General features: G+C 45.5%; 3 protein-coding genes and 1 long non-coding RNA gene across 11 annotated transcripts; 2 read left to right on the top strand and 2 right to left on the bottom strand.

The window, feature by feature from the left end:
* Positions 1–249: 249 nt before the first annotated feature.
* Positions 250–3211, top strand: LOC128314411 (uncharacterized). Its single transcript, XM_053216698.1, is given in 3 exon segments — positions 250–1673; positions 1675–1917; positions 1919–3211. Coding segments are annotated over 3 exon segments (2403 nt in total). The 5' UTR covers positions 250–551; the 3' UTR covers positions 2957–3211.
* A 27597-nt stretch (positions 3212–30808) lies between these two features.
* Positions 30809–68080, bottom strand: LOC128314410 (uncharacterized). The gene is made up of 3 exons (XR_008296024.1): positions 68000–68080; positions 32756–32815; positions 30809–31568 (listed from the first exon to the last, which is right to left on the bottom strand). It is a non-coding gene; the product is annotated as an uncharacterized LOC128314410 (long non-coding RNA).
* A 12512-nt stretch (positions 68081–80592) lies between these two features.
* CTSB (cathepsin B) lies at positions 80593–100710 on the top strand. 4 transcript variants are annotated; one of them, XM_053216697.1, is made up of 10 exons: positions 80593–80725; positions 92477–92610; positions 93618–93703; positions 94480–94594; positions 95806–95924; positions 96737–96822; positions 97078–97221; positions 97747–97863; positions 99096–99224; positions 99725–100710. In XM_053216697.1, exons 2-10 carry the CDS (start codon positions 92485–92487, stop codon positions 99820–99822), a joined length of 1020 nt encoding a protein of 339 aa, XP_053072672.1. In that variant the 5' UTR covers positions 80593–80725; positions 92477–92484; the 3' UTR covers positions 99823–100710. The 4 variants fall into 4 exon arrangements, with proteins under 4 accessions (XP_053072672.1, XP_026925114.1, XP_026925105.1 ...); XM_027069304.2 differs by lacking the exon at positions 80593–80725 and having other exon boundaries at positions 92450–92610; XM_027069313.2 differs by lacking the exons at positions 80593–80725; positions 99096–99224 and having other exon boundaries at positions 92449–92610.
* A 1062-nt stretch (positions 100711–101772) lies between these two features.
* FDFT1 (farnesyl-diphosphate farnesyltransferase 1) lies at positions 101773–142865 on the bottom strand. 5 transcript variants are annotated; one of them, XM_053216693.1, is made up of 9 exons: positions 142632–142865; positions 133250–133347; positions 132232–132415; positions 125690–125818; positions 122318–122509; positions 114407–114583; positions 113180–113332; positions 105289–105514; positions 101773–104855 (listed from the first exon to the last, which is right to left on the bottom strand). In XM_053216693.1, the coding sequence occupies exons 1-8, from the start codon at positions 142728–142730 to the stop codon at positions 105293–105295; spliced, it is 1254 nt and encodes a 417-aa protein (XP_053072668.1). In that variant the 5' UTR covers positions 142731–142865; the 3' UTR covers positions 101773–104855; positions 105289–105292. The 5 variants fall into 5 exon arrangements, with proteins under 5 accessions (XP_053072668.1, XP_014928649.1, XP_053072667.1 ...); XM_015073163.3 differs by having other exon boundaries at positions 101773–105514; positions 142632–142863; XM_053216692.1 differs by lacking the exon at positions 142632–142865 and having other exon boundaries at positions 133250–133796.
* Between the last annotated feature and the right edge of the window lie 582 nt (positions 142866–143447).

The raw sequence follows: 143447 nt of genomic DNA, 5'->3' as shown, positions 1-143447 counted from the left end.
CCATAGCCATTACCTCACCAACTGCCCCCAGGCCCCAATAAAACCTTTGTCCTTTTGAAACTCGCTCTCTTTCCCTGGTATCTCACCGCTGCGTCGGTGCAGGTAGGGGATTGAGCTCGAGCTAGCTCGAATAAAGGCTCTTTGCTTTTGCATCGGACTCGGCTCCCTAGTGGTCTTTGGGGATCACGAATTCTGGGCATAACATTTGGGGGCTCGTCCGGGATCCCCAAGAACCCCGAGGGACCCCGACCCGGAGAGCCTGACTGGCCACGGTTAGTGTCTGTTTGTTCTGTCTTTTCTGTGTGAGCTCATTTCTGGAATTCTGGTAGTGCCCGACGCGGTCTAAGTGGACGCACTGGAGGACCACGGGCCGGGAGTTTCGGAAGACGTTCCGATTCTCCCTTCTGGAGGGACGTGGAATCCCCTCAAAGGTCGGAGACGAGGCGGGTCGCTCCCGCTGGTCGGCGTGAGGCCGTCGTCTTTGGAGGGACGTGGAATCCCCTCATCGGTTTTGGAGGGACGTGGAATCCCCTCATCGGTTTTGGAGGGACATGGAATCCCCTCAAAGGTCTAAGCTAGCTTGCAGTTTTGCTTCCATGGAGTTGGAAGACTTTCTAGGGGCCCTCTGTTTGTCTGTTTTTGTGTTTCTCTGTTTTGTTCTGTGGACTTACTGGACGGACGTTATGGGACAGACTCAGACTACTCCTCTAAGTATTATGATTGATCACTTTAAGGATGTGAGGGGAAGAGCTAACAACCTCAGTGTGGAAGTCCGAAAGGGTCGGTTGCAGTTTTTTTGTTCTAGCGAGTGGCCAACTTTCAATGTCGGATGGCCACCAGAGGGGACCTTCGACCTCCCTACCATCCACCGAGTCAGGAGTATCATCTCTCAGCCTAAGGCGGGCCATCTTGATCAGCTCCCTTACATTATCACTTGGCAGGACCTTGTAGAAGACCCACCCTCTTGGCTTAAGCCCTTCCTAACCCTGCTCCCTCCGGAGCCAAAACCCATTCTTGCTTTGCAGGAGACAGAGAAGAGGAAAAGTCTTACCCAGCCTTCAGCACCCCTCTACCCTGTCCTACAGGGGGGTACTGAAGAAGAATTAATTTTTCCTCCCCCGTATAACCCCTCTAGGATGCCGGAAGAACACCATCCTCCCCCTCCGGGGGAGGCAGACGCTGTTCCGAGAGCGGGAGGCGGAAACGCTCCAGGGGGAAGCCCGCCCTTTACCAGACAAAGGGCTCAGAGGGGGCAATCCGCCTCCGCCGCTGACTCCACTATTCTGCCGCTGCGAGCCACCGGACCCCCAGACGCGGAGGGGAATCAGCCCCATCACTATTGGCCTTTCGCCACTAGTGACCTCTACAATTGGAAAGCTCAGAATCCTAAGTTTTCCGAGAAACCGGCAGGGCTTATTGATTTATTAGACTCTGTTCTTTTTACCCATCAGCCCACGTGGGATGATTGCCAGCAGCTTTTGCAGGTCCTGTTCACGACTGAAGAAAGAGAAAGAATCCTCAGTGGGGCCCAAAAACTAGTTCCAGGCGCAGACGGGAATCCCACCACCAACCAGGCTCAGATAGATGCCTCCTTCCCCTTAACTCGGCCCCAGTGGGATTTCAACACGGCAGAAGGTAAGGAGAGGCTCCGGGTCTACCGCCAGACTCTAATGGGGGGGTCTCCGAATGGCTGCTAGAAAGCCAACCAATTTGGCCAAGGTAGGAAATGTACAACAGGGAAAAGATGGATCTCCGGCTGCCTTTTTAGAACGGATCATGGAGGCATTCCGTACCTATACCCCCATGGATCCAGAGGCTCCGGAAAGCAAGGCAGCTGTTATCATGGCCTTTGTAAACCAATCGGCCAAAGACATTAGGAGAAAATTACAGAAAATAGATAGACTAGGAGAAAAAAAGTCTGCAGGACTTACTGGTGGTAGCCGAAAAGATATACAATAACCAGGAGCCTCCTGAGGACAAGCAGGCTCGCGCCATGGCGGCTGCCAGCAGTAAGCAGACTCGAGACCTGGCCAGAATACTACTAGCTACCACTGCTGACTTCCCCGAGGAACGAGACCGCCGTCTCCGGCAGCTGGCAGACGACACAAGAAAAGGTAAAAGCACCAAGGGGGGGAAGCAGAGGCTGCAGAAGGATCAGTGCACATACTGCAAGGAGATAGGGCATTGGGCCCGAGATTGTCCAAAAAGAGCTGGCGGGAAGGGAAGCAAGACTGATCGAGTAAAAGTCCTAGAGCTGGATGAACTAAGTGATTAGGGGAGTCAGGGTTCGGACCCTCTCCCCGAACCCAGGGTAACTCTTAAAGTGGAGGGGACCCCTATTGACTTCCTTGTCGACACCGGAGCACAACATTCGGTCCTCCGCACCCCACAAGGAAAACTAGCCAGCAAGAAGTCCTGGGTACAAGGGGCAACTGGTATGAGCCAGTATTCATGGACTACCCGAAGAACAGTAGATTTGGGAACGGGCCGGGTATCCCACTCCTTTATGGTAATACCAGAATGCCCCTACCCACTGTTAGGACGGGACTTACTGACCAAGATTGGAGCTCAGATAACTTTCAGACAAGGGGGGCCTCAGGTCACGGATGGCAAGGGCCACCGCATCCAGGTCCTGACCATGAAACTGGAGGATGAATACCTCCTCCACCAGGAGGCGCTCCCGAGAGACAATAATATAGACAGATGGCTACAAGAATTCCCCTCGGTTTGGGCAGAGACGGGGGGGAATGGGACTAGCCGCTCACAGGACCCCAGTCCTGGTAGAGCTCAAGCCAGGAGAGAGTCTGGTAAGGATCAAACAATACCCCATGTCTCAGGAGGCCTGGAAGGGGATCCAGCCACACATCCGGAGACTACGAAGCCTAGGGGTACTAGTTCCTTGCCAGTCTGCCTGGAACACCCCCTTACTGCCGGTCAAAAAGCCTCACACAAATGACTACCGACCGGTACAAGACCTCCGGGAAGTAAATAAGAGGGTCGTGGACATACACCCAACTGTTCCCAACCCATATACTCTCTTGAGCTCCTTGGCGCCCTCCAGGGTCTGGTATACTGTACTAGATTTAAAGGACGCCTTCTTCAGTCTGCCGTTGGCACCCCAGAACCAACCCTTGTTCGCCTTTGAGTGGCATGATCCGGAGGAGGGCTACAGTGGGCAACTCACCTGGACACGGCTACCTCAGGGATTCAAAAATTCACCCACCATCTTCGACGAGGCTCTACACGAGGACCTGGTATTTACAGACACCTTCTCTGGCTGGGTGGAGGCCTACCCAACCAAGCATGAAACGGCTCAGACGGTGGCTAAGAAGCTACTAGAAGACATCTTACTCAGGTATGGTTTTCCTGCCATGGTAGGATCAGACAATGGACCAGCTTTTATCTCGCAGGTAACACAGGCAGTAGCCAAGGCGGTGGGGGCAAACGGGAAATTACATTGTGCTTATAGGCCCCAGAGCTCAGGACAGGTAGAAAGAATGAATAGAACCCTAAAAGAGACCCTTACCAAATTAACCATGGAGACTGGCGGGGACTGAGTGACTCTCCTACCGTATGCCCTTTACCTGGTTAGAAACACTCCTTACACTCTGGGTTTTACTCCCTACGAGATCATGTTTGGCAGGCCACCCCCTGTTATTCCCAGCCTTCAAGCTGAACTTATTGCTGAGTTTAAAAATCAAGAACTTTTTCTTTCCTTGAGCGGGCTCCAGAGGGTGCACGAGGACATTTGGCTGCACCTCCATGCATCTACGAGGCTGGCCCGATCCCGACACCTCATCAGTACAGGCCGGGAGACTGGGTCTACGTCAAGAGGCACCACTGAGAGACTCTCGAGCCGCGCTGGAAGGGACCCTACATCGTGGTGTTGACAACCCCCACCGCTCTCAAGGTAGACGGCATCGCGACCTGGGTCCATCACACCCACGCTCAGCCAGCGGACCCCTCCTCGATCCGGAAGGACGTTGTCACGCGATGGGCCATCAGTCGGGACCAACACAACCCGCTCAAGCTCAAGCTACAGCGCATTTGACCTACCTAATATTGGTAACTCTGTTAACTCTGCTTGTCATTGCTCATGCTGCCGGGAGTCCCCACACCCCCCAAAACATCACCTGGCAGATCATAGACACCAGCTCAGGGACAATACTTAATCAGACGTCCCAGAGCCACCCCAGGGACACTTGGTTCCCAGAACTTTGCGTAAACCTCCAAACTCTGTTCCCCTTGTCACCATAAATGCAGCCGGTCCCATGATTGGGTCCCTAAGCTACATGACAAGGGGGGAATGAAAGGGCGGGCCTACGCCAGCCGACTCCATCTTGTTCTGTGTCCTTCACCTTGACCACACCTCCTCCCCTTGAGTAACCCCCCCCCTCACCTGCCTAACAGGACTCAACCCTTCCCCAGGACCCTTCCCCAGCCAATCGGCTGAGGCCATAGCCATTACCTCACCAACTGCCCCCAGGCCCCAATAAAACCTTTGTCCTTTTGAAACTCGCTCTCTTTCCCTGGTATCTCACCGCTGCGTCGGTGCAGGTAGGGGATTGAGCTCGAGCTAGCTCGAATAAAGGCTCTTTGCTTTTGCATCGGACTCGGCTCCCTAGTGGTCTTTGGGGATCACGAATTCTGGGCATAACAGTTAACTGTTCCACTCTTGACTTCGGCTCAGGTCCTGACCTTATGTTTGTGAGATAGAGCCCAGAGTCTGGTTCTGTGCTGGGCTTGGAGAGAGATTCTCTCTCTCTCCCTCTTTCCCTGTCCCTTTCCTTCAAGCACTCTCTCTCTCTCTCCCTCCGTCCCTCTTTCTCAAAAAAAAAAAAAAACAGAGAGAGAAATCCGTAACAGAATAATCATTTTATAACCTGTCTACCTGTAATAAAGCTCCAGTACTGTTATGAACTGAATGTTGTACCCCGCCCCAAAATTCGTATGTTGAAATCCCAACCCCCAAGGTGATGGTGTCTGGAAATGGGGCCTTTGGGGTGATTAACTCATAAGGGTGGAGCCCTCATGAGTGGGATCAGTGCCTTTATGAATGTCGGGAGAGAGCTTGCTCCTTTTTCCATGTGAGGTTACGGCTGCCTGCGAGCCCAGACGTGGTCTCTCACCAGACGCACCTCTGCTCTTGACCTTGGACTTACCAGTCTCCAGGACTGTGAGAGACAAATTTCTGTTGTTTAAGCAACCCAGTCTATAGGATCTTGTTATAGCGACACAGACAAGATAGACACATGAAAAATAGTATACGAACTGCATGAAACCAATAATTTCTGCCTGTAAAAGTCAAAACACTAAGCACATAAACGGGGAATGTAATTAGAAAACATAATAACTATGAAATTTTTAGAAGCTGGAGTAAAATTTCCAATTAAAATATTTTAAAATTTTAATGAGACCTTTGAAAGTACTTCTCTGAATATATAGTTTGCATGTCTGTTTTCATATTTCAAACAGTCACAGACACTTAATGATGAGATCCTCGAGTTTTTTTAAAGTCACCATCCATGAGAAACCCTGTTCACAACAAGTGGGTGACAAACAATCGATTTAAACCATGTTTGCACCCCGTCAGAAATTTGCAACAATCAAAATTGTGCGTGAAGACTGTATCAGCTCTTCTTTTCTTTAGTTGACAAATACGGTGTGTAACTAGTTTGTAACAGTGAGAGTAGATTTTTGAATCTACATGAGACACTCCAAAAGAATGATGCAGGGGTTGCAGGGTTGGGGGGGAGAGGGCGGGGTGCCTGGGTGGCTCAGGGGTTGCGGGGTTGGGGGGGAGAGGGCGGGGTGCCTGGAAGCGTCCAGCTTCCACTCAGGTCATGATCTCACAGTTTGTGTGTTCGAGCCCCGCATCAGGCTCTGTGCTGACAGCTTAGAGCCTGGCGCCTGCTTCGAATTGTGTCTCCCTCTGTCTCTGCTGCTCCCCCACTCATGCTCTGTCTCTCTCTCTCTCCTTCAAAAATAAAAACATTTTTAAAAATTAAAAAAAAAAAAAAAGAATGCTGCTCAGACCTGTTGAACGTGTGTTTCAAAATAATGCTGAAGCTCTAATGAGAGGATAGTCACCATCAGCTGTCCTGATGTCACTTAAAGAGCATGTCAGCCGCAACCAGACAAAAGCAGCTAGAAAACGTGAAGACAGTTCCAGAGCCACTCCCCTGAGGACTGCCCCACAGGAGCCCTCATCTAAAGCCTTGCCGTCCCATCCTTTAGAGCAGCCACACCTTGACAAAGTCACCTGGTGCTTGGGGTCCACTCAGCAATCAATGCCGACTCCAGACCGGCCTTCTGGATACAAAGCAACCTTGTCCCACCTGGGGAAGCCTTCTGCCATTTATGTCAAAAACATTGCCTATCTCTGGCCTTGTAATTTTCTTCACCCAAGAGCGCTGAGCTGCCTTTACAATGCAGCGGAATCTTGAGAATTCCTCCTCCCACCCAAAGAATCGCATTCCTCCCCAGTCCTCCCCAGTCCTCCATCCAGCTGCTGGTCGGATCTGGGCTTGGAGTCCTGGTGCTGGATGAGGAAGGCTGCCTGCATTGCAGTCTAGGTCCTCCCGTCTTTTTCCGTCAAGGATCTGAATGCCTTCTTCAAATGTGGCTATATGAATAGCTAAGCTTTCAGTTGTAAAAAACTACTATTGTCACAATCTACATAATAAATACCTTTGTAGGGGCGCCTGGGGAGCTCAGTCAGTTAAGCATCTGACTCTTGATTTCAGCTCAGGTCATGACCTTGCTGTTTGTGACACTGAACCCAGCATCGCCTCTGCTGAGTGTGGAGCCTGCTTGGGATTCTCTCTCCTCTCTTTCTGCCCTCCCTCACACATGCACGCACTCTCTCTCTCTCTCTTTCTCAAAATAAATAAACTTTGAAAAACTGTTTTAAATAAATAAATGAACGCTTTTGTAAATTTTGATATCCAAGAAAATTAAATCAATTCCTAAATTTAAAAAATGACCCTGGGAAATGAGCCGGTCAAATGGCATGAGCAGCTCAGATGGCATGAGTAGGTCAGATGACTGAGACACGCCTGAAGAGATGCTCAACTTCTCGAGTGGTCAGGGAAAGGCAGATTAAAACCACAGCACGGTACCAAGGCAAATCCACCAGAATGGATAGAATTTAAAAGACTGAAAATACCAAGCATTGGTGAAGGATGCAGAGCAACTGATTCTCCTGGTTTTTAAGAAAATGCATAAAGGTGGGGCGCCTGGGTGGCTCAGTTGGTTAAGCAACTGGCTTCAGCTCAGGTCATGATCTCACAATCCGTGGGTTCAAGCCCTGCATCAGGCTCTGTGCTGACAGCTCGTGAGCCTGGAGATGCTTCGGATTCTGTGTCTCCCTCTTTCTCTGCACCAGCCTCCCCGCCCCCCCTCTGGCTCGCACACTGTCTCTTCTCTCTCTCAAAAATAAATAAATGTTAAAAATTTTTTTTCAAAATAATATATAAAAAAGAAAATGCATAAAGGTAAAAAAAATAATTATAATAAATAATACATAAGTTTAAAGCACACACAGTAGAAAACTGGCAGCATCTAATAACTCTAGAACTGATTAATAGAGTAACAGAGTAGAGCATAAAGTATATATATATATATGCATATACATATATGTGTGTGTGTGTGTGTGTGTGTATGACAGAAATTAGGGCATACATCCACCAGAACACATGTATAGGAATGTTCATAGAAGCTTTATTCTTAACCTGCAAGTACCCATCAACAATTAAGTAGACAAATAATTGTGGAATATCAGAATATTTTTACCACAGAATATCCCCAACACTAAAAAGAATGAACCAGGGAAAGATGGATGAACAGGTGGAGCCAGAGAATTTTCAAGGCAGGAAACTACCCTGTATAATACTGTAATGACAGGAGCTCCTGGGTGGCTCAGTCAGTTAAGCATCTGGCTCTTGGTTTCGGCTCAGGTTCTGATCTCGTGGCTTTGTGGGTTCGAGCCCCGCATCAGGCTCTGCGATGGCCATGCAGAGTCTGCTTAGGATTGTCTCTCTCTCTCCCTCTCTCTCTGCCCCTCCCCTACTCATGTTGTCTCTCTCTCAAAATAAGCTTAAAAAAAAATACTGTAATGACAGATACATACATGTCTTTACATATTTATCTAAATCCATAGAATGTATAGTACCCAAGGGTAAACTGTGTTGTAAACTAGGGACTTGGGTGATGATGATGCATCAAAGTGGGTTCATCAATTGTAACAAATTTATCGGGCTGGTAGGGGGGATGTGTTGATCACCAGGGAGGCTGTGAGTGTGGGGACAGAGTCCTTGGGAACTCTCTGTACCTTCCACTCAATTTTGCTGTTAAACTAAAACTGCTCTAAAATTGTTCTTAAAGAAAGAAAAGAATGAACTGTTGCTACTTACACAATACAGAGTGAGTCTCCCAGGAGTGAAGGTGGGGAAGGGAACCAGATACAAAAGATCAGTGCCTCATGACTCCATTTGCATGAATTTCAAGGACACAGCAAACTAGGACGGAGGTCCTGGTCACAGTTGGGGCAGACGGCGACTGGGGAAGAGCACAGGGACAGGTCTGTGTCTGGAGCTGGGTGTTGGTTACAAGGGTATATCCATCAGTAAGAGTGCATCCATCTGTACATGTAAGATTTCTGAACTCTGTGCTAAACTTTTAATTTCAAAAACTGTATTTGGCAGGGGCATCTGGGTGGCTCAGTCAGTTGAACATCCGGCGTTGGCTCAGGTCATGAAGTCGTGGTTCATGTGTTCAAGTCCTGCATCGGACTCTGTGCTGACAGCTCAGAGCCTGGAGCCTGCTTTGGATTCTGTGTCTGCCTCTCTTTGCCTCTCCCCCACTCACACTCTGTCTCTCTCTCTCTCTCTCTCTCTCAAAAATAAATAAGCATTAAAAAATTTTTTTAAATGTGTGTGACGTTAGGAAGCGTGCCCACATCTCTTTTCATAAAAATGAATCTGAAACCCAAGCTTTGCTGAAGTCCAGGGACAAACTTCACACACTCCATGGGGCTCCTTCAAAGACAGTGACACAGAGAACAGTGCCTGGAGAGCAGGGCAAAGCGGTTACAGTTTGGAATGGACTTTCAGTTATTTTTTTCTTCTGTAGAATGGCAGATGGTCAAGAGGAGGGCTCAGATCAGATGATGGATTAAATCATTCACAGTATCAGCTGGACAGAATTTGCAAGAGACTTATAAATTCCCCAATCTCTGACATTCAACCAAACTCTCATTTTCTCTTCCAGATTTGCTAACAATGCACAGACGCTCCTCACCAGTCCTCTGCCCTCCAGGAGGGAGGGAGGACCCTATTCCCACCCCCCCACCACTCTCCCAAAATGGGCACTCCCCAGATAAGACTCAGGCTTTCCAACCTGTGGCGCCAGCCTGGGAAAGGCAGACAGAGAGCGGGCCCTGTGGCCCCTCCGCCAGCTCCCCTCAGCCCTTCCCTTCCCTGGCACCAAAACAGATGACTTCATCTGCGAGACCCAGCTCCTATCTGCTAGTCAGCCTCTCCGGGATCCGAGGGGGGAGGGATCCTGGAGGCAGAGGGCAGCCTGAGCTCTGGTTACTTTGGCACAGGCCGGAGCTCTGTGAAGTGTCAGCAGCAGCCTTCCAATCGGAAGAGCCTCGAACTCATTCTGGGGGTTCCTGCAGCTCTGGCCAGCAGTCCCGCTGCATACAGACCCCTCTCCCAGCCCAGCCTCTACCCCCTTCTGTGCCACACATGGGTACAAGGCAGCTGCAACGGGAAGCCACCACTCAGCCAGGCGCAGAAGGGCAGGGGGAGTCCCCCCTTGTCCCTCCATATAAAAGTTCCATTCCGGGGCACCTGAGTGGCTCAGTCAGTTAAGCGTCTGACTCTTCATCTGGTCTCAGGTCACGATCTCACGGTTCCTGGGATCCAGCCCCTCATCGGGCTCTGTGTCGTACTCATGCAGCTCAGGAATTAAAGTCTCAGTCACTGTCCAGTCTCAGGACACTCTCCAGTCTACTCTCCTGCCCCAGGGCCGTGTGAGCCTGTGAGAGCTGTGTGGAGTTCAGGGGAGACCTGCCTGGCCCCAGGGAAATGGCTGTGTCCTCCTGGTCATGTCACTGCGTCGGTGGCTTCACTGCTGGGATCACTGGTCCAGTGCCTCATGGTTGATGCTGGGGATGCTGATTACTTCCCCTGCCAGGGTGAGCCTCATGTTGTCACCCACAAGGACCGACTGTGGAGCTGAGCTGCTGGCTTCCCACACCCATATGATCTTAAGCAAAGAAAATTACCTCTCTGACCACAGCTGCCTCATCTGTTAAATGGGGATATAATTGCTACCCTCCCTGACCACTGTTGTAAGGACCAAATAAATTAGTGCTTTGTGCTTGGCATGTAGCAAACATTCAATACAATGTAATAATACGTTATTACTCGAGTCTGTCTGGTGTTGGTGGTCACTGATGTGGTGGTCAGCTTCTGCCTTGCTCCTTCAGCCCCCAACAGGCTGTGCCATCTTTTAGGTACATAAACGAAGGCTCCATGACCCCTCTAGGGAGCCCCCAGGCTCTTAGTGGATCGCAGGACCCACGTGGGCCTTATGCTCTCCTGGGTTCTATCCTCTCCTTCCAGACCAGGACATGTTGTGATCTCTGGCATCTCAACCACCTCCTGACTTCAGAAATTGCTAGATGGAGAAGTGGACTTTGTCAGGCAGACATTTGTCACACATCAGGGGACAATGGCATTGTGCCTCTTCCCCACCTCAGAGGGGAGAGTACCAAAGGGTGGGGAACGTGCCGTCTTAGCAGCTCCCAGATAAATGCTGCACCACCAACCCCCCCCCCCCCCCCCCCCGCCCCAGGCCCTCTCTCTCTCATTCTGCTCGCTTCCTATGCCTTTCTGGAAGCACCAGGCCAGTTTACTTTCTTCAATATTTGTGCAGACTCTGAGTGCCTCTTCTTGGCCAGGAGTCACCTCCAGGATAAACCTCCCTCTGAGAGCTTGGATGTGGGACAAGTGTCCAGGGAGCAGGAAGGGCCTGGGACCGTAGTTCTCATCCCTTGTGCTCCCAGATTCCACATTCTTACTCCTCTCCCTATAAATACCTCTGATAGCTTCCTGCATTTTTACAAGGCTTTTTTATCTTTCCATTTCTTGACTTTAACAAACTTCATCTCCCCCACCATAGCTCCCAATATTAGAAGGGTAACTTTTATGTCTCCATCTTGTGTTTGGCAACACTGAGAAAGAGGAGGTCTTGTTGTCACATAGCTTGTTCCAGAATAGAAACTGGACCTTTCAGTTCCGGTTCTGGAGAGCAGGGCCTGTGTCCACCAGGCTGCTCCAAGAGAGGAGGCTTGCTCCCCCGTTTAGGGACAGCTGAGGAGGGCCACAGAGGGCTGGCCTCCAGATTCTGTCTCCAGAAGGCCCGATAGGCACATGTTGGGGTGATAACCGTATCACCTGATGCCTACGGAGGGTCTGCCTCATGCTGGGCCCTGTGCAAGCCCTGGGAACACCCAGGCACCTAATTCCCCCAGACAGTAAGACCCCCCAGGACCACAGCCTTCGATGAGATACATTTTTTAATTATAATGATGAATGTTATCAAAAGTGCTGGTCAACAGGAAGTGTCACTTTGCTGGCTGCAGTGAAACTGAAACAATATTTTACAGGGCCTTTGGACTCCAAGGTTCAAAACACTTTTTTTATTTTTTAAGTCAACTCCATGCCCCGCATGGAGCCCAACATGGGGCTTGAACTCATGACCCTGAGATCAAGACCTGAGCTGAGATCAAGAGTCTGATGCTTAAGGGGCACGTGGGTGGCTCGTCGGTTAAGCATCCAACTTCCGCTCAGGTCGTGATCTTGTGGTTTGTGGGTTCGAGCTCCGTGTTGAGCTCTGTGCTGACAGCTCGGAGCCTGAAGCCTGGAGCCAGCTTTGGATTCTGTGTCGCCCTCTCTCTCTGCCCCTCCCATGCTTATGCTCCGTCTGTCTCTCAAAAATAAATAAAACGTTAACAAAAAATAAATTTAAAAAAGAGTCTGATGCTTAACCGATTGAGCCACCCAGGCACCCCCAAGGTTCAAAACACTATAAAACCAGGGCCCAAAAACATTCCAGCTATTCTCCTTGACCCTGACCTCTCATTTCAGACCTCACACCTAGCTCATACTTCTTCTGGATCCAACTCGAATCCCCAGCTCTGTGCTTCGGTTTCTCTCCTGACTTTGGCCCCATTGTTTGCATTCGGCTTTCCCAACATTTGATATTTAACCCTGAATTCCTTTACAGAATTCTGCCTCAGACCCACCTCTCTGACTCTTCCCAGTCCAGACAAGCTCTGGTCAGGACACTCCTAAGCTGTGGCCCCTCACCTCTGAGCACAAGGCCCCAATTATGTGAGTGTTACTGTGGTTAGCATATCAGTGTTCAGTAAACAAGAAAGCAAGAGTCTGAGGGGTTGAGGTCTCAATCTGACTGGAGAACAAAACACTCAGACTGTTTCTGTGGAAGAATCCAGTAGCTTCGTCAACTAGTGCTGGCAGTATTAGGCCTCTTTACACACACCCAACCCTAAACCTGCCTTCTAGACGAGTTACCCCTCAAGTCCACCCTTAATGTTTCTCTTCCTCTTTTTAACCATATTGCACCCAGATGCTCATGTTGGAAGCTGAATAAGGCATAAATGTGATTTTCCCTGCCTACTCCTTCCGAAGGATGAACACAGAGCCTGGGCCCCAGGAGAATGCCCCGGAGAACATCTGGTCTCCTTCACCCAAGGGGCTCTGTCACGTGGTGCCAGCTTGCCAAGCTCCCATGGGCATGATGTGCCCGAACCCAGATTTCTCAAGTCCAGAGACCTGGGTTCTTCACTTCCTGGCTGTGTAACCTGGGGTGAGTCATTCAACCTTTGTAGGCTTCAGGCTCCTCCCTTGTAATGGGTAGGAGAAGCCTTGCTCCACTCCTTCCCAGGCTATGAGGACCAACAGAGACCATTGGCATGAGCCACCCTCATACCCTGGACAGCCCAACAAGGTCTTCAGGTACCCAGAGTCTCAAAGGCTCCGTCAGGCCTCTCCTCCCCAGCCCTGAATCTGGAGACATGGGGCAGTCTACTACTCTGGCCTCAGGTCAGCATGGAGCTGCCCGCCATCTTGAGGGAACAGGTGCCCCCCTCCCATCACTGCTGGTCTCCCATGTGTTCTTCTTCATGCCTTTATATGGTACAGAAGAAGTGACTAAAAATGTATACCACCAGCAGCCTAGAGCAGCAGCACCCAGACCATAAATGTCAGACACAGCAGCCAGCAGCACATGGAACACACTATACTAATTTTATGACTCCCAGTGGGGAGACATGGCCTAGAATTATAAAGATTATTTTTAAGCTGTATTTATTTTTGAGAAAGAGAGAGAGCATGAGTCGGGGAGGAGCAGAGAGAGGGAGACACAGAATCCGAAGCAGGCTCCAGGCTCCAAGCTGTCAGCACAAAGCCCGACGCGGGGCTCGAACTCATGAACCGGGAGATCGTGACCTGAGCCGAAGTCGGATGCCCAACCGACAGAGCCACCCAGGCGCCCCATCATGGTCTAGAATTATAATTATAGTGCCGGACGGATGTGGGACACTCCACTAGACCATGAGGTCCTCAAGGGAGGAAATGGGACTAGCAGAGTGCCCAGCACTTACTAGACTGTGGAAGAAGGATGCCACAGTGTAGACCGGAGACGTCGGGGAAGGGGGTCATTGGCAGGGGAGGGAAGCCTTGTTATCAGGCATCCCACCCAGGGTGCCTTGGGCAGAAAAGGTGAAAGGAGGTTTACAAGCATGTATGTCTGCCTCAAGCTAAGCTACATTGCCATCCTCCCTTCCAGGCCACAGTGATAATGTGGTCCCCTGTGGTTGCTCTGATTACTCCGATTCGCTAACTCCATCGCTGGCGATTCTGGGCACCAATGTATCCCCAGCAACCCCACAATCATGGGCTTGACCCTTCTTCCTAGGTCACTGTCACCGTCTACCCCTCTGATACGCTCAGAGCTGTTCACCCCATCCCTGTCCCGGGCTTGGCCCCGGGCACAGCCATGGAGGCTGAGGATTCTCCGGAGGGGCGGGGGAGGGCTGTGGAGAAGCTGTCAAGCTGTGTTTTATTGTCCAGACCTAGGAGGCCACTTATCTGGGACACCCACACCGGGAAGTGAGATAGTCCGGCAGCACTTTTCCCACCAATATTCTTATCTTGACTGGAAAGAAGACTGTGTTTGTATGTGAAGACATGTGTTTTTGCAAACTCCAGTGTATGTCTATTGGAGTGTTTTTCACTCCATGACTTCTGACCATATGGATTATGTTTGTGTACTTTTATGACTTGAACACAAAGCACGCGTCCATGAAGTCCATCTGTGTTTGATATGATGGAGAAGTGGATGTCGCAAAGGGAGACGAGAGGTGGGAGACACTAAAGGAGAAAAATGACAGCAGGTGAAAACATTCAAGAGACTGAAAACAACCAGTTTTGGTGAAAGACTGAAAAAATGGGTACTTTTATACATTGATTATGTAACTTGTGGATTGGTAATAGCCCTTTTGGAGAGCAATCTCCAAATGTTAAAATGTTGAAAAGTTAAATGTGTCTTCTCGTCACTGCTAAGTCTACTTTCCATATCCACCCAAGAGAAATACTTGCATATGTACCCAACAAGATGTACATGGGGCGCCTGGGTGGCTTAGTCAGTTGAGTGTCCAACTTCAGCTCAGGTCATGATGCTGACGTTCACGAGTTTGAGCCCTGCGTCGGGCTCAGTGCTGACAGCTCAGAGCCTGAAGCCTGCTTCAGATTCTGTGTCTCCCTCTCCCTGTACCCTTTCCTCACTCATGCTCTGTCTCTTTCTCTCAAAAATTAAGAAAAAAATTAAAAGAAAAAAAATTAAAATGTTCGTTGCTGAATTATTGTAGTAGCAAAAATTATAAACAGCCTAAATGTCAATTGACAGGGGAGTGGTTAAACATATTATAGTTGGTATATCAATACTCTGGAATGCTAAGTATCAGTCAGAAAGAATAAGAAAAATCTTTATACCAAAAAATTCCCTCAAATATATGGGTTTAAAATAAAAACAAATTGCGGAATTTATATGGATTATACTGTATAAGGAACAAAAAAGAAATATATGTATTTCTAGAGAAATATAGATATCTATCTATCTATATATATATCTTATATATATGTTTTATATGTATTCATTGTATATATTCATTATTTATATTCATATGTTCTTATATATACTCATATATTTTACAGAGAGAAAGAATGAAAGAGAGAAGGGCCTGGAAGGCATACATACCAAATGACCACAGTGGTTCTTCTAAAGACAGCTGGAATTGGGGTGTCTGGGTGACTCAGTAGACTTGATTTTGGCTCAGGTCATGATCTCACGGTTGGTGGGTTTGAGCCCCTCATCGGGCTCCTTGCTGACAGTGCAGAGCCTATTTGGGAGTCTCTCTCTCCCTCTCTCCCTCTCTCTCTCTCTGCCCATCCCCTGTTCTCTCTGTCTCTCTCACTCTCAAAGTAAATAAAGACAGCTGGAATTAAATAAGCATTATCTGAATTGTCCTAAAAAGGAAGTATGTTTCTGTACAGTTTGTATGATGATAAATATTTTTTACTTTTTTTAAAGAAATCAGCAATACTAGGGGCACCTGAGTGGTTCAGTCAATTAAGCATCTGACTCTTGGTTTCAGTTGAAGTCATGATCTCACGGTTCGTGGGATCGAGCCCCACATCAGGCTCTACACTAACTGTGTGGAGCCTGCTTGGGATTCTCTCTCTCCCCCTCTCTCTCAAAATGAATAAATAAACATTTTAAAAATTCATCTAAAAGAAGAAAAAAAAAAAGAAATCAGCAATATGGAATCTACCCACCATAGACCCTATGATCTAAACAAAAGCAAGAAAGAAAATAAATGCCTTGTTCTCTGTGGCAAATGTATAATTCAGCCTGACCCTCATCCTCCTGCTGTGATGGAGGAGGGAACACAGCAGCAGGAATGAGCTGGAGGAAAGGCATCTCAGTCATCACCACACCCGGGCCTGCCTAGTGTAGGTGGCACAGGAGGGGGCTATTTTTAGCTGTGTTGCTCTGGAAAGTAGTTGCCACTGCAGAGAACCCAGGGAGGGCAGCCGAAAGTTTCTTCCATAGAGTTAGAGTCAGAAAATGATTCAGTTTGAGCCAGTCTTTTTTTCTCCCCTTCATTTTATCAATACAGAAACTGAGGCTGGAGAGGAAGAACACAAATCCCGGCTGTGCTACAATTAATTCTCCTCCTCTCTCCAGGCAGTGGAGGCAATGAGGGGAATTCAATCTGTAGACGCAAGTAAGATGTTTGCTCCCCCACCCAAGGAGAAATGAAGGCAAAGCTCGTAAACAAGAACACTCACACATAATGCTACCATCATCCAAAATCTCACTACCTGGGGGGGATGGGAGCCAGGGAGCCTCAGACCAAAGGGTGAAGACTGAAGCTTTCAGGCTGTACTGACTCCCTTCCCAAATCTTTTTGCCCAAGATGGAGGCTCTACTTACACAGGAGGTGACAAGACCAAGCAAAACTAGTAAAGAGATCATCTCTACTTCTCCATCTCAGGTCCAAAGCAGTTGTCTCAAATCATAGTTGGCTGGGTATAAAATTCTGGGTTACCAATCATTGTCCTTCAGCAACTGATTCCATTGTCTTCTGGCTTGGGGAGCTGTTGAAAAGTTTGCTTTCAGACTCATTGCTATACCTTGGCATATTAATCCATCTTTTCTCCCTGGTTGCTTTAGAAATACTTCTCCTTATCTTTCATGTTTTATAAAGTGTTTTGGAATAGATTGTCTTTAATCCTGTTTAGGACTATGTTTATCGAATCTAAGAATATTTGTCTTTCATTAATTCTGGAAAATTCTCAAATATTACCACTTCAGATATGTCCTCTTCAAATAGTGCATCCTTTGTATTCCCCCCTTTTGCCTTAGTTTTAATTCCCTGAAAGGAGAGTCTGAAAGAAGAATTTACGTGCAAGTAGTTTATTCAGGAAGTGATCCCAATGACCAGCAGTAGTGAGGTATGGAAAGCAAGATAGGAAATTCCATAAAGTTTGCAATATTGAACTGATTAGCCCTGTGACTAACTGGGACTCAGTCCTGTGGCAAATTCTTTGGAGAACTCTACAACGCATGCCTCAGATTCTTTCAACAAAGGACATTGAACTGAGACATTTATTTCCTTACGTCTCTCCTCCACTGGCTGACAGCTGCTGAAAGTTTTAACACCTTCAGTCTTCCCAACTGTGTTTATGTGTAAGCTGAACTGTCTTTTGCAGTGTTGGTGAAAGCCCAGAGTCAGAACAGAGAGACATTGTGGCATGGGGTTACAAAGAGATATTGACATTTTGCATGGAATGATCCACCACTACTGCACTGAGTCAGATGGGGTGAGAGGTTAGCAAAAGACACCACCAACACCGCCTTCTGATTTACAGTGAAACTTCTCATCCCATCTTTCATGTCTCCTAACCTCACTCTTTTTTTTTTCCATTTTATTTAATTTGTTTTTTTAATTTACATCAAGTTAGTTAGCATACAGTGCAACAATGATTTCAGGAGTAGATTCCTTAGTGCCCCTTACCCATTTAGCCCATCCCCCCCTCCCACAACTCCTCCAGTAACCCTCTGTTCGTATTCTGTATTTTAGAGTCTCTTATATTTTGTCTCCCTTCCTGTTTTTATATTATTTTTGCTTCCCTTCCCTTATGTTCATCTGTTCTGTATCTTAAAGTCCTCACATGAGGAAGTCCTATGATGATCTGACTAATTTCACTTAGCATAATACCCTCCGGTTCCATCCACATAGTTGCAAATGGCAAGATTTCATTCTTTTTGATTGCCGAGTAATACTCCAGTGTGTGTGTGTGTGTGTGTGTGTGTGTGTGTGTGTGTGTGTATACCACATTTTCTTTATCCATTCATCCATCAATGGACATTTGGGCTCTTTCCATACTTTGGCTACTGTGGATAGTGCTGCTATAAACATGGGGGTGCATGTGTCCCTTCGAAACAGCATACCTGTATCCCATGGATAAATGCCTAGTAGTGCAATTGCTGGGTCGTAGGGTAGTTCTATTTTTGGTTTTTTTGAGGAACCTCCATACTGTTCTCCAGGGTGGCTGCACCAGCTTGCATTCCCACCTCCTAACCTCACTCTTGTGTCCTCCATCTCTTTTTTGTTCTGGGCCTCATTTGTGGCAGTTTCTGTGGATCTGTGCTCTCATTGGCTAATTTTCTCTTTAGCCATATCTAAACTGCTGTTCTTTTACATGATATGTTATGTCCTTACAATTTCTAGCTCTTCTTTCCTCTCTGACGTATTTTCTGATGGTCTCACTGTCTTGAGACAATGAGTGGGGTGGTACTCCTGCCGCTCATCATGTCTGCTGACTCTTTCATGAGAAGCTATTTTCCTATATGTTTTTGAATTTATTACTATGAGTCTATATTAAGTGAGCATTCACACCACCACCCCCACCCTGTCTCAATGCTCCACAGGACACGTACACTTTGGGAAGAGGATTGTTCCTCCAAGCACTATTTTATTTGATTCTGCCAAACATGCCAGGGGCATCATAAACTTGGGGCCAATTTTTCTTATTATGGTAAAGTATACATAACATAAAAGCTACCATTTTTACTCATTGTTAAGTATTTAGTTTAGTCGCATTAAGTCCATTCAACATTGCTGTGTGCATCCCAAACAGAAACACCGCACTGATTAAACACTAACTCCCCACGCTCTCCTCCCCTCAGCCCCTATATAACCACCATTCTATGTCCATGAATTTGACTGTTCTTGGTACCTCATACAAGTAGAATCATACATCTGTCCTTTTGTGACTGGCTTATTTCACTTAGCGTAATACCTTCAGGGTTCATCCATGATGTAGCCTGTGTCCAGATTTTATTCCTTGTGCACCTAAAATGAACGCATTGTTATGTCAATTATATCTCAATTCTGAAAATAAATAAAAAGAATTACATTCCTTTTTAAGGACAAATAATATGTTATTGTATGCATATGCCATAATTTGTTTATCCTTTAATCCATCGATGGACAATTGGGTTGTTTGGGGCGAAATTTTAAGTGAATTTCTCAACTGGATTTTTGGGATAACCCGAGATGATTTTCCTACTTAATGCCTCAGGCAAGCAAAATTTCCCTGCCCTTTCACTGAGCATGTAGCTTTTCAAGGGCCTTGACTTATGCGGAGATCTCAAATCCAACTTCCCTTCTTTACAGGCCTAGGGCCTCATCACATGTCCCTGTGAGAGTGTTAAAACCAAGCCTCTAGCCAAAAGGACCCATTTCCTGGTCAGAATGCACCCTACCCAGACTCCACCCAGCCCACAGTTTCAGTTCTCACACTAACTACTCTCGTTTTCAACTCCCTCTTCATCCCCGGAACCTCAGGATTGCTCTTTCTTGCTTTGGCACGTATTAGAATCAAGTGGGGACATTTTTTAAAAATCCCCGGACACAACCCAGACTGATCACATTCAAAGCTCTGGTAACCAAAAGCAAGTTTTAAATAAAAATATATTACATAAATAATTTAAATAAAAATATAAATAAAATTTAAATAAAAATATATTACATAAATAATATTAAAAATTTAAATAAAAATATATTACACAAATAATCATATTAGAGGTACTTGGATATATTTTTAAAAATATGAAGGTAAACCTGAATTGTCAAAATCGGGTGAGCCCTGCCATGTTAGGCAGATTCTGGGTTATAGTCCTAATCAGGTTGATTTCCTAAATTGTGGTCTGTGATCTTTTCTAGGCTACAAACTTAATCTGCAAATAATATTGATTGTCAACTTGAACTATCAGCTGGCTACATGAAACCTTCCTCCCAAAGTCCATACTCAGTGTGATTAACATTCTGATGTTCCAGGGCACACCTTCTTATGGGGAATAGACCATTTCTCAACAACAGCAAAGAAGTGAGTCTGTCCAGCATCACACAAGCAAGTACATGTATCTTCTTCATCTTGTCACCCCTGCTGAAGAGCACTATTCCTCCTCAGCCCACACGGACGGAGTCTTTGGTTGCCGTTCAGTTACTTGTATCAACTCCGTTAACCTATTGATGACAATAAGGGCAGCTAGCAAGAATTAATAACTTTCATTATTAATTTTTTTATGTTTATTCATTTTGAGAGAAAGAGAGAGAGAGACAGAGACAGAGTGTGAGTGGGGGAGGGGCAGAGAGAGGGGGAGACAGAATCTGAGGCAGGTTCCAGGCCCTGAGCCATTAGCACAGAGCCCGAGGCGGGACTCAAGCTCACGAACCTTGAGATCATGATCTGAGCTGAAGTTGGACGCTTCACTGACTGAACCACCCAGGGGTCCCCATAATTTTTGTTACTAAATAACTGCTGCCTGATATCAAGGATAAGAACCTGGACTCCAAACTTTACATTCTTATTTTTTATTGTTCTTACATAAATTTAACTACATAATATATATTGAACATATAATTTACACTATATAACTAACCTATAGAATAGTAAACATGCTATTTAGTAAATATTACATAATAAATATAATTATAATTATCATAACCTATTTTAAACAAAGAGATAAGTCTGATAAATATCAGACTCCAATATTACCACCTCCAAGATTTAATAGGTGTTAATACTTTGTCATATTAGTTTCAGATCTCTTTAAAAGAAAAAGTAATCATTACAGGTAGAGCTAAAACCTTTATCACACTCTCCACCCCTACCCTCCCCAGCAGTTAACTACTAACTTGAAGTTATGTTTATCATTTGCAAGTATATTTTATACCTTTCTACATGTGCATATATTCATAAATAACATAGAGAATTGCATACATTTTAAATGTTTACATAAATTGTATTTAAATGAAAAGGATGACTACACATGCAGCATCTATGCTCTCCAGTAGATGGCACCAGTGTTCCAATCCAAGAGGGCTATTGGGGGTTTTGTGGGTTTGTTGTTTTGATGTTTTGTTTTGTTTTGTTTTCCTGTTCTCAGTGACAAATTTAGTATTTCCTTCTCAGAAGTGTTAACTCTTATTTGCAGTTTGTCTACATGCAAGATACCAGAGCTTCATTTCTCAAACTTAAAGCAGTACTGTAGGCAATGATACTTGAGATGATTTCTTTTGGTCCTTCCCCTAGAGGGAAGGCTCATAAAAGCAGGGTATGGACTAAGGCCTGTGCAGAGAGGAGGAGATCTGCATTCTAGCCTGAGAGCCTCAAGTAAGCAGCTGTGCCAACCTCATGGGCAGATTCCCTCCCTGGGCCCCAGTATTCCCCTCTGTGGAATATAGGAGTTGGACTGTTACAGAGACAGCAAATCATAGCATCTCATGTGCCGACTCTAGTCTACTCTGATAGTGGCTCCCTGGGGGCCGCTCTGGGCAGAAAAAAAAAAAAAAGGTTCCACAATCTACAATCTACAAGCAAGAGGGGGAACTGGCAATGTGCATGCCTACTGTTTGCCAACCCTGGAGGACAATCTCCCAAAGGGAAGTCCCTCCCAGTTCTAAGTCTGCCTCCTACTCTCCCCCGCGTGGCTGTGTAGCAGCCCCCAGAGATTGGCAGGCCCTGGGGCCATGACCATCATCCCATCTTGGTAACACACAGATGACACTTTATTCATTTTCTTTTTAAGTGGGTGTGGTTTGTTTTAAGTCCCAGGAAGTCTTGGAGAGATTAAACCTCATAGGTGGCCAATTCAGGGTCAGAGAGCACAGAAGTAGAGAAACTGTTTGGACAGTGATCAGGCCTTGGCTTTTCCTGAGAGCACTGGACAGATTAACCCTGGCCACCGCAGATCCATAGCAGGGCCCTGAAAACACACATCTCCTACTTCCCCACTCACTAATATTTGCCAACAGATACAGCAAATTTGATGAAATGAGAAAACATCCAGAGAAGGAAGTGCTACCAGTTTGATATTTTTCCAGGAGTTAATGGTGGCCAGTGTCCCCCCATTAGACATCTGTTTGTCCTAACAACTCTGGTCTGGAGGCCAGGGCATGGACCAACAGGGTGGGCCATGAGCCCCGCGAGATCTGGGTCCTTCTGTAGCAGGCTCCAGGGGCTCAGAGCAACTTCCCAGTCCGAGTTCCTCCCACTGGCCCCTCCCTGACCTGCCCTCTCTCTGGCCTCAGGGCTCTGGGGGAGGCCTGAAGAGGCCGTGGGAGTTTGGCTACCATTATCCGGCCCTTATCTGAGCCCACTTAGTTCAATGACTAGGAGCCGACCTGAGGGTCACGCCTGTCTCCAGAGAGCCAGTGCTATCTCGGTGACCTGTGGAAACCTTGGCATGAGCTCATGTTTTCTGACGAAAGAGAGGACCCCTGCCATATCGCTGCCCTGTGCCCCCACCCCCAGTGTCTGGCATGAGCCCGGTGAAGGCTCCACCATTACTCACGGAAATAGCAACACTGATAACTGCAGCAGACAGAAATACATTGATGAATTTCCATTCAGAAAAGTACGTCCTCCCTCCCTCCCCTCTGACTTCATGTGGTGCTATTAGAATGGACACTCAGGCACACAGGCAGGGCTTTTCTCAGGCACGGCCTCAAAACTGCCACCACCCCCACTGCCCCCACCACGAAGATATAGTGTCACCATAAATCCCTAGAGAAATCTGTACCCGAAAATTCATGCTAAAACATACTTTCTCTTCGTTCAGAAAAATGCTGCAAAGACAGAAACCTTGTTGCACTCATCTATCCATTGCAAAATCTGACACCACCTGACAAACAGTTGGCTGCTCAAAATAAACGGGCCGTATTGAATGGGATCGGGTAGGGTTGACAGAGCACAGGACTAGGAAGCAGGTCACCCAGTTGCTGGCCCTGACTCAACTCCCTAGAGGACCCTGGGCAGGTTACTTCTCTCCAGCCCATACAGAGTTACTTAACACAGTCTTAAAATCTTTGTCTATGGGGCGCCTGGGTGGCTCAGTGGGTTAAGCAACCACCTCTTGATTTCGGCTCAGGTCACAATCTCACTGTTCATGAGATCAAGCCCCGCATCGGGCTCTGCTCTGGCAGTGCAGAGCCTGCTTGGGATTCTCTGTCTCCCTCTCTCTGTCTCTCTCTCAAAATAGATGATGATAGATAGATAGATAATAGATACATATCTTTGTTAACAAGAGAACTCAGTGCATTTATATTTTATGTAATTACTGACATATTTGAGGTTAAGGCTACCACTTTTGTGATTTTCTTGCCCTCTGGTTGCTCTATGTTTGTTTTTCTTTCTCTTCTTGCCATCACTGAACTTGACGAATTTCATCATGCTCTTTTTTTCCTTCTACTACCTTGGAAGTCATAAGCCCTATTTTTATCATGACTACCCCAGAAATCACAACATGCAACGTTAACTTTTTTCAAAGTCTAAGGTTGAATAAATGTTTATCTTGCTCTGAGATAATATAATGACTTACAGCGCTTTAGTTCCACTTACCCTCTAGCTTATATGCTATTGCTATATATTTCAATTTTTCCAGTTTCTCTTTTAAAGCCCACAAATTATTATTGTTGTTGTTTCATACTATGTATGGACAAAATTTAAGCGTACCCATATATTTACTCATTTTCTTTGATCTTTATTCCTGTATCTCAGTCCATCCATCTGGGATTGTTTTACTATCTGCTTAAAGCACATCCTGTATAATTCTTATACATGGCTCTAATACTATAAAATTCATTCTGGTTCTATTTATCTGAAAATATCTTTATTTTGCTCTTACTTCTTAAAAAATATTTCACTGCATAGAATTCTAGATTAACACTTATTTTCTTTCAACACATTGAAATACTCACCTTTTTGATTCTATTATTATTGGTATTGCCATCTGCCCTCAGCAACTTTTAAGATTCTTTTCTTTGTCTTTGGTTTTCTGCAGTTTTATTAAGATATGCCTAGTGTTTATTTATCTAGGGACTTACTCTATTATACTTGAACTTGTAGATTGGGGTCTTTTATCAAAATTCTGGAAAATTTATAGCTATTATTCCTCAAATATTGTCTCTAGTTTAGTATCTCTTATCTCCTCTAGGACTCTAAACATACATTAGACTTTCTTATTCTATCTTCTATATTTTGTGTCCTTTCTTCTCCATTTTCTATTGTTTTGTCTCTCTGTGTTGCAATCTGGGAGATCTTTTTCTGGCCAATTTCCTATTTACTAAGTGTTTCTTTAGTTGTATCTAATCTGCTATTAAAGCCAGCCATTGAACTTTTTAATTTGGGGTTATTATACATTTTATTTCTAAAAGTTTTATTTGTTTTTTTTTAAGACCTCTCATGTCACTGTGGAAAGTTTCCTGCAGATATTTTCAAGCTTCTCTTTTATTTCATTAAGCATAGTAAGTACATTTTTTTGTGGGGATATGCTCGAAATAGTCAGAGAGGGATCTCTATTTGATTATTCCAATAATCAAAGTATTTGTAAATCTGCATCTATTGTCTGTTCTTTCTGCTTGTTCTTTTCATGGTACCTTGTTTTCTTTTGCTCCCAGGTTATCTCTTATTGTGAGCTACTCCTTATCCTTGAGAAAAATATTTAAACCAACAATTTCAGATCCAGTATAAAAATACCTTTCTCCAAGGAGGATTTTGCTTGCTTCTATCAGGTATCTAAGGGCTATGCACCCCCAGAGCTGCCTTACACCAAGTTCAAAGCTTAGGGTTCCTTGGCCTACCCAGGCAATGAAAACTGCCATTGCCAACCCCCAGTAGGACAGATGTATAGTTGGTTCACCCTTATTCTAGGGATGTAGCGCTTTGTGATGCCAGCATATTGTGGGAGAAAGTTGCTGTTTGACTTCCCAACCTACATACTCTTGGACTTTTATGTCTGTCCCCTACCAACCAATCCATGAGGCTGTCAAAGGAAAACCCAAATTTGCCAGGATCAGTAAATGCTCTCAATGCAAAAGTGTTTCCTAGATTCTGCCTACATCTCCAGGTACTTGTTTACCCTCCAGTGTTGACCAGATAATTTGATACTGGTATGACCATATTAAATACTTTTAACATCTTTTTTTTTTTTTAATTCCATAATTTCTTGTTTTCTCCAGGGGTTATTTGGTCAAAATAACCTAACCTTCCATGGTCTGATCTCTTGAGCTTATTTAACATTTATGTTGCCAATGGTTTGGTGGTTTCCCTCAACCCAGGAACATTCTGTCTCAGAGGAATAAAGACAGATAACTGTTGCAGCTTTGAAAGGACAGTTTTTGTGACTTCTACCAAGATGTTTAAAACTAAAAGTATTGTGTTTTGATCTTTAACTCACCTGGATAATATAATTCTCATAGTTTTTTATGTTATTTGATGTCCATGTGTATTGGCTACTTACTTCCATATAACAAATCATCACAAACTTAGGGACTTAAAATAACACATCTTTACGATCTTACAGTTTCTGTTGTTTGGAATCCAGGAATGGTTTGTCTGAGTCCTCTGCTTCCTGTTCCCTCAGAATGCTGCCATCAAGATGTCAGCCTGGGCTGGGGACTCATCTGAGGGCTCAACTGAAGCAGCTCACTTCTGTGGTTCTTGGCAGAATGCGGTTCCTTTTGGATGATGGACTAAAGGCCTCATTTCCTAACTGACTGTTGGCTAAAGGGTGACCTCATTTCCTTGCCATGTGGGCCTTCCAAACCTGCTTCATGAAAGCCAGCAAGGGCAAGTCAGCTAGCAAGACCACAGTCAAAACCTTTTGTAATCTAATCACGGGAGCGACATCTCCCCCCGTTGAGGTGTTCAGTTAGTGAGAAGAAAGTTATTCAAAGAGAAGGAATTGCAGAAGTGTGAATACCGGGAAGCAGGGATCAATGAGGACCTTCCCAGAAGCTGTCTTCCTAAACATCCCGTCAGCAGGCTTTCACGTGTGGACACAGCATGGTTTCAGGAAGTGCTCGGGGTGACATCCCCTCTCCATCTAGAAAACACTTTGCTCCAAAGCCCATGCTTCAAAGTCAGCCAGACAGGTGAGCATCCTGGCTCTACCACATAGTAGTTGACGGATCTGGAACCAATTACTTAAGTTCCCTGTACCTTAGTTTCCTAATCTATAAGCTAAGGTAAGGAATATCTTCAAGGGGCTTATGCAATTTAATATTTAGCCAGCATGCCAACCAGGCCTTCAAATACTAAAATACTTCCAACACAGTTTGTAAAATAGCTGTTCTGTACCTCCCGCAGGCCCGTTGGCCACGCCAGTATCCCTGATGTTTTCCTTGGAAAGTTCTTGAACCACACCCAATGCGGCAATCATAGGAACAACATCTGGCACGACAGCAGGCCTCTAAGACCATTTTTTATTTTGTCCCATCCTAAATGTAAAATGCTCTTAACATCACCCTTGGTTGTAGGTACTGTATAAATGTTGAGGTCTCTGAGACAAACTCCACACACAGAACCTCACTTTCCTGTTTGTGTTATGAACTTTTTTGACTCATCAACAAGTAAAATGGGAGATCCTGCTCTGAATCTACTCACCCAGTTGATCTGTAAATGGAACTCCAGATGAGATGGTCTCGCCTGTCCCATCCCAGCCAGCAGTGGGTCAGGGCAGGCCCAGGGGGCACTGAGGGAAAAGCTCTCCTTGTGGAAACCAGGTGTGGGAAAACAGCATTCTTGCTTCCCAAGACCATGCAGGTAAACTGCTTGGCACAGCCCAGAGCATGAAGTAGAGAAGGAAGCTTTAGCATTTGCATCTGGAGGAGTGGGTCTGTACCCCAGCCCCGATTCTGCCAATGACACTAAGAGTCCGACTGCCTGGGTTCAAATCCCAGCTCCACGGTGACTATCCATGTGGCTTGGGCTGCGTTTTTCAATATGAGTCAGACTACCTGGTTTGAATCCCAGATCTAACGTCCTTGTTAACAAGCCTTAGGGGCTTGTTAACCTTCTCTTGGCCCTCATTTTCTCATGTGGGCTCCCTCTTAGGGTTTTCATGGACACCAAATGAGTTCGTGTATGCACGGAGCTTAGGACAGTATCTGCACATACTAAGTATTCAATAAACAAAAGCCACTGCTATTAAATAAGTAATCCAAATAAAGTATTGGGTACTTCATAAGTGTCCAATTATAATTATTAAGCATGCCTCAGTTGACTCACCTGCAAAGTGGGAACAACAATATCTACCTCAAAATGTATGAGAAAATGCTGATGCTACATGTAAGATAGTCAATTTAATTGTCTCATTTTACAAACATCTTTCATCCCTCCCCTGAGTGATGGTGAGGCTGGAGAGATGAGGGCAGTTACAAAACCAGAGAACCTGTCAAAACTGGGGCCCAGAAGATGGAGGAGCAATGGGGGATGGGAGCCAAACTCCACTGCTTCCCAGCACCACCTCCTGGCAGCCCCCAGCCAGCCAGCTCTGTCACACAGACCCCTTCAAAGGGGACCTTTCAAGGGCAGATGTGAAGAGTGCTTTTTACAAGTCTCCTGAAGAGGCCAGAGGTTTGACCACAGAGCTGCAAGAGACCATGGAAAGCACCTGATCCAAACCAGAAGCCCCACCCCTTATGGAAGGCACCAGCTGACACATCCCTGGAGGCCTCCCTGCACCAGCTGGGTCAATATTTGTCTCTGGGAGGAAGCTGTGCAGAGGGACGAGAAGCTGACAAGAAGGCACCAATGGGGTCCAGGGAAACCCAAGACTGAGCTCGACTCTGGCCAAGAGCAAGTAAGTCACCTCTCTGAGCCTCAGTTTCCCCATCTGTAATGAGCACACCGTCCTTGCCCCACTTACCTCCCAAGTGGACTGGACCTCGGACTAGATGGTAAATTTGAACTCTCTGTATCTAAAGCATTTCACAAACATAGTTCAAGCATTCCCCCAGCTCCCCGACTGCTCCCCGCTGACCCAGGCAGCAGGCACACCCTCCTCGGCCTCCAGAGACTGCATGAAAAACACTGGACCCCCAACAAGGGTCCCTTCCCATGGCACCCTCCTTCACCGTTAGATGTTTCGTCAGACATACTAAATTTCCAGCGAGCATATTCCAAGTGTTCACTTTCTACCCGTTCATCCGCCAAACTAACAGTCTGAACACCGACTGCCCATTCCAGCCCATTCCGGCTCCGGGGACATAGAATAAGAATGGCCTCTGCCACCAAGGAAAGTTAAGGAGCTTTTGGGGGCCAGGCCAGGAGTGATCAAGGAAGCAAAACAAAGAACTGTGGGGTCTCTAGGAGTACGGGGGCGGAGGGGGTGCCCACGCAGCCTCACTGGCCAGGGCCAGCTGCCCAGAGGAGGAAGGCCTGAGCAGAGTCCTCCATGAGTGGGCGGTGCCTGAACAAAGCAGGGAGGGAAGAGCAGGCTCAGAGGAGCAGCCTGTGCGAAGGGAAGCCCTGAAGGCAGACCTGGGGGAGGGGTGTCATCTTCGTGGTTTTGAAAGGGAGGCCACAACTCCTTCCCCCCACCTGGAGCTCCTCCATCTCCGGGGACTGAGGATAGAAGCTCAGAGCAGTGGCAGCAAAGCTCAGAAGCCACCAGCTGAAAATCTGAGACCCAGGCTCTATGTTAGGTTAAAACCTCAGGATCTGTCTCTAAAAATAAAAATAAGGGGACTTTTTTTTTTTCCTCTTCCTCTTATCAAGTAAATACCCACACTTGTTCCCCTGGGCTAAGACCAGGTCAAGCCTCTGACCTCTGAGTCTTTCCTTCCTCGGGCCCTAACCCCATTCCCTCAGCCAGGGGGGCCTTGGCCACACGCCGCCACCACCCGCTGCCCCCCACTCAGCTCCGTGTCTGCAGCCGCATCTGAGACATTGGTGTCCCTGAGGACAGGCAGACGTATGGGGACACCATGGGGGGTCAGGGCTGCCGTCTGGGAGAGGAAAACAGGAAGGTGGAAGTGATAAGGAGAGAGTCTGGAAGGAACTGGGAAAAAACTTTTAAGAACAGCAGGTTTGGGAAAATCCTGGCCTGAAGAGTAGCAGTCCCTGGTCATCAGGATATGAGAGCTGGCCCAGAAATACCCTTTGGCAGAGAGCAGGAAAGGAAGATGCATCTGTGTGCTGTTGGGAGAGGCTCCTCAAGGAAGCTGGCCCATTCATTCATTCATTCATTCAACACGACATTTATGGAGGACCTCTTTCTTCTATGTTTTGCACAAACACAAATGTGGCAGATCCCCAGGGGCTGAGGTGCCTGGGGAACAGCCAGGCTTACTTTTCCTGAACATGCCAAGCACATTCCTGCCACAGGGCCTTTGCACTTACCTTTTATTCTGCATGGAATCCTCTTCCAGAGATATTCACATCATGCCTTTCCTCACCTTTCTCTGGTCTTCAGTAAAATGTCACCTCCTCCATGATGCCTTCCTTGATCCATCCTGTTTAACCCAAGAAAAAGTTCCTATCCTTATCCTTTCAGGTCTGCCCTTAACATTTGTGGAGGCTGGAGCAAGAGTAAAACTGATGGTCCCCCAAATATGGCCCACCTCCCTTTTCCAACCAATACCTCAAGGAGCTTCACACATACATGTGAACATCCCAGCTATGTCCCTCAGGCTTAGAGGGCCACACACGTGTGTTCTACTCCACCCTCTAAGATCAGACCTAAGGCAAATCCATGCAAGCCCTGGCCGTGAATTCAGTGCCATGTGAGAAGGAACTTTTGAGGTCCTAAGTAACCAGAGTGTGTGTCTAGGAAGGAGGTTCAGGCTCCCAGGGGCATAGCCCCTCGGCCTGGTAAACTCATCACCCCGGAAGAGGACCAGGGCAGGCCTCTAAAGTGTGGAGCTTAGGGTAGGGGTCCTTCTTGCCCAGGTCTAAGGATGGGACTGTCCCTTCCCTGTGTAATTTTTTCTCCATCTGATATACTATGTATTTTCCTTATTTGTTTAACTTATTGCCTGATTCCCTTCAGTAAACTGCAAGCCCTAAAGAAGGCAAGGATCTGTCTTGATTATTGTTATAGTCTCTGTACTTATAACAGTATCTGTCACATAGTAGGTGCTCGATAAACATCTGTTGAATAAATGCTGGAATTGGGGCATCGAAATGCCAGAATAGAAGCCAGGCCGGGGTGGGGGGGGGGGGGGGCGTCCTTTGTCTTCACAAAGTTTCTTTGTTCTACAGACGGCTTCCAGGACCCAGGGTGATACGGTGCATGGTGCAAACTCCTTCTTTCCAAACCAACAAACCCTAGAGAGGAAACTAAGAGTTTCGCTTTTTTAGAAGAGAGCTAGAAAGATACACTGGTGTATTTTAATTACGTGCTTGACATTCACTTCAGTATATATGCACTCAGTGAATATGTAGTGTGACAAAAACTCCCTCTTTTCCTGACTTCGGTCAGACTCCTCTGAGTACTCCTTTCGGTGAGGCCTTGACCTTGGCCCCCAGCCTGTCTTCAGACTACCTAGCTCAATTTAGCAAAAATCCTGCTAAGTCAATTTAGCAAGAATTCCCCACCCTTGATTATCTGATCACCTTGAATATCTGATCAAGTTCCTCACACAGCACCACTGACATCTAAGTCCTTGGCGTGCCTTCAGTAAGAATCCTGTTAGATCAGTTCAGCAAGAATCCCCCTACCCTGATGTTTCTTCTTAGTAATTTTCCATCCACTCGCCCCACCCTGCTCCTTGGCTATGAATCCCCACTTGTGCTTGTCGTATTCGGAATTTAGCCCCACCTCTCTCCCCTAGTGCCACAGACCCCCACTGCAATACTCTTGAATCGAGTTTTCCTTACCATTTTAACAACTGTCAGGATCATTTCTTTTTAACAGTTAGGAACACAAAAAATCTATCAGAAGGGCCCTCAGCCTCAAAGACTTCCAATCAAATGGGGAATTCAGATGCATAAACCAATAGCCAAACACAAGATAATAAGTATTGATATGAAAGTATGGTCAAGGTGTCATGAACACGGAGATAAGCAGTTACCATTGCCTGGGCCAGTCAGAGTCCTGCGGGGAAGAGTGACATGGGCTGGCCTTTGAAGGGGTGAGTAGGAGTTCCTGCTTTCTCAAAGCTCACTAGCCACAGAAGCATCCCTTTTACACATTAAAAGATGTTTAATGTATATGATCTTACGTTTGTAAAATACATGTATTTGCAGAGCAAACAAATTATAAGTCTAGAGGCATATATTAATTAAGATTGATTTTAAATAAATAGTAATTATGTAGGGTAATGGACGATTCTTTTTTCTTTAAACTGTTTCTGTGTAAAACAGCATATATGTATATATTGCCCCTCTGGGTAGAAACCAATAGCATAATTAACCAACTGCATCCACAACCCAACCTGTGCTTTTGGTCTTGGAGCTCAGGTGGCAGACTCCTGTTGGATGTCCCCGATGGCTGGCGGCGCAAGCACGGCTTGTAGCTGGGGTCCACGCCTTCCAGGACAAGAAAATGGTACCGCCCTGGTGTGGAGGCGGGAAATCGTGGGGATGGTTTGTGGCCACAGCGAGCCCATCTGCCTGGGTAGAGAGAGAATAGTTACAGTTAGGCTGGAAGAACAGGGGTCTGGAATTGCAGGCAGTCTTTTCTCCTCTAATCTATAGGCCACAGCAGGGTCCCGAGTGTAGGAGCCAATCAAGGAGGCTCTGACTTTATTTTATTTTTTAAGTTTATTTATTTTTGAGACAGAGTGAGCAGGGGAGGAGCAGAGACAGAGGGAGAGAGAGAATCCCAAGCTCTGCAGAGCCCAAGGTGGGGCTGGAACTCATGAACTACGAGATGCTGACCTGAGCCAAAATCAAGAATCCGACGCTTAACCCACCGATCCACCCAGGCGCCCCAAAGGAGGCTCTGATTTTAATGGTGAGAAGATGTGGCACAGCGGCATCTGAATCCCAAGTCTCCTGACCCCATGCTTGGTCATCCAGACGCCAGACACCTGGGTGTCAAAAAAAACGAAGGCGTTTAAAGAAAAAGAGGTAGGACGAAGCTGCAGGAGAGGCAGGAGGAGGGAGGAATTCCCAGGGAGACGGGGGGGGGGGGGGGGGGGGGGGGGGGGGGAGGAGAAGATGGAAACCTGCACGCACCACCCGGTCTGTAAATGTAGGCACGCGCGAGAGCGTCCCCAAAACAGACCTCAGGAGGGGGCTTCCTCCAGGCACAGCCCTGTGCACAGATCTCACTCCCGGGAGCACGAGAAAGGGGGGAAAGCTTCAGTCCCAATAGCGGAAACCACAGAGGTGGCTCCAACCAGCATATGTGTCGCCATCCAGCCTCCGAGGGGAGAAGACCCCGTCCTGCCCCGGGTGGTTTCCACCGGATCAGAACCAGACCCACGCCGGGGTCTGCTCACCCTCTCTGCCCTTGAACATCTTTCACCGGCTCCTGGGGACGGCTGCTTGTTCGTCAGGCTGGCCGCTGGGTGGCGCTGTCCGCAAGAATGGAGGGCGCCGCCGGGCTGCGCCGCCCCGGGGAAGGATGTCTGAGAAGCTCCCTACGGAGGTCAGGGAAAACCAAGGCTCCGTGACTTCAAGGGGCCCAACTGCGGGCCTGAGTTAGAAACAAATTCCGGCCCGGGCCGCCAGCTCTTGGCTGGTTTCGGAGTGGGGCTCCAGAAGAGGGTCTGTCGAATGTACTGAGAGGGCAGGAATGGTGACTGTCCACTATAAAGTGGAGGAAACTCGTCCCTGGGGGTTACAGGACTTACCCAAGTTTCTTTCGCTCGGAGGTCCAGTAAGCACAGGTGCTTCTCTTTCTGCTGTTTGCTCTGTGAACAGGGCACGATTGCGCAATAAATCATAATGGGAGGCGGGGGGGGGGGGGGGATTGACAGGGAAAAGAGAAGATGGGTCTGTTAAAAAGAAAACCATATGCCCCCAAAGGTGTCACTGCAGCCAAGTTCCCAAACCAGAATTGCAGCGTCAGTACCCAGAAAGGTAGTCTTAACCAGACAGTTAGGAACTTTTCAATCAGTGCCAATGAGTCCACCACATGGGCTCTCTGTTTCCCCCAAAGATGAGGTAAGCTGCAAGATGAGACCTCTTGCTTTTTTCCCTAAAGAAAAGCAGGCTTGCCTGGAAGGATTCTTTTCTTTTGCTGGTAACTTTCTTGCCCTGCCCTCCTTCTACAGAAACTTGACATTTTGTTCCCCTCCTCCAAGGACCTCTACTTGCTAGACGGCATGCTGCCTGATTCATGAATTGTTTAAGAAAAGCAATTAAATCTTTGAAATGTACTCGGTTGAGTTTTTGGTATGCAACAGGCCAGATCTGTGATTTCAGAGCTGGTAAACGTGTGGGAGGTCACCACCGGGTGATGCCAGACACTGGCCTGGGGAAAGACTCCACCCAGGTCTCTGGACTGGAGAAGGAGTCCTGGCTCCACTACTCCCAACTTGGCAAAACCTCAGTTAGTTTCACTGTAAAATGGGCGCACTGACCGATGCTCTGCCCATCACAAAAGGAAGAAGTATGCTAGGCAAGGGCACACTTTGTAAAATTGTTACATGCACAGTCAGGGTAGAAAAGGGTAGAGCCGCCATCCTACGAAACCCCTCTGAGGCAGCAAAGACGGCCAAACCTGCACTCCCGGCCACTTCTACTTCACAGAAACACCAGTTTGGAAATGGGATTAATCTACAGTGTTTATACTTTGCAGCCAAATTCCCTGGCAAGTTGTGGTATGAAGGATTTTTGACCTGGAGCCATATGGGGGCTGAGACCAAAAAGTAGAAAGAGATGCCCGGACCCAGTGAACCTCCCAGTCACACGGGCCCCATCTCAAAGGTTACAGCGCCACAGCATGCCTGCCAACTTCACCTTTCCCCCTCTTCCACCTGCCCTCCTCCTCTGCTATGTGACCCTCTTTGCTGCATTTGCCCAGGACCTTACAATTCCCTTCCAGCTTCCTGGTCATAGCAACAGCGCAAGCTATAGGCAGAACTCACTGTCCCTGCGCAAATACCTTATGTGTTTATAACTCTATATACTTTGTGTTTTATACACTCAGAAGATGAACAGCCCAATTTCAAAAGTGGGCAAAAGGCCTATATAAACACTTCAGAAAAGAAGATAAATGAATGGCCAATAAGCACGTGAAAAGATGCCCCGCATCATTAGTCATCAAGGAAATGCAAATTAAAACCACAATGAGATACCACTGCACGCCCACTGGAATAATTACACAAAAAGGCTGACCACACCAAGTGTTTGTGAGAATGGGGGACAGCTGGAACTCTTGTACACTGCTGGGGGCGGTGGGGGGGGGTGGAGTAAAATGGTGTGACCACTTTAAAACCAGTTTTGACAGTTTTCTTTAAAAGTCACCTACAGATGATCTGGCCATTCCCCTTTAAGGTATTTACCCAAGAGAAATGAAAATATACAGGGGCGCCTGGGTGACTCAGTCTGTCGAGCGTCCAACTTCAGCTCAGGTCATGATCTCGCGGTTTGTGAGTTTGAGCCCTGCATTGGGCTCTGTGCTGACAACTCAGAGCCTGGACCCTGTTTCAGATTCTGTGTCTCCCTCTCTCCCTGCTCCTCCCCCGCTTGTGCTCACACTCTCTCTCTCAAAAATAAATAAACATTAAAAACAAAATTAAAAAAAAAAGAAATGAAAATATACATTCACACAAGGACTGTACTCAAATTCATGGCACCCTTCTTTATAATAGCCCCCAAAATGGAAACAACCCAAATTTTCACTGATAGATGAATGAATGAACAAATTGTGGTCTATTTATTTAAAGAAATACTACTCCACAATTTAAAAAAAAAGTGAAATATTAACACATGCACCTACATAGATGCAGCTCCAAAAAAAAAAGCTCATACTCTATGATTCCATTTATACACAATTCTAGAAAATATAGTCAAATCTGTAGAGAAAGCAAGATCCATGGTTGTTTGGGGATGGAGACAGAGAGAAAAGCAGAAAGGAGGAATGACTAAGGGGCACAAGAAGACTTTAGGGAGTGATGTATGCTTTCATTATCTTGATTCCAGTGAGGGTTTTATGGTGTATATTCATGGTTCAAATTTTATCAAAGTGTACATGTTGAATACATGCAGTTTACTGTATGTCAATTATACCTCAGTAAAGCTGCTAAATTTTTTTTAGTTTATTTATCTATTTTGAGAGAGAGAGAGAGAGAGCATGAGCAGGGAAGGGGCAGAGAGAGGGGGAGAGAAAGAATCCCAAAAAGGCTCCACACTGTCTGTGTGGAACCCAATGCAGGGCTCGAACCCACAAACTGTGAGACCATGACCATGACCTGAGCTGAAATCAAGAGTCGAACACTCAACTCACTGACCCATCCAGGTGCCCCGCTGTTTAAAATTTTTTAATTTTCAAAAAGAAACAAACTGGGGCGCCTGGGTGGGGCAGTCAGTTGAGCATCCGACTTCAGCCAGGTCACGATCTCGCGGTCCGTGAGTTTGAGCCCCGCGTCGGGCTCTGGGCTGATGGCTCAGAGCCTGGAGCCTGTTTCCGATTCTGTGTCTCCCTCTCTCTCTGCCCCTCCCCCGTTCATGCTCTGTCTCTCTCTGTCCCAAAAATAAATAAACGTTGAAAAAAAAAAAAAAAAAGAAACAAACTGGCATGCCTGGATGGCTCAGTTGGTTAAGCATCCAACTCTTGGTTTTGGCCTAGGTCATGATCTCACAGTTCATGAGTTCAAGCCCTGCCATTAGGCTCTGTGCTGACAGTGTGGAGGCTGCTTGGGATTCTCTCTCTCTCTCCCTGCCCCTCTGCCCCTCCCCTACACTCTCTCTCTCTCTCTCTCTCAAAATAAATAAATAAAACATTAAAAAGGAACAAATTATTGATACACATAACAATATGGATGATTGTCAAAATCCTTACTTTGAATGAAAGAAGCCAGACATAAACTAGAAGGCACTGTGTGTTTCCAATTATTTACAATTCTTCGAAATGAAAGGTGCCTGGTGGCTCAGTCAGTTAAGCATTGAACTCTTAATTTCAGCTCAGGTCATGATCTCACAGTTCATGAGTTCTAGCCTTGCGTCAGGCTCTATGCTGACAGTGAGGAACCTGCTTGAGATTCTCTCCCTCTCTCTCTGCCCCTCCCCCACTCGTGCCCGCACTTACTCTCTCTCAAAATAAATAAATCGGCTTCAAAAATAAAATAAAAATAAAATTCTTAGAAATGAAAACAAATAGTAACAGACAGTATATCAGTGGATCACAAAGGGCGTAGTGAAACTTTTGGGGGTGTTGGAACTATTCATTATCTTCATTTGGTGATGGTTTCATTGATATGGGCATATGACAAAATTCATCAAATTGTACACTATATATATGTATGTGTAGTTTACCATCACACAAATTATACTTCAAGATAATTGTTTAAAAATGCATTAGAGCATCAAAAAATTATGAATACAGTTGCTTGAAGCACATGAATTAATAAAAATCCACAAATCCATGATGATGATCCAAGAAGAGTAATCCAAGGCAATAAAAAAAAATTCATTTGTTATGATTTGAGAGGACTATAAAACCAACCCCTTACTTTGAAAATGAGTCATTTAAAAGGAAGGAATTAGCCTTGGTTCTACTTTTCCAGTAAGAACTGTATTTCAGTTGATGAGAGAAAGTTCTACCCTCCAGAAAAATGCTGGCTTATAAACATAAGAGGATTAATTGATTTGGGAAAATCATTATTTTCCAATCTTAATAAAACTCCTGATTCCACTGAGGTTTATTCCTTAATGTTGAAACTGTGGAGTGAGTTCTAAGCTGGGAACTGGACTCTGTGTGACAAAGTAACACCCAGTCATTACTGCCGAGCCACAAGAGGAATAGCACGGCTGCCCAGCAGAGTGACCAGGCTATCAACCCCTAACCCTGCAGTTTATTATGTGTGCATACGGGACAAGTGGGAAGAGAGAGGATTCTTCACACCAACGAATTCTCCAATTCTCTGCAAACACCAACCGGGTGTCCTATGATTTAATTCGATGCTGACCTAACTCCCCAGAGTTAGCCCAGACCCCACAAGTCATACTGTCCCCACGTAAAAACACCAGTCGTACGTCCAAGTCTCCCATACTTCTAACCAACCAGCTATACGTCAGGGGTTCCCACAAAACTCCTTCTCAGGTTCAGTAATTTTCTGGAATGATTCACAAAACTCAGGAAAAGATGGACTTACATTTACTGGTTTAGTGTAAAGGATATTACAAAGAATACAGATGAAAAGCCAAGTGAAGAGGTGCATAGGGTGAAGACCAGAAGGCTCTCTAGTACAGGAGCCTCTGTCCCAGTAGAGTTGGGGTGCATCACCCTCCCAGCACCTGGATGTCTTTGTCAACCAGGAAGCTCTTCATACCCCTGGAGGCCAGGGAATGGGGCAGAAAGTTCCAACTCTCTGATCGCATGGTTGATCACTGGCAACCAGTCCCTATGCTGAAGCTATCTAAGGGTCCACCAAGAGTCACCTCATTCGTATAAACCCAGGGAAGGTTGAAAGGGGCTTTTTTATTAATAACAAAAGACAATCCTTTTACCTACACCACTCAGGAAATTCCAAGGGTTTAAGAAGCCCTTGTGCCAGGAGCCAGGGAGAAGGCCAAAGATATATTTCTTATTTTATCACAGACCAAATATATATTTCTTATTATATTACAATATCACATACACCAATGGAGGAGCAGACAGATTTAATGTGTCTCTTGAAATGCAGAAACACCAAATCTGTCTCCTATGATGTATTCTAGTTAAGAAAGTTAACTTAAACCTATCAAACCTTTAGACCTAACTTTCAATTATGGGAAATTTAGAAGATAGAAAAACAGGCTAACCTTCACAGCAACGAAGCAATTAGACAAGCCCGGAAAATGGGACTTTCTGCAGAACTATTGGCTCGGGAACTTCCCAAGTCAGGGTCGTGATAAAACTTCCCAAGTCAGGACCTACTTTTGAATAAAAGAAACTTACGGGACATAACAACCAAATGCAACGTATGGTTCTGTATAACCAACTGAAAAGGACATTTGGGAGACTACTTGGATTGGAGATTAGGCAATATTAAGAAATTATTGGTTTTTTTTAAGTGTGATCATGTTAACTTGAGTCTACTGGGAAACGTTCTTTTTTAAAAAACATATATTGAATGTTTAAAATTTTTAGGGGCGCCCAGGTTGCTCAGTCGGTTAAGCGTCTGACTGCAGCTCAGGTCATGATCTCACGGTCGTGAGTCCAAGCCCTGCATCAGGCTCTGTGCTGACAGCCCGGAGCCTGCTCTGTGTCTCCCTCTCTCTCTGCCCCTCCCCTGCTCACGCTCTGTCTCTCTGTCAAAAAAAATAAACATTTAAAAAAAATTCTTTAATTTGTTTTAATTCATCAAATACCCCCTCCCCCCCCAAATACTATCTATGTTTACATTAATCCTTTCCCATGTTTACATTATCGGTGAGCAAAAGCCCTCAAGTCCAATTTTTATCATAAAATCACGGAAACCTAAACGTTTCATACTGTCAGATTCTGGAACTCAATTAACATTATGAAAATGCTATCTCCATATTGGGTTTTAACCAACACCAACATTCCATGTTTCTGGGCAATGTCATAGCATTGTACCCAGACTCCAAGATGACTCCCAATAATTCCTACCTCCCAGTATTCTCACCCTTGTGTAGTCCCCTCCCACACTGAATATGGCTGGGCTTTGCAACCAATAGTATATTACAGATATGACAGTTGTGGTTTCTGAGGCAAAGTCATAAAAGACATGGAGGCTCTGTCTTGACTCTTTCATGGATGTCTCACTTGGGGAAGTGGGCCTCTATGTTGTGGGGACACTCCAGCAGCACAGAGGCAGAGAATAGGCCATCTGCCAATTGCCAGCACCAACTTGCCAGCCATGTGAGTTAGCCAGGAAGGCTGGAGATCCTCCAGGAGGGAGATCCTCCAGATCTTGTCAAGTCTTCAAGTGACCCCTCAGGGGACATCCTAACTGGGATTCCACGAGAGCCCCTGAGCCAGAGCAGCCCAGCTACAACAGCTCCCAAATCCCTAAACCATAGAAACTGTGAGATCATAAGTGATTGCTGTTGTTTTAAACTACTAAGTTTTGGGTTAATCAGTTGCTCAGCAAAGAATAACATGAGCAGTGATGGGCAAAAGCACTGAACAGGAAACAGAGCTGAGTTTCAGTTCGTGCTTTCCCATTATTGCTGTGTCACTTTATTCTTTGAGCCTGGTGATTGTCCTAGTCCATTCGGGCTATTATAACAAGAAGACCATGGACTAGGTGGCCTAAGCAACAAACATTAATTTCTCATAGTTCTAGAGGCTGGAAGCCCAAGACCTAGGTGCCAGCAGATCCAGTGTCTGGTGGGAGCCTGCTTCCTGACTTGGAGAGAGCTGCCTTCTTGCTATATGCTCACGTGGTGGAGAAACTAATCCCATCCTGGGGACCCCATTCTCATAACCTCCTATAAAACTAGTTACCTCGCAAAGGTTCTACCTCCTAATAACATCCTCCTTGGGGGTTAGGGCTTCAACATATGAATGGGGGGCGGGGAGCAAACATGCAATTCCTAACAGTTATCTTAAAAAAAAAATAGCATGAAAATACTACTTGCCTCCCAAGTTTGTTCAAAGGATCAAATGTGCATAAAGCACCTAGTACAGCAGGAGGGGTGGGCAAGAAACGTAGTACGTGCCCATTGCATCTTTAACCACACTATTCCTCATTCTCTCCCTTAACATCGGATCTTCTCTGTCCAATGGACCTGAACTGCCCGCCTCTGGGGAATGTGTATTTGAAGAGGCTTCATAAACTGTCAAGTATTTCACATATGCTATTATTAGCATTTAAGAGCCTATCTCAGGAGAATCTGCTTAGTGGGGCTTCCTCTATCAGAGGGTCAGATCAGGGGTCCACCAGGAGTCATTGGTGTCATGTGGATGTGGATGGAAAGTCACAGAAAGACTTGCCGGCTGCTGACATCAGGCCCACAAGCTATCTATTGCCAAAGAGTTGAGGCTTTATAAGGCTCAAACTCCAAAGTAGAGAAAGGCATGTGACTCCACAGTCAGGAGACACTGAGGTCACTGCATGGACCGAAGACCCAGGGAGGAAGCCAAAATGCCACAAATGAAAGATCCTTCGTAAGGACTTCCAAGAAACCAGCAGAATTTTGCTGCGTTGGGAAGTCTGTGCCCTGTGTTGAGCTGTCAGGTGTCCCTCAAGCAAGGACTGCGCCCTCCCCCACCCTCCTGCCCTCACCACCTCCCGGAATAGGAACTGGGCTGGGGGTGCCTGACATAAATCACGCCTGACAGCAGGCGAGGAAATACGTACAGTGGTGAAGAGAAAGAGAGAAAAAAAAACCACCATGACTTGCTCAAATCGTGCCGACAAATTCCTATTTGTGAAAGTTTCACTGTCTGAAAAATTTGCCTCACAATGGATTTCCCCCCCTCCTCCTTTATCTAGACAAAGCTATGCATGAATACATATTAAGACCAGGCTATGTACATCAGGGAAACTGAACGAGGTATAACTCTATAGATCAATACGCATAGATGTTATGTATTTAACACTGGATCAAAAAAGCATGTCACAGAACAAGAACATACAACCATTTTAATAAACCTCAAAATAAGGAGAACCCAATAGGGGTTATTTACAGGTGCATAACCCACAATAATATTACCTTTTTTCAAGGTAAACTAGGTGCACCTGGCTGACTCAGTTGATGAAGCATGTGACTCTTGACCTCAGGGTGGTAAGTTCCAGCCCCACCTTGGGTGTAGATGATATAGAGAAAAGGCAAAAGAAATGTAGATAAAATGAAATTTCCTTATAACCTGCAGCCCATTGACAGATTCTTGAGGCAGGCAGAGAAGGACATTTCTCCAGGAACTCCCAACGGTCTTAATGTGAATGCTCTGCTAGAAGGAAAAATAACCTTACCATGACAATAGCCAGGCCTCCAGGATCCTGTGGGTCTTTTTTAACATGTGAAAAACCAAAGGTGCCTGGGTGGCTCAGTCGGTTAAGTGTCTGACTTCCACTCAGGTCATGATCTCATGGTTCGTGGGTTTGAGTCCTGTGTTAGGCTCAGAGCCTGGAGCCTGCGTCAGATTCTGTGTTTCCCTCTCTCTCTCTCTGCTTCTCCTCCATCCATGCTCTGTCTACCGTTTCTCTCAAAAATAAATAAACTTTAAAAAAAATATATGGAACGACTTTTGGAGATTTCTCCTGGGCCTTATCTCCCCCAACTCCCAAGTATAAAATCAGTCACTCCTCACAACCCCAGTGCAGCTCTTTCTGCCCAGGGGTCCCGTCCCTGTGCTAGAATAAAAACACCTTTTTGCACCAAAACTGTCTCAAGAATTCTTTCTGGCCGATTGCTCTAAACCCAGCACTTCGAACCACATCATTTTGGCACCCAAATGTGTAGCCTGAGTCTTCTTATCTGAACTCTGAGCTTTGGTACAAACTTGGTGAGTAGTTTGTCTCCCCCCCATTTACTTCCATTTCAGGGGCTTTTCAAGGAGTATGGTCTTGGGACACCTGGGTGGCTCAGTCGGTTAAGTCAGTCCGACTTTGGCTCAGGTCATGATCTTGTGGTCCGTGGGTTTGAGCCCCGCACCAGGCTCTGTGCTGACAGCTCAGAGCCTGGAGCCTGCTTCAGATGCTGTGTCTCCCTCTCTCTCTGCCCCTCCCCTGCTCATGCTCTGACTCTCTCTCTCTCAAAAATAAACATTAAAAAAAATTTTTTTAAGGAGTATGATCTTCTTGGAACACTTTCATGTTGATTGTTCAGCCTCCAATCCTCTGTCCTGTGTTCACTCTATAAGGAGGAGAAAACATGCCTTTAAGCTGGAAGTCAGTACCTTGGCTGGAATGGTAATAGACCCAGAAACTTGATGTCCTCTCTTCATTTCTGTCCTTATACAAAGTTGTGTGCCTTGGGCATGGGACAGCCACCTAAGTCACCAAGAGGGCTGCTGATCTTAAGACTCCCATCTGAGGTTTCCTCCTCATTGATCTAACATGATCCCCTCCACATCTCTGGTCTAGCTGCCTCTGGCCATGAACCCTCCATTGGGAGCCGGCCAAAACCAGTACCTGAGTGAATTAAAACCCAACCAGGAAAGTTGGCTATAAAGACTACAGGTGTTGGAATGTCACTTAGATCATGATGGATTTCTATCTTTACTGTTTTCCATCAGTGTCCCCTACTGACCAGTTAAGTTACAAAATTGGGTAATTTCCCCTTGTAAAACTCTTCTATTGTTTTCCATGGATTTAAAATAGTGGGTTCTTACCACTAGAACTTACGGCAGGGCAAGGCAAGGCAAGGCAAGGCAAGGCAAGGCACAGTATCTCCATCCAAACACAGGCATCCTTTTGTAGTCTAGAATACAATGGAGAAGCAGGGAGGGGGGGGGCGTTGCCAGCAATCCCACCTATAGGATTTTACAGCAGGACGCTGATTAAGGGCAATTTCTTCAAGGGAAGTCTCTGGTTATTTTTTAAAAAAATTTTTTTTAACGTTTATTCGTTTTTGGTAGGGAGAGACAGAGTGTGAGAAGGGGAGGGGCAGAGAGACAGGGAGTCACAGAATCAGAAGCAGGCTCCTGGCCATGAGCTGTCAGCACAGAGCCTGATGTGGGGCTTAAACCCACAAGCTGTGAGATCATGACCTGAGCCAAAGTTGGACACTCAACCAACTGGTGCCCCAGGTCATTTTTGACATCCAGGACCTCTGTGTGGGAGGCCAGTCGGGAGTCAAGGGAGATTTTTGGTAACGGACCTTCTCTAGGCTTCTTTAGTTCCCAAGGACTGTCTTTTGGGATGCCTTTTAACCCACCTGAAACAATTCAGATTGCAAAATTTAAGAAAGGACTGATCTCCTGTAGCACTGCTTGGCCTTAGTAGGATCTATCAGTTAGATCTCTTCTGCAGGAAACGGCAAATGGACAGAGATACTCTAGGTCCAGGCCTTCTCTAAATCAGAACCCAGATCTAGGGGCTTCTAGACAGAATGTGTTTGGCCATTTAACAAGGCCAGTAAACTCCCTCCTGATATGTTGGATGATAATGGTCTAAACAGGCCTCCGAATAAACCCAGGTTGCTGAAGGAAACACAGGCTGTCCCTGACAAAGGGGACACTGACTCTCTCTGTCACAGTTCCTCCTCTGAATAGATGTGGGGGTTTCTCCCTCATTCATTTCTCAAGCTAATGGGTATAGTTGGAGTCAACTGTCTTTGGTAAATCTACCTTGGGATGGGGACTTTAAGAAATATTCCCAAGCAGGTGACGAAACTCATTTTGTTTCACAGAAGTTCTCGGTCTTCTCCAGCCTGACGTGGACTGCATGCTTCCACTTCGATGGAAAAAACATGGCGTCTGTTCATCTGTCCGAGCTATTGAGGCTTATTTTTTTAAGTTTTTTTCTATATATTTATTTTTGAGAGAAAGAGTGTGAGCAGGGGAGGGGCAGAGACAGAGGGAGAGAGAGACTCCTAAGCAGGCTCCACACTGTCAGCGCGGAGCCCAATGAGGGGCTTGAACTCAGGAACCGTGAGATCATGACCTGAGCTGAAATGAAGAGTCAGACACTTTACCAACTGAGCCACCCAGGTGCCCCCAAGCTGATGAGGTTTAGAACCAGGAACCCTCTTTCCCTGCCTTCTGGTGGCACCTCATTACTTCTGCCTTCCCTTCCCCCTCTTCCTGTTTCTGCACCACCTTGGGTGAGGCCTGAACAATTGGAGCCCCACTGGCTCCTCCTCCAATCTTCACTGTCAAAGGCAAAGAGCACCCCCTCAGACTTAACACCACCCACCTCAGATTTTCCCACCAGTGTCCTGGGTAAAATTGACAATGGGGAACAAATTGATTGACTTTTAAGTGGGCCCAGGTGAAACAGTCCATATTTAAACTAACTTAAGCTTTTTAGTTTAATTAAGATAGACGTGTCTTTAGAATTATAAGCATTAAATATGAAACTTTTATTCTACCAAGGTTTGCTGAAGGTCAAACAAGCTCGTGTTATCTCTGTTGCAATTTGTTAACAAAAGGATGACTTAAAATGACTGTTAATTTTGTCTGTCTCTAAGTTTTCATAGGTAATTGTTAAGACGGTCTTTGGTAACCTAAAACTGTAAAATTTTTTTAATGTTTTTATTTATTTTTGAGAGAGAGAGAGAGAGAGGCAGAGAGAGAGAAGAGACAGAGCATCAGCTTGGGAGGGGCAGAGAGAGGGAGACACAGGATCCTAAGCAGGCTCCAGGCTGTGCCCTGAACTGTCAGCACAGAGTCCAATGCAGGGCTTGAACTCACAAACCATGAGACCATGATCTGAGCAGAAGTCTGACACTCAACCAACTGAGCCACCAGGCACCCGTAAGACCTTAACATTTTGCTTGGATGATAAATTGGGATCGAATTTGTCAGACATCTAGTACTTTTCCAAATATAATGGAGTGCTAAAGCATGGATTACTAAGCACAAGGTTTATCTGCTTTTGACTTTTTTTTTTTTTTTTAAGTAGGCTTCAATGCTCAGCACAGAGTCCAAGATGGGGCTTGAACTCATAACCCTGAGATCAAGACCTGAGCTGAGATCAAGTGTCACACACTTAACCGACGGAGCCACCGAAATGCCCCTGCTTTTGACTTCTTACTGCAGAGAACCTAAGGATGTTTGAGTCTGTTGGTGAACATGCTTTGTGCTTTATTGAAAGATGACACAATAGAGAAACATGTTTTTAAAATTATGGAATGTATTTATAAATTTCAGATCTAAAGAATTCTGGTATAACAGTTCACAATTGATTGCTACTTAGTTTTCACTGGAGGTGCAGCTAGGGTTTCTAAGAGTTAAAATTCTGCTAAATGTAACCAAGACTGGTAGAAATAAGGGATGCAATTCAACATGTAGAAAGGTAGGAGATGTTCAAGAAAGATCTAAGGCATAAGAATACATTTTTGTCGAAGGTAAAAGAAAGTAATTTTGTCCCAAAAGGAAACTGGTTGTTTGGAAAGTAATGGCTTGGGACAAAATCTGAATGCAAAGGAAAGTTATGGAGGGTTTATGAAGGAAATCTTTGGAAAGGAATTTTATGTGTGGTCAGGATGGACTAAAGTTGAAATGCATGGATTTTAATTTTTGTTTAATGTTTATTTATTTTTGAGAGAGAAAGAGACGGAGCACGAACAGGGAAGGGGCAGAAAGGGAGACAGAATTCGAAGCAGGGTCCAGGCTCTAAGTCAGCACACAGCCGACCCAGGGCTCAAACTCTCGAGCCATGAGATCATGACCTGAGCCGAAGTCGGTCGCGTAACTCACTGAGCCCCCCAGGCATCCCGAAATAATGGATTTTAAAAGTACACTGGTATAAGATTGAAAGTCTGCTTTCTCTCTGTTAAAAAGACAAAGTTTTCTTGGATTGTTGGTGTGCTCTTGATAAGAAAATATACACAACGTTTTTCTTTTCTTTGTCTGCCCAGGAGACCAGTTTCTATGTTTTGTCTTTATCAGGTCCTTGACTACTTCTCAATGTTGAAGGAGCTAAGTTTTGCTAACTATATAACCCTGCATATTTGCCTTTGGAATCTCTTATTATTACCCTGGTTAAATAAATAATTGAGGTTTTTTTTTAATGTTTATTTATTTATTTGGGAAGACAGACAGAAAGACACGGTGGGGAGAGGGGCAGAGAGAGAATCCCAAGCAAGCCCCACACCATCAGCGCTGAGCCTGATTCTGGCCTCCGAACCCACGAACCGTGAGATCATGACCTGAGCTGAAATCAAGAGTCGGATGCTTAACTGACTGAGCCACCCAGGAGCCTCTGAATAATTACGTTTTAACTTTTGTAACAGTCTGTAATCCTATTTAGGCATGTGTTTTGTAACTTTCTGAAGTTTTTTTAACCAACTTTCTGGAGATTCAAATTGCAAAGGAAGTCTTTTTGACCAATTAGGCTTGTTTATTTGGTATGTTAAGTTACTTGTTTAACTTACAGTTAAACAAATAATAAGCCTTAGGTCATGTCTGAGTAAATGCTGTTAACTATTCTAAAGATTATATGCAATTCCTAAAGTTTAAATGTATTTTGGTATGAGGTCTTCGCTCAATATTCTGATTACCGGAGTGTGTCACAAGTAACTGGATTTCCTTGTCAGCTATATTATTCTGACCTCTCATCAGATCCTTAACCATGTCCATTTTTGAGTCTTCTATCATTTCTATTTATTGTCCTTATTCTCTTGTGAAACGTGTGTCATCTTCAAGGAGATTCATAAATAGGGCTTTGGACAAATACAGGCTTTTTGATCTCTTTGAAATTGGTAAAAATTTCCAGAACTAAAAAGTTGCATCCAAACTGAGGAAGAATTAGTAATGTGGGATTAAATAAAGTAAGGAAGATGATTATAGATTTGAGATTCTTGTTTGATATATTGCTGGTTCTCTAATGTTTGCCCTTCCAGATTAAGGAAACTTTCTCTTAAGATATTTATGACTTACAGAAATATTCATTAGTAAACAAATTGAAGCCTTTGACTTTTCTCTCTACCTGAACCCTCTGAAATTCACAAACCCTCAGTGAATATTCCTTCTTTCATGGCAATCATAGTTATATGCATAGGTTCAATATGAATCTGCTCTCCTTATAACAGGAAACCACTGGAAATATTTTACCAAGACGTTGATTGGAATGTCCTATTTGAGAGACGTGCATACATAGACTCAGATATGACCACACAGCTTTAAGGAACTAAAGTTGACTTAATGAAGCATGAAGCCAAGAGAGCCCCTTGGAAATGTTGGCCTAATACCTTGCAGAGTTCCCAGCAGCCTTACCAGGTGAGTAAAGAATGTCAGTTCCTGGCAGGTGAGGAACCTCAGGATATTTGGGGACCTCAAGAAGAGGAATTTGCCCAAATCTACAGGTATTGCAGGCATGTCTGATGGAAGAATTTGGCTGGCTTCTGGTCTAGAGAGGCTACTAAAAGTTCAATTGAAATTCCTTATACAAAATTCCAGCAAAGCAGATTTTAAAGGATCTATTTGATCAATCACTATTCTTTTTCTTTTTTAAGTGGTTTATTTATTTTTGAGAGAGAGAGATAGACAGGGTGTGAGTGGGGGAGGAGCAGAGAGAGAGGGAGACATAGAATCCAAAGCAGGCTCCAGGCTCTGGGCTGTCAGCACAGAGCCTGTGCTCCAACCCATGAATTTGGAGATCATGACCAGAGCTAAAGTCTGACGCTTAACTGACTGAGGCACCCAGATGCCGCTGATCAGCTACTATTCTTGCTGTGTCTATGTAAATAATTAGGCCAAATTTGTTAAAACTGGGCTTGTTTTACAAACAAATTAGCCTTGATTTGGCTAACTCTGGAATGAGGGTAATCATAGAGAAAAATTATGTTTCAATAACACATCTTTGTACTTATTACAGTTGAATACTATTTATTATAAACTAGGCTAGATCCTAAATTCTTCTGGTTTCCTCAAATATTTGACCATGGCTTTCCAACTAAGGTTTCCAATCTTCTTCCATTCACTTGACTTAAAGTCATTAAAAACCAAAACTGCCTTTTTCCTAAAAGCCCTATAAAAATTGACACTGACAACTTAAGGTAAACGTCAGAGAAATAGATCATGTATAGATAATCTTGTTGCTTGTTATTCTGTGGGGATACTAACAAAGACTCCATGGGCATGTGATTATTTGAGCAACTGGAAAATGGGATGTATTCCCCTAACAATTGTATATGAAAAGCCTTTTCTCACTGTAGACCTATCAATAGATGAAGACTATAGTGCTTTATTAAATTATTCACTTGAGGCCCGGTTAATTCATCAATCTCTAAATGAATACGCAAACCATATCCTCCCTAAGCCTGACCTAATATCACTAGCAACCCACCCCGTATAAACCCAGTTGACATGGTTTATTTAAAGGATTGAAACTCTAGTACAGCAGGGGATTTAACTCCAAAATGGAAAGGCCCCTACCAGATCATATTATATATACCCACAGCCATAAAATTAGGACATTCCTCATGGACTCATATATCAAGAATTAAACCTGTACCTTCTGGTGTGAAAATGGGGTTTGGAGCAAATGGTAAAGAAGGAATTCTTGAAATGTCTTTGGTGCAAAAAGGTGATTTTATTAAAGCACAGGGATAGGACCCATGGGCAGAAAGAGCTGCACTGGGGTTGTGACAGGAGACTGATTATACACTTTCAAGTTAAGAAGGGGTTAGGGATAGCATAAACCTCCAAGGTATTTTAGAAACCCTGAGGAGGCTAGCTATTGTTAGAAACAGGTGATTTATCACTATTTAGTAATAACTTAGTCATGAGACTCTTCCTATGTATATCAGTGGGCCATATACTTGGAGGACGATTGCTAGCATATATCTTGGGGGGAGATAAAGGAGGTTTCCAAAAAAATATCTGCATGTTCAAGTAGACTTACAGGATTTTGGACCTCGGGATATTGTTAAGCTAAGATTGCCTTTTGCCCTTAGCAAAAGTGTTAATTAACATCAAGGCGGCTGTGTTCCTAGGGCAAGGTCACTGCCTATCTCAAGGACTTATCAATGGGCTGGAAGTACAAGAAAATTTCATCTCTTCTTTTGCCTTTGTTTCCCACATCACCTTCCTCACAGGAATCCAGCGTGCCAGCTAACATGCCTTCTTATTTCTGTGAACCTGAGGAAGACCTCAAACTTCTCTTCGAAGGAACATGATGGTTGTACCTCTCTTTTTCATTCTCCTTTCCCCAACTTATACTGGCAATTCCTTCTTACAACGGGCCATTCAGAAAGTTCACCAGAGATACTTGAATTACAAACTGGAAAAACCCATCGTATTCCCGAGGCATGATGGATTCTCACTCCACCTGAGCCTGGCATCTAAAACTCTTCTCACTGGCAGCCCTGGAGACTCAGACACAGGGTTTGTGATTTGTTCTAACCATTAACCTATATTTTTTCTTTTGCTTCTATAGAAGTGCCATTTATTAACTACCTGATTGCTTGCTAACTAAAACAGTACATGACGGCTAACACCACTTGCTACACAAGTAAGGCCTTAAATGACTCTCAAAACGGCATTAGATATTTTAACTGCTGCACAAGGTGGAACATGTGCTATCATAAAAACAGAATGTTGTGTATATATTCCAGATATCACAAAAATGTAACAGGATTGCTAAAAGATATAAACACCCAAATCAGTACTTTAAACGATCTCTCGCTTTCCTTTAGTGATTTAAGGAACTAAAGTTGGACTGGAGGAAATTTTTGGTCAACCCTCAGAAGTCTTTTTTTCAGGGGGCACCTGGATGGCTCAGTCAATTAGGCATCCAACTCGATTTCAGCTCAGGTCATGATCTCACGGTCATGAGATCAAAGCCTGGTGCCAGGCTCTGTGCTAAGCATGCAGCCTGCTTAAGATTCTCTCTCCTCTGCTCCTCTCCCATACTCTCATTCTCTCTCTCGTTCGTTCTCTCTCTCTCTCTCTCTGTCAAAAAAAAAAAAAAAGTCTTTTAATCAGACTTCTCTTTCTCATAATAATATTAACCTTGTCTTTTCTGGTGTCTCCCTGCCTGGTGCTAAGACGCCTTTACTGCCATAACCTCCAGCTGACAGATGATCCTTTCTCCTCACGGAGGTTCATATGTGTTGTCTACCTTGGATTGGCTCCCTCTGCCTTTGGTAATTCCTAAATATAAATTCTTCAACTGACCAATGTTGACGCATAGGTAGGGACATCTCTACAACTTTATTCAGCCAACGAAGTTACAGAAGATAAGACCTATCTACCCTCAACGACCTTAAAGACTGGGTCAAAATTGTTTAAGGGGGAATGATGTGGAGGACAAAGGCAAAAGAAACATAGATAAAATTAAGTTTCCTTATAACCTGCAGCCCATTGACAAATACTTGAGATAGGCAGAGAAGGACATTTCTCCAGGAACTCCCAACTGTCTTAATGCTTTGCTAGAGGGAAAAACAACCCCAGCTTGATAATATCTAGTCCTCCAGGATCCTGTAGGTCGTCTTTAACATATGAAAAACCTTTTGGAAATTCCCTTTGTCTTTACCACCCCCAACTCCCAAGTATGCAATCAGTCACTCCTCACAGCCCTTTTTGCCCGTGGGTCCTTTCCCTGTGCTATAACAAAAACACCTTTTTGCACCAAATTCTTTCTTGGCCTTTGGCTCCAAACCCCAACACTTCAAACCACGTCATAAAGATGACTTAAAAATAATTTTTAAAGTATTTACAATAAAGGGGCGCCTGGGTGGCTCAGTCCGTCGAATGTACGACTCTTGATTCTGGCTCAAGTCATGGTCTCACTGATTTTGGCTCATGTCATGATCTCATGGTCATGGGGTCCAGCCCTGTGATGGACTCCGTGCTGAGCGTGGAGCCTGCTTGGGATTCTCTCTCTGTCTTCCTCTGCCCCTCTCCCCTGCTTGAGCTCTCTCCCTGTCTCTCAAAATAAACAAGCAAATAAATAAATGTTTGTTTGTTTGTTTGTTTGTTTCAAAAGCCAAAACAGTGATACATAGTCAATTTTGAATAGGTGTCACCTCTGGAAGTGGGGGAATAGATAGGGAAGGATACAGGTGATACACTTTGGTGACTAGTGTTGTTATTCTTACATTGGATAGCAGTGTTACTTCACTTCATTATCATGGTCCATAACCTGCATATTTTGCAGATTCTCTCTCAAAACCTACGTTTCCTTTATTCACTTTTCCTGTAATCTTAGCTGCAAAAGTGAATACAAACACATTAAAGAATTTTGAGGGGCGCCTGGGTGGTTCAGTCAGTCAAGCGTCTGACTTTGGCTCAGGTCATGATCTCAGGGTACGTGGGTTCGAGCCCTGTGTCGGGCTCTGTGCTGACAGTGCAGAGACGGCTTGGCTCTCTGTCCCTCTCTCCCTGCCCCTCTGCTCATGCTGTCTCTGTCTCTTTCAAAATAAATAAATAAATTTAAAAAAACTTTTTAAGAATTTTGAAAAATTAAAAGGGAAAAATTCCTCCATAGTCCTACCCCTTTATTTGTATTTCAGCTCACAGCCTCCTCTCTTTCCCTATGTACATGGCTTCTTTTTTTAACTAGTTGTAATCATACTGTATATACCTCTGCTTCTGCTCTTAACATTGAATTATAAGCAGTTTTCCAAATTTTCTAAAATCTTCAAAATCGTCCTTTTTCATGGCCACATAATGGGATCTCTATAATTCTTCGTGAAAATTCTAAGAATCCTAGTGAGTCTGTATGGTATATGTGAGTTTAAAAGAAAATAAGTAATGCTGTTTTATTAGTCTCCCAATGTTGGCATAACAAATTACCACACACCAGGTACCTTACAACAATAGAAATTTATTCTCTCACAGTTCTGAAGGTCAGAAGTCTGAATCAAGGTGTTGGCAGGACCACTCTCCTTTCCAAGTTTATCTAGGAAAACTTCCTTCATTGTCTCTCTCCTTGCTTCTGCCGACTCTGGCAATCCTGGGATTCACTGGCCTGTAGCTGGTCACTCTACTCTCACCTCTGTCTTCATATCTCCTTCTTCTCTGTCTCTGTGTGTCCTCTCCTCTTCTTGTGAGGACATCACTTATTGGGTTTAAGGTCCATCCTAGTCCGTGGGGCGCCTGGGTGGCTCAGTCGGTTAAGCGCCAACTTCGGCTCAGGTCATGATCTCAGCGTTCGTGGGTTCGAGCCCCGCATCGGGCTCTGTGCTGACAGCTCAGAGCTTGGAGCCTGCTTCCTGTCCTGTGTCTCTGATCTCTGCCCCTCCCCCACTCATGCTCTGCCTCTCTCTCTCAAAAATAAAGTAAACATTAAAATTAAAAAAAAAAGGTCCATCCTAGTCCAGTATGATCTCAACTTAATTATATCTGCAAAGATCCTACTTCCCAATTAGGTCACCCTCTGAGGTTCTAGATGGACATGAATTTTGGGAGACACTATTTGACCCGCTCCAGCTGCCTTTTGCAAAAATCTGAAAACAAAAATCTGGCTTTTAAATAAGGTGAAAGGGGAAGGGCGCCTGGGTGGCTCAGCTGGTCAAGCATCTGTCTCTTGATTTCTGCTCAGGTCATGATCTCACAGTCTGTGAGTTCGAGCCCCGTGTGGAATGCTGTGCCGGCAGCATGGAGCCTGCCTAATTGGGATTCTCTCTTTCTGTCCCTCCTCTGTACTCTCTCCCTCTCTGTGTCTCAAAATAAATAAATAAACTTTATAAATAAATAATTAAGGCAAAAGGGGCCACAAGCCAACCAATCCAGGTGTACTGGCTGTGGGCTCTTAATCCAAGTTGTAGAGAGTTTGCACTCAAAGAGATCTTGGAGATCTGTGCAAACTTCTCATTTCACCATAAGGAATTTGAGGGGGTTAGTGGTAAGGTGATCTATCCTAGGAGACTCAAATTTCTGGTTACATTCAAGGAGGCCACCTCAGGCCAATGCTACTTGAGCCCAAGAGTATATCTTGGGCCCAGTCTATATCTCAAGGACCTTCCCAACATTATATTATTTCTCTACCACTGAGTAACAAATTAGCACACATTTAACACTTCAAACAGCATACATCTATTATCACACAGCTTCTATGGGCTGAATCTGGACTCAGCTTTGCTGTCTTCTGCTTCAACCTCTTTCGAAAAGCTGAACTCAAGGTGTTGGCCAAGACTGTGTTCTTGTCTGAAGGCTCAGCTGGGGAAGAATCCACTTCTAAGCTCACTGATGTGGTTGTCAGCAGGATTCAATTCCTTTTGGGCTGTTGGGCTGAGGGCCTCTGTTCCTAGCTGGATTGTGGCTGGAGGTGACCCTCAGTTTCTTGCCTTATGGGCCCCTCTACAGATTGGGTGATTTGAAACGAGGAAATGTATTTTCTTATGGTTTTGGAGGCTGGAACTCCAAGGTCAAGGTATTAGAAATGTTGGTTTCTTCTGAGACTTCTCTTTGGTCTGCAGACTGTCACCTTCTCACTGTGTCCTCATATGGTCACCTCTTTGTGTGCTTGTCTGGTATCACATTTCCTCTTATAAAGACAACAGTCTGACTGGATAAGGGCCCACCCTAATGGCTTTAATTAATTAATTAATTAATTCATTCATTCATTTATTTTGAGAGAGAGAGAGAACACATGAGCAGGGGAGGGGCCAAGGGAGAGGGAGAGAGAGAATCTTAAGCAGGCTCCATGCCCAGTGCAGAGCCTGACACAGGGCTCCATCTCATGATCATGAGATCATGACCTGAACTGAAATCAAGAGTCAGATGCTTAACCAACTGAGCCACCCGGATGTCCCGAGGCTTCATTTTAACTCAATCACCTCTTCAAAGAACTTATCTCCAAATACAGTCATACTCTGAGATACTGGGGGTTAGGGAAACTGGGGTTGGGGAGGGACATAATTAAGCCCATAACATAGACCTGACCTTATTTTAGCAGCTCTTACTCTCCTTGGCTCTCACCATCACACTGGTAGCCTCTGAGTGCATCTGACTGAGGATAGTTCCACCAGCAGCCTCAGAGTTCATTGGAGATCCTTCTTACAGGGAGAAGGTCCAGGGCCCTCAGGGATTGCTGTGTTCCCATGTCTTGCCACCGACCCAGTCTCCTTACTCTGGGGCTCAACCTCAGCATCTAGAGCCCACAATGGATGTTTCTGGACAGCTGTTTTTCCCTAATCCATAAATTCTTCTCACTCCTCAAAGCCCTCTAACCCCACACCCTGGCCCTCCCTGAAATGTGCCTCAATCCCCTTTCCTAAATGCTGAGTCATAAACTCCACTCCTTGACCTACCAGTGGCCCTCACACTCAACAGGTTTGTGGACGTACCTCATCAAGAACAAACCACCACTGATTCTGCTCCTTGGAGCAGATTCTTCACTAGAATTCCACAAAGATACACTATCCTGGCTGTCCTTCTCTAGCTGCTTCTCTTCATTTTTCCTCTTGATTCCTCCTTGTATCCCTGACCTCCTAACCTCGGAGACTCTTCAAGTTCACTCCCAGGACTTGTTTTTGGGGGCTATTCTTTCCACTTTGGTAAATTCAATCAGTCTATGGCATTAGACACCATCTATACACTGCTCACTTGCAAATCTTGACCCTCAGTTTGGTGGCTGTGAACTCCAGACTCAGCTCTCTATACAACATCTCAGCTTGAACATTTAATAAGGTATCTCATTCCGGACATGTCCGAAAGTGAGCTCCTGATCTCCACCTTCCCCCCCAAACTTCCTCCTCTGAAGTCTTCCCCACCTAACTTTATAGCATCTTCCAGCTTTTTTAAAAAATTTTTTTGAATGTTTATTTATTTTTGAGAAACAGAGAGAGAGAGAGAGACAGACAGAGCATGAGCGGGAGAAGGGCAGAGAGAAAGGGAGACACAGAATCTGAAGCAGGCTCCAGGCTCCGAGCAGTCAGCACAGAGCCCAACCTGTCAGCACAGAGCCCGACGTGGGGCTTGAACTCACAAGCCCTGAGATCATGACCTGAGCCAAGTCAGACGCCCAACCGACTGAGCCACCCAGGAACCCCAACATCTTCCAGCTTTTTAAGCCAAAAAATCTTGCAGTCATCCGTGACTTCTCTTTTTCTCTCATAGCCCATATAAAATCCATCCAAAGTCTTGGGGGCTCTGCCTTGAGAATATTTCCACTTCTCACCACCTCCCCCACAACCACCCTGATTCAAGGCACTGTCTCTCCCACTTAACTAGCCTCCCTGCTTCTGTCCCTCCTCCCCTTCAATCACTCTCAACACAGCGGCCAGATATGCCTGTTGAAACCTAGGTCAAATCACAGCACTTCTGTGTTCAAAACCCACCAGTAGTTTGCATAACACTCAAAGTAAAAGCCAAGGTGCAGGAAGTAGAATGGGAGCTGCCAGGAACTGGGCGAAAGGGGAGGGGGATGTGGTGTTTCATGAGTACAGAGCTTCAGTTTGGGATGATTGAAAGTTCTGGAGGTGGATGGTGGTGCTGGTTGCCCAGCGATCTAACAAAAGATAGATAGCTTAAAAAGAAAAAAAGCCAAGGCCCTCCACATTCTGACTCCCTTTTATTTTCCTGACTTTATCTCCTACCATTTCCCATCTCATACATTCCACTTTGCTCACATAGACCTCCTGACTGTTCTCCAAACACACAGGGCATTCACCACATTTTGCCCTCATTAATCTCTCCGTCAAAAATGCTCTTCCCTGGGGCGCTTGGCTGGCTCAGTCAGAAAAGCATGAGACTCTTGATCTCGGGGTTGTAAGTTGGAGCCCCACATTGGGCATAGAGATTACTTAAAAATAAAATCTTAAGGAAAAATGCTTTTCCCCAAATATGTGGATGGCTCAACTTCCCACCTCCTCATCCTCTCGTGGGGAGACAACATTTCCACTCCATCCTATCTAAAATTGCAAGCCACACCCTGCACTCCATTGGTACTTACCATCCACCTTCTCTGTTTTATTTTTCTCCATCGCTTATCATCAAGTGACGCAATATATCATTATTTATTTGTATTTTTTAGTTTCTGTCTTCCACCGCTGCAGTGTGAGTTTTGCGGGCTTGAGATTTTGGTCTGCTTTCACTTCCTCCTGCACCCCCAGCTCCTAGAACAGTGCCTGGCACATAGTAGGTGCCCAATAAAATGTTTGATTTCGTATTTATGGTGGCCTTGGCAATATTTTTTAAACCAGAAATATTATAAATTCATGAAAAACTTACGGTCTTTCTCCACAAATCTTCCGTAAACAGTAAAAAAGTGAGATCATGAAAGCTATATAGAAACAAAAGGGAATGTTTATGATCAAAACGGTGGCTACGCACATTATGACTGCAAGGATCTAGAACATGTATTCACGTGGGCAAGAGTGGAAAGAAAGGTGTAAAATGAGAATTGTTGTTAGACTAATGGGAGTACGTTTTTCTTCAAAAAAACCAAATGGCATTATTATTAATGAGGATATTCAGAACCTATCATGTGCCAGATCATATTAGAAGCAAATGACACATGTTGCCTCATTCAATCTTTGCAAAAATAAGCTCTAGGCTATGGTCGTGAGAAGTTAAGTAACTTGGTCAGGATTGCACATGTGGAGGCAGAAGCCAAGCCAAACTTCTGTCTGACTCATGTCAAAATATTAACCAACTCCTGTGTGAGTCACATTTTCTGTATGTCAATACAGCCACAACGATTCCGCATAACAAACCACCCCAAACCTGGGTGACTTGTCACGACTATTTGGTCTCCTGCTTACTGGTTTTCAGATTGACTACTTTGGCAGGTCTAGACCTGGCAATCCAGAAGATTCCACTGGGTGATTTGCTTCAAGGAGCAGGCTGCACGTGTTGTTCAGGTAACCTCCATGTTCATTCGGAGGCCCCTGTGGAAGAGGCAGAGACTCCCAGGGGCATGTTCTTTATCAGGGTCTTACTCTCCTGGAGGCGCCCTTTCCAACCTGTGTCCTTTCACTCAGAGCAGTGCTCCTTTGCCTTTTGTGAGGACCTAAGTACTACACTGGTCTTCGAAATTTCAAACGCAAAGCTGTTAAATATCTGAAAGTCATGTGGTCTCTTGAAGAGAGAGCCAAAGTAAGACCCGAACTGATGATCGAGTCCTACCATTCACCAGGCAGGAGGTTATGGGCCACACTGAGAAAACCTCTAGATTTTCCTTCTCAGTCTAAAAATAGAAACCATGTGGATAATATTCAAAGTATTTAGTGACCAACATGGTGCCTGGAGGTTTCCTGCTGTGCTAGTTGTTAAGTCTTTAGTACTCGTTAGTTTAAAGCATTCCAAACAGGCCTTGAAACCTGGGGAGGCACTCCGGGACCCTTCACCACTACAATTTATGTCTCTGTTTTATGACCAGTAAGGGCACACCACTCTATCCAAACTGACTGTCATCCCTGGAGATCAAATGTCTCCGCCTTGCCATAATGATAAAGAAGTGTTCATCAGGAAATTATGGAACCAAGGTGAGCGAGGTGCCATCATAAGAGGAAAGTCCTGCAGATCCCCAAGGCACTACCTGGTCAGATAGCCTTCAAGACTGCAAAATGCTGCCCAAAAGAAAGTCTCTAGCACTTGAGTCAGAACCTCTGATAACAGTTTTCCTTCTCTGCCATAATTTTGCCTTTTGGGATGCAAAGCAGAAATTACTACTATCTGCAGCCTGTAGGACAAACACAGTTCACAATCGTTTTTGTTTGGTCCCATCTGGTATTGGTTCCTCATTTGAGCCAGCGTTTAAAGCTGGAGGATTCCTCTAAAAATTCAGATTTCTCTCACTCTCGTGGGCAAAGCAGTTAGCCACACAGCCCAAAGCAGTCAGCACCATATTCTGGGTAAACTGTGCCTCTCCCCCCCACCTCCCCAACTAAAATTTGGGAGCTCTTCCTTTTTTGCCTGGTTGCATCCAAGAAGCGGGGTCTAGCGGGGTGGGGGTGGGGTCACCAGCAGCTCTGCTGTAGCCGCATGAGAAAAGTCAGCTAGGGTTGTCGTTCTTGCCTCGTCTGCTCATACCAGCACGGTCTGATCCAGAAATACAGCCTCCACATATGCCTCTGGTGTTTCTGTCAGTACGCAAAGGATAGAGGCTCCCTTAAGTTGGGTTAAGTGAACTGCCTTCAGTGGGTCATCCAAGATTTCTACCTTAATGCTGATACCTTTTTGTACATAAAATAAAAATCTTCAATTAAAAAAAAATAAATAAAATAATAAAAATGTAAAAATCCAGATTTCTTCTTTTTTTTAATTCTGTTTATTTATTTTACATAATGTCTACACCCAATGTGGGGCTTGAATGCATGACCCAGAGATCAAGGGTCCTAGGCTCTGCCCACTGAGCCAGCCAGGCACCCCTAAAACTCCAGATTTCTACTTGTATCAAATAAACCAGAAGATACAGCAACATTCTGTTGGCATCCCCTGCATGGCAAGAATCTGCTAGAACTGAGTAGAAGTTATCCCTTTATGTAAGGCCTATGTGCTCCATGGTTCTCCTCTCTTCACCATTCCCCAAGCTTCTCCCTAATACTAAGACACACAAAAATTACCATTCATCATAATGAACTTTTTTCCCTGATAATAGAGAAATATTTCTCTGGGCAAGACTCTCAAAAATGGGGAAAGGAACTCAGAGCTGCCGACTCCAGGAAGCCTCTGATGGACTCTGACATGACAAAAGCAGTGTGTGAAGGATGGAGGGGGCCCACGGAGCCATTTTGTACCATTGTGCAATTCGTCTCATTGCCTCTGTGAATGGTGCCCCCTAAGGTTGTGCAGTGAGCAATCTGCACAGCTGTTCAGTACATTCCGGAGGCATGAGAAAGGTACAGATATGGCACAGACTGGTGAGAATAGGGCAGGCAGGGTATGGCCCCAAATGGGGTGGGAGAGCACACTAAGTCCACAGAAGGAGCCCTTTCAGCTTTACTAAAAGAGAGAAGAGAAATGACGAAGGCTTGGGATTGATTATGATGGCAGACCTCAGAAGAACATGGACACACTTAACTCTTCCTGCTTTCATCTTCAGGAAAGTACATGATCCCCAAAGGCGAGAACACAAAGCAAACATGAGGAGGCCTCTGAAGTCCAAGGTTAGCAATATGCACCTTGCCCTTGTCAGATGGGCTGGAAGCTGGGACTTACAGAGGACTCCCATCTCAGGGGCAAACAAGGCATAGCTGACCTCTCTAGATTAGGTCTCAACTTGATATTTTTTATTGTAGTAAACAAGAAGTTTCTAGACACTAAGAGACAGAGACTAGACAAAATATTTTGTGTTCCCTTTATTTCCTCACCACGGGGCGGCCCTCCCTTAGCCACGGGACCTTTGATGGGTCCTGCAGCCAAGTCTGGGAAAGCCACCAGGTAGTGGCTTTAAGCCTCCTTTTCCCTTCCCCTAGGGATGAATGTGGGCTCACAAGACCTGCTATCACAAGTCACTTACTTCATTTATAATAATGAGGGGCAAGTGCTTTGATTTTTTCTAAACGCAAACTGCAGCATTAAAAAGCAAGCCTACTTTATAGACTCAAAATGTTCTGCAGGTTCAAGACTTTCTCCTTTCTCTACCTGGCATATTTTCTGAGAGAAGGGCATATAAACCTTCGTGAGCGGTCAAGACCAGACTATGGCCCCAGCTTAGTTCCACCTGCTCCCCAGAGTATAATGAATTTATTGCCCAGTGAGTGCCAAGGCCTCTTGAGACTGGCTGAGGGGCTGAGAGGGCAAGACTAGGTATGAATTTAGCAGGAGGGGTCTGGGAAGAAGGACTGAAGCCGGAGGCTGCCATGAGCTGCACTGAGATGCCCATGTGCAAGGTCAGAAACAGGGTCCAGAAAAGGGGCAGAGATGAGCCTCTCCCTCCTGGGGCTCCCCAGGGTGTTTACCACCAAATAACCACAAAGCTGCCGGCAAGGTGACTACAGAGAACTGAGAACTGACTCCAGCAGCTGCAGGAGAGGGAGAGTGCACTTCCCGCCACGGTGATCAATAAACACTTCAGGGGAAAGATGCATTTATTCTTAGCCTGGAACTCCAAGGTGGAAGAGGAGAGAGGGAGAGCATATAAAGCACAGGGCACCACAAAAACAAACTTCACAAGGCTACAGAGTCTATTATTACCTCTTCCGGGTGCTTAACCCCCTCCCACAGGTCCAACATTCTGGCCACATCCAGCCGTCTTCAGGGATGTGCCTGCCATGTCCTTCCTCCCCAAGTGTTCATGCTGATTCCTGGCTTAGAAGGATCTGAGGCATTTGCTCCCCACCCTTCCTCCTGTTGAAATTCTACTGTCTTTAGAGGTCCAAATTCAGAGGTCTTTGGTGAAGCCTTCCCTGATTCTCGAAGTCACAATTCCAATTATGCCTTCTTTCTCCCCATCCTTTGTCTGACGGTGTGTGTGTGTATTTGTGTGTGTGTGTGTGTGTGTGTGTGCACGTGCATGTGTGGAGTGTGTGTGTCTGTATGTGTGCTGAAGTGTGACTCATGTGGTTCCCCAGGTAGAATACCCCCCTGGGCTGGGCACTGGGGGTCCCTCTGCTTTCTGCACCGCCCCCCACAACCCCACTCAGTTGGTCTTGATTACCGCTCCTGACTGATTTGCTGAATCCTGGCCAGATGAACACCGTCTGTATCCTGGTTTTACTGCTGACTGACTATGGGTGCTTGAACAGATTACCTCAATCCCCGTGCCTCAGTTTCCTCATCCATTAAGAGGTCTTATAAGGTTGATGTAAAGAATGAATGACATTGTACACTGAAAGTAGCATAATGACTATTACTACCATTTATACTTATTTGTTATGTATATATCACATATATTTTTAAATCTCTCTTTGAGAATTCCAAGGTCCTTTTCACCCTGAGTCCAGAGATAAGAATTTCCTTCAATGACTGAAAATGAGCAAAAGAGACTGACTTGTCCTTGAGCTCACAGCGACCTGGGACTATTCTGGAAAGACAAAGGAATTCCTGTCATCCTCTTTGCAGCTCAAACCATGGGTCAGGCTTCTAGAAATCCATCAATATTTAGGACGGGGCTTTTGTGACACCCAACTTTCCCTAGCTGGTCAACATTTTTATAAATAAATGAACACTATTGTTCACAATAATAATGAAGGTGAGAGACAGTGGCTTCGTTATGTTACCCTAATGTGGGGAAGAGAGAAGTCAGGTGACTTAATGAAGAGTCTGAACATTAGAAAACTGAGAAAAAAGACTCTTGCCCTTAGAAAAACTATCTGTAACTTCACTGCTCCCAGAGGAAGTAGCACTTCGGTCCTAGTGGGGAGTGCTATCCTCATTCCACCCCCCAGCTGCTGTACTCTTCCAGGGTTGGGTCCATTCTAGAGGCTCTGCTTTTAGGAAGATAGGGGCAAATGGTAAGAGGCCCAGCCAGAATGATATCAGGTCTGGGAACTGTATCCCAGGAACATGAGCTAATGGAACTAAAGCCATTTAGCTCTACACCAAAGGATATGGCAGCCTTGCCTGGGCAGAAAGTGATATTTGAAGCTGAGGAGTAGGGAAGGTAGGGCGGAGATCCAACTTCATGTCAGGAAATTGCACAATCAGAGAGGATTTGTGAGGTTGCAAGGATTCCAGCATCCCATATGTGCAAGCACTGGGCCAGGGATCACTGGCTTGGGTTCACCTTATGTATGGAAAGTGCTACGTAAACTTTTGACAAGCTGTGTGGGATATTGTGGATCTCTTTGGGGCACATAGATGGCTCAGCTGGTTAAGTGACTGACTCTTGGTTTCAGTTCAGGTCATGATCTCAGGGTTCATGAGTTCGAGTCCTGCATTGGGCTCTATGCTGACATCGGGCTCTATGCCTGCTTGGGATTGCCCCCCCACCCCCTCTGCTCCTCCTGTATGCTCTCTCTCAAAAACAAATAAATAAATGAAAGAAAGACAGAAAGAAAGAAAGAAAGAAAGAAAGAAAGAAAGAAAGAAAGAAAGAAAAGTTGATCTCTTTGAGAGCAGAGAGCCTGTCAAGACACAATCTTATCCCCAATATCCAGTACGGTACCTGGCACATACAATCATGTTTGAAGTACCTTTCAATTTTAAGATTATTTAGATTCTTTCAAGGACTATAACAAAACAATAATGCTACTGAGAGAGACCTTCTCACCAAAGAGGGTCCACTTATGTGGGTATATAAATATCCACTAAACACCCTTTCTTCACTCATGCAGGGAACAAGAGGTGGGCGGTGACCGCAATCATGTTTTTGAGCTGGTCGCCACACTTCTGAATATTCCAGAACTAGCCAATGATTTCTCAGTAATACATCCCAAGAAAAGTACCTGAGGGTAGACTCTTTGCTTAAAGAGCAATGCTGAGGAGGTTTTTTGTGATTCTCTTCCTGCCACTAATTAGCTTTTACTATTGAACTCTGTGCAAAATATTACGATCACCCCCTGCATAATTACCAACTCCCAAACCACAGAAACATTCCAGAACGGGAGCCGGGAGAAAGAGACTGGGAAGGAGATGTCGAGTCTCATCACAGTGAGCATCTATGGGAGCTGGTACTTAGCTAGAAGCTTTACCTGGTGTTATGGGCTAAATGTGTCCCCACAAAATTCATATGTGGAATGAATGAACGAAAATACAGTACCTCAGGGTGTGATTGTATTTGGGAGATAGGGTCTTGAAGGAGGTGATCTAGTTAAAATGAGGTCATTAGGGTGAGCCCTGATCCAAGATGGCCAGTGTCCTTATAATCCCAGGAAATTGGAAACTGAGAAAACTCAGTGGTGCTCAAGACCACAAGAGGACAGAGAGAGAACATGGCCATCACAAGCCAAGGAGGGGGATCTCAGGGCAAACCAAACCTGCTGACATCTTGACCTCAGACTTCTAGCTTCCAGAACTATGAGAAAAGTAATTTCTGCTCTTTAAGCTCCCCAATCTGCAGTATACTGCTATGGTAGCCCTAGCAAACCATTTGTACCTGGGATATTTCGTTTCACCCTTAGAACTACTCAACTTATTTTCTTTATTTTGCAGAAGAAATCGAGGCTCAGAGAAGTCACTTAATTTTCCCCAATTCTTACAGTGGGTGAGTGGCAGAGCCAGGATTTTGTATCAGGTTTGTGGGTTGCAAAACCCACATTGTCTCTATCGCATCAAGTTGTCTAGTAAAATTAATGTTTTACTGAAAACACTCTGCAACCAGTCCTGTAACCAGACCAATCAAAGCAAGATGCTCCGGTGGAAGGGATTTCTTGCCAGTACCATAGGGACATTGGGCTCTCCTCAACTTGACCTCCTGGACGCGCTCTGCCACCACCCATGGCAAAGGTCACGTGCACCCGCAGAGCTGAGGACAACCTGACAAGAGAAGCTCTGTGGGCTCCTCTCATGGTATTAGAGCCACGTGGTGTTCAACAGGACCTGATGGGAAGCAAGTTGGGAGAGGGGAAGGCTCCTTTGTACTCTCTCAAAGAGACATTATTCTACAAACCCTGACCTCAGCCCCCTTCTCTGATGGATAGCAGAGTCAGGCCCCTTCCCTACCAATTAGGATGATGACCACCACCTACAACTTCCGTCTCCCAAGCACTATGCTAGGCACTTGGCATCCGTATCATGAGGTGAATACTATCCCCTATTACAGAGCGCACAGAGGATGTAACTGAGGCTTAGAAAGCTGAGTAGCTTGCCCAAGGAGGCACCGATTAGAAAGGCACAGAGCCCACGTCACAGTTTCCAAAAACTTGTCCTTCCTCTCCACCACCCTGCCTCATGCTGACAGAAGCCAAAGGACATGTGGAGACACACTTATACTCCCGTGAGTGCTGGTCCCAAGACCCCTAAGAAGACACACTCAAAATCCCACAGAAGCCTCTTCTTGTAGCCTCACCACAAGAGACAGGAGACCTCCACAGATGGCAACCTCATCATCCACCTAATAAAGTGGGAATTCAGCCAGGAGGAGACCAAAGATGGTTTCTAGACAGCACGTTCCCACCAAGCCATATCCCTAGCTTCTAGCACTCTGTATCTCTCTGCCCCATGCCCTTGACCCACACTGCAAGAGACAGCCATGAGGGCGGGGAAGCAGCCAGCATCCACACTATAATCTTTGTGTTTGTTAACTCCGGCTCTGGAAACACCAGCACAATGATGATCCCTATCAGGTGAATGCTATGTCCTGTTTGTTGACATCTGGGTCAAGTGGTGCCATCATCTGTGTGTGTCCGGAAGAATGGACAGCAGATTCACATTCACAGCGCCGCCCAGGAACTCGGGTTCTTATCTGTTCTACCTCGGATAGTTTCATGTCTGTGTTATTTCTCTACATCTTATCCTCCTCAAGCCCCAGTTAAGGAGCTAAGCTAAATCATCTCAGAAGATAAATACATATACATATACATATACATATACATGTACATGTACATGTACATATATCTCAGTAGATCATCAAAGCACCAGAGTTTTGGGATTTCATTCCCTGGATTTCATCTCTATCCCAGTCTGGCTGTACCAAGCTCTTTATTATTAGTCAGGATTCTCCAGAGAAACACACCAATAGGATATATATAGAGAGAGACAGAGAGAGAGAGATAAAAAGGAGATTTATCCTAGGAGTTGGTTCATGCAGTTATGAAGCCCAAAAAGTCTCACAATCTGCTATAAGCTGGATACCCAGGAAATCCTGTGGTATAATTCAGTCCATGTGCAAAAGCCCGAGAACCAGGGGAGCGAGCCTGCAGTATAATTCCTAGTCTGTGGTCAAAGGCCCAAGAATCAAGGAGCTACTGGTATAAGTCCGGGAGTCCAAAGAGTAAGAACCAGTAGCTCTGATGTCTGAGGGCAGAAGATGGTCATCCTGGCTCAACAAGAAAGAAAATATTTACCTTTCCTTTGCCTTTTTCTATTTGGGCCCCCAGTGGATTAGATGATACCCACTTGCATTGATGAGGGCTGATCTCCACTCAGTCAACTGAATCAAATGCTAACTGTCTCCAGAAACACCCTCACAGACACACCCAGAAATAATGTTATGCCAGTTACCTGGACATCCCTCAGGACAGTCCAATTAACACATAAAATTAGCCATCACACTCCTAGATAAGAATCAGAGTCAAACTTTATAATCCATACATTTATCCCTTTACTCAATCATTCAACCAACATCTACTAAGTGCTTTCTGTGAGCCACCCGTTGGAATAGCTACAGAAAATCATTGGAAAAGAGTAAAATAGCACTTGGTAACCTGGCTTACCAGACCCCCAAAAATATGCAGCCTCTAGATAAAAACCACAGCCATGGTGTTTTTTGTTGGGGGGCTGACTGATTAACATCTGTTTCTCCACTTAGGTCCTAAGTTATGCACAAGTCATGCTTGCCACTCAATGTCCAATGCCCAGTACAGTGCCTGGCTCATGGTAGGCACAATAAATACATAATAAACAGTGCAAGCCTGAAGAATACATTATTTTTATACTAATACAAACATGAATATGAAATTACAGATGCAAGTCAAATTTTACATGCATTTTTTAAAATATTTTTTTAATTTTTTTTTTTAACATTTATTTATTTTTGAGACAGAGAGAGACAAAGCATGAACGGGGGAGGGTCAGGGAGAGGGAGACACAGAATCTGAAACAGGCTTCAGGCTCTGAGCTGTCAGCACAGACACACGGGGCTCGCACTCACGGACCGCGAGATCATGACCTGAGCCGAAGTCGGCTGCTTAACCAACTGAGCCATCCAGGCGCCCCTACATGCATTTTTAAGATGAAAATTTTGGGGCAAAAGTGATGGAGGCACGGACAGGTGGAGCATAGAGTTTTTTTAGGGCAGCGAAACTCCTCTGTGTAATGGTGGATACATGTCATTGTAAATTTGCCCAAAACCATAACATGTACAAAGTCAAAAGTAAACCCTAATGTAAATCCTGGAATCTGGGTGATAATGATGTGTCAATGTAGATTCATCGATTGTAACAAATGTACCACTCCGTGGGAGGTGTTGATAGTAGGGGAGGCTGTGCATGTGTGGGAGCAGGGGGTATATGGGAAATGTGTCTACCCTCCTCTCAATTCAGCTGTGAACCCAAAATGGCTCTAAAACACAAACACAAAAAAACTTCCGGGCAAGTTTGTGGTCTGGGTAGGTGTGTCTAGAACATGTTCCCTCTCCCAGGAGAGTTTCTGGAGCACCAGCAAAGCCATTATACCAACTGGGAAGGACTTGCACCCCTACCCCCACCCCCAGACCAGTGGCTGGGCCCCCTGCTAGCCATCTTGTCCTCTCCGTCCTCTCCACAGCCAGACCCCAGAACTGGGAGATCAGCACAACACTGGGTTTCCAGGCACATACAATCCCACCAGCAATCCTGCCCGGACGCAGTTAGTTCAACTGAGCAAGTTTGGAGTTTCCTAAAGGAACTTTTGCAGAGAAGTGAAATTGAAAAGGCAGCGTGAGACTGGTCCCAGAGCTCTAACTGATACAGGGCCTCCTGAAGCCAGGTTGGGGTAGATAAGCCTTGAGGCACTTCAGAGAATGGGGAGGCTGCTGTGCATGAGGAGAGAGGGAAGAAATGAGTTGTCTGGCCACTGAAAGAAAAGGGGAAAGATACGTAAAGGAGCAAGAGAGCCCAAAAGATGGAGAGGTGGGGACTAAATGGAACCCAGCACAGGTGGGGTCACTAAAGAACATTATCTGAAAGGAGATGCCTCATGTTCTGGACGCCCTTCTGCAAAGTAATGTTTACTTATTTTTGACAGAGAGAGAGACAGAACATGAGCAGAGGTGGGGCAGAGAGAGAGGAAGACACAGAATCTGAAGCAGGCTCCAGGCTCTGAGATGTCAGCACAGAGCCCGACATGGGGCTCGGGCCCACGAACCGTGAGATCATGACCTGAGCTGCAGTCAGGCACTTAACCGACTGAGCCACCCAGGAGCCCCTCTTCGGCCAAGTAAAACCCTCCTCCACCTCTTGGCCGCCTCCGGCCCACCTCACTGCGCACTCCCAAATCTCCAGGAGGGTCTACGAAACTCCCCAGGATTTGGGCAGATGTGTACGAAAATCAAGCATGGCGTGGAGTTCTATGTCCTCAGAAAGCAAGCACACCCCTCCCCCAGTGTGCTTCCTCCACCCACAGATAGGCAAACATGAAAGGGACAGCTTTAAACATCCAAAGGGCCATGAAAATGGAAGGTTTTCATCCATATTACCTGGCTCTAAAGAAAGGGGAAGCCCCCAGTTGAAAACCTAAAGCAAAAGCACCAAAATAGAAAAGCATAAAAGGAACAAGTTGACAGAACACAGATGTTTTTGCTTTGACTGATTCAGGTTAATCTTAGATACACAGACCATGCTTCCCCTCCTGTCCCATGGTCTTGAGCTGATGTGCTGGTTCACCGTGAAGGCTGGCTTCAGGCTTGAGCAAAGACTGTCCTGCCCTAGGCTACCTGAGCCATGTCTGGCTCAGTGCTACAAGCACCCTCTGATGACGGGTCTGGTCACGTTACAACCCTGCCTCCTACATGTCAACTCCCCTCTGTTGGCGGGAGGCTCCATTCTTTTACAGATTCACAGCCCATAAGTCCAGATGACCTTCCAGGAAGCTCCTTTCCAGGACCGAAGGCCATGTCTGGCTGAGTGAAAGGCAGCAAACAGAGTTTGGAGTAAGCTGTACCCTGCCTCCATTGAATGTCCAACCCCTTCTCAGCCCTTGGTACAAAATTCACCAACTTCCCCCACCTGATCCATGACTGATCTACCACTTCCCTTCACACACACAAATGAGATGATTAACAATTAAAAAATGCTTTCTACATTTAGTCACAAACACACACATCAATTAGAGGAGGTCTTCTCATCCACACATAACTCTAGATAAACAAACAAGGATGAAAAGCACACACGCATAAACATCTGGAGGAAACAAAGGATTTCATGCCTTACCATGGATCTCTAAAATCTGAAGGCCTTCTCAAGCAAATGCAGAATTTATGAAAAATAAAAACACTTCTTTAAAGGTTAGTTAATTTTTGAAAATTGCTCACCGGCAAATGAGCCAATGTTTCTAAATTGATAGAGAAATTAGACCATTTTCCATGGCCCATCTCAGTGATATTAAAATGAGCCCGAGCAACGAGTATGCATTTAAATGGGAACAGTTTACTCTTTTCCTTCCCTTCATTTGGATTATGGCCGATGATTGAGAAACCCTAAATTGGGGTACGTCCTTATTGTCACTCTTCCTATTGGACAGTGAGTATTTACTGCTGGTGGCATAGGGCTGCCTTTTCACAGAGACCTAAGTCAGTAAGTCTGCCCGGAGGGGAAATTTAGCACCTAAGACAAAAATGCCCTGAAACATTCCATGAGAGCCCAAAGTCTGAGACCCGAAGTAGACTCACCAATTCTCCTACCTCAGACCCTCTTTGCGAGCTTCTCAGCAGCCTTGGAGTAGGTCCAGGGGACCATGTGGCGCCGAAGGTGATGACTATAATCTCAGAAAACGAGACAGGAAGAACACTGGACTGAGTCAGGAGGCTTAGCTGCTTACGTGCATGTGACTTTGGAAAATCGCCCAGCCTTTCCTTGGTTTTGTCATCCGGAAAAAGCCTACCTCACAGGGCTGCTAAGAGGCTCCAAGTAGAAAACGTTGAGGGTGAGAATATGTTGTAAACTGTAAGAAGCCATATGAGTGCAAACATGCTTACGTGTATTGCCAGTGCTTTGATTTGGAGCAGGCTGTTTACTGAGCTTGCTCTGTGCTGGGCACTCAATGCTGTACAGGTACTAACTCCCTGCCATGGATGGAATTGTGTCCCCCCAAATTTCATACGTTGAAGCCCTAATCCCCAATGGCACAGTATTTGCAGATGGAGCCTTTGGGAAGTAATTAGCTTTAGATGAGGTCACTCATGAAATAAGAAGAGACACTAGTGAGGTTGCCTCCTGTCTCTCTCCACCTGTCCTCATGGAGGAAAGGCCATGTGAGGACACAGCAAGAAGGCAAAAGCATTTGCAACGCACTGAGAAAGCCCTCACCAGACGCCAACCCTGCAGGCACCTTGAGCTTGGACTTTCAGCCTCCAGAACTGTGAGAAGCAAAGTCCTGTTCTTTAAGCCACCCTGTCTATCGTGTTTTGTTACGGCAGCTCAAGCTGACTAAGACATTCCCTTGATCTCCTAACAACCCTGAGATCACCTCTATCATCACTGCCATTCTACAGATGAGGGAAAAGGAACCTAGAGAATTGAATAAACTTGTCCAAGGCCAAGGCCACCAACTGGGAAGTGGTGGGACCAGGATTATGAATTCATGGCAGAGACTACCCGGAGCTCACCGAAACCATTTCTTCTTCCTGGGCACACAGCTAAACCATGTTTCCCAGCCCTGGTACCAGGAGAGTTCTCCTCAGTGGAATGTAAGTGAAAGCATTGTATACTGCTCATAAGCCAGGGTGGTGTAGAGGACATGGACATTTCCACCATTTTCTCCCTTTCCTTTGGCAGGGAACTCAGAGTCCATGTGTAGGAGATGGCCCTGTGACAAGAAGGGAGCAGCCTGGGTCCCTCAGTGACATCATGAAGGAGAGCACCTTCCCCCAACCAACCCTCACTGGTCTCCAACTGTAATAGGAGATGAACTAATGTTAGAAGAAGAAGAAGAAGAAGAAGAAGAAGAAGAAGAAGAAGGGGAAGAAAGGGGAAGAAAGAGAAAGAGAGAAAGAGGAAGAAAGAAAGAAAGAAAGAAAGAAAGAAAGAAAGAAAGAAAGAAAAGAATGAAAGAAGGAAGAAAGAGAAAAAAGAAAAAGAAAGAAAGAAAGAAAAAGAAAGAAAGGAAGGAAGGAAGGAAAGAATGAAAGAAGGAAGAAAGAGAAAAAAGAAAAAGAAAGAAAGAAAAAGAAAGGAGGGAAGGAAGGAAGGAAGGAAGGAAGGAAGGAAGGAAGGAAGGAAGGAAGGAAGAAAGAAAGAAAGAAAGAAAGAAAGAAAGAAAGAAAGAAAGAAATTAACTGCTGTTGGGATAGGTCTATTTGTTATAGAAGCTCATATTACCTCATGTGAATTCTAATTATATAAGGTGAATTCTAAACACCAAGGTAACTAAACCAGTATTTTATATAAAAATGATGAAGATACTTGTTTGTAATGTAAAAACCTGAATACCACCTCTGATTGTAAACCAGGAAACAACACAAAGATACTTTTTTTTAATATTTAAATTTTATTTAAATCCAGGTTAATTAACACATAGTGTAATAATGATTTCAGAAGTAGAATTTAGTGATTCATCACTTACATATAACACCCAGTGCTCATCCCAACAAGTGCCCTCCTTAATATCCCTTGCCCATTTAGCCCATCCCCCCAGCCAACACCCCTCCAGCAACCTTCTGTTTGTTCTCTGGGTTTAAAAGCCTCTCATGGTTTGCTCCCTTTCTTTTTATCTTATTTTTCCTTCCCTTCCCCTAAGTTCCCATGCTTTGTTTCTTAAATTCTACATATGAGTGAAATCATATGATACTTTTAAAAGGAATATAGGAAAGCTCATTCACTGTGGCATTTGTCTTCAAGGAAATTTATTCTGATTACCAACACTCGTGCAACCTAATCCACTATGCTCTACAGCAAAGTTTCCTTTTAACTTTCAGGAGCCAGCGTAGCCCCTGTCCCTTAAGAGACTGTCAATTAACATTTGTTGAGAATGACTGGCCTTTGCTCCCTCATTGCTTTCTGCTCACTACACATACAGTCCAGAATGTCCCCAGGTTTTTCTCTGGGGACTCTTCTGGGAAAGTCCAAAGCAGCCCTGTACACTACGACAGTGTTACAGGCTGTATCCCTCCAAAATTCCTATGTTGAAGTCCTAACGCCCAGGACCTCAGAATGTGACTGTGTTTGGAGACAGGGCCTTTAAAGAGGTGATTATGTTAAATGATTCTATTAGGGGCGGGCCTAATACAACGTGACTGTTGTCCTTGTAAGGAAAGGAGATTAGGACACAAAAAGAAACACCAGGGATTGTGTGTGCAAAGAAAAAAAAAAAAAGATGTATTTGAACCCATCGTTTAAGTATAGTTTTTGTGGAGTTGTTTTCAACTTAGATTATGTTTTGGTTCATATAGTTCTAAGACCAGAACTTTATTCCAATGTGATATTAAGAAAAATTTCAAAAACAACAAAACTGGAAGAATTTTACGGTGAATTTTATGATGAACACTGATATGTATACCCAGTATACTACCATTAATATTTTACTGCATTCATGCACATTTATCCATTTTTGCTCCCCTCCTTCAATTTCTCCATCCTTCCATCATCCTAATGCATTTCAAAGTAAGTTGCAGGTATCTGTAACTTCCCTTTCAGTATCTACATCACTAACCAGAATCCAGTATTTGTTTTCAGTGGTTTCTTTTCATGTAAAATGTATCAACAATGAGGAAACTCACAAAGTTGAAGTGTACATTCCCCCAGTGTTGACAAGGATATACATCTGCTGTTCTGTGAAAAGGAAGTATATTCAAAAAAGACTTCCAAAGGCCAAAGGATCCCCGTGACCAAAGAAAAAGGCTGACAAATTTATTGAGGCAAGAAATGATCTGTTTAGGGAACTTAGGAAAGACACATGTCTTGCGTGGATGCAAGACTAGTAGACTTCTGCAATCCCACCTCCCTGAAAATCTACTTTTTATAGCCCTTAGAAGCTGGGAGCCCTTCCTGGGGGACCACTCAAAAAGAGAATGTTTAGGAATAGGTGTGCGTCACAGTCTTCTCTCCAGGGAAGAAAATGGATATTATGCCCTGACGGTGTGCTTGAGGGTGTGCTTAAGGGTGTGGTTAAACAAAAAGAAAAAATGGGGGGAGGGCAGGTTGAACTCGAGAAGGTTTCAAGGTCAAGAAGGTGGCAGATTTGTCCAAGATGGCATCAGTCTTGCTCACACACCTGTGTGACCCAAACCCCTCTCAAGCTGTAGAACATAACCATCACTCCAGAAAGTGGTCAAGCCTCTTCTCAGTCAATTCCACTCTCACTATCCCCAGAGGCAACTACTGTAACTTTCATTCCACTATAGATTAGTTTTGCTTGCCTTAGAACTTCATTTGAAAGGAATCATACAGTATGCATTCTTTTGCTTACAGGTTCTTTCAGTCAGCATAATGCTTTCAAGACTGATCCTGTGGTTGGTTGAGTGTAACAATAAGTTGACCTCTTTTTCTGCTTGGGAAGTATGGTTAAATATACTGGGGCTTGTTGATTCATTCTCCTACAGATGCACACTTGGTCTGGTTCCAGTTTGGGCCTATTATGAATAAAACCACTATAAACACTCTTGTATGAGCATTTTTGTGGCCACGTATCTTCATTTCTCTTGAGTAAATACATAAAAATGGAATCATCGGGTCATAGGGTTAGGGCGTGTTTAGTTTTGTTTAAAAAAAAAAAGTGTCAGGGGTGCCTGGGTGGCGCAGTCGGTTAAGCGTCCGACTTCAGCCAGGTCACGATCTCGCGGTCCATGAGTTCGAGCCCCGCGTCAGGCTCTGGGCTGATGGCTCGGAGCCTGGAGCCTGTTTCCGATTCTGTGTCTCCCTCTCTCTCTGCCCCTCCCCCGTTCATGCTCTGTCTCTCTCTGTCCCAAAAATAAATAAAAAAAAGTTGAAAAAAAATTAAAAAAAAAAAAGTGTCAGAGTGTTTCTTAAACCAAGGTGCCTGCACCCTTTTACTTTCCCACTAACGATGTCCAATTACCCCATTGCTCCGCGTCCTTGCCAACATTTGGTGTTGTCAGTGTTTTTAAGAAAACTAGACCTTCCTATATATCTGGCTCTGGACATTAGGAAATGGGAGGGGCTTGCCATCCCTAAGCATGTGTCAGTGGACGCTGGGGTTGGTGCACTGTACAGGATCTAATTTAAATTTACTCCTCATAGCAACTTATTCAGAGGCTGAGAGAAGTGGAATAATTGCAGAACTGGGCTTCAAACCCAGGTTTTTCTGGCTCTTTTTTTTTTTTTTTCCCAGCTTCGTTAGAAACAAGAAGGTGTTGAAAAGGGAGACTCCTGTGCAAAGGAGTGTTTGTCAACCTTTTCCCATTAGTCAGAGCCCATCAGGAAGCTCAGAGGATTCCGGTTCACGTTGGAAGCTGATGCTTCTGGCCCTGAATAAGGGGGGAGAGAAATCTTTCTCCAAACACTCACTTCCTTCCACCTGCTAGAGGTCTTAGGAAATAAAGCTCTCAGGCTCATAAAAGGCCTGAAGGAAGAATAAGGGGCCTAGAGAGACCTTCCGAAGGTCTTTTCTACATCCCTAAGCCTCTGGCAGAAGGAACCTCTGGGGTTACAGGGTTCTGGTTGCAGCTCTAATCCCAGTTAAAGTTCTGCCTTGCTTATATAATATCCTCCAAAATGGACTGGTTGACCCAGTGGGAGCCGATTATGTCCCTGGGGAGCTTCCAGTTTTGAGGAAATATGTCATTGCTGGGATTTGGGATACAAATGGAGAGGAAATGGAATGCATGGAGCCCTGTCCATCCAGTCCCCACAATGGTATGAGGTAAATATAAATATCTTCATTAGCCAGATGAAGAATCTGAGGGTCAGAGGCTCTGAGTCACTTATCTAAAGTCATACATGGCAGATTCCAAACGTCTTCCACCTCCCAGAGGAAAGGATTGATGCAGGGGCTGTAGAATCACAGACCTGGAGCTGAAGGACTGACAGAACCCTCTCCATAACCCGCCAGACTGCCCGTGAGAATCCACACTATGGTGAAATTCTCAACAAGACAGCCTCAGCTTCTGCTGCACCTGCTCTGTGTTGAGACCCCCACCTCTGAGACAGAATGCTGAAGCGTGGGGATCTTGAGGGAAGGCAGTGCCTTCCAAGTGGTCTTAGTAGGGACTAGAGCCTGAAGCTGGCTGGGGAAGGAAGTTCCCCAGCAGACCCAGTAAAGGGAGTAATTCTTAGCAGAAAGTGTGCCATGGGATCCTGGGCACTTATTTCTACAGGTTACCTATTTGCATTTTAGCAGCAATCTCCTAAGGACACAGTACCTTGGCCAGTAAAAAAGCCACTCTTTGTCCCTTCCTAAAATCCCATCACAGACTCTGTGGCTCACAGGTGTGTGAGTTGTGGCCTCTCTTATTGCCTGTTGAAGCAGGAGAAAGGCTGAGTCTGCGGGTTCACAAAGTGCTGTTATAAACGCTGCTCTGCTCCCAATAAATTGTCTCAAGTTGTCTTTGAGTCCCTTTTTCTTCATCTGTAAAAACTGTTCCTTTCATCACGCGGTGGTTGAGAATATTCTTTAAAAGGCATGTATTATATAATAGAGTGTACTACAGAATAGACAATTAACTGTTTTCTATTCTCCTTTCCTCTGGTCTTTGGCCAAATAGATGGTTAAAAAGAAAGTTAACTTGTTCTATTGTGTTAAATATGATCCTATTCCTTTGGGGATTGTGAAAAGACTTCCATGCTGTCACACTTTTGCCTTGGGCCTATGACCTTCTTGTCCAGCTGCTCTCCTTTTAAGTCCATTTGGGCAGGAAGGTTGGTCTGATCTTGGAAGACCCTTGCAACTCTAAGCCTGCAGGCGAATTTGAACTAACAGGTTTGAGCACTAACTGGGAGGAAAGGAAAGATAGGGAGGGGATTCACTCATCACTGTTGAGCCAACACCTGGGAGAAGGAACTGAGACCATGACCACTGCTAAAATTGTTACCCAAACCTGGTTTCTCCCCTTGGTGGATTTTGGGACTCAAGTCACAACCAAGCCAAAGAATAGGAAAAGGAAGGGTCTTGCTTGCAACAAATACAGAAGAACACCTAGGATCTTTCCCAAATCAGTGTCTGCTCGAACAACAGTTCTGGGGAAGTGGTTTGTTTTTTGTTTTTTTTTAATTTTTTTAATGTTTATTTCTTTCTGAGAGAGAGAGAGAGAGTGAGAGACAGAGCATGAGCGGGGGAGGGCAGAGAGAGAGAGGGAGACACAGAATCTGAAGCAGCCTCCAGGCTCCGAGCTGTCAGCACAGAGTCCGATGCAGGGCTTGAACGCACAAACCTCAAGATCATGACTTGAGCCGAAGTCAGAGGCTTGACCGACTGAAACACCCAGACACCCCCAGACCTGGGGAAGTTTTAAGCTAAGGGTGCATACATATTCACAAACGGGTTTGTGTAATGGGAATACAGCATGAGGCTGGGCCAAAGGTCATCTTAAAGCGAAGGAGTCCATGTCAAAATCACGAGGGACAGCAAGGGTCAGCATTATCAGTTCTCTGACTCCAGCTGGTCTAGTATTTGAGTGCTCATAGGGGTTTAGATCCTGTGAAGATAACTCACCAGTGCTCAGTGTGTGTCAGGTCAATTTTCACTTCTGAATATGATTAGGCTACCTGCTGACCTGCCAGTGGCTGTTTGTTCTTACATTCTTTCACAAGACAGCTGGAGGCCTAAAATGATTTATCTTATGTCAAGAGAGCTATGTCTGTCCTTCTTCTTCTGGGGAACCCTAACTCTTTCTGCTTGAAATACCACCGGAAACCATTGCCAACTACTAAAGCACCCACTGAATAGCAACAGACCATGGGTGAAAAATCTTTCCACTACAGAGTCTAACTCCCCGGGGATTTAGAAGCCGGCAGAGAGAAGCCAGAGGAAAACAAATTTACAAGCACTTACAAATAAAATGAAAATAAATCAGGCATTTCTTCAGAAAAAGGACTTCTTAAAAGACAGCCCAAAGGGGGCACCTTCGTCGCTCAGTTAAGCATCCAACTCTTTTTTTTTTTATGAATATAATTTATCATTAAATTGGCTTACATACAATACTCAGTGCTCATCCCAAGTGCCCTCCTCTGTGCCCATCTCTCATTTTCCCCTCTCTCCCCATCCCCCTCCTATCAGGTTGTTCTCTGTATTTAAGAGTCTCTTGTGGTTTGCCTCCCTCCCTCTCTGTTTGTAACTATTTGTTTCCCCTTCCCCTCCCCCATGGTCTTCTGTTAAATTTCTCAAGATGAACACACGAGTGAAAACATATGCTATCTGTCCTCTGACTTACTTCACTCAGCATAATACCCTCCAGTTCCATCCACGTTGCTGCAAATGGCCAGAGTTCATTCTTTCTCGTTGCTAAGTAGTATTCCATTGTACATACAAACCACATCTTCTTCATCCATTCGTCAGTTGATGGACATTTAGGTTCTTTCCATAATTTGGCTATTGTTGAAAGTGCCGCTATAAACACTGGGGTACATGTGCCCTTAAAGCATCTAACTCTTTTTTTTTTAAATTTTTTTTTTTAACGTTTATTTATTTTTGAGACAGAGAGAGACAGAGCATGAACGGGGGAGGGTCGGAGAGAGGGAGACACAGAATCTGAAACAGGCTCCAGGCTCTGAGCTGTCAGCACAGAGCCCCACGCGGCTCGAACTCACGGACCGCGAGATCGAGACCTGAGCTGAAGTCGGACGCTTAACCGACTGAGCCACCCAGGCGCCCCTAAAGCATCTAACTCTTGATCTCAGATCTGGTCATGATGTCACAGTTTGTGAGATAGATCCCCATGTCAGCACAGGCCTTGTTTGGGAGTCTCTCTCCTTCTCTCTCTGCCCCTTCCCACCCTCAAAATAAAGAAATAAATAAAAACATTTTTTAGAAGGGGGTGGCACCTGGATGGCTCAGTTGGTTAAGCTTCTAACTTTAGCTCAGGGCATGATCTCACGGATCGTGAGTTCGAGCCCCACATTGGGCTCTGCACTGGCAGCGCAGATCCCGCTTTGGATCCTCTGTACCCCTCTCTCTGCCCCTCCCCTGCTCGCTCTCAAAAATAAACAACATTAAAAAAAAGAATAGGGGCGCCTGGGTGGCTCAGTCGGTTAAGCGTCCGACTTCAGCTCAGGTCACGATCTCACGGTCTGTGAGTTCGAGCCCCGCGTCGGGCTCTGTGCTGACAGCTCAGAGCCTGGAGCCTGTTTCAGATTCTGTGTCTCCCTCTCTCTCTCTGCCCCTTCCCCACTCATGCTCTGTATCTCTCTGTCTCAAAAATAAATAAAAAAAAATTAAAAAAAAGAAATTATTAAAAAAAAGAATAGTTTTTAAAAAAAAAAGGGCAGCCCCAAAAAGAAAAAATAAATTATTGCTACCTTAGCCTTTTCCTGTACTTCTCTCCTCAATTTTCTTTTATTTGGTAATAGGTGTATTGAGATATAAGTGACATACTATAATATTTATCCATTTGAAGGGTACAATTCAATAGCTTATATATAATTTTATAAGATATTATAAATATAAATGTAAATTTGTATTTATATATAACATAATTTATATAACATATATTTATAAATAACATATATTTATAAATATATTATTTACTATAATAATATAATAATATAAATAGGGGCACCTGGGTGGCTCAGTCGGTTAAACGTCCAACTCTTGATTTCGTCTCAGGTCATGATTTCACGGTTCATGAGCTTGAACCCCATATTGGGCTCCACACTGACAGTGTAGAGCCTGCTTCAGATTCTCTCTCTCTCTGTCTCTTTCTCTCTCTCTCCCTCTGTCCCTCCTCCACTCTCTCTCTTTCTCAAAATAAATAAACTTAAAAATGTATAAATACTATCTATAAATAGATAAACATAATAAATAAAAGTATAAAACCATCATCACAATCAATTTTAGAACACTTTTATCGCTCTGAAAAGAAATCCTGTATCTTTTATCTTTCACCCCCAAATCTCCTATTTCAGCCTCAATCACGAATCTGTCTACTCTATATATAGAGTGGCCTATTCTGGACATTTCATATAAATAGAATTAATAACTATGTGGCCTTTGTGACTGGTTTCTTTCACTTAGCATAAATGTTTTGAAAGTTTATTCATGTTGTAGCATACACAAGTGTTTCATTCCTTTTTGTGAATGAAAAATGTTCCATTGTATGTGTGTATGACATTTTGCTCATCAGTGGATGGACACTGGATTTTTCCATCTTTTGACTACTGTATATAATGCTGCAATCAACACGGAGCACAAATTTTTGTGAAGACATATGTTTTCATGTCTTTTGAGTATATACCTAGGCCTCTTTCCCAGAGGTTCAGCAGGCGAATGGCTTCTGCCTATACAGGCCCAGGCCCTTATAAGCTCTGAGGGGTATTCCCTGAGCCTCTGACCTCAAACCTGGCAGATTAAGATTCAAGGCCCACTTCATTCACTGATACAGTCACTCAGTAAATATTTATTGATTCTGTACCAGGTGCCAGGCACTCTGTGACATGCTGGGGATGCAGAAAGAACAACATAGCATTAAACAGCAAAATTCAACCAAGTTAATGTAAAGATCTAATTGGCTTTATTAAGCAATTTGTGAATTGACCAGCACCCCCCATGTAGCAAGTAAGGAGGACTCCAAGGAGCTGTACAAAATGGAAAGTTTTTGTGGGAAAGAGGTTGGGGCAAAAAATTATAGCAAAAGAAGACCGTTCCAGGCACCGCTGCCTTCCCTCAGACAGCGGGCAGGGGGTCTTATTAGGTGGGTAATGTCATCTTCCCAGGGGAGGGGAGGGGGCATGGAAAGGGCCCGTGGGACAGATGACCTCATTGATGCTGACCAGAAATTCCAGATAGATTAGTTTAAAATTCCACTCTTGGGTAGGTGGAACCTGCAGTTAAGTCTTGGTTTGCTGTCCTTGGGGCAAATGACTCCACTGTGGCCCTGTGGCTTTCTTTTTAACTATAGGCAAAAATGCTTGTCCTCACGGAGTTAAGATCCAGTGAGGGCGGCGGGGGGGGGGGGGGGGGGGGGGGGGGGAGAATAAACAAGTAAGTTATGTGCTGTGTTCCTTTCCCCATGAAGCATTCCCAGATGTGGTAGGAAGGGTCAAATTCTACTCTGGTAGTACTTGTTTATCTCTTTTTTATTTCAAAAGTGATTTCTAGCTCTATAATGGCACCCATTGAAAACATCATACAAATGAGACAGTGCAAAGTACGGAGCACTCCTGTTACGATGAGAGATTTATCATATTTATCTGCGTGTCACCCCCATGTGGGCTTCCTTTTATGAGCTCCATTATGGGGTTTGAAAATGACTGACACGATGTGGAAAGTGACATGTCAAAATGATGAGGGAGCATAAGGCAGGCTGAGAGCAAAGCACAAGCCAGCACACCTGCCGCCCCCAGGTGGGATATGTATGATATTCCCTGGACACTCCCAGCTACCCAAAAAGGACAAAAAACAAAAAAACGACAGCAACAAAAAACCCCTACAAATTGTTAAACTGAAAAAAATCTCCACTAGTTTACCAGAAAAAGGCAATCTCATCAATAGCCTACTGTCCGGGGCGCCTGGGTGGCTCAGTCGGTTGGGCATCCGACTTCGGCTCAGGTCATGATCTCACGGTTTGTGAGTTCGAGTCCTGCGTCGGGCTCTGTGCTGACAGCTCGGAGCCCGGAGGCTGCTTCGGATTCTGTGTCTCCCTCTCCCCCTGCCCCTCCCCTGCTCATGCTCTGTCTTTGTCTCAAAACAAAACAAAACAAAAACATTAAAAAAACAAAATAAAAAAAAATTAATAGCCTACTGTCCAGGAACTCCGTACTGTCTTGATGTTAATGCTTTGCTAGAGGGAAAAACAACCTTAGCTGGACAATAGCTAGGCCTCCAGTAATCTGTGAGTCTTTAGCATAAGAAAATCTCTTCGGAAACATCCGTTTTGACTTTGCCCCACCTCCATAGTATGTAACCAGCCACTCTTCACAACCCCGGTGCAACTCTCTGCCCACAGGTCCTGTCCCTGTGCTTTAATAAAATCACCTTTCTGCACCAAATATGTCTTCAAGAATTCTTTCTTGACCATCAGCTCCAAACTGCACCATCACCCCCAAACCCCATCAAAAACACTGATTTGCAGTCTAGAGTCCCTGGTTCTCAAGATATGACTGGGGAAGCTTGCAGTGGGACCACCTTGGTGGCCAGTCTTCTTCCCCACTATTGTGAGTTCCTCAGCTATCCCACTCAATTGAAGGTTTAGTAACCGTGGGTGGACCCTGAGACTTCCTTCCTTCCACTCCGATCTTTAATGGGGACCAAACAGGTAGAAGTATATGTGTCCAGATGGTTCTCTCTGATGGGCCCTGCCAGGCACAGGGACTGACAGCTGGAGGCCAGGCATCCCCAAGATGCAGCAGCTATCAGCTAGGACCTCTTGGGGACAAGATCTACAGACCTAGAGTTTTCTAATTATCAGAAGCACCTAGATAATACTGGACTTTCCTGAGCCTCTCGAATAAAATCGAGACAATACCCACCTAGCAAAATCATCAAAAGGATGAGAAGCACTGGGACTCATGGAGGGGGTGGGTCTTGAGTCACCCCACCTTCTACATCAGCCTCCCTAGGCACTCTCCAAATAAATTCCAAATAAAATAGCGTACTTGCTGTGCGTGTCCCCTTTAGGACAGGTCTCCTGGTACCCCTCTTTCAAACATTTCTGCCCCTTCTCTTCCATGGACATCCTGACGCAGGTCCTGAAATTCATACCCATTTATTATTACACAGCCGGAGTATTTTACAGGCACGTTCTCAGAATATCAACGCCAAAAGAGCCTTTTAAGGCTCTTCTGGGAGGCCTACTATCATGATAACCCCCACTCAGTCAGTGGTTTCTGAATGAATGAAATGAAGGACAGTTACCCCTCCCCCCCAGCAGGGATCCATCAGGCTTTGAATGGCTGCTTTCAGGCTCCGGCGGCCCCTGGGGAATTTCTCCCAGCTGGTGGCCCTTAGGGCCACCTGCATCTCCCCTCGGCTCCCCACCGGCCCCCATCCATAAGCTCCCCCTACCCACCAGCCGCGGGATCTCCCGGAGCCGTGTCGGGTGCAGGGTCCGCTGGGGGGGCCGAGGGCGGAGATGCGGGGGGCGGGCCAGGGTGGGGGAGGCGGTGGAGAGGCGGGCCCGGGGCTCGCAGCGGTCACGTGGCGAGTCAGCTGGGCGCGCAGGGCGTGGCGAGTCAGCCGGGCGCTGTAAATAGGCGCTGGGGCCGGCTCGGGAAGCTCCGGCGGCGGCTTGGGCATCGGCACCCCAGCTCGCAGGCTGCAGGCCCAGGCTTTCGGCTGTGGAGTCGGTGAGTGCGGGCGGGCGGTGGAGACGCGGCGCCGCCGCGATGGAAGTGACCTTGGCGATGGGACGGGGACACCGGGTCCCTCTGCACCCCCGCCAGGCCCAGGCCGGGTCCCGAGATATCCCGGGGCGGGCGGGAAGTGGGGGGGGGGGGGGGAGGACCCTCGGGCTGTCACAGCTGGGCGGGCAGGGATGGCAGCCCGCACACTTCTCAAAGTCCGTGCGGGGAGAGAAGCAAAAAAACAATCCCACGAGGGCAGCCTGGCACCCGCCCCAACTCCGGCCAGAAAGCAGGCACCCGCCGGCCCGTCCCCTAGGGCTGTGCTCGCGGCCCCGGGTCGGCTCAGCCAGACCCCACGATCCGCCCGGCTCCAGGGTCGAGCCTGGGGAGCAGCCCGGGCGGAGCTGGGGAGTTTGCGGGGGAGATCCGGGGGAGGAGCTTGCGGGGAAGCGCTTGGCCTGGGTTCTGGTGACTTTCCGGGTAGGATCTACCTCCCCAACCCCTTGTGAGCTTCTGGGCCTCAGTTTCCTCAGGAAATTGCTGATAAAATAGTGTCTCCCTGCAGGTGTTTTCTTGTTCCAAAGGGTTTGCTTGGGCAACTTTTCTGCACACGACCACACACGATTCCAGGGACCCCAGAAGATAGAAACCAGAACACGAGCCTGGAACTGGGTGGAGTCGGGTGGAGGCCACATGTTGAGCTAATTCCACCATGGACGGGGAAATTAAGCTGAGAGAAGGTTGGGAGACTGGGTGAAGGGCATGGGGCTCCAGTCCACCTCTCCCTGGGAGGCTGGGGGTGGAGGGGAAGATGCCACTCCCTACTGCAGTGGAGGGAAGGCGGCGCCTTCCACAGGCCAGGGTTGTGTGCGAGAGGAGAAAGCAGGCCAGAGTCTCTGGGGCATCACCTCTTCCCTCAGCTAGTGACCCTGGAGGCCTGGACGAGGGAGGGAGTCGGAGGGTAGCGGCAGGCCGTCCTGGTAGATGTAAATTGGATTTGCCTTCTTAGTGGGCCTAGAGCATTCTCTTCCACAGGCTGGAGGAGGCCAACAGGCTGGGGGGGGGGGGGGGAACGCGGCGGGGTTGGGGATGGGACAATTACTTAGGCCCACATCCCCAGTGGGAGGGGAGGAGGTGGGGTTCAAATGGAGACCTAGCTCCTTTTGTTACCTTGGGAAACAAATTCTCAAGTGCCTCCGCCAGAGGCAAACACAGCTGAGATACATGCGTTCAGTTGACTTTATAATAGATTCAGAACGATAAGAATGTGACAGGTGACGAGGCTTAGAAGGGTGTCTGTTTTAGTAAGGGCTGCTTTTCTGCCCTAACATCCTTAATTTAATGGAGAATTGTTTCCTGTTGGCACAGGTGATGGTGACCCAGAGCCCTTGAACTTATGGGAAAAGCCGCACCCTGCCCCCACCCCCCAGGCAGTGGCTTTCCCAAAGAACAACCCTGAAGGTGCCCTGGAGCAAGGTTCTACTCAGATCTTTCTGGGCATCTGTCCCACAGCTGGGATACTGCCGCTCAGCAGTGGAAAGCCGTAGATCCCTTATCTGGGGGCTTCGAAGGCCAGTCCAGCCCTGGCTCTAGTAACTGCCCTGCTGTTGGGTCAGGACAACTCTGTTTCTGAACTGGTCAAGTGGTGAGGCCTTTTGGCTCCAGGATGAACCCGCCGGTGTGCTGCTGGTTCCGCAGCTTGAGCTGAGGACTTTTCTTCTAGACTGGCTCTTTCTTTTCCCAGTTACGGGACCTGGGAATTGGAGTAGGAAGCTGCACACATTTTAGGGATAAGAGATTTTGTGTTGCTATTGGCTGTTGGATTGAGAGGCAATGGAGAGCATATCCAGAGGAGCTGTCGAGCATCTGTTGGGTCATTTTCTTAAATGTGGTCATGACTTGTGGTTGTGTAGACTTTCCCTGTCATAGGGAGAGAAAAACTGAAGTATTTCAGAGGGAGGGCTCATGACATGACGTCTGCTGCCTATTTTAGATAGTTTCACATAAGGAAGGTGTTAAAGAAATGGGAATTTTTCTGGATCAAGAAGGATTGAAATTGGGCACCTTCGTAGGGTTCAGCCTCACCTGCAGAGAGATGGTGGGGGTTGACATGGGGATGAATCTAGGTGAGGCACATGCAGGTATGTATTGTATATACGGGATAGACAGCGGTGTCTGCATCTGGTCCCATATATAGCGTCACCTCTTGGTTTAAGCTCAGCACACCCTCCCGAGGCTGCCTAAGAAAGGGTGTGTGGGTGATAAATCCTCCTTCCGTGGCTGTTAATTAATGTTCCTATTCCACCCTCGTTTGGATAGGGAAGAGGACCTAGGAACCAAATGTTATTATATATTTAGACTTCAGCCAGTCTCATTTTTAACCTCAAGCCTCATGCCCACACCCTTCCCACAGCCCCTGCGGCCTCCAAGTCTCAGGCTTGTGTGGGGTTCCTAGGGTGAGTGCACTTCTTGGTTACAGCTCCCCTTTGAAGGAGGCAGGTTGCAGCTTGTTGGCTCTGCAAATCCATTACCCACCGGGGCCTGCCTCTGATCTTCCTGGGACACATCCTGGCTCCTGTCTGTTCTGTTCTTTAGAATTCTCCTGCACGCTTTTTTTTTTTTTTTTTGGTAATTTTAATACTTTATATCAATCTGTGAACAATGTTATTAAAATTGATAGAAGTCGCATTAATTGCTGGGTCATAAGGTGTGTGTGCACTTCCGTTGTGCTAGATGCTGATAGAGAGCGCTGTCCAGTGGATGTTATCAGTATGTGTTGCTAGCGGGGTTGAGAGTTCCTGTTCCTCATTTACCACCACTAGCTATCACCAGACTTTAATTTTTACCAAACTGATGGGCTCGAAATGGTGTCGCTGATTTAATTTTTATTTCCAGGAATTCAAATTAATTCCTTGCCCAAGAAACCACTGATCTAGTGAGGTTTTCAATTTTTGTTGTTGATCCCTGACAGTGTTTGTAGTTTTAATGTGTCTGTTAAGAGCGAGAGCGTACTAAGGTTTCTCTACATCCTAACAGGTATCTGGACTTCTTTGTAATTAGGTGGCATTTTCTAATTTTTTTTTTTTTTAACTTTCAGAATGCATGTGTGTTTTGGGTACTGTAGTTTGACGCTTCCCCTTTACAGATGAGAAAACTGAGGCTCCTGCAAGTTGGCGACATGACAGGGGTCACTAAAATAACTGAGGTGGAATTTCTCCTAGAGTTTGATCTCTTGCCAGTTGTCTGTCCCTACTCAGATATACTCCTCAGGGCTTGTTTGTTTTCTCAAGCACCAGTTTCCCTCACATGTGATAAAACAAAGGCTTCATACAAGACCAAAGGTCCCTTTCCAGCGTTACTGTCTTATGAATGCTGGACACCGAGAAAGATGCATGCCTACAGTCTTGACTGTTGTAATCTGTCTCCACCAGGCCAGTAACTCACTTTGGTCTGGTCATCAAGATAACCTAGTTACCAGGAAGGATGAGGGGAGGAGGGTGGGATAGATCCCACCAAAATAGGAAACCGATCCAGTGTAAGGCACCTAGATACTCTGCCAAAAGACCCAGCAGGAGCTGGGCTTCCCCATGACCCTCTGACCTGCTGACCTGGACTTGGGCAGGATGTGCTCACACATGTGTAAGTCACGCGGCTTCCAGGCTTGTGCAAGACCTGGGAAGGCCGTGCCAGCCAAAGGCCTCCGCCACTCCAGAGTGGAGGCCTTGTCAGACATCAGCCGGGAGCCGCCTTCTCAGTCACTTAACCTGGTTGGTGTTTGGGAGTGCTTTGTTCTGGTGGTCAAGAGAGCAGAATGAACCAGTGTTTGGGGACCCGTTGCTGCAAGTAGGGCGATCATAATTTTTCATCCGTTTTTTCATTTACTTCTGAGAGTAAACAGAATGAGCCTGGGACATCAAGAGTTAACTGGCCTGTGACTAGAGAGATGTGTACTCCCCTCACTAGTGAGCCCACAGCCGTTTCCTGGTGGCAGTTCGTTATAAGGGCTGCCCACTCCGAGCCAGGCTGCATGGAAGGCGCTTTCAAAAAGACCATCTCCTTACATCCCCCAACAGCCTTGTGAGGTGAGTATGTTTTCCTGGAGCTTTGAGAGGAACCCGGATCAAGCAGAGAGGCAAGGCCTTTCTGTCGCTTGTGTTTGGCACTGCCGAAGTCTTAGCCACCTCCGTACCCAGCCGGCAGAGAGATGTGATCTAGCCTGCAATCGAATTACGGAGCTGCTGTGCCCCTGCAGGCTGGGGAGGCACAGAACCCTAATCTCATTTAAATCTCCAAGGATTTCTGAACGCTTTTGCACAGCGGTCCTGAGGTCCTTCAGAATCCAGGCAGTATGTCCATGGGAGAAACAGAGACATGAGAATGCAGTGCCCCCTTTAGCATCTCAGCAAGTCAGTATCAGGGCTGTGGAGCAAAGCTGGTGAGCAAAAGCTTCCAGAACTTTCTAGGACTTTGCCCGAACTCTCTTGGTTCTCAGTGATACAGGTTTTTTCAGCTGCTGAGGGCCTTCCTGGGGTCCATTGTTTTAAGCCTAAGGTGGTAATTCTCTTCTTCTGTTTGCAGGATGTGGGCTGCCGCGGCCGATCTTAAGCGATGTTCCATTGTGGGCCGTGTAGCTCGATGGTTTCCAGGCCCTGTGGGGGACTAGCGTTGAGCAGGCCTGCCCTGCTCAACCTGGTGGGAATTAGCCACTGGTTTTGGACAGATGGTTGGCAGGTGTGCTGCAAGGGAAGTACCTGTGAGTGGCCTAAGCTGTTTAGGTGGGTGAGGCAGCTGGGGCCTTCTCGCTGCTTCCCCTCGACCCTGCAGGGCTGTTAGCCGCACAGCTGGTGGCTGACTGCAGTGGACCCCCTTTCTGGGTCACCCAGGAGTTGCTCTGGGGCATTCAGCTGCAGAGCCTGGCTCTAGAGGACAGATTGCCAACTGCCGCCTGCTCACCCGCACAGCTTTAAGGAGACGATGGCGACTAGGAGCCCTTTTTGTTGTGTTATTTTTAATTTAAAGATCGTAAGCCATGAAGTAGTTGAACGTGTTTCCATGAGGAGCAAAGACATGAAACACGAAAAACACATCAAGGCTGCGATTCAGACTCAAAGGCAAGGTCCGAGCGTATCTGAGATGAAGGCACGTTGTGTCAGCATCACAGCCGCTCCAACGCTGAGGTGTGACTGGGCAAGTTGAAGTCCGAGGAAATGAAGAGCTGCCTGGTTTCGATGTGTAGGTGTACCAAAGCGGTCGAAACTTCAGGAACAACCGTCCGTGGTGATGGCAGGAGGCAAGATAAGTCTTTGTGGGGGAGAAAGAAGCTTGATGAAGTTCTCTAGCAAGGTCCCACTCAGTCTCCATATCCCTCCTGCCTGTCCACCTTCCCCCTAATCTGTAGCCAAGATACAACTTTAGTTTGTGGCTGTTGGTAAAATCTAGGCGCACTCAGTTTTTGATTCTTTAGAGCCCACTGTGCAAGACGTTGGCAGTATACGAACAGCAGCAGTGGACAGGCATGAGCCACGTATGGGAAGGAAGACGTGCTAGGCAGGCGTTCCTCCTCTGTGTGGGCCACAAGATCGCCGCTGGCTTATGTGGAAATTGCAGACCTGTCTCCTTAGATTCAGTACAGATTTCGAATCCAATCTACCTGAGGGGCTCTACGGTCACATGAGAAAGCTTTTTTAAAAATCAAGCTTGGTGACGGTCCAAACTGATTGCATGTCCTTAGGGATATCAGGACTCTCAGCCTTCTGTGACTTGGCATCAGCTCCTCTCTTGTGTTTATTCCAGCACCTTCCAGAGTCCCAAGGTCTGCATTAGTCCCAGGAATGGCTTCAAAGGAGTCTGGGGAATGGTTCTGCTATAAGGGGGTGGGGGGGGGGGGTGGCTAACGGGATCAGCTGGCCCCAGGCCCCTCTGTGCCCATGTCGACATTCTATAGACCCTCAGTGGGATGTGCTTTCATGTAAACCGTTAAGTGCCGCAGGGTTTGGAGAGGAAAGAGATGCGAGAGTCTGCCATTTTTTAGCTGGAGGTTGTCTTGGCAAAATGGCAGAGGGGTGTAGTGGAACCCCAGGTCTACCCAGGAGGACCAGCTGACCCAGGGCTAGAAGCACCATCTGCCCACAGCTGTTCCCTCCACCAGCCCACGCCCTGAGAGGGAGTCTGGTGACTTGGAAGTGCTTATCCACTTCGGGCCCCTCTTTTCTCACAGAATAAGGACTTGCTGTTCGTTCTCTGCTGTAATTAAAAAAAAAAAAAAAACAAAAAACCACAGAACTGAGAAATTAAAAGGGAAGTAGTTGCCCAAAAGAGGGGAAGTGAGAGCTGGCTCTGTTTCATGCGAAGGCCAGGGAACCCATGACCAACATGTTAACAAGTTTATTTTATTTTATTTATTTATGTTTTAATTTTGTTTTAATGTTTATTTTTGAGAGAGAGAGAGAGAGAGAGAGAGAGAGAGAGAGAATGAGTGGGGGAGGGGCAGAGAGAGGGGGAGACACAGAATCCGAAGCAGGCTCCAGGCTCCCAGCTGTCGGCACAGAGCCTGACGTTAACAAGCTTATTTTAACCATTTGCACATAGGTTGTCCAGTGTACATGATTTGTGTGGATGCAGAGAGAGATGCCTGGCACTCACTGAAGTCAAATCGCCACTGCTCTCAGGACATCTGTGTCCCCTTCAAGGAGGAGAAAGTTGACTTAATGTTCTTTGGGCTCAACAGTCTTCAGACTCTCAAAATGGAAGCCCATTTGAAGGTTCATTGAGGTTAAAACCTCATTTTAATTCAGACTCTTTGTGATAGAGGGGTATTGTGGACAGGTTTGGAGTGAACCGGAATTCTCTGGCACAGGCTAGAAGTAGGGGGAAGAAGGGAAGACGGAGGAGGGAAGGAAGCAGGGCAGTGAGTTGGACCTGGGCATTAAGCGTGCCCACGTGAGCAGCCCTTTATTGCTTTCTTACTGTAGAGCAGGCGCTGTACCAGGGGCTTCTGCCCACCCTCATGACACTCTTGATTTCCACCTGGAACAATGAATGGTCATTAGCCCCATCTTACAGGTGGTGAAACTGAGGCTCAGTACAGGTTGGTACTCAAGGGTGCAGTTAGTAAGTGGAAGATCTGAATCCAGGTCTCCTGACTCCAAGCCCAGTGCTCCTCCGCCCCACAGGCTACCGCAGCTATTAACCACTTCAACCCCGACTTTCCACCAAATGCCACAGCCCTGTGCCTGGAGGGCTGGGCTGAAAAGAGGAGTTTCCCAAGTGCTCAGTCCTAGTGGGGCTGGGAATCTGGTTCAAGATGAGCTCCCGCCCTCCAGGCTCACATCTCTGAAGTTCACTGGGGCCCCTGGTTCTTCCTGACACAGAGTTGTGAGTAGGGAGAATGAAGTTAATAGGAAATTTAGAGGAGGGCCTATGGAACCGAGAGAAAGGGGCAAGTGCACCAAAGCGTCACATCTGGGGGGCCTGGCAGACCTCAGGAATTAGGCCCGGGTATGGCCATGGCAGCCGTCAGTGCAGGAACTGAGAACTGTCCGATAAATGGGTCGTGGCTGTGGTCTCTGCCACCAGAAAAACCAGAGGAATCTTGTGTAAAGTCCAAGCTACCATGGAATTGCTCCCATTCTCCACTTGCCTATGATGCAATATCTCAGCAGATGGCTAAGCCCCAGGGGCCACCTGGAGACATATAGGGAGCATTCACCTGGGCCTGGCTCAGGACCCAGCCACGTTCCTGTCACCCCTGCCTGACAGGTCACAGTGAAAGCCGAGGATAGGGTGTGATTCTGATGGGCTCTTCAGCCAGGTCTCAACCTGCTGGCATGGGTCTCAATGCCCATGTGCCCAGAGTGTATACTCCAGTGTTTGTGTGCCAGGTTCTTACATCTGGGGAAAATGTGAAGGTACCGGCTGTGATTCAGAGGGTGCCGTGAAAAAGAAAGGAATCTGACTGCTTTGCTTCTTTGCCCAGAAGTTCTAAAAGAGACCTCAGGGGCGCCTGGGTGGCTCAGTCGGTTAAGCATCCATCTCTTGATTTTGGCTCAGGTCGTGATCTTGAGGTTGGTGAGTCTGAGCCTCGCATCAGGCTCTGAACTGATGGCATGGAGCCTGCTTGCGATTCTCTCTCTCCCTCTCTCTCTTTTTCAAATTAGACTTAAAAAAATTTTTTAAAAAAGACCTCAGCTCCCTTGCCCCTTCCGCCATGTGAGGACACAGACATTCACCTAACAGTTGGAGGTCACGTGGGTCCCTGATGTGGTCTGGTGAACACCAGCCTCCCTGTGAGTCACTGGAAAGAAGGTGTTCTGTGTTTTGAGCAGAAAGTCACTAGGGAGAAGGCCTCACTGTTGACTGGAAATCAACTGGAAGTGCCTTTGGGCTCAGGGGTTTTGGTAGCTCCGGCTACTCTTCCTAAAAGACCAAAACTTTGAACATAATATGTTAATTTAATTTAAAAAAAGGGGGGGGGGCGTTAGTGGAGAATAAATCTCCCCGCCACAGATATTGCTTTCATATGTTTTTCCTTGTGTTTTACATGTGGTAATGGTAATGTGAATGTATATTGCTTCATGGTCTCACACGCTTACCATGACTCACCGGCTGCTTGCTTTTTTCCACTTACGGGTATCTTGGGCTTATTTGCTTATCAGTACAATGTGATTCTCGCTTCAGCTAGTTCCTATCTTAATGGTTACTTTGCATTCTATTAATCATTTACTGTAACTTCACAGTTGCGGTTAGTAGACACTTGCTTTGTTTCTGGTCTTCTGTGATACAAAGAATATTCAGTAAACATCTGTATACCTATATCTGTGAACTTGAAGCTCGTAGGATACATTTCTGAATGTCAAATTGTTGAGTCAAAGCGTGTGCAGATCGCCAAATTAATAGACATGGTCGGGGGGGGGGTGGTGGCGCCTGGGTGGTATCGCTTAAGCATCCATCCGACTTGGACTCAGGTCATGATCTCACGGCTCATGAGTTCGAGGGCCGCTTCGGGCTCTGTGCTGACAGTTTAGAGCCTGGAGTCTGCCTTGGATGCTCTGTCTCCCCTTCTCTGTGTCCCTCTCCTGCTCATGCTCTCTCTCTCAAAAATAAATAAACGTTTAAAAAAAACAAAAAGCCAGGCCAGTCGTCTCCATGGGGTTCATAAGCGCAGCACCTCTGCCTCCCCACGCCTAATCCACCCCCCAGGAGCTGTCCAGCTGTCTGCCTTTGCCAGTCCTTAATTTTATCTGTACCTCCCTGTGGTGGAGCATCTTTTAATATCTGCTGGCCATTTGTAGTTCTTTTTCCTATACTTCATTGTGTGTGTCCATTTGCCACTTTTTTATTCTGCTTTTTCAGGTTTCTTTTTCAAGTTTTTAAGTTTTTTATTTTGTGGGAGACAGAAGCAGACAGAGAAGGAGGGGGAGAGAGGAAGCATGAGCAGGATAGGGGCAGAGAGAGGGAGAGACAGAATCCCCACGTGGAGCCCATCATGGGGCTCGAACCCACGAACCATGAGATCATGACTTGAGCTGAAGTCAGAGTCAGATGCTCAACCGACTGAGCCACCCCTGTTTTTATTCAGATTTTTAGGCGCCTTTTGCATATTAAGGAAATGAAGCTTTGCGTATATGTAAGTACTATTTTGTAGCTGGTCACTTTTTATTTTGTTTTCTAGAAGAGTGGCTTTATTTTTACGTAAGCAAGCCTTGTCCCTTGGTTTTACGTCAGTCTTAAGTATCTTACTCTGATAATAGGTTGTTTAAACTGCGTTTATTTTCTTCATACAGTTTCTGTTTTAATTCAAGAACTTTGTTCCATGTAGCGCTTCTTGTGTGTGAGAAACCAAGTGTAAACGTTCAGCCTTACTATTTTTTCCAAGATGCAGATGTGCAAGCACGATTTATGACATGTGCTGTTTCCTCACCCACCTATACCACATACGCTGAGCACCCACACATAGGAGATGCTTCTGAATGGTCTGTTTTGTTGACCAGACTGTTCCCAGGCAGGAGTCACCCAGGGTTTTATAATGTACCGACTGTCTCAGAAAGCAAGCCTCCATCAGTGCTCTTTTCCAGAATCGTTTGCTGCTATCATAGTTATTCGTTGGGATGAATTGTTGCTGAGGCAGCCATCAAGTTTAAATCTTCCCTCGGACGTACTTCACTGTGGGAGGCGGCATGTTCAGTGCATCTTCCTGTAACCCCATGACCCTGGAGGAGGTGGGTCATTCTGGAAGCCCCAGAGGTCAGGGACAGGAAATCCTCCCCCTCTCCCCACCGCCACCACTCCCCACTGTGTGGGCATCTCACAAGGCCCCATGGTGCTGTGACACCCAGAAGAGCATTTCTTGCTTTCATTAGAGCTGCTTGCCTAAGAGCGTGATTCAGAGGCCGAGCGGGAAACTGCCCGTCTCCTGACTTGCAAGCCAGTCCAAGATCTAAGGACTGTGGTTGTAATGGGATGATTTCCCTTCTCAGGAGCTCCCACTTTGAACCAGGAAACAGCCCTTGGCTGACTGGAAAAACCAGAGAAAAATCTCAGACTTGTGCCACTGGCCAAACCAGCCCTGCTTCCCTGGTTCTGCTGAGTTTGGCACATGCTGGGCTTGGCTCGCTTGTGTTTTGCTTGTTCTATATCCAGAATGTGGCTCATGAAATGTATTTTCTTTTGTATTTTTCTTTTCTCATTGGGCCTCTACTTGGGACCTAACCTCAGAGGCTGTTGACTCTTTCAGAGCACTGACTTGGAAAAAAGTCTCCAAGACTTGGTTCTACAGACCCATGGAGTGGCAGTTTGGCAATAGTAGGGAGGGCACTGAACTCAATTTAGCCTTAGTATCTGCGTTCATTGATTTGTTTCGTGGAGTCACCGATCCTGCTTTGTGGCCTGGGCCCTGGGGTTATGACAGGCAGCGGGTCAGTGCGCGCCCCATCCTCTCAGCTCCTAAGATAGCCACAGACCATCCAGGGAACAGCAGTGACTCAGACACAGCTTGAGGACAGCCCCTGAGACCCAGGCCACATGCATCACCAGGACGCAGCTGCAAAAGGGCCTCGCCGCTTGCAATGCAGCCATGTGGTTTTCTCTGTCCTGTCTCCCAGGCATCTGGAGGAGAAGCAAATACAGTCCGTCTTAGCCCGTGGGCTGCTACAACACATACTACACGTTGGGTGGCTTCTGAACGGAAATTTGTTTCTTGGTTCTGGATGATGGGGGGATGTCTGAGGTCAGGGTGCCGGGATGGTCAGATGAGGGCCCTCTTCCAGGTCACCAAACTTCTTGTGGAGTCCTCACATGGCCGAAGGGAAAGGGAGCTCTCTGGGGTGTCTTATAAGAAACTAGTTCCATCACAAGGGTTCCATCCTCCTGACTGATCACCCCCCCCACAGGCTCCACCTCGTAATCCCACCACATTGGGGTTAGGATTTCACCATGAATTTGGGGGGCTGGGGGGCATGGACGTTCAGTCCACGGCACGGCCCTGTGATGTGGGCATAGGTTGGGATTTTGATGATACGAGGCCTGGGAGCCCATGGTCCTTGAGGGCTCTCTGCCACCACACCCAAGCTTTCCAGGAGAGGACACTGAGGAACAGAAGGGGGCGGAGATGGCAGAGCCGGGAAGGGGACGTGGGTGTTTTGACTACTGGGTTGTTTCTGGCCCTGGAACCATGCCATCAGAGATGGCACCCTTGTGTATGTTAAGCACTTGAACTGAAAGAAGTGTCCTGATGTCTTGTGTGTTTTCTTTTCTAGGTGACTCTTAAGATCCAGCATCCAAAATGTGGCAGCTCTTGGCCACTCTTAGCTGCCTGGTGGTGCTGACCAATGCCCAGAGCAGACCGCCTCTCCAGCTCCTGTCGGATGAGCTGGTCGACTATGTTAACAAGCGTAACACTACATGGAAGGTGGGCTGTGGGGACTTCTGTGCGTGTCCCTTTTGGGGATCGGTCTGTGCATTCTGACTCCCAAGGGAGGTGGCTGCAGCTGTGGCCCACAGGACACTCTGTCCTGGACAGTTGGTCTGATTGAGTGTCCTGGCCACTCAGGCCCATGCCTACCTGCTCCCTTCCGTGTGTGTGTGTGTGTGTGTGTGTGTGTGTGTGCGCACGCGCGCGCGTGCGCATCCATAGAAGTGCACTGGGTGATAAACGAGCTTTGGAAGGGTTCACAATCAGGAAGACCCTGAACCCCACCATGGTAGGTGCTAGTGCTCATCAGTAGTGGCAGCACCTCGATTCTGGCTGGCCCGCAGCCCTGGGGCTTCAGGAATTAAGAAATGAGGAATAAGCCACGTTCAGGGCTACAGAGCGTCTCTCTTGACATCAGTAAACATAGCAGATCAGAGGAGACACCCACTGGCCTGGGAGCTGTGCGCTGCCCGTGTGGCTCGCTCTGGGCTGATCGTGGCCTGCTCGCAGGGTGCCTGTCTTATCCTTTCAGGCTGCTGTAACAAAATACCACAGACTGGGTGGCTTATAAATAGAAAAGTATTGCTTGTGGTTCTGGAGGCTGGAAGTACAATTTCAGGGCCCCAGCATGGTTGGGCTCTAGGGAGGGCACTCTTATGTTGCAGATGGGTGACTGCTCATTGTGTCCTCGCTTAGTGGGAGGGGCAGGCCAGCTCTCTGAGGTCTCCTTTGTAAGGAGACTAATCTCATTCATGAAGTCTCCACCCTCATGACCTAATCATCTCCCGAAGGCCTCACTTCCAGGTGCCATCAAGGGTTAGGTTTCACCATGAATTTGGGGACACGTGTGTTCTCTAAGAGGGCCCCAACCCCCCTTGCTCTGCTGAGCTGGATGGGAGCCCTGGCCTTGTCAGGCGTTGCATGTGGGCGGTGTGCATACTTCCATCCACCCGCATCCCTAGACACCCCCTCTGTTAACTGCTGCGGGCGGGGCTCTCTTCCAGGCTGGACACAACTTCTACCATGTGGAGCCGAGCTACCTGAGGAGGCTGTGCGGCACCATCCTGGGTGGGCCCAAGTTGCCCCAGAGGTGAGTGCCTGCTCCCTGGGGGATAGATACTCTGTTGCACCTGCCCCACTGCCATGGGAACCGCAGGTGTGTGTTTGGCACAGCGGGAAGGAGGGAAGAAAGGAGGCCTTGGCACCCACAGGTCTCCCCCTCCCAGAGCCGCAAGGACGCCACCTGCCAGGGCTCAGCCCCCGGTGCCCGTGTTTTGTGCTGCTGCAGGTGTCTCAGAGCCCCAGTGGAAAAGGCCCCAGGTCTGGTTCTGCATGACCGGGATAGACCCAGTCTTAAATGGTTTAAGGAGAATTTAAGAAAAGTCATATGATCTCCATTAATGTTCCATTTTTTTCTAGAGAACTCTGCAGTGGGCATTTTCATGTAGACATTGCTCTTGTAAGAAGCATTAGAAATCTCTGACAACACAGATGGAATAGCTTTGAGACTTAACACGGTGGTGAAGATACTAAAATTGATGCAAGGACCCTGGGCAGACCCTGTGTGGGGCGGGTTAGGGGAGGACGAAACACAGTTATGTGCACTCTGTGGCCAAAACTCTTGAAAGATACCCCAGAAAATAAGACTGGAAAACAGGACAGGGAATGAGAAGCTGTGTTGAGCAGTAGAATTCCTGGTTTGGGGCTACAGAATTCCCAGGGGACAGCCCTGCAGCCATCATCTTGGGCTTGTCTCCCTTGTGTCTCCCTTGCCAGGCGGTGGCCTGGCCCGAAGTCACTGGCCTCTTTAGGGGTGGGGGTGGTTTGTGACATGCGAGCTTGTCACGGAGGCCTTCCTTTATCTAGAGTTTCATTTGCCGAGGACATGGTTCTGCCTGAAAACTTCGATGCCCGGGAACACTGGCCTAACTGCCCAACGATCAAAGAGATCCGAGACCAGGGTTCCTGTGGTTCCTGCTGGGTGAGAGGGGCTGGAGTGAGGCGGGGGGACAGCTGTCAGATCAGCCGTGACTAGGCAAGTTACGGGAACTTGCTGAGCCTTCGTTTCTGTCAACATAAAAATTATGAAGATCTGTGGTGGAAGAATAGATAGATACGCAAAGTGCCCTGGGTGGCCCGTGTGTGTGCTGTGAGGCTGTCTGTTTTTCTGTTTGATGCGCTGTCCCAGGCCATCAGCAAGCACCATTAGACTCCTACTCTGCTTCGTGGAGAAACATCCATCTCTGTCAATGAGCTGTCTTAATTTTGTTTAACTGTGGTAAAGTGCACGTGGTATATTAACCATCTTAGCCATTTTTGGTCGGCAATTTTTTTTTAACGCTTATTCATTTTTGAGAGACAGAGACAGAGCACAAGCAAGCAAGGGGCAGAGAGACGCAGAGTCCAAAGCAGGTTCCAGGCACTGAGCTGTCAGCACAGAGCCTGAGCTGGGGCTCAAAACCATGAACTGTGAGATCATGACCTGAGCTACCTTAGCCATTTTTTTAATTAAAAGTTTTTCTTTTAATCATTTATTTTTTAGAGAGAGAGAGTGTGAGCAGGGGAGGGGCAGAGAGAGAGAGGGAGACATAGAATCTGAAGCAGGCTCCAGGCTCTGAGCTGTCAGCACAGAGCCCGATGTGGGGCTTGAACTCACGGACCGCGAGATCACGACCTGAGCTGAAGCAGATGCTTAACTGAGCCACCCAGGTGCCCCGTCCTAGCCATTTTTAAGTGTACTGTTCAGTGGCGTTAAGTACATTCACGTTATTGTGAACGCATCACCATCGTCCATCCATAGAACTCTTGTCATCTGTAAGCGTGGAAATTAAACACTGCCCCTCCGTTCCCTGCCCCCCAACAACCACCCCCCTCCTTTCTGTCTCTTACTGACCAGCCTAGATACCTTGTATTAGTGAAATCATACAGTATTTGTCCTTTGTGTGAGCTGTTTTTTCTGTTAACAGAAACCACATTTTAGAAATGAGCTGAGTGACCAGATAGAGATGTGGGGTGGATGGGTCTCCTAACTTTAAAGACCAGCTTGAGCACCAAGACCCTCACTGACCTTGGGAGAGACTAGTCAGCAAGGTCTGAGCCGCCTGCTGTGGTCCTCTGACGCTGTGGACGGTGGCCGATGGGGCCCACAGTCCAGGAGTGGGGCTCACCTGCATGGGGCTTGTCTTCCTGCAGGCATTTGGGGCTGTGGAAGCCATTTCTGACCGGATCTGCATCCTCACCAATGGCCACGTCAATGTGGAGGTGTCCGCCGAGGACATGCTCACCTGCTGTGGTGACCAGTGTGGGGATGGGTGAGTCTGAAGCAGCATCCTCCACTGTGGGAGCCGGGCCCCTGGGAATGGCACTGGGAGTCCCCAGGCCGAGGCCTCCTGGACAGCGGCTGAGGGCTCCCTGAGGACAGGAGTGGTACTTGCAGGTCAGATAACGGTCCTTTGCTGGGACATCTTGGGGACCTGGGGAGTCCAGAAGCAGGCCTGGTGTGACTGCTCTTTTCTGGGAGCCGCCTAAAACCGGGCTGACCCCACAGTGCTGGGTGTGGGTGGTGGGGTCCAGGCACAACACAGATGGTCTTGGAATATGTGATTAAGTTTCAGATCTCAGGCCTGGTTTTTGTCATCTTTGTTCCCTCTTCTTGCTGAAGGAAATGTAATAGCCTTGGGGTCTGTTTTCTGTAATTAAGAATGTTGGGTGCCTGCCTTTTTGCCAGCTCTGGCCTTGGTTTTATAACGTGGTTCTCAGATGTGGCTGCAGATTAGAAATACCTGGGAGTTTAAAAAACAGTGCCAAGGCCTCACCTCACACCAGTCCTTGGCCTTCGCATTTTCTGTATTAAAACACCAGGGAATTGCAATGTGCATTCCGTGTTCCAGGAAGGACACAGCCTAGTTTGGGGTAGACAGGAAGAAGAGAGTCGTTCTGACTTGTTGAGGATGGTGGTGGTGATTCCCTGGAAGGAAGTGACTAGCCAAGGAGGGGATGAAGTGGGGTTGGCTGAGACCCAGGAGAGCTGCTGGGCCGGTTGCAACCCTGGGGCCTCAGGCAGTGGTCTGGGAGCAGCTCCAACTTCTCTCACAGTGAATTTAATGAATGGCTCTTTTCTCAGCTGTAATGGGGGCTTTCCTGCCGAAGCTTGGAACTTCTGGACAAAACAAGGCCTGGTTTCTGGTGGCCTCTATGATTCCCATGTAGGTGAGTGTCTGCCATCAGCGCATATCTGGCTAGATGGATTTTATATCAAAGAACAGTAACAGGCTCATTGTGCATTACAAAGTGACAGCTGAGGGTGGAAGGCAGGAGGCTGGAGAAGAAGGCAGAGTTAGCACAGTGTGGGGAGTGCTGTGTATTTGACCTACTGCCCCTGTCGCCCCAGCTCTGCCCTCTGCTTCAAGGGGCTTCTGAAGAAGCTGTCGGCTGACACCCTCCTTTCCACTTGGTCCCCCCCAGGCTGCAGACCCTACTCCATCCCTCCCTGTGAGCACCACGTGAATGGCTCCCGGCCCCCATGCACAGGAGAGGGGGACACCCCCAAGTGCAGCAAGATCTGTGAGCCCGGCTACACCCCATCCTACAAAGAAGACAAGCACTACGGTAAGGTGGGGCCTGGGCTACTACCCAGCACCCCGGGCCCGGGGACCTGCCGACACCCTTCCCAGGCCGGAGAAAGGGAGAGGCCAGGGCAAGTGAGTCTGAGTCAGGAACGCAGGATGGAAAAAGGAAAGTTATGGAGGACTCTCCTGTCAGAGGGAGCAGCACGCTGCATTTCTGCATGTCTCCACCCTGAATTTGGCCTCAGGATTCCTGTTGTTTGAGAGTCACAGACCCTCTGAGTGGGGAGGGACCAGACCCCTCGCTTTACAGAGGAGTAATCTGGCCGAGAATCTTTCTGGGTGCCACTCTACCCTTCTTCCAGGGTCTCCTGCTTACTGCCCCCCCCCCGATACAGAGCTCTGCTCTCCCACTTCTTGGCTTCCGGGTCCAATTTCATCATTCTGCCCTGCAGAAGCCTTCCCTGACCCCCCGGGCTGGGCGAATCCCCCTTTAAGTCAGTGCATAGTTGACTGAGGGAACCGTGGGAAGCACACCTCACCCCCACTCGGCTGATTCATTTGCCAGGATGCAATTCCTACAGCGTGTCCAACAGTGAGAAAGAGATCATGGCGGAGATCTACAAAAATGGCCCTGTAGAGGCGGCCTTCTCTGTGTTTTCGGACTTCTTGCTGTACAAGTCTGGTATGTATTGGCCCCTCTGATGGCAGTGGGAGCAGAGGAGGTCTGGGTTCCGGGGGACCACCAGGACTCTATCAAGGAAGAAGACCTCATTTTGTCCTGGCCATGTCCCAGATCATGCCTCACATTCAGTGGATGAGAAGACAGGAAGCACCTGGCCGTGTGGGAGGCTGTGGGGATTCACCCGGGGAATGAGGACAGCCCCTGGCCCAAGAGCCCTCTTAGAAACCCCCCATTCTAGATGAACGGTCTATAGCTGACCACTTTGGTCTCATTTACATTGTGCTAGATGGAAAACTTCAAACCTCTCAACTTTTATGAAACCTCATTGGATAAAGATGATGCTGGCAAGGAAAAAGTTATAAAGCTGGCAGTTTTTAACAGTCCCCACCCATATTACAAAAGGATGCATTTTCATTTGACAAAGTGATTCACCAATGAGGGGATGGCCTGCTTGACAGGCCCATGGGCACCTCCGCCTGTATCTTTCTTCATCCATCAGTGCTTGCCGCCACCGATCCGGCCTGTCTCCTACTTCTCCTCTGCGTGTATCCCAGGGCAGCAGTTAAAACTCTTTTAAGTTTTATAGAACCCTTTTGACAAATAAATCCTTACGTGGAGTCCCAGTATGTAGAACAGATAACTGGTTTGTTAACATTCCATTTTTTCCTTAAATTAGAATTTGTAACTTTAGTTTTAAAGGTGACCAAGAAGCGTATTTTGTTGGGACCCCCATTTTAATATTTTTTCAACATATTTGAGTGTTGGGCTTTCAAAAACCTATTTATTTTAAAAAAAAATTTTTTTTTTCAACGTTTATTTATTTTTGGGACAGAGAGAGACAGAGCATGAACGGGGGAGGGGCAGAGAGAGAGGGAGACACAGAATCGGAAACAGGCTCCAGGCTCTGAGCCATCAGCCCATAGCCTGACGCGGGGCTCGAACCCACGGACCGCGAGATCGTGACCTGGCTGAAGTCGGACGCTTAACTGACTGCGCCACCCAGGCGCCCCTCAAAAACCTATTTAAATACTTCCCGAACGTTGTGGGAGCCCCTGGAGCCTTCTGGGAGAACACCAGGCCTCTTGTACTACCCTGTTTGCAAGCAGTTCTTTGGGAGGGCTCGTTGGGCCCTCTGGACCCCATTTGTCCTGACAGGTAGCTGGCTGAGGTGCAGGGATGCCGTGGGAAATGGGGCATCGGCCTGGTCTCTACCTGAATGGGCTTTCCCTTAGGCGTGTACCAGCACGTCACCGGAGAAATGATGGGAGGCCATGCTGTCCGCATCCTGGGCTGGGGCGTGGAGAATGACACACCTTACTGGCTGGTTGGCAACTCCTGGAACACTGACTGGGGCGACAATGGTGAGTGGCAGCCCTCTTCCTGCTAGGAGGGTGTGGTGAGCCAGCATGTAGTGGTCCTCTTGTCCTTTTCTGCTCAGCTGAAAAGCTGCTGCACAGCTCCTAACACTAGGCCCGGGACTCAGCTGTGAGCCTCCAGGTTTCTGGGTGCTAGTGAGCTGGGGGTTCCCTTGCCATAAGGGTAGACTCTGATCCTGAGAGGGTGGTGTGAACCAGGTGACAGCTTCAGGTCGCTGGTGCCCGCACAGTTCCCCCATCGCCCCAGGCGCAGAGCCGGTTTATGTGGGGTCCACTGGAAGTGGTGTCCAGAGGCCTCACGATGTGGTGCCAGGCTCCTGGGCAAACAGTAGACATCGATAGGGCACCTCGATGCCGATTTGATGCTTGCTTTAGGGCTGGGTTGGGGTCTGCCGCTCCTAGGTGTTTCTGGGGTGAGTCTGAGTATGTTGACAAGGACCAAAACCCAAGGCACACTTTAAAGGCATATTACTTTTGCTTCCCAGGCTTCTTTAAAATCCTCCGGGGACGGGATCACTGTGGAATCGAATCGGAAGTTGTGGCTGGAATCCCATGCACTGAGCAGTACTGGAAAAGGATCTAATCTGCTGTGGCACTGGTCTTGCCAGCCCCGGGGCAGTTTTTCCCTAAATTGAGCCAATTGGGCTGGTAACGGAGGGTAGGAATGTCTTTTATTCTTTGCATTCAGTTGAGATACAAGAGGTTTTGGACAGGGCCTGAAGGATTGGGCCAAACCTCGTGTCTACCGTCAGACTGTCTTCCAAGGAGACACATCCGAAGCCTGCCACCTTCCGGCCCGTTCAGTGGACCTGCTGTCACAGTGCACATTTAGCCCACGTCAGCGCCCGCTGCAGGCACGGCGAGGCCTCCCCCGTAGACTAGTGCTGCGCGTAGTGCCTGCTGCTCTGACTCCTGCGGCCGCCACCTCCACGCCGCCCCCCTGCCCCCCACAACCCGCGTGCACCAGGGAGCGAGACAAACATCCACATGGGCCTGTAGGCTTTCCACAGGAATAGGAAGTGGAGTTCCTCACAAGACAGATTGCCACCAGCGGCAGTACTTCTGAGCGAGGAACTTTCTAGATTTGGAGTAAGTTGAGGAGGAAAATAGTGCGGCAGCTCTCTGGAGAAAGCTGTTCTCCCAGGGCCCTGCATCCCTTGAGCTTTGCAGTGCTGCACCCCCTCTCTGGTCTTCTCCGTGGCATGGCTCCTTTTTAAATAGGGGTTTTTAATTTTGTGCACCTCAGCTGGTCCTACGGACAAATGAGGAAACTTTTTGGAAGAGCTGGCCTGCTTCACAGGCTGTCTCCTTACAACAAAACCAGGTGGTCGTGAGCGAATAGGCCTATCAGCCTGACACAGTGGAGCCCGTTTGGGAGAAGCCAGCTTTAACCGTTTAAAAAATCACTGCTTCACTCTGTTAATTTAACAAGGAAAGGAATGACGGTGCCAATAAAAGTTTGCTCCCTTAACGTGAAGCCTTGTGTTCTGGTGGGGATCCCGCTGTCTGTAGACTCGGAGCTGCTGTCTGTCCTTATCCCGTGGAATCAACATTTTCCTGCATCTGGGGGTCCTTGAAACTCTAAACGGGGGTCTCTTGCCTCAATTAGGGAAAACTAGACAAATGCCTACTTTAACTCCTCGCTGCCCCAGCTGCACTTTCAAACCAGTTTCTCTCTTCTTAGGCCTCTGCCGTTTTCATCCACCCTGTTCTGTAAATTCATCCCCTAAACTGCCTCAAGCCCTGATGAACTCTGCCCCTGCTTAAAGAGCTAAGAATAAAGCCATACTCCGCATTTTACCAGCTACAGGCCAGCAGTGACCTGTGTGAGGATTCACACAAGCAATGGCGTATCAGTGATGCCGTGACCCAGGTGTCCTAGCGGAGGACCGGCTTTCCCTGGTCCCCTCCGATGCTGGAACGGGATGGAGTGCTCGCTTCGGCAGCACATATACTAAAATTGGAACGATACAGGGAACGGGATGGAGGCAGAGCCTGTGTGTCATATTCTCAGTTCCCTAGGTCTCTGATTTACACTGCTGGTTAAGAACCATGGCTTTGCATGGGCCTAGTTAAGAATCCTAAGCAAAGATGCGTACCAGTTCTTGGGAACGGGGGAAACTGCAGCCATCCCACTGGCCTATCAACACGTGACTTCTTTCCCTGAGAGGTAGACTCACTCCAGAAGCATGGAAAGTGCGACTTTTGATGTGAATTGCAAGTTAGGAATCAGAGGGGCACCTGGGTACCTCAGTCAGCTAAGCCTCTGACTCTTGATTTTGGCTCAGGTCATGATCTCGTGTCTCTCGGGATCGAGACCCTCATTGGGCTCTGCACTGATGGCGTGGAGCCTGGATGGCATGCTCTCTCTGCCCCTCCCCAGCTTGCGCACTCTCTCAAAATAAATGAACATTAAAAACAAGGAATCCGAAACTGCATCATTAAATAAGCTCTTACACCCGGTGAATACTGAAGGGAAAATTTATGAAACCCGACATATTTCAGAAGTGTTTAACAAAGACTACTAAAGCCACAAATTTTGCAATCGCTTTATTCTTAAAATTGCAATCAGAAGACATTCATAACCTCAATGTAGTTCTAACAAATTCGACCTGCTCTCCAAATGGAGTTGAATGATCCCGTTTCCATCCTGCCACGTGCCCACCTGCAGCCCATCCTCCCCCCTGGAAGGCAAAGAGCTGCCCTAAAACGAAGTACCCAAATGAACTTCATGGCATCCTCAGGGTCAGCTTGAGTCTTTGTTAGAAAATAAAACAATGTCTATTTAGGATTGGAATCGATGTCAATTCTTTCATAAACCTCAAATTACCTCACTGACCACCACCCTGTCACCTCAGTTCAATTGGTGCCATGTTTTCCTGGGGTGCCCGTCCTGATACATGGAAGTGACCGTCTGTGCCTTTTCGTTTATTCCCTGGAGAAGGGCGTGATTTTAGTTTAGACTTCGCATCTGAGCACACAGTTGAACCTGTCCCACTCTTCACATACATCAGATAGCTACACTTGAAAAGCATGGCCATCACCTAGCTTGTCAGAAATGCAGAATTTGGGCCAGACCTCAGTCTGCATTTGTAATTTAACAAGACTCCTGGTAATTCAATATGTTCACTCAAGTTTGAAGAATAAGGCCTTAGAGCAGTGGTTCTCAAACTGGGCTCCTGTCCAGCAGCAGTATTTGTATCACCTGAGAGCTTAACATGCAAGTTTTGGGGTACCGCCCCAGACCTGAGAGACAAATGGTCCTAGCAATCTGGGACCTTCAGGCAACTCTGATGCTAAAGGCTGAGAACCACAGCCTTAGAGCTCTGCTGCTGAGAATAATTAACAAATGGCTAGCCATGTCTCCTCCCCTATGCACATGTGCATGCTGGACCCAGAGAAATGGTTCTGATAGAATGGGCTTCTGGGTAATTGCTCCAAGCACTTTCCCAAAGGGAGACAGGTGGCTCTGTGTGTCTGCACAGGCCTTACCTGGAGCTCTAGAAGCTCCCAGAGTGTGGAGAGCAGGTTCCTGCTCAGGTCTGTTATAATGGAATTTTAGATTCAGATGGGTCAGATCTTCCTCTGAGGAAAAGCTAAAAAATACTTCACTGTAAGTAGAAATCAAGTAGACTATAGGCCAGAGATGCTAAATATTTGATGAATAATTAGTGTGGAGCAGAGTGAGGTGGCCAGATTTAACAAAAATAAAGTATGCTTAATTAGATTTGAATTTCAGATCAAGTAATTTTTTAGTAGAAATATATCCTGTGCAGGGCACCTGCATGGCTCAGTCGGTTAAGCGTCTGACTCTTGATTTCGACTCTCATGATCTCAAGGTTTGTGAGATGGAGCCCTGTGTCTGGCTCTGCGCACTGAGTGCAGGACCCTCTTGGGATTCTCTCTCTCCTCTCTCTGCCCTTCCCCCTCTCGCTCACATGCTCTCTCAAAATAAACATTAAAAGAAAAAAGTATGTCCCATACAATTTGGGGGACATAATTCTACTAAAAAACACTATTATGTCTGCAATTCAAGTTTAACTGCGTATCCTGTATTTTACGTGGCAATTTAAGCAGAGAAACAGAAGGGCAATGGTCTTCCAAAGCACTCAGGAGTGGACAGTAGAGCTAAGACCTTGGCACAAGTCAGCAATAGGAAAAATTCCACAGCTTTACAGTTGGGAGGGACCTAGAAGGTCATCTCATAAACCTTACAGAAGCTTAGAAAGTCGCACAGGTCACAAGTGAGCCAGAAGGAAAACTTCCGGTACATCCACCTCCAACCAAGGCTCTCCACCAAGTTGTCCTGTGTTCTACACAGGACAGAACTAATCTGATACTTCAACGCACAAATTTATAACAACCTACCTTGGAATCTTTAACCAAATTCCGATGTTTAAATTACTTGGGAAATTACTGTTGAGTGCGGCTCACAGCTGTACTCCAGGTGGCAAAGGACTTTGGCTTCAGTGTGGTGACAAGTTTGTCCAGAACTGAGCCCCAAACCAATCAACCAACTGCAGCTCCCACAGACCAAAACTAAGCCATTGTGTCAGGCGGCGGCAGTCACAGGACGAAAATCAGTGTGGGTGTGCGTATAACAATGCAAGGCCAATATTATTGCTGGGGAAAACCCTCAACTTCGGTGATTAAGTCACCATCCACAAAGGACAGCAGCAAAAGAGTAGACTATATACTATGTACATGGAGAGCATTAATGGCTTCTAGAAAGCACTTTAATGCCCTACGACAGTGATTGCTCAGCTTGAGGGGCTTTTTCAAACACCCTTAGAGAGGGGTCCTCCCTGGTCCAGGCTGAGATTCTCGGTGAGTCACTGGGTGAGAACGCATCACCAACCCCGGCTGCGTGGGAGTAAAGAAGAAGGCAAACAGCGATGCTAGAAGAATTAGGCTAAGTACATTCGGCTTCCCAGCCCATCACCTGAAAACATTTTTGTCTTTGTTGAAACTTCAGTGTACAAACGTGATTTTTTTTAAAAACAGAAACAAAGGACAAAACAGTAACAACAACAACCACAACCACAAGCCCCCTGGATGTAATAAAATCTGCTGCGGCTAAGAGAATCGGCCCACTTTAGAGTAGGCTGGCAGAGTTAATGCAGGTTACGGGCTGGGCAGTGAGGCAATGCTGTCACTTGCTCATCTCCGGCGGGCGCAGTGGAGCTGGGGCCAGGCAGCTGGATCCTCGCTCTTGGTACCGCTCTGGTCCGCTCTGCAGGCAGCGGCGGGCCAGGCCCCCTGGCCCTCGATCACTAACTCCGCTCTTGAGTTCTTATTTGCCATGTGCCTCCAGGCTTTCAAGTGAACTGCCCTTGACAAATGCAGAGTAATTCCATTCTTTTTTACAAACGTATCTTTACATATAGTGTCTTCTCAAAAAGTCAGCCTTGACTGGAGGCCAGTCTTCTACAATGGGGCCAAAGGCAATCCTGAAGTTTCTCTGGGAAAGCTAATCTCCTTTTAAATGAGGAAACCATTCCAGAACACCCAGAAGTGAATCCTTAGCCTTCACGTGCAGAAGACAGTTGCATTCTTAGGAAACGTGGGACCACCACCTAGAGCTACAAACACTGACATCTGCCACATTCAAATCAACTGAAGAGAAAACAAAATGAGAAAAATCAGAACCAAACCGAGAAAAATTCACTTCCTGCTAGGACATGTATTCCGAGGTTGCTTCAAATTAAATACATTTCATTAGAATTCTAGCCAGGACTCACACGAAATAAGATCTCTCAGCAACCCCATATGCAACCATTTCCTCTGCCCTGCAGCGAGGAGCGCCCGGCTGTTGGCCACCTTGAGCAGATGTGAGCACGCCCACAAGTACCTGCCAGCCGAGGGTGAGCTATCCTTCCCTTTTATCGTCATCTTCTCAACTGCATGTCACAGTTTCTAAAGGTCCAAGTCCACAGAGTTCTCTTAGGAATTAGAGCAGGAGGGAAATGGAGGGGGAGGGGGAAACCCACATCCTTCCTTGAAGGAAAGGTCAGTCTATTCCACGGCGAGCGTTAGCTCCCACTCTTACCCAATCAGTGCTCTCCAGTCTGAACATAGTCTTCTGTGACCTGGGACAGGGTGCTCAGATACTGCCAGCTCAGGGCAGCCAAGAGCATGACAAATGACAGGTAAATAGGGGAGTAGTGACTTCGGGAGATCAGCTGACAATTGGGAAGATTCTGTGTCCTGATGGTGGAGATGATCTGTCTTGTTTTACTAGAAGATGGGTCTGAGCTGGGAATTCTATGATAAATCTGTTAAAGAAAGGAAAAAAAAAAAGTTAAGTGCCACTTATGGAGTCCTAGGAACTTTATCTTCTGTGTCTACTTCTTACAATAACCCTAAACAGGTAGGTATTTTATATCCACATTTCTCTTACAAAACAGATTCAGAGAACATGAAAGGAAACTCCAAGTCACTCCACTAATAAGGCAGGATGTCAACCGAGGCCCGGTAATCCCACAGCCTGTCCTAGGGAGCAAGCAAGGAGGCCTGTACTTGGGGAGCCACCCAGGTCCTCTCTGGTCTTCGCATCCCCAACGCCTCAGAGCCAGGAACAGAGTGGAGCTTGGTAACGTCAGCATAGTTTGGGCTGGAAGAGAGCAACACAGAAAAGGGGAAATGATATCGCGAAGACTGGGCGAACACAGCCAAACAAGATGGAATCTGTGGTGTGGGCAACAGGCTAGATGAAGAAAAGCGAGAGCAGAAGCAGGGCACCAGAGAGTTATCCTCGAGTCTTCCCGATGCCTTCACCCTCCTCCACCTCCACAGACCTGACACCTTTGCTGCATCCAGGCCTCGCCTCCATGCTTACAGCCACTGCTGCCGGCTAGGCCCTCAATGCCTCTCATCTGAGCTGTCACCAACCTCCAACCTGAGCTCCTGACTCTCCTTCTGCCTGAACCCTGAAGTCCACTCGCCTGCTCTCCACGCGGTCACCAAAGAAACTAAAAACCTCTGCTTGATACCCTCAGTGGCTACCTATCACCAGCTGAATAAGCTCTGAGTTCCGTGATGTGGAACGCGAGGCCACCCATGACCTGGGCCCACTGGGCCTCTCCGGCCTCGCCTGCCGCTCCCCACCTGTCTCTTCTCACTCTAGAACAACTACCCGCTGTCGTCTTCTACTTCTGATGCTCTGCATGCATCTGTTCCCCTTTGCTCACACCGTTCCCTCTGCCCGGAATGCCGGTCACACTCCTTCACCTGGCTAACTCACCTGGCTAACTTGACCTGTTGCCCAAGTCTTAGGTATTAGTCTTTTAGAAAACCTGCCTTGAACTCTCAGGTTGGGCCACATGCCACTCTCCTACACAGACTCCTACCTTATCACTTAGCACTGAATTCATCTATGTCTATGCGTCTCCCTCACTAGACTGCGAGCCTCTAAGGCACCATGTCTTACCTTTCTGCCTCCAGCCCAGCACCGAGCCTGGCTCACAGGAGGCCCTCACTAAGCTGACAAAGCAGTTAAGAGATGACTGAGGGGGAAAGGGACAATGATGTGAGCCCAGAGACAAAGAGGAGGAAGATTACAAAGCGGGCATATTTTTAAAATAATTTTTTTCCCCAGACTTTCATTATATAATGAGTATTAAAAAAAATGTTTTTTAAATATTTATGAGAGAGAGAGAGAGAGAGAGAGCGCGCACAAGCAGGAGAGGGGTAGAGAGCGAGGGAGACACAGAATGTGAAGCAGGCTTCAGGCTCCGGGCTGTCAGCCCAGAGCCCAATGTGGGGCTCGAACCCACAAACTGTGAGATCATGACCTGAGCTGAAGTAAGATGCTTAACCAACTGAACGATATAATGGGTATTTTTTCCAGAGACAGATTATACTCTTGCCACCCTTCCACCTCACCACTGAAAGGGCACAGCTGCGATTTAGTATGACAATAAATGAATGTGCCCACAGGTGTGCCTGGCTGGCTCAGTCAGTAGAGCATGGGACTCTTGACCTCTGGATCATGAGTTCAAGCCCCACAATGGGCAGAGAGCTCACTGGGAAAAAAATGCCTACAGAAATATGCTAATGATATCTGATACCTAATATTATGATACCAAGAATAGCTCTAGAAAGAAGAAGAAAAAGGTTTCATTGAAACTACAATTTCCTCTTTCTTTTCAAAAAAATTTAGATAATGGAGTTAAGCTTATAAAAACAAGCAATACAAAAATAAAGTTAAAAAAGCAGCCAAAATTCCCTTACTTGCCCCTCAGCCACAGGCCAGTATAGTTACTTTTATACTTTTCCTCACTATGCCCTTATAATCTCAGATAAAAATGTATGAAATGTCATACACAATAATACAGTATTATCATATACTGGTGTAGTTACTTTTATACCTCTTGCCATGTGCATATAAGCCAATATAAAAACATAAAATGTCATATATATGTATTATATAGTCTACACACTATACAGAATGGCTGTTCTATATAATGTATAAATATGACTATATTGTGTATATGAAATTATACACTTTATTTTTAAGATAGGTTATAAACATATTATGCTGTAATTTGACTTTTTTCACTCACATAATTTCTTTAACCTTTTTTGAAAATGTTCTTTCATGTTTATTTATTTTTGAGAGAGACAGAGACACAGTGGGGGAGGGGCAGAAAGAAAGGGAGACACAGAATCCGAAGCAGGCTCCAGGCTCTGACCTGTCAGCACAGGGCCTGACGAGGGGCTCGAATTCATGAACTGCAAGATCATGACCTGAGCTGAAGTTGTATGCTTAACCGACTGAGCCACCTAGGTGTCTCACTCACATAATTTTTTATAGATATTTCTTTCTTTTTTTTTTTTTTTTTCTTTTTTTAGGTAAGCTCCTTGACCACTGTGGAGCCCAATGCGGGGCTTGAACTCATAACCCTTGAGCTGAGATCAAGAGTCAGACGCTTAACTGAGCCAGGAGCTTCTATGGACATTTCTTAATGCCAGAACCTAGAAAAAGAGGTCATTCCTTTTAAACACAACCTACGTAATGTGAACACACTATAATTTATAATCAACCCCCTCCCAATAAGGACTGAGGACAAAATACTACAATCAGCGTCTCTGTACATTTTCTAGTTAATTGTGTAGGTAAAGTCCTAGAATTGCTTGGTCAAAGGCTAATGCACACAAAATTCTGACAAGTATGAACAGCTAATGTCATTAACCAAAAGAAAAAAGAAAAAAGGCTTAGAAGCATCTGGGTCGTTCAGTTAGTTGAGCATCCAACTTAGGCTCAGGTCATGATCTCGTGGTTTGTGGGTTCAAGCCCCACATGGGGCTCTGTACTGACAGCTCAGAGCCTGAAGCCTACTTCAGATTCTGTGTCTCCTTCTCTTTTTGACCCTCCCCTGCTTGCTCTCTCTCTCTCTCTCTCTCTCTCAAAAATGAATAAAGTCAAAAAAAAAAAAAAAAAAAAAAAAAAAGGCTTATGACCAAGGACTGAACTGGAATAATCAAGTCTGGAGTGAAAAGCATGGGGTGGAGGAAACAGCCTGGCCATAGAAGAGAATGCCAGAAAGATTTTGTGCAGCCAGAAGAAACGAAAATCAAGACAACTCTGGGAGATAAGGAGCCAGAAAGGCAAAAGAGGAGACAGATGGGTAAGAGGTTAAGCCTGAGGTAAGCGTCACAGAAGCCAAGACAGGGAAGGGCTTTCAAGGTGAGAAAGATCCAGTGTCGAATTTTTTAAAAATTTGTCATTAGAGCACTGCCTTGGTGGCTCAGTCTTGGTGGCTCAGTTGGCTCAGCGCCCCAACTCTTGGTCTTGGCTCAGGTCATGATCTCACAGTTGGGGAGACTGAGCCCCGTGTTGGGCTCCGAGCTGATAATGCAGAGCCTGCTTGGGGTTCTCTCTCTTCCTCTCTTTCTGCCCCCACTCTCTCTCTCAAGATAAATAAATAAACTTTAAACAAACAAAAACTGGTCATTAGAAGGTCATTAAATCACCTCAGTAAGAAAAGTTCTGACAAGGAATGAACAAAAGCTAGGATGAAGTGGGTTGAGAAAAAAATGGGAATCGATAACATGAAGTACATGAATCCTTCGAGAAGCTTAACTGTGAGGGAGAGGAGGATGGGGATGAGGTAGAGAGGAGCAAAGTCAAGCCAAGTATTGATCTGTTTACTTTTTGAAGCCGAGTGGCCAGAGTGCAAATACAAACTAGAGGAGGGACCCAAAAAGGAGGGGGCTTTAGATAAAAAGGAGGCGGATCTTGAGGGGGCGAGAGGCGGGAGCAGGAGTGCATACCTGCAGGGGTTAGGCTCACACAGGAGAGACGGATAGAGAAGTGGAGACAGTTCACAACATATAATCTCGTACTTCCTCCTGTGGTTAAAGGCAGAGCCAGCGGAGAAGGAAAGGATGGATGTACAGCAGTACTTTTCTTGTTTTGAGATAGAGAGAGAGTGAGCGAGCACACAAGAGGGGAAGGGGCAGAGGGGGAGACAGAGAATCTTAAGCAGGATCCTGGACCCGTGAGGCCGGCAGGACTCAGGGATCATGACCTGAACCGAAATCAAGAGTCGGACACTCAACCGAGTCACCAGGCGCCCCCAGCAGTGCTTTTCAAACTTTATGTTCACAGGAATCACCTGGGGATCTTGGTAAAGGCAGATTCTGAGTCAACAGGTTTGAGTAGGGGTGAGGCTCTAGCAAGTGCCCAAGGGCCGCCGATGCTGCACAACACTTATGAGTTGTGAGCACAAAAAGGGCCTGGAGAGCAGGACGATGCTCTAGAGGAAGCACAGCGTAGCGTGAAATGGGAAGGTGTGCCCGCTTAAGAGAGGTTGCCCTCGCCGAGGAGTGAGCATTGGCACAGAAGGAAACAACAGCTTCTGGCCGTTTGCCTGAGTATTTGTTTCTGTCCCAAAATAGCTGGTTGAGCTTCTCGCCAGCTGACAGGTATCCAGACTGGTTTGCAGCTGAGGCCGCTCCAGAGGACAGAGAGTGTGGAAGAGCAGTGCCCACCTCCTCGGGAAGGTTCGGTGTCCCTCTAACTCCTCCTTTAAACATTAGAGTCCCATGAGGAGACCTTTACACGCCCCTGCAAGTGCATTCTTGTTACCACCAGTTAAGCCCAGGGAACTGACAGAACTTTTTGTTTTTAATCTGAGAAGCTTTTTTTTTTTTTAATAATGTTTGTTTATTTTTGAGAGAGAGAGAGAGAGAGTGTGAGCAGGGGAGGGGCAGAGAGAGAGGGAGACACAGAATCCGAAGCAGGCTCCAGGCTCCGAGATGTCAGCACAGAGCCCGACGCGGGGCTCGAACTCAATCTAACTATGAGATCGTGTCCTGAGCCAAAGTCGGACACTTAACCAACTGAGCCACCCAGGCTCCCCAAACTGACAGAAGACTTGCAGTCTTCCTGCAAAGGACAGACTTGGTCAGTGAGAAGTAGGATCAGGGTTAATATCTGGACACCAGCAAATAGACAACTTGCGGTCTTCAAAAAGTTTTAACTTGAAATTTCATTCATGAGGACATTAAAACCATTATCACATTTTATTCCTTTGGACTTGAAAGACTTGAGATTTTTCTGAATCAAATCAAGTATTAATGTTTCCTCCAAATCACGCTGGGTTTCACCAGAGTAGCTTTAAAAACTGATGACCTCAATCAGTGTTCCTTAAAGGGCCAGAAATTATTTTCAGCTTGGTGGGTCACCCTCTGTTGCAGCTTCTCACCTCTGCTACTGTATTTGAGGCTGCCTCAGACAAGACATATGCGAATGGGCGTGGCTTTGTTTTAATAAAAAGTTATTTACAAAAGCAGTGGGGGTGGGGAGGTCAGTCAGCTGTAGTGTGGGTACCCATGCCCCAAATCAAACTGTTGATCACAACTAGGATTTAATTCCAATGGGTAAGGAAAACACCAGATAAAATCTGAATTTTAATATAGTAACAGAACTAGCAAACAACATTTTTTAAAAATGGTTTTTTGAAATCGGTGGTCAGTATTAAAACTAAAATATTCTCTGAACTACACACTACATAAAAGGATTCTAACTGATACAAAACAGAGAAAAAGTGCCTAATAAAGTACTACTCAGTTTAGAAAGGATAATCCAACCCCCTTAGAATTGTAGTGAACAGCATACGGTCTGAAGTCAGCCAGATCTGGGTCCAAATTATGGCACCAGCCTCAAGTTTCCTTGATATTAATAGTACCCACCTTTTTGGTTGCTATGCCAGGCACACAGTAAGCTCAGAGTAAGTGCTGGCTATATGGTGAACCAGACTGTCCCAAATCTCATTAGCAGCAATTTTTTGGTCAATGGCTGAACACTTAAGTCACTAAAAGAATTTTAGGATTAAAAAAAATTTTCTTTAGTTTTCTCTTACGCCTTCTACAGGTACCTCTGGTAGAAATGCTGAAGTCCAAAGCTTGTCAGAAGACAGGGTGGAACTCCAAGGAGAATGTGCGATATGCCATAGAAATCAGAGGAAATAACTATTTTTGCAGAATTCTATTTAGAGGAAACCACTATTACCAATTGCATCCCTGTAAAGGCATAGCCAGAGGACTGGAAGGAGGCAGAAAACTATTGACAGCAATAGTTACCTCTGGGGGGGGGGGGAGAGATCTTATTATGTTTTCATGTATTTCTGTAGTATTTCAATCTTCAGTAAGAACATACCTAAGGATCTCAGAGCCACCCACCTCCCTAGTGTGACAGTCAAAAAAAAAAAAAAAAAAAGTCTCTAGACATTGCCAAATGTCCCCTGCAGGGAAGGGGGTACTAAAGTATCTCCAATTAAGAACCACTGCTAGGGCGCCTGGGTGGCTCAGTTAAGCATCCAACTTCAGCTTGGGTTACGATCTTGTGGCTTGTGGGTTCAGGCCCCACATCAGGCTCTGTACTGACAGCTCAGAGCCTGGAGCCCGCTTCTGATTCTGTGTCTCCCTTTCTCTCTGCCCACCCCCTGCTCACACTCTCTCTCAAAAATAAACAAACATTATTTAAAAAAAAAAAAAAAAAAAAAGGAACCACTGTTCTAGGACCTAGTAATTAGAGTTTTAGCCTCTAAGAAAAGGCTTTTTTGAACCTAGTCATATATTATACCCTCCACAAAAGGATATTTGACTTGAACAAGTATGTTCTGTTTTATAGGATGGTTTTGGTACTTGAAATGAGATTTGCATTAGAAAATTTAGAAATCGGGGCGCCTGGGTGGCTCAGTTGGTTAAGCATCCGAGTTTAGCTCAGGTCATGATCTCGCAGTTTGTGGGTTTGAGCCCCACGTCGAGCTCTGTGCTGACAGCTCAGAGCCTGGAGCCTGCTTCGGATTCTGTGTCTCCCTCTCTCTCTGCCCCTCCCCCACTTGCATGCACACTCTCTCTCTCTCTCCCCCTCTCAATAATAAATAAAAACATTAAAAGAATTATAAAAAAAGAAAAAAAAATTTAGGTATCATTGCAACTTGATGGTTTTCCTTTGCCAAAATTCCCTACTGTGGTTTCTCAGTTGAGGCCTATGAAGTCATAGAAAGTACTGGATTGGGTGTGAGGCAATGTGGATGGACTGGGGTCCCAGATCTACTCAGTCAGATACTGCATTTGCATCCACAAGACTTAGCCTCATTTTTCTCACCCATAAAACAAAAAGCCTGACTGGCCTCTAACATCAGCTTCCAGCTCAAAACCTATGATTCTGCTTAGGAGCTCCACCCTAAAGGCTTGCTGCCTTTATACTCTCTCACCAGGGTGCTGTGCAACTGTGAACAATCAGTAACTCATGCATACACGAACTTTCCAAATAAAGGAGACCAACTCCTGTCCTGTCTCTTTATACCATGACACAATAAGTTGTTAGGATCATCTAATATTCAAATATAAACTATTTAAACAATGACATTATTTAAATACTATAAAAAATAGCCAGAAATTATCCACGTAGTTAAATAGAAACCCACCTCTTCCATATACTGGTATATTATAGCTTTGACAGCTGGCATATTGGTGGCATCCATCATTAGAGTTACTGCTTGTCCTTTTCGGATCTTCACTACGCCTTTGAACACCTGCTGGTTATTATAACAGGCAGCCAAAGTGGCAATGGCCATTACCTACAGATATAAGGTGGGGGAGACAAAAGAAAATGCTAATTCATTTCATTTCATGAAAGAAAAGAAATGGTACTATAAGTAATCACCATTGTGAAAACGTAAAAAAAAATCTTCTATAGAATAAGAAAGTGCCAAAGAGCTAAGATGTAACTAACCAAGAAAAAGTACCCATGAAGAAAGCATATCAAAACTTGTACCTTTCCCACTCCTCCCTTCCTCAACAACAGCCTCAAGTGATCTTTGCAGTCTTAAATGATTCTTTGGTTTGACCATGAAAACTTTTTATTTGGAAAAAACAAACACGAGCCAATACAACATTTTCTATGCTAGAATAATGAGTCATAGAGCTGAAAAATGTATCTCAAAATAATATCTGCAAAAAATTTTCTATTTTCCCTACAACAAACAAACCATCATACATGAAAAAAACCAGCATGGAGGAGGGGGTAGGGCACAAATGGGAAGGAGGGATAGTTCCCAAGCTCAAAAGTGTTATTATTTCTAGGATAAACGGAAACCCATGTCAGGCCTACAGATTTTAGCTCCAACAACCATTCAAGATTGGCCATTAAAAGATTAAATCGAGTTTCCAAATCAGTTAAATCCTAGAACTTTCATTTACTGGAGTTAAAGTAATTGGTAAGGCATTTAAAAAGTGTAAGCTCCTAGGATATTGAGGGGCTAGGTCCATAGGGTCAGGTTCTGTTCTCATGAGTCTAGGAAAAGCACAGCAAAAACTAGGCGCTTAAGACTTTGTAATGACAACACCTTCACCTACATTTTACCCAGCACTCCCCATAAATCTAAGCCAAAGCCCTAGATTTAACTGTGAGAATAAGGATCTAGCGAGGCTGAGCTGAGGGTGGTGGTCATAGAGCAAAGGGGAGGTATGGTGAGACACTGTCTGCCTCTTCGCCAGCAAAAGAAAACAGACCAGAGTCCTCTTTTTAAGGAACCATATTCCGAATACAGCAAACCAAAATAGTAAATGCATTCTATCCACCCCCATCACCATCACCACACCACTGCCTGTAGCTTCCACCTCTCCTCTACAAGAACAGCAGCACTGCATACCTGTGGAATAGCACAGAAGTTAAACACACTTTGGTTTCTAAGTCTTGAAAGGTAAGTGATGACATCTGGGATGTGGTGTAGTGCGTTGGTTATAAGTTCGTTCAGGCACTGCACAGCCGAGTCAATATTCTGTGGCTTAGCAAAATCACCCAACTTCTTAACATACTTGCTCCAAACCTTAAAAAAGAAGTCGGCATGTGCATAAGGGAAGAAGGTTTCCAAGCAACATGAAAGAATCTTCATGAATAAGAACTATGATAGACAGTAAAGTTTTTCTTAGCTGCGGACTCCTCTTTCACCAAGATCAAGTCTGTTTTAAGCTCCACACAAGGGCTATTTGTGACAGCCAGTCAGGGTCTGATCACAACCTGGGAGTCAGTTAAGTTTCTGGGAAATTGTCCTTTTGGGAAGATTAGTACAGCATGTAATACAGCAATACTTTAATGACTTCAGATAAAGAAAACTTGTGTTATTCAGAAGGCATTAGTCTACTCCTGAAAAAAATAACCAGATATATACAAAACCAGCTACAACAATACTGCAGGCTAAACAGTAAAATTCTGAAGATGGTCAGGTCTCCAAGTAATTAGTGATTAACATTACGTACCCAATTCCGAGACAGAATGCTGCCAAACAATCGTATTTGGGGAAAATGAGCTAAGTCTGTACTATGAGAACATTACCTCCTTGGATCTTAGTAACTCAAAAGTGAAATGACATCTTCAACTCCAATGGTGGGACTGATTTGACAATTTTTAATGTTAATATTTAATGGAATCTCTAGGGGCACACGGGTGGCTGAGTCGGTTCAGTGTCTGACTCTTGATTTCGGCTCAGGTCATGATCCCAGGATCGTGGGATTGAGTCCCGAATCGGGCTCTGTGCCGAGTGTGGAACCTGCTTAAGAGTCTCTCTTTCTCTCCTTCAATCCCTCTCCCCTGCTCGTATTCTCCAAACACACACACACACACACACACACACACACACACACACACACACACACACATTAAACATCAGAAAAAAAATAAAGTAGTTTCTGAAGCTAGCATAAAACTTACTTTCATCTTTGGTAACCATTTTTTTTAAGTATTTTTTTTTTATTTTAAGTTTATTTATTTTGAGAGAGAAAGTGAGAGCAGGGAAGGGGCAGAGAGAGAGAGAGACAGAGAGAGAGAGAGAGACAGAGAGACAGAGAGAGAATTCCAAGCAGGCTCCATATTGTCAGCACAGAGCCCGACGTGGGGCTTAAACTTACAAACCGTGAGAGGGTGACTTTAGCTGAAATCAAGAGTCAGACACATAACCAACTGAGCCACCCAGGCACCCCATTTTTGAAAACTCTTAAGCCGCCCAAAGAATGACACTCATTGTAACCTTATGCACTCCCCCAAATACATGACTGGCCTAATAGGACTAGGAGATTCTATGGAAAGTCAAATTTGTTATCCATTCTTAATTTGCACCTTAAACACACTCAGATTGATGGTACTAGATCAATGATGGTACAAGATCTGCAGAACTTGGAGAAAATAGTTAATAAACCCCTATGTATACATCCACCGGCCTCAACAATTATTGACACTTGGCCCGTCTTGTTCCATCATGCAGGTTCTGTCTGTGGCGTTGGCATCTCGCCTGTGCCCACTTTTGTCTTGGAGCTCCTGGGGGTGCTTTGTACAGGTTATCCACGGGCTGGGTTTTGGGTGTTTGTTTGGATTTTTTTGTCGAGTTGTTTCATCTCTTTTTGAGAATTTGGGAAAAATCCCCAAACCATGCTGCTGCCACCATCACTACCATTTTTATAAAATCCAAACTTCCTGCTAATAGATGCAGAAAGGATGACAGAATTAGGATAGCACCTTTTGGCCTCTTCACTGATAGTAAGTCTAGGGAGCGACCACCAAGACAAAAAAAGAACCCACAACTTACAAGGAAAAGAAAACGATCATTATATTTTCAACAGCCAGTCTGTAAAAGCAGAAGAAAATGGGAGTAACACATTTAAGGTACTCAAAACTATGAGCTAAAAACTTCATACCTAGAAAAAACTGACTTTCAAATATCAAGGACACAAATTATCTTCAATATGTATAAACATGGAGAATTATTATTCTCATGGCTCTTTCCTATCTACCAGAGTACGAGCTTGAGACAACCAAAATGGTTAGAGACATCAACATAAAGGCTGGTAGTGAGCATAAACCAAGACAAAATAAAGGAGAAAAGGGAGATATTACGGTGGTAATGGCTATCTGATCTGACGATTCAGATATAAATATAATCATAAAAAATTGGCAATTAGGATATCATATGTAAAACATTTTTTTTGAATTATTGTCCGTAAGCATATTTGGTGGTAGTAGCATCAGTATCACTATTCAGAGACTGCAAGATCTGTAACGTGGAAAAAAAGCAGATGAGTAGTTATGGCATATACTAATTCGGGCATCTCTTATTTCCCTGAGAAATATGAATCTCAATGAGGAAAAAATGAGGTAGAGATATAATATAGAGGAAGCGATTATATAACCATTCTATTGTCCTGCGTTTGAATTGGAAATATCAATACAAATTTACAAGGTATTTGTAAATGTATCAATATAAATTACAAGGTATTTTAGCTTTAAAACTAGACACACACACACACACACACACACACACACACACACACAGACTACCCCAAGAGCAATGACTATCCTGCCCAAGTGTGGTGTTGGCTATTATTTTCCATTAGCCCAGGTGTCTTCCCTGAGCTTCTTGAATAGCTGGAGGAGTCCAGATCTTAGTAAATGTACAAAATGAGTTTAGAACATCTTCACGTATCAAATGGCAAGGAAGCTATCATAGACTATTAAGGGTCATGAGGACTCAAGAGCCAACCTGAATCTATTCCCGACCAAAGGGAAATTTTAAGCTTTAATAATGAGAATAATTACAACTGATTAAACCCAAATATGTTTTAATCTGTAAGTTTATAATGATAGCAAAAGATTGGTCACCTTCTGAGGGTGACAGAAAATTATCTTAAAAGCTAGGTAAACGGGGCGCCTGGGTGGCGCAGTCGGTTAAGCGTCCGACTTCAGCCAGGTCAGGATCTCGCGGTCCGTGAGTTCGAGCCCCGCGTCAGGCTCTGGGCTGATGGCTCAGAGCCTGGAGCCTGTTTCCGATTCTGTGTCTCCCTCTCTCTCTGCCCCTCCCCCGTTCATGCTCTGTCTCTCTCTGTCCCCAAAAAAATAAACGTTGAAAAAAAAAAAAATTAAAAAAAAAAAAAAAGCTAGGTAAAGGAAAGAATCAACTATATGTACTGCCTTCCATACGTGATTTGTACCACTCGATAAGCAAATAATAAAGAAGAGAACATATCTCCTATAAAATCAGCCCAGCTAATAAAGGAAGGCACAAATATAGAATTAAAAAGTTCTTATTTTATGGCATAAAATTCAAAGTCCTGAAATGAACCCTCATATTTAGGGTCAACTGATTTTCAACAGGGGTGCTAAAATAATTCAATGGGGGAAAGAACAATCTTTTCAACAAATAGTACTGGGACAGCTGGACATTTGTGCAAAATGATAAGCTGGACCCCTACCTCACACCACATACAAAAACTAACTCAAAATGGATCAAAGCACTCAATTAAGAGCTAAAACTATAAAACTCTTAGAAGAAAATATAGGCATAAATCTTCATGACCTTAGATTAGGCAATGGTTTCTTACATAAGCACAATACAAAAGAGAAAACTAGATAAATTGGACCTCATCAAAATTAAAAACGTTTACGCTCCAAAAGACATCAAGAAAGGAAGAAGATAACCCACAGACTAGGAGAAGATATTTGTAAATCACGTATCTGATAAGGGACTTGTATTCAGAGCATAGAAAGAACCCTTACAACTCAATAATAAAAACAATACCATTAAAATATCTGAAAGTATTTCAGTAGTTTTCAGAAAAAGTACCTGAATAGATATTTCTCCAAAGAAAATATACAGATGGCCAACCACATGAAATGCTCCACATCATTAGCTATCAGATTGCATATCAAAACCACAATGAGAAACCACTTCACACCCACGAGGAGGGGTATAATAAAAAAGATAGATAATATGGAGAAGTAGGGAGTTATTGTTTAAAGGGTACAGAACTATACACTTAAAAAATAGTTTGAATGGTAAATCTTATATTACATAAACTTTACCGCAATAAAAAAAAGATGTTAAAACACATACATAAAAAAAGGTGAGAACTGTTGGCAAAGCTGTGGAGAAACTGGAACCCTCATCTACTGCTGATAGGACTGGCACAAGGGTGTAGTCACTGTGGAAAACAGTCTGGCAGTTCCTCAAAGGTTAGTAGCTGTATGAAGCAGCAATTCCTCTCCAAGCTATATGTATACATATGCAAGAGAAATGGAAACACATGTCCACTCAAAACCTTGTATACAAATGTTCACAGCATATTAATAATAGCCAAAAAGCGGGGGCACCTGAGTTGGTTGAGCATCCGACTTCAGCTCAGGTCATGATCTCATGGTTCGTGAGTTCAAGCCCCACATCGGGCTCTCTGCTGTCAGCACAGAGCCCGCTTCAGATTCTCTGTCTCCCTCTCTCTCTGTCCCTCCCCTGCTCTTTCTCTCTCTCTCAAAAATAAACAAACATTAAAAAATAATAAAAGCCAAGAAGTGGAAACAACCCAAATATTCCTCAACTGATAAACAAATGAAATGTGGCATATCTATATAAGTGAATATTGTTTGACTATTAGAAAGAATAATGTGTTGATAACATACTACCTCCTGGATGAACCTTAAAAGCATCACGCTAAGGTAAAGAGGTCAGTCACATATTATAGGATTCCATTTATACGAAAGGTCCAAAACAGGCCAATGTACAGAGGCAGAAAGAAGATGGTTGGTTGCCAAGGGCTGGGGAGTGGGCATCAGCGGAAAACAGATCGTGACTGCTCGAAGGCATGTGGTTTCTTTCTGGGGTAATGAAAATGTTCTAAAATTAATTGTGGTGATTGTTGCACAACTCTGTGAACATACTAAAAAAACACTAAAAACTTTAGAAGGATGAACTGCATATAGTAAGTGAACTCTGTCTCAATAAAGCTGTGATAAAAATACTATTTTGCAACCCTAATAAATTAACAGAACTAGGGATGAAGCCTGATTGCTAACATCAAAAGTGGGCAAAGATCAGACATTACATGCCTCTTGATAAAAGAGCACACCAACATCTTTCATCAAGAGGTGCATGCTCATTTTTATTTAAACACATTTGATGTGTTTTAATCCACTGCCATTTTTATTCTTTTTTGGTACTCGAAGTGTTCCATATGTGGCCAGTGAAAGCCCCTTTAAATTGGATTGTGTGCCTCTTTATCCTGTACTTGTTACTTTGATAGTTCCCTTACTTTCTGGCATGACAGTATATTTCAAGCTCCTTTTATGTATTTTCTGCCCTTACTGCTCCTTATACTGGGAAATGGTATTAAAAGAGCAAATTGGAACACCAGAGGTACATATTACTACTGGTTTGGTCATTGTTGCTAAACAGAGGTAAACTTTTTTTGTTTTTAAAGACTCTGTATCATGAGTTCATACTGATATTTGAAATTCACTTCAGGATTATGGGAGTTTTGCTTAACTTGTTTCCTATTTGTATCTTGTATTTTAGGCTGAAAAACCTTGGTTCTTAGACTGATAAGAACACAATTGCCTATTTACTTTATGTTACCAAGTTTCTGTAATAGTTTCAGTATTTCAACAAAAATATTCACAATATGATTACTGAAAACCTTTTATTACTTTTGGTTTATCCTTCCACTTAAACTCTGCTGTTGAGATAAGTCAGAGAAAGACAAATACCATATGATTGCACGCATATGTGGAATTTGACAAAACAGATGAACATACGGGAAAAGGAGAAAAAAAGGAAACAAACCACAAGAGACGTTTAATGATTGAGAACAAACTGGAATGTTGGTGGAAGGAGGTGGGTGGGAGATGGGCTAGATGGGTGATGGGAACTAAGGAGGGCACTTGTGATGAGCACTGGGTGTTGTATGTAAGTGATCAGTCACTAAATTCTACTGAAATCAATACTGCACTGTATGTTCACTAAAATTTTAATAAAAAGTAAAAAACAAAAACACAAAACTATGGTATTGTGCACCTGTTTTTTTCATTTAATAATATAGCCTGGAGATTACTCCATAATAGTATAGTTCTTCTTGGGCTCCACCAGGTGAATACACCATAGGTTCATTCAACCAGTCCTGTGTAGAGGGACATCCGGGTTGTTAATAAATTGTAACTATTACAAACAACACTGAATCCATATGCTCCCATAGGAGTCATTTGCCAAACTGCCAGGCCTCAGGGCTGTACCCTCAGTATATGCTCACCGGCCACACAAGAGTGCCTGGTTCCCCAATCTTGCTTCATTCAGGCCTATCAAACTTTTGACTGTCTGCCAGTCCAATGCAAGAAATAGTATCTCAGGATTCTTTTGTATCTTTTTTGGGTTAGGCTATTTGAACTGACATTCATTAAGCACCCTGGGCTGCAGTTTATCTCACTTCATGCACACCACCACCCTGTGGTATAAACTATTCAATTTTACAGAAAGAGGGAAGTAAAATGCGTGCAGGACTACAGAGCTGGTACTCATGAACCACACTTGGGTGATGCGCTTGTGTGAGAAGCAGTGTCATACAGTGGACAGGCCCTGGCAGGGATCCAGGAGACTGGGGCGTCCCTTCTAGCGGCCACTGACTCATTCACTGTAGGTCCTCACACGAATCTCTCCCCTTCTTTGAGGATTGGTGTCAAAGGAAGGGTGCGCAAGAGCTGCTTCCCAACCCTACCTGCACAGTAGTCCCCTGGGAAGCTTGACAAACTACGGCGTCTCAGCCCAGGTTAGTTTTAATGTGAATTTTTCTCATTAGGAGTAAGAATGATCATCTTTTCAGCTGTTTAATGATCTTTCTTTCCTTGATCTGTTCTCATCTCTTTGTCCATTTTCCTATAGGGTACCTGGTCTTAACTTTTAGCAGTTTTTATTTGCGGCATAAGTTGCAAATATTTTCCCTACTTTGTCACCTTTTTTTCCACTTTAAAACCACTTGGTTTTAGGAAACCATTTTATGGAAATCAATAGGCAAATGTAGGAAATAGTCATAAGATTTTCTAGCTTTCCAGGGTGCCTGGGTGGCTCAGTTAGAAGACTCTTGATCTTGAGGTCGTGAGTCTGAGCCCCACATTGGGTGTAGAGATTACTTAAATTAAAAAAAAAAATAAGGAAAAATATTTTATAGCTTTCTGAATAAAACCAACGTCCAAGTCTTTCCTTTCCTTGTTTTTTTAAAATTGAGTCAAAGATCAACTCTGGTCTCTTATAATGAACATCTGTAGTTTCTGTCTATTTAGCATCTTTCTTCCTGGGGTGGGTGGGGGGAATCCATCTATGTGTGTTGGGCAGAGATAATCCAGGTCTGGCCAAAGTATTCAGCCCCCTGGCTACAGCAGCTGATTATGGGATGGGCACAGGAACCAAGCCCCACCAAGTAGGCCTTCCTAAGGACTTTTCTGTTAAGCTAATAAGTTGTGAGTCATGGGTTGTTACACCTACTACTTGGGAGAAAGCCTGTCCAAGAGATAGAAAGAAGGGGGAAAAGCCACACACACACACACACACACACACACACACACACACACACACGACTGAACCTGTGGATTTGGCCAGTCCACCCTGAAGCAAACTAAATCTTAACCTGTTTTATACACTCTCTTCCGTTGTCTCAGGCAGTTTGATTCATGTTGCTATCACTTGCAACCAAAAGATTTGTTTTGTGTTCAGAAAAGTATTTGACATTATTTTTCCCAAATCCCCTAACTCTGTTACCTCTTGAGGCCAAAACTCTCTTCCTTCTCGTTGGTCTTCCAGATAATCACGAATGATGTTTGTTTTCTGCAGAAACAGGCCCATAGAATTGGCACGTTCTACATCTTCACCAACTAGGGCGTCCTCTAACTCTGAGGCTGAGAACAGACGGGAAAGGCCAATTCCCACCAGCCCGGCGACATAGTGACAGTACTGTAAAAGATTATTTTTAAAGTACTTTAATATGTATTTAACTGACATGAAAACAGTAAAGATCATTAACTACAAAACAAAAGCAAAAGCAAAAACAAAAACAGGTTCCAAACAGGTTCCAAACAACATCTCATTTTGATTCAGACACAAATATACACTATGGACATATAAGGAATAAAAAAACATCCAAAAAGGATGTGCACAAAAGATTTAACCAAAGCGATCTCTGATCTCTGGCTGGTGTGATGTTTTTATTTGTTTCACCTGCATTTTCTGTATTGCTACTGTGAACATGCATTACTTCTAGAATAAAAGGTTACTGAAAAAATAAACTAGTAAACTTTTTGAGATCTAAAATTGAGAGTGAAGGCCATAGGGAATTAGGAATATTCTAATAGAAACTAGAATACTAAGTATAGTTTAATCTTGAAGACACTTAGAGATCTGGCAGTGTGTCAAAATCTTCATTATACAGAAGAACAAAGTACAACCGCTATGTTCTCGACACTGTTTTAAGCACTCTGCATATTCAGTCCTCACAAACACCTTTATGTGGCACGTATTATTTTTTAAAAATTTTTAATGTTTGTTTATTTTTGAGAGAAGACAGAAGAGCAGGGGAGAGGCAGAGAGAGAGAAAGAGAAGATCCAAAGCAGGCTCTGTGCTGACAGCAGAGCCCAATGCAGGGCTTGAACTCACGAACCGTGAAATCATGACCTAAGCTGAAGTCAGACACTGAACCGACTGAGCCACCCAGCACCCTGAGGCATGTATTATTATTACCACCATTTTAGGAAGCTGGGACAGAAAAGAAGTCAGTTAATTGTCCAAGATCACTCATCTGAGAAGTCAGAGGCCAGAGACTCAAAGCCAGGTGGTCTGGCTTAAAGGCAGGCTTTAACAATTTCGATAAAACTGCCTCTCCTCAAAAGAGATCTTGGCAAACGTCATTCTTAATCGTCAAAGACTTTTTCTCCATAAAAGTGGCTTGTCAAAGCTATCCTCTCCTGAGAAGAGTATTGCAAGACAACTTAATGCAATACTCTTATGAAATGAATGTCCATTAGACAATTTTAGAAGTGGAGAGCAGTTAAAGGTACACTCTGGGGAGGACATTAGGAAGGGTAAACGTTAGGGAAAGACCACAGAGGAGGGTCTTTGGTTGAAAGTAACACAAAGCCAGAGACCAATCAAGGGGCACAATGAAACGGCAAAAAGAATGCACTCGGAATACGGTCTAGGAAAGGAAGAATCTGGAAAGAGTAAAGATATGCTAAAATTAGACAGAAATGAGCTGTGGGAAACTATAAGAAATTTCCAAAGAACTACTAGAAATTTAAAAACATGAGTACATCCATAGAGCTGTCCAAGGAAAAGTATATTTTAAGATAATGGTTCTTTGGATTGAAATATTCCTAGAATGGAGGTAGTCCTCCTCCTCCACAGTTAAAGAGAGAGGGGGAAATCATTAAAAGTACTGATCTAATCAGAACTTGTATTCAACAACCGATCATTAGGTTCCCTGTGTAGGTCTGCAGGGCAGAAAAGGAAGTTACCATGCAGCTAACGAGTGCTGATTCTTGGCCAGGAGTTCTTTCAGCTTTAACTTTAAATTGATCAACTGATAGCCCAGCAGCAGTCACACGCATGCTCATCTGGAGAGCATAAGCCAGCAGTTCCAAAGACGCTGCCAGCAAGTTTTGCCAGCAAGTTTTGACGACTGAAGGATTAAGAGGCCGGACTTTGGACCTACACTCACCCAATGCATATGTATGCAGTTTGTGTCTCTTCTGAGATCCCAACCTAAATACCATTAAAGATACAAAATACATACACAATTAGATGATTAAAATGTCTTTGCCTCCACTAGGGTGACGAAGAAGGCTCACAAACACCATGCCTATGGAAAATGGGCAAGACCTGTCCCTTCTATCCTGTATTCTGATGTTTACTTTAGTCCCCAGAGTCAATTAGGTCACTTTGTCTAGAAAAGCACTCTCTCCCTGCCCCCTACTCCTACCCTGGCTAATATCCTACTCAGCTGCTGCTCAGGAATAAACTCAGGCCAAATAAAAGCCATTATAATTTTATCTGCCACATCATCTGCTCTCATAGCCCTTTCCAGCTACTCTGTCTCCTGAAGAAGATAACCTCATCCATGTGAGGTCTCCCACCGCTAATCCCCGCGCATACCCATTTATAACTGCCATAGCAATTGAGGGAGGGAGGTCAAGAAACTTGGAACATTTCATACTGTGTTAATTCTGTAAGGAGATGATGGGAAAGAAAAAGGTAAGGTGTTGGAGAGGTGCTCACTCCTCAGCACAACACACCCAAGATCCAAAGTCACTATCTTTGGTTTCTCATTAAACTTGTTTTTGTTTCTAAGGAAACACACATACAATTTAACAGTTTGAGGAATGCCTACTTCTTGGGGTCAAGCTGGCACCGAGTTTAAAAGTAATCTTGGGTAGGGGCACTTGGATGACTCAGTCCGTGAAGCATCTGACTCTGGATTTCGGTTCAGGTCATAAGCTCACAGTTTGCGAGATTGAGCCCCACAGTTCGTGAGATCGAGCCTCTGGGTATCAGCATAGAGCCTGCTTGGGATTCTCTCCCCGCCCCCATCCCTCCCCCTCCTCATGCTCTCTCTCTCAAAATACAAAAACTTTAAATAAATGAATGAATAAATAAATAAACAAATAAATGTAATCTTGTGTTAAGATGGAACTGGAGAAAGGATTCAGATACTAAGGTGTGTACACATACACATGTACTCAGAAATGGAAAAAAAGAAAATAATAAAAAAAAACATTTTTAAGATATGAAAACCACTGATATCTTTATACTACATGAAGCAATTTGGCCATTTATCTAAAATATCACAGCGAGTCAGAGACACTTTTAGAAGCTTAACATCTGTACCCCTGGGGCAAGTTCTATCTACTTTGGCCTGACTTACTGGTAAACTCCTTCTAGGGCATGGATTAGTTCAAGTATTCAAGGATAAGCTTCTATATTAAGTATTTATGATGAGCCATTCAAACTAAACAGATGGGTTGTAAAAGCAGAAAACCTGGAACGGGTAGACAACTTTATCCCTCTTTCTGAACTTGACAGTGAACACCCTCAGCTCTGTCTCACGTACCACACACCAACACTGCTTTGTAACCGCTCACCTTGTCCCACTCCTGTTCGGATGTCACGTGTTTATCCAAAAACTCCGCCATCCCAAATCCCATTTTCCGGCAAATGTCAACAATCACCGTTTGATATTTCTCAGCCAGATTTCTAAACTCGAGGGAGATCTGAAATAGAAATCACACAAAAAACAGAGAAAATATGAAACATGTAGGTACACTGGGAACCAACATGGTTACCTATAGATTGTAAAACAAAGCAATAGTGGAACCCATTAAGGCTCCCAAATGATTCATCTATAAGCCTAACATCTAGGTTATGCTAGTCTATATACTGAATAATAAACTCAGAAATTTTATATTTATTAAAATAGAAGGGTCTAAAAATGCTAAGATTTCTACACTCAAAAGAAAATTCAAAATCTCACAACATGCTCATCTTTCCATTATATAATAAATAAGATGCCTCAATATAGAGTAGGCATAAACATAAGAATTTTAGGAAGAATGCCCCATTTTAGACAAACCTCATGGGATGGGAGACTCATTCCTGCAAACATGTATCAAGCACTTCCCCCACAACAAGCATTGTTCTAGGCAATGGGGATACACAGCCTTGGAAAGGACCAGAAACTCATGCCCCTGTACAGTTTACTGAGGAGATCAGCCAACCATTTTCTATCATCAATTCCCAAATTTCTATCTTGAAGTTATAGTGTCTCCCCTCTAGAAGGCTATACATTTCAACTCCTCAAACAACTCAATTTACCCCAACCTGAGGCATGCTACCCAACAGTTTTTTCCATAGCCCAAACTCTAATGTAGAAATCATACTGGTATTTTTTAAATTCACTGCTATTATACAAACGTCCTAAGTTCAAGAAGTGTTTATAGGTGATCAAAACACAATATGGAAACACCATGAAACTTCATAAAATGCTACAAAATATTAATAGAGGCAACACACAATACTGAAAACAGTTAACAGACTTTATTAATCATCAGAAGTATGAGAATGACTTGGTCTGTGTTTGCAGAAATGTTAGAAAAACTTGTTCAAGAAACACCTATACGTAAGGACCTGAGGAAAAACCAGCTGGTGGCACAGCACGGGATTCAGAGGCCTAAGATATTTTACCATTACTCTGAATAACATAAACTGTTAAACCCCATAAGTCCGGGGTGCCTGGGTGGCTCAGTCGGTTGAGCTCAGGTCATCATCTCTCGGTTTGTGAGTTCAAGCCCCACATCAGGCTCGCCACTGTCAGTGCAAAAAAACCTCCCTCTCCCCCCAAAAATAAAAATTGAAATTAAAAACAATCCCAAAAGTCCATAAAATCAATCTAATCTTTCCAGAACACTGTTCTTTCCAGAACAGCTGGAAGACAAAGCCAAAAAGTCATTTCTATTACGGACTGAAACAAATGAGCAACTCTATCAAAGGGCATCTGAATCCCTGAATCTCCTTAGGACCCCATTCTTTCAACAGATCCTTGACTAGGTCATTCTGTTTATGAGAACAAAGACCAGTGAGGTGAGGAAAGAGGAGGGGCTTAGATTCTTAAAATCAAGCACACCAAAAGAAACACTTCACTGCTGACTGTGAACCATCCCCTTCAACAACTTTTTGGGACTTATCATTATCTAATTATAGAATTCAAAAAATGAAAACAAAAATATCTAGGAGGGCGCATGGGTGGCTCAGTGGGTTAAGGGTACAACTTCAGCTCAGGTCATGATCGCACAGTTCATGAGTTCAAGCCCCGCTTTCTGGCTCTGTGCTGACAGCTCAGAGCCTGGAGCCTGCTCCGGATTCTGTGTCTCCCTCTCTGTCTCTGTCTCTGTGTCTCCCCTGCTCATGCGTGGTCTGTCTCTCTCTCTCTCTCTCTCTCAAAAATAAACAAACATTAACGACAACAAAAAAAAGGGTGATAGTGAAGAGCCCTATGTTTTCCCAGACACCTGAGGGAGGGAGAGCACTAAGGGGTTCCTCCGTGCTTGGCGCCCAGTTTCACATACTGTCTAGGAGCAACAGCAAGCTCTGTTGAGTGAAATGAGCCACAAGGACGGTTTTTGTTTAAATATTTATTCATTTCTGGGAGAGCACAAGTCGGGGAGGGGCAGAGAGGCGGTCAGAAGATTTGAAGCAGGCTCTGCGCTGACAGCACAGAGCTTGAGACGGGGCTCAAACTCATGAACTGTGAGATCATGACCTGAGATGAATTCAGACACTCACCCAAATGAGCCACCCAGGCGCCCTGAGCCATGAGGACTTTTTACTGTCCCTCCAGGTAACTGTGTTTCACAACTACAGATTTCTAGGTCCTTGAGTCACACTCAAGGATAGCATGGTGAATCCGCTTGTATAATGGAGAAAGGCCAAACACCAAAGTAGGGGTCAAGGGTAGCAAGACATTTCCATTAACCTATACTAAAAATTCCCTATAAATTTCAGGACGTTATGATCAAAACACCGGGTAATTCTACCTTCGCTTATTTGCCAAGTCCTGTTTTTGACCAATTTTTAAAAAGGCAGTAAATGGGGTGCCTGGTGGCTCAGTCGGTTAAGCGTCTGACTTCAGCTCAGGTCAGGATCTCACAGATCATTGAGTTTGAGCCCCACATCAGGCTCTCCGCTGTCAGCCCAGAGCCTGCTTCGGATCCTCTGTCTCCCTCTCTCTGCCCCTCCCCTGCTTGCATGTTTTCTCTCTCTCTCAAAAATAAAATAAATATTAAAATATATAATAAAAAAATAAAAGAGCAGTGAAATATGCCAGTGATTAAATATTATTAAAACTACATTAACAGAAAATCATACAAATAGTAAATCACTAATGAAATATACTTTGTAACTAATTCACAGCTCAATAAATATTATTATTGCTATTATCATTTAAAAATAACCCCATGTTATCTTGAAGACTGCTAGTTTCCACTGGTACCAGGTGAAAAAGATATCTCCTCCATAATGTACAATGAGAGTTCTAGAAAGCCTGACTTTCAAGTATTGACCATTAAAGCATAAAATACCAGGTTCAATCTCAAGGCACACACATTGAGGAAGTGTGCACTTAGACAGAACTCTCTGTCTAGGCTTATGCCTAAAATCCACACTGCCTGGGATGAAAGTTATCTTAAAATTATCAGTCGCTTGTTAAACGAGTAACTTGTGAAACAGTACGTTCTGTTCTCCTGCCTTGACAGAGATACCTCCACAACAGCCTGAAGGCCTGAGGTGTGAATTTACAATTCCCTCAGGACTTGGTTCTGAAATGCAGCAAGGCAGACCGCTGATCCCACTCCCAGGCTGCACCCACTCTGTCCAGCACGAGGAGGCCTAGGGGTGCGGTGGCTCAGGGAATTGAGGGTAGGGAATTCCAGACACTCAGAGCATAGTCTAGAAGGGGAGCTGCATCAGTTCTTGGCACCCCCCCCACCCCTTTGAGAGTGAGGAGCCCCCCTTTTGCCTCAGAGTAGGGCCCTCCTTGCTTCAGTCTAAGAGCAGTACTGTGCGGGGCACCTGGGTGCCTCAGTCAGTTAAGTGTCCGACTTTGGCTCGGGTCACGATCCCACAGTTTGTGAGTTTGAGCCCCGCATCTGGCTCTCTGCTATCAACTTGGAGCCCGCTTGAGATCCTCTGTCTCCCTCTCTCTCTACCCCTCCCCCACACCCTCTCTCTCAAAAGTAAACAATAAAACATAAAAAAAGAAATGGCTGTGTGCCATGTCTAAGAAAGAGCAGTACTGTGTGAGTGAGGCCAAGTTATCTCTTCTGCCTTTAGGCCCTTGCCCAAAACTGACTGTCTGCCTAACCAGACGGCTTTACCTTTCAAATTGTGCATCTTATTTCAAGGAGATGGTGGGAGAGATCAGCATGTGCACAAACCTTTCCTTAAGAAAGTAAGGCACCATGAATTTCCATATATTTCTATCTCAATCGAACAAAAGGCTGAAAGGACCTCCAATTCAAAATTACACTCTCACAGGGCGCCTGGGCGGCTGAGTCGGTTAAGCGTCTGACTCTTGGTTTCAGCTTAGGTCACGATCTCATGGTTCATGAGTTCGAGTCCCGCATCAGGCTCTAGGCTGACAGCACGGAGCTTGCTTGGGATTCTCTCTCTCTGCCCCTCCCCTGTTCACTCCCTCTCTTTCTCTCAAAATAAATAAACCTAAAAAAAATTAAAAAAGAAAACAAAACACAGTTACACTCTCACAAAACACCTAGCTCCCATAGATTTCACATTCATAAGGATACAAAGGGTTAACAGCAAAATAATGATGCCTGGCCTGTACTCTCTGCTCCCTTCGCCTCTTCCAGGGCTAGTCTCTGCTTTCAGGACAGTAGTGCCTGTCAGCTCTCACTCTACTCCCCAACACAGGAAAAGATAGATTTAATGCTGCAATTTTCTTGAACAAACTGTCGTTTTTCCATTGCAATGCAGTATTTATAAAGGAGAAGATTTTGGTTTTCTAAGCATATTGGAATTATGTAAACATTTATCAGCTCTACCCCCCCAAAATTATTCTAGCATTCACACATTTTCATATCTATTTTTGCTGAGTGGATAGGGGCACCTTGATTTTTAAAATACCTATGACATTTTCCCATGACTAGAAATTATTTGTTATGAATTTACTCAAGTCAAAAGTAGTTTGGAAGGTTTTTTCGGTTTTGGAGGCTCTAGCTAGAATATCACTTTTTAAAGTGAGAATACACATCAATAATAAAGGCTCTGGGAGCAGGGTGCCTGGGTGGTTCAGTTGGTTAAGCATCTGACTTCGGCTCAGGTCATGATCTCACAGTTTGTGGGTTCGAGCCCCACATCAGGTTCTGTGCTGACAGCTCGGGGCCTGGAGCCTGCTTCGGATTCTGTGTCTCCCTCTCTCTCTGCCCCTTCCCCGCTCGCACTCTCTCTCTCTCTCTCAAAAATAAACAAATAAATAAATAAAGGCTCTGGGACTCTGTCTGCAGCACTTTCTCTGCATTAGTGGAGTGTCACAAGCTCATCAGTGAATGTCTGTGGATTTCCAGTCAGAGGAAACCCAACCTCTGCTCATGTGAGAGGTATCCTGGGAGAGTCAAATCACTGGTACCCTCTCTAGGTGAGAGCTCTAATTCCTCACCTAATTATGCGTCCCAGGTTCTTCTTCCTCTCTTGTATCATAGCAGTGCACTGGATCAGCTCCACCTAATAATTCCTCACAGACTTTTTCTTTTGGTTTGAATCATACCGTATTTTATTTTTGTCTTTGACAGTGAAGGTATGATCTCAGTACTCTGAAATAGCCCTTCCTCACCCAAGGAGTGTCTCAAACATTCTTCTGTAATGGGTGGATTCCTCACCTCCCCACTGGAATACAGACCTGTTTCAATGGCAACAGCCACGTAAGGACTATTCTTCCCCCCAGATTCTAGAAATTGTGCATAAAAAGAAGGGCTTCTTTGGGCTCTTAGAGAACATGAGACTTTGCTAAATCAAACCTTTATATATAAGATATGAAAGAAACACTTATTTGTGTGATAAGACATGCAAATTCCAGAAAAGACCTAATGACACGTGTAACATAAACTTGTCAATTTTCTAAAGCTCAAGAGTTTAATTATAACCCACTTTACTCCAACAGAATGGACTAAACACCTAGTATTTATAGAATACTTAGTATGCAGCAAGCAATCTTCTAAGTACTTTATGTTCATTTATTTATTTTATTTTAGAGAGGGAGCATGAGTGGGAGAGAGGGGCAGAGGGAGAGTGGGAGAGATAGACGGATAGAGAGAGACAATCTGAAGTAGGCTCTACCCTCAGCATGGAGCCCAATGCTGGGCTCTGTCTCATGACCCTGGGATCATGACCTGAGCTGAAACCAAGAGGTGGACACTCAACCAACTGAGCCATCCGGGTGTCCCTAAGTACTTTATACATATGAACTTATCAATCCTGAGAGCTCTCAACTTTACAAATGAGGAAACCAAGGCACAGACAAAGGCCATAAGTGGCAGGGCATCATTGTGCTTGTCAGTCCTCACCCCAGCTGCTAAGAGCCTGCTCCCTACCCCATGGCGACTACCCGTCAAGAACAACATCAAGAACAACACATCCACACTACCAGGTTAAGGGTACCAGAAGCCTTCGGCTATATTACATGGCAACGGGTTTTGTGAACGAGCCTGAGAATCCATCTTTTACCACACTGGATTTAGAATGTAACTTTCTGAAGAAGGAAATACTGGACTTCCGAGCAGCATACTGGTAACAATAATAGAAGCTAACACCATTCTAACCTGTGTTAAATCTTAGAAATCTCACAGCAATACTATGGGTAGGTAGGTATTATTATTGTCTCTATAGATGAAGAAACTGACGTTTAGACAGGCTACATCACTAAGCACCGGTTACTAAGTGGAAGAGGTGGCAGTCTGGCTTCAGAGTCTTGGCTACCAGAGTTCTTACCCAGCACAGTATATGACACTGTCCTCAGACTGCTTATTTCACTGCTCTCTCCAGGTATGGGGGCTAGCCGCCAACTATATCATCAGTTATCAACACAACCATAGGCAGAAGACATTTGTAATTCCACTACCGTTGGGAAGTCCTCTAGCACTTGTCGATCCTTCTCCTTGCTCTCCATATACCGCCAGTCTGGTTCATAAAGGTAAGAGTGGAAGTTGTGCAACAGTGGGACCTTTTTTTCTACACTGATGGTCATGTCATCTTCCAGAGTGTCCAGAGCCCGGAGGACCAGATAAAATATGCATACTGCATGGCTGTAAAAAATGGAAGAACTATTAATGTAACAGATAAACATCCAAAGATATGTATTTTAAAATAACATGTCATGAATGCAAACCTCCTATAGCCTTACCTCTAAAGAAGTCTGAAAGGAGAGCCAAACCCTTTTGTACTTAATGAGCCATCTCAGCTTTCTTTTCTTAGATGGGAGCAATGGACTTCAGTGGTTTATTTATAAAACACGAAATAAAAAACCTAGCAGCTGGATGTCACAACTACTCCCAGAATGAGTTACATTTAACTACTGTAGAACAACCATACAAAGATCGGCAAACCAAGTGTTTACATGGAGCAAATATTTTGCAGATTAAAATGTCAAAAGACGCTAAAACTTCTCGGTATAAATGCTATCATACACCAAGGCAATTGGTCTGGGTTCATGTATGCAGCCTGCACAGCAGCAACTTGGGAAGAATTAACCCCATATACTAGAATTGAAAAGCAGCATAAGGGAAGCCAAGAAAAAAAATGCATGACCTCCTCAGAGACAGGTTCCGCTGCCAGGACTAAAAAAAGTTAATAAACACCACCATCCACTCCCCCCGCCTTCCTCCCCGCTTCCCTGAAGCTGGGCCCACAGGGCAACTACTAGATGGCTAACTGCCTGGAAGGGCATTCTAAAGCAAATACATGGGTGTTCCAACGAGACATTGCCTTCACTCAGGTGGGGCATGAGTGGGGCACGTTCTAGCTGAGCCACAAACGGAGACTGCAATGATAGGGACTGTCAGAAAGTAGCTTCGAGTGGCTCAAAGTCCCCTGGAAAAGCCTTCTTGCCCCAAGCAAAAAGGAGCTGTCTGGCCACTCACCGCATTTCCCCATCCAGCGCCTCGATGACAGCTGCGAAACTGCGACTAGTCTGATTGAGATACTTGTAGCAAGTTTTCAAGCTGCTGCTGAGCGAATCCTGCGGGCAGAGAAGACACACGGCGGTGGGAGACGCGGCGGAGCAGGAGTGGGAATGGGGCAGGCGGCCGGCCACCGGCGGGCTCCGCAGCCTGCCGCAGACGCCCTCTCCGCGCGGCCAGTCCTTGGAGGGCCAGGCGGCGGGAGGCAAGGGGCAGCCGCGTGGCGGGGAGCCCGCGCCCGTACCCCGGGGCGCCGCGGCGGGGCTCAGCACCAAGGTCCGCTTGAACAGGGACATGGCCTTGGTGCCGCAGGCGGCTGCGGCCATGGAAATCGCAGGGCTGGCGTAGAATTTTTCCTCCATAGACCCGAGCCGATCCGGGAGGCACGCCCCAGAGGGCGGGGCGGGCTCTCCCTCCACCCCACCAGGCCAGCACGGTAGGCCCAGCGGCTGCGCGCCTCCGCCCGCCCCGCCCACCCAGTCGGGGGGCCACCGCCCTCCTGAGGTCAGCCCCGCCCCCGCGGCCCCGGGTCGGGAGACCCCTCCACCACCCCCACCTTCCTCCCGGTCTTCCCCGAGGCCGCAGAACCCACTGATGGCTGGCGGAGCCCTGTCCACTCTGCCAAGCTGGCTTTTCCTCCTGATGACAGAACCTCTCCTTGACCAAACTTAAGTCGGGCTCTCTGAACCTTACATTTCTGTGCTTGTGCCTATCCCCGCAACGCCCAAATTTAGCAATAATCCTGCTACCGATCACCTTGACCGTCCTGCAGGGTTCCTCATCTCTCATCATCCCAACGCCCTGGCCTGCCTCCAGCAAGAATTCCTTTAGGTTAGATCCTTTAGCTAGAACGCCCCTCACCCCAGATGTTTCATCTCAGTCATTTTCCATCCACCGACCCCTTCACTCTGCTCCTTGGCTAGAAATCCCCACTCTTCCTTGTCGTATTCGAAATTGAGCCCAAGTCTACACTGGGGTGTCTTTTCCCCTTTAGTTTTTCTGAATAAAACCTGTTTCTCGCACTTTACTGTCCACCTCTGGCTTTTAACACCTGTTGAACGTCTTCTATCCCCTGGAAAGCTAGCTGTTACTTTTAATATTTCTAATCCTCTTTCTCTTTCAAACTAGTGAGCTGTAATGAGCTGCTTCCTGAACTTTACTCTTCCCTAAGGAAAACGAGAATAATTTTTCTAGGGAAAAAAAAAAAGCCATGTTTTCAATTCAAGCACATCTCAAAGAATTGCTGACTGTGTGTGTATGTGTGTGTTTTACAGACTTTTTAATTTTAGAGCTATTTTACGTTCACAAGAGAATTCAGTGTGAAGTACAGAGTTTCCATATACTTACTCTCCCCCCAACCCCAGTCTCCTCACTGTCTTTGTGAGAGAAGGAAACATGTGAACTATCAAACAGGACAGTGGTTAAAAATATACATATGGCATATCACTAGTTGGATACACCACTTTGGAATGTTAACAATGAACCCTGAACCCCAGTGGACCCATGTCCTTTTCATATGTGTATACTAACTAAATTTCCTATCATGGATGCATATCATACTGTCAAGAGAGTTAACCTTTAAAAAAAAATATCATATACTCATGAGAATTTCATTTCAGCTCAATTAAAAAAATGTTCAATTAAAAAAATTATTAGTAAAGGGGTGCCTGGGTGGCTCAATTGGTTAGGCCTCCGACTTTGGCTCAGGTGGTTTGTGGTTTGAGCCCTGTGTGGGGCTCTGGGCTGATGGCTCAGAGCCTGGAGCCTGCTTTGGATTCTGTGTCTCCCTCTCTCTATGCCCCTCCCCTGCTCACGCTCTCTCTCTCTCTCTCTTTCTCTCAAAAATAAATAAACATTTTAAAAAACTTTAATTATTAATAAAAATTAATATTTACTCAGTACTGTATATTAGTAAAATCATTTAGTGCAGTGTCTGGCATATAAAAATACTCAGTGAAGGTTTGATGAATAAATGAATACATTCAGAGTATTTAAAAACCATTCACCAACTTCTTCCCTCTCAAGTGTGGAGAGGCAAGGCTTCACAATGAAACAAAAGAAACAGAACAACAGCTATTCCTGATCTCCATGGCAAGCTCTCCACATAAACTGTTGTTACCAGGCCACAATGATGCCTTTCTCTGCACTGCCAAATGTTTTAATCCTCAGCTATACCTAATGGCTTTGGGGCTGATTTCTAACCATGAGTTCCATTAAAAAGCTGGACAGCAGCAACCTTAAAGAATACTACCCCTCCTTACCAACACCTCCTCCACTCTTAAAACAAAGTCAATAACTCCCTTCCCTATCTCCTTCCATCATTCTTTTTCGGCCACCTATTTGTTTCAGTTCCTCACTCTGAACAGTAAGTTCTTCAAATTATCAAGAAGATATAGGAAGCTCTAACTACTAAACACTGGAAAAAACTCTGCTCACTATAAAAATTTCCACTGCTTGATTCGCATGAGTTGGCAGGCAGGGGAGGGTGGAAAAAAAGTCTAGGGCTAACTGCTGCCTGTCCCTAGAGCCTCCTGACATTATCCATTGCTGTCTGAGATGAAGTACACTCCAGAGAACTCTCAAGTAAGAGAAAACAGGGATGAAGGGCATTTGGAGGAAGAGTGTGCAGTGGCCAGAAGTGCAAGACTGAGCTTCCAGGACTGGGGCTCCAGCCTCAAGTTCCACAAGCTACCAACCCTTCGGACAGCTTTCCTTAAGACTTTAACACAGATCGCTCAGAATAGGGAGAAACCCTATACACGGAGCCAAATTTATGTAACAATAAGATTAATAACTACCATATGTTGGGCAGACACTACATGCTAAGCACAATACAGACATTACCTTTTACCCATACAAAACGCTTTAAGGAAGATATTACAGACCTACACCCACCTACATCGAATCTTCATGGCCGGATGCGTGCAGAATTCAGAATTTTTAGTGTTGTAGAAAGCAGGCAATAAGAAGCACATACAGCCTCAGTTGTTATGGAGTAACGTCCCATAATTAATCATTAATATTTCTTCTGCACAGCAGTGTGAATATATTAAGCCAGGATCATTTTGATTCAGGGCAGGTTTGCTGCCAAATGATTTTGAGCCCATTTATGAAAACGCTCTTCATTTTCAGATCATTTGCCAGTTGGGAAATTGTGGCCAAGGGCCTGTGATCATTATTTCTACTTTATAGATGAAGAAACTGCTGCCTGGAGCTTAAGTTACCAAAAGTTATTCAGCTAAGAGTCAGGATTTAGACTTGATAGAAGCCAGAAATGCATCATTATGAAACATCTGTTTTTTCCACTATGTGCCCCTCTAAGTGATGTCATACAACTTGCAGGTGGCAGCAAGTCCCTATTTACTGAAACGCTCCTAAAAATTCAGTATAAATTAAGTTTACTGAACCCTGAATCCTACAGCCAAATCCTTTTGTGACAGAAATAGTCAGCCATCAATATCTATGAAGTGTACATTTCCCCCCAGTTTCTTTGTTAATTAAGAGAGAAACTAAGATCATGTTAAGCTAAGGAAAACGTATGGTCCTATGTTTCCTCTATTTAACTATTTTCTTTTTTAATGGCTCTTTGGGCTTAAAAAGGACTCAGAAAAGCTGCAGGCAACAAAACAAATAATATTATACTGTATTGTTCATCAAATCTTGGAGCTAGAAGAGTCTTACTTAAAAAGAAAATCAAGAGATTATAGCGTGGAAGGTCTTTCTCCTACCTCCTTACCACTTCTCTCTCTAGGAATAACCAAGGCTACCATTTTCTCCAACACTCTTATTTTATAGAGGAGACTTGAGAATGAGAGAAGTCAAGTCTCTAGACTCTGGGGTAAGGGGTGCTAACCCCTACATTGTAGAAAATCTGCATATAACTTTTGATTCCCCAAAACCTTAACTACTATTAACCTACTGATGACCAAAAGCCTTACGGATAGCATGAAGTCAGTTAACAAATAATTTCGTATGTCATATGTGTAAGTTTGAGAAAAGGAAATGTTATTAAGAAAATCCTACGGTCGGGGGGGGACACCTGAGTGGCTCAGTTGGTTAAGCATCGAACTTCAGCTCAGGTCATGACCTCAGTGTGTGAGTTCGAGCCCCACACTGGACTCTGCTGTCAGCACAGCAGAGCCTGCTTGAGATCCTCTGTCCCCCTCTTTGCCCCTCCTCCACTAGCGCTATCTCTCTCTCTCTCTCTCAAAAATAAACAAACTTAATGGGGCGCCTGGGTGGCTCAGTCGGTTAAGCGTCCGACTTCGGCTCAGGTCATGATCTCATGGTTTGTGAGTTCGAGCCCAGCTTTGGCCTCTGTGCTGACAGCTCGGAGCCTGGAGCCTGCTTCGGATTCTGTGTCTCTCCATCTTTCGGCCCCTCCCCTGCTCATGCTCTGTGTCTCTCTGTCTCTCAATAATAAATAAACGTGTAAAATAAATAAATAAATAAACAAAGGAAATCATAAGAGAAAATACATTTATAGTACTGTACTGCATTTATCAAAAAAATCCATGTATAAGTAAATCTGTGCAGTTCAAACTCATGTAGTTCAAGGGTGAACTGTATTTGCTTTTTTCCATTCTCTCTCTCTTCCTCTAGCATGTAAGTAAGGCTCATAAAAGCAAGGTCTTCGCCTCTCTTGTTTGCTGTTATATCTCCAGCACCTAAAATGATATCTGACATGCAATTGGTGGTCACATATTTGGGAAGGAAGAGAGGAAGGGAGAGAGGGAGAGAGGGAGAGAGGGAGAGAGGGAGAGAGGGAGGGAGAGAGGGAGAGAGGGAGAGAGGGACAGAAGGAGAGAGGGGGAAAGGGAAAGGGAAAGGGAAAGGGAAAGGGAAAGGGAAAGGGAAAGGGAAAGGAAGCTAATCTACATCAGATTAAGAAGGGAAGAAAGGAACTAGGAATTATAGAGTATCTGGGACGTGCCAGGAGTGACAGTGGTGGGATCTAATCAGCTATCTGAGGCCAGTCAAACCTAAGCTCTTCATCGAGGGCAAACTAGAAGCATGGAAGTTTTCAGACTAGCCTGAGTTGGCATCCTGCATGCCAGGATGACTTCTTGCAAACCAGGTGACTTTGAATTTATCTGATTGCTTTATGCCACTGTTTCCTAATCTGTAAAATAGCAGTAATAATAATACTTCTCACTTTAGGGCTGTTGTCAAGATTGACTAAGTGTGATGAGTTACAAACTGGCCACAGGAGTTTATGGCTCTTTCCATCAGGGGATACAGTTTTCCTCCACATCCTTGAACCTGGGTTCCCTTGTGACTATTTTTGGTCAATTAAACAGTAGCAAATGTGATTCCAACAGAGGCTTGAAAACTCCAGCTGCCATGCGGAAGCCAAGGGCTAGCCTGCTGGATGATGAGATACATATGGCCTGGTCTCCCCTTAACACTGCAGCCTACAGACTGCTAACCACCAGATGGTCCAGCCATAAGCCAGCCGGCCAGCTGAGCAAGCCCAGAAGAAATCAACCAAACTGGCCCAGACTAGTAGAACTCCCGAGCTCTCCCGGATGACTATGAACTAAAGTTGTTGATATTTTGAGTCACTGAGTTTTTTTGTAAATTGTGGTAAAATATACATAAAGTTTATCACCTTAACCATTTTTAAGTGTTCAGTTCAGCAGTGTTAAATACATTCACACTGGTGTGTAACCAGTCTCCAGAATTAAGTCCCTCAGTTTTGGAATGGTTTGTTACTCAGCAAAAGCTAACCTAATACACTGAGATAACAGACTTGAAGAGCTCAGCGTAGTGCCTGGCAAACATAAGAACACAATAAATGATGTCCATTGATATTATTAGGTAATTACTATCATTATCAATTTGATTATTCTAACTCACAATATAATTTCTTCCCAATCCCACCCACTTGTCGAATTTGTGTTCCAAAAATGTTGCTTTCATTGTGTCATAGTTCTGCTCTTAACCATCACCTGCTTTATTGATCACAGCTCAGCTTTTGGACTCCCACATGCACTTAATGAATTTTATACTTCTAGCTTTCACTCTTTCATTTCAGCCAAGTTGGTTTCCTCATCATCCCACACACATCATGCTTAGTCCTATATAACCTGGCCCATGGTAGCTTTTACTGAAGATCCTCCCCACTAAACTAAATCTAACACTTTACAAAGTACTTTTCCTGTGTTTTCTGAAAACTTTTCCCTCTAAAACTTTTCTAATTTCACTAAAATTTCCTGAAATCAAAATGTACTTAAGAATACTTGGCACTCCCTAGGCTATCTTACTTTTGTACACTTATTCTCCATTAGATTGTGAACACATCAGAGTGGGCATTTTCCACCCTGTGTCCATCACACTCAAGTGGGTCAATTTTAGCTGAATCTGGATAATCCTCTGTTTGAGGCGTCTCTGTGGTCCATCACCTGACTGATAAGCAGCATGGTGGGGTTTAGAGAATGAGCTCTGCAGTCAGACAGCCAGAGTCAAAGACAGGCTCCACCCCTGAATAACTACACCTCGGGCAATTAATTAACCTCTCTATGTCTCTGTTCTTCATCTATAAAACAGGAAAAATAACAGTACCTTCCTCCTAAGATTACTGGAAGGTTTAAAAAATAGATGCAAGGAGATGTATAAAATAATGCTTGGCACACACAAAGAGCTCAATAAACATTAGCCATTATTATGAAACCCTTTATCTAAAAGGTAAAGATCTAGGTTTAAAAAGTGTTTCAGCACAGGGGCACCTGGGTGGCTCAGTCGGTTAAGCATCGGACTCCAGCTCAGGTCACGAGCCCCGTATTGGGCTCTCTGCTGTCAGCACAGAGCCCACTACAGATTCTGTGTCTCCCTCTCTCTCTGCTCCTCTACCACCTCTCAAAAATGAATAAATAAAAATATGTGTATTTTTTTTGAAGTGTTTCATCAGGGCATCAAGATGGAATAAAAGGTCTTGAACAAGTGCAATTAGGAATCTGACTGACCCGAATTCTAAGCCCACAGCATGATGAGACTGCCTAAAAAAGACAGTGAATGTGATAGGGAGATAAGATGGAGAAAAGGACTTTAGTTGTATAGGGCCCTTTTATTTCTTAAGAAAAAAAGATGAAGCAAATATAGCAAACACTTACTATACGATATAGTTAATCTTGGAAATAGAAAATGGTTTGTTAGAGTTTTTTCAGTATTTTTCTACTTGCTTGAAATATTTTATAATTAAAATACATTTTTTAAAGCGAAAGCAGTCTTCAACTATGTTACATAGAAATACTGCATCCATAAAGAAGGAATTTAAAGTTCTGAAATGCGCAGACCAACCCAAAAGAGTACTGTTCAACTTTGGACACTAGACTTTAAAGGGAGAGAGAACAGGCTGGTAAATGATCTGGAAAGAATAACATATAATGAATAACTAAAGGAAGAACATAGAATATTTGGCCTGGCTATCAGTATTCCTAAGAACAGGAGAGTTCTCTTAAAATATGTCAAGTGCTGGATTACAAACATGGGTTAGACCCTGGTTCCAGGGGGAGAACAGAGTGAAAACAATCCCACTTACTGTACTAGAAGGTAGCACTTCCTAAAATCGAAAAATGTCTGGGGGATGAAGTGGGCAAGTCTCCAGAGGCAGTTAACTACTTGTCACAGGTAGTGCCCAGGAGACTGTACAAACTGGTTTGTAAAGCAGTGACTATGCGTTTTGGGTCACAGATCCCTGGAAGGATAGGATAATAGTGGACACTGTTCTCTCAAAACACACAAATGTACACTAACATAAATGTTTGCAAATAATTTCAGGAAAGCTCCAAAAACTCTCAGTAAGAAGCTCTAATTAAATACCTACTGAACAAGGCACAGGAGCATCCCTCAAAAAAGGACTCCCCTGTCCCACCCACAAGTGATTTTTCCCTTTTATAAATGTCCTTACACATTTACTACATTCTGCCACATTTACTTAAGTTTATCTTGTTTAAAACGCTAGAGGTTTCTTGGGGGTAGTGTACCCACCTTTTATTCATTAATTCACCAAAGGTACATCGAACAAGATTTCCACATCCAAATAGCTTAAAAATCCAGAATCAAATATAGAATCTTGGATCTGAAAGGGATTTGGGGACCACCATTCAAGACCATTGGGTCGATATAAGGTAAGCAGTACTAGAGAAAATGGTTGAGGGAGTTTCATAGGTAACTTGTTATGGTGCTTTTCTAAATTTTCTGTGAACAGTCTTACATTACAATGTCTTATTCACTTGACAAGATGGGGAGCATTTTGTGTGTCTTATTTGTCTGTGCATGACATCCTGCCACGGTGCACCCACCATAACATCTAGCACAAAACAGGTGTTTAAAAATGTCTGCTGAATGGTCACTAGGGGTGGCACTGACTGAAGCTAGACCCTGAAGGATGGCATGGATCCTGAGTTATGAAAAAAAATTTTCTGATGGGAAATTTAAAGTGTTTACTTAATAAAGGACACCAATTAAGAGTGCATTTAAGCAAAAAATAGTATGTGTGATGTTTCCATTGGCAAAAAGAATTTAAAACTTTTGATACAACCCACTAATTCGGCTGAATGTATTTATTCATCCACTAATCACTTAAGAGTAAGTTTCTTGTTGGAATAAATACCTTTGTAAGCATTCAGTTAACAAAGGATACAAGAATGAGGCAGATGAAATATAAATAAATAAAACCAAGTCTGGCCTTCAAGCAACCAACAATGTTGCTAAACGACAGACATGCAGGTAACTAAAGAGCTTGGAAGAGTAAATATGTGTTATAAAAAAAAAAACCTAAGAAGCACTGGAGAATAAGGGGTTGATCAGACCCAAGGAAAGTGAGGGAGGCTTATAGAAGAAGTGATGTAACCGAAAACTGGAAGGATGAGCAAGGTTTCATTCCAGAAAAGGTACTGGGACAATATCTGCATAGCTTTTTACATTCACCAAATTCTCTCACAGGTCCTCCCCCACTTAATCTACCCACACAATCTCAATTTTGCAATCACCACTTAATACACAGATAACATCAATGCTCAAGGACAGAAGGAAAAGTGAAGAAAAACGACCTGGCAAGCAATGTCTTGAAAGAGCAGAAACATCAAGACAACCTGGGGTAGGGCTGGAGTGGGAAGAGGAGGCCTACCACCTGGGCCCCATTTGGGGTTAGGAAAGCAGAGTTAGGCTGGGCCGGTGGGGCCGCCAGAAGGGGCGGGGGTCTGTCGCCCCGAGGGAAGAAGAGCGCCTGAGGCTTTTGGCACCCTCCGCCCAGGATTTTGGGCCTGGTCGGCCAGGCCCCAGGCCCGGCGCCGCGCGCAGCCGCCCCGCCCCAGCCAGGATGCAGGGATGCTCGGCCCACCTGGTCCATCTTGGGTATCACCTTCCGCCGGCCCCCCATCTGGAAGCGCAATAGGTTGTAGAACTCCTCGGGGCGCCCCAAGCACTTCACGAATTCCATTCTGGCGGCGGGCGGCGGGTCCCGGGGATCGGTGCTCACCTCCCGGTGTACCTCCGGTGGACACCCGCCCGCACACAGCAAAAGATTAAAGCCAAGAGGCGCGGCGGGTGGGGCGGGGCGTAGGCGGGCCCAGTTCATGATGCCACGCCCACATCCCGCCCATCTCAACGCGTCCCTGGCTCTCGCGCCGCTTCTCGTGGGCTCGCGGGGTGGACTGACGGCCTCTGATTGGCTAGGACCGCTCGCACCAGGCAGACGCCGGCCAATCGACGGTAGGATGAGTCTGGCGTGACGACCACACCCTCTAAGCTAATTGGAGATGAGAAAGGAACACCGAACGGGATTGGTGCTTCTATGGGGGCGGGCCTTTTCCCTCTCTCTAGGTGGAGCTTGGGGCTCGAGCACAGAGGGAACGAAAGCAGGGCGCTGCGGCGTAGGTGCAGTGGATTCTGGCTCAGGCGCGGGCTTTTGGTGAGAGCCAAGCAGAGAAGAGCCCAGCGGGCGAGAGTCCGCTATGATTTAGTCAGTAATCCCTCCACCTGTTTATTCGTGTTTGTCCTGTCGGCTAGATTAGCTCTTCAGTGCCGCGCTTTGAGCGCCGCCGCGCACCTCCTGTGCTAGGTTCGCGCAAAGCAAAAGGCGAGTGGTCCCACCACCAAGGTGTAGGTGCTTACTGCAACACAGGAGAGCAAAAGCTTGGCAGAGTCATCCGCGGCC

Source organism: Acinonyx jubatus, chromosome B1 (assembly GCF_027475565.1).
Source record: "Acinonyx jubatus isolate Ajub_Pintada_27869175 chromosome B1, VMU_Ajub_asm_v1.0, whole genome shotgun sequence".
Lineage (NCBI taxonomy): Eukaryota > Metazoa > Chordata > Mammalia > Carnivora > Felidae > Acinonyx > Acinonyx jubatus.
Note: the sequence above shows the minus strand (reverse complement) of the source record. Positions and strands in the feature narration are given on the sequence as shown.

Coding starts and splice junctions, on each gene's coding strand:
- CTSB (XM_053216697.1), top strand. CDS start 92,485: ATGTGGCAGCTCTTGGCCACTCTTAGCTGCCTGGTGGTGCTGACCAAT. Junction 96,823..97,077: donor CCTCTATGATTCCCATGTAG/GTGAGTGTCTGC, acceptor GGTCCCCCCCAG/GCTGCAGACCCTACTCCATC. Junction 97,864..99,095: donor CTTCTTGCTGTACAAGTCTG/GTATGTATTGGC, acceptor GCTTTCCCTTAG/GCGTGTACCAGCACGTCACC.
- FDFT1 (XM_053216692.1), bottom strand. CDS start 133,650: ATGGAGGAAAAATTCTACGCCAGCCCTGCGATTTCCATGGCCGCAGCC. Junction 125,819..132,231: donor TGCTAGAGGACTTCCCAACG/GTAGTGGAATTA, acceptor TTTCTATTTCAG/ATCTCCCTCGAGTTTAGAAA. Junction 114,584..122,317: donor GAGAGTTTTGGCCTCAAGAG/GTAACAGAGTTA, acceptor TTCTTTTTTAAG/GTTTGGAGCAAGTATGTTAA.